Here is a 122,938-nt window from a genome sequence, read left to right on the forward strand (position 1 = left end):
ACCAGCGGTTATCTCACCTTCGCATTACATGCCCGGCAAAAGCCCATTTCTTTTTGATTTTGGCTAGGATGTCATTAACCCACGTTTGTTCCCTCACGCACTCCATCCGCTTCCCATCTCTTAACGTTACACCTATCATTTTTCTTTCCATAGCTTGCTGCGTTGTCCCGAACTTAAGCTCAACCCTCTTAGCCTCCCTGTATCTGCTCCATAGGTGAGTATCAGCAATACAACTGCTTCACACTTTTGTCTTGAGGGATATCGGTAAATTCATGCTCTGAGAGAACCTGCCGAATGCACTCCACCCCATTCATATTCTTCTGGTTATTTCCCCCTCATGATCCGGATCAGCGGCCACTACCCACCCTAAGTAAACATATTCTCTTACTACTACTTCCAACACCTCGCTACCAACTGCGCATTGCTGTTCCCTTGATGGACTCCTGAACATTACTTTGGTTCTCTGCATGTTAATTTTTGGCCCCACCGTTCTCCTCTGCCTAACTCATTAATTATGCTTTGCAGATCATGTCTTCAGGGACTTAGCAAGGCATCCTCATCAGCGAATCGCAAATTACTTAGGTATTCTTCACTAACTCTTATCTCCAGCTGTTCCCATTTGAGGCCCAGGAATACCTGCTGTAAACAGGCTATGAATAGCATTGGCGAGATCGTGCCTCCCAGCCTGACACCTTTCCTTATTGGAATTTTAGTGCTCTCTTTATGGAGCACTACGGGAGCTGTGCAATTATTAAAAAACTATTCCAATATTTTCGCATAACACTCTTCTACACCTTGATTCCGCAATGCCTGCATGACTGCTGAGGTTTCTACTGAGTCGAATAATTTCTCGTAATCAATGAATGCTATATATAGGCGTTGGCTATATTTTGCGCATCTCTTTATGGCGTGATCGATAGCGTGAATTGTTTACAAAAGACTGCCTGATCATTTTTTTTTTGAGGTCTAAGATTGTCCTGACTCTATTAACGATTGCGTTAGTAAATACCTTCTAGGCAACGGACAGTAAGCTGATTGTCTGTAGTTCTTCAAGTCCTTAACGTCTTCTGTCTTATGAATTAAAATAATGTTAGTGTTCTTCCAAGCTCCTAGTACTCTCGACGTTACAAGCATTGCGTATACAGAGTGGCTGGTTTTTCTAGCGCAATCTCTCCTCTGTCCTTCAACAAATCTGCTGTTACCTGGTCCTCACTAGGTGTTTTCCCTTATTGCATTGCTCTTAAAGCTTTCTTTACTTCCTCCTTCGTTACTGGCGGGAAGTTCTATGGCTGTGCTCTACTGCCTCTCTCAGTAACATTCTGACTACATTCGCTTCTGTATAAGGTGCATGTAGAACTATTCCGCTACTTGAACTACCTTATGCATACTGCTAAAGACAAGGTCCTCTGTCTCGTAGCGCATATTTCTGGTTTTCACTGCTTTGAGGCTGTATTTGTTCTTTAGATCATGCTCGATTTTTTTTCATGCTTTTCCATGCTTAAAGAGGGCACGGAACCTCACTTGCGGACAGCGTGCATCAACGGATCGTGCTCATTTTGCAGGTTGATCCTCGGCACAACATTCCATCTTACCGTAGTGATAATAGATATCTAGTTATTCTGCCCTGCCCTCGCAGATAAATTGATATATTGATTGATTGTTGGTCTGTTCTGCTATTGTTGCTGACATCTGGAGATGTTGAGGAGAACGAAGGGCCTTCTACGGCTGAATTGTTGCCACGCGTCTTAGTTAATCAAGCTGATACAGATCGTGGGCTACAAGATATCAAGCAAGAAATTACAGAAATGCTTACGAAGACCAATAGTCTGACAGGGTACTTGGACGTAATAAAAGAAATGACTGCTAAAATCGATCAACTAGAGGCCACTATTAAGCAGCAGGCTGGAAAACTGGTTGATTTAGAAAACAGAAGTAGGCGGAACAATCTACTAGTTTTTGGTCTTGAGGAGAATACCACTGAAACGGAATCTGAATTAAGGGCAGCTGTCCAGAAGGTCTGTTTCAAGAAAAGCTTGGGGTTGAAGTGAATACGATGGAACAAATCCACCGCATCGGAAAAAAGAAGCAGGGCAGCTCTAGACCCGTGATAATGAGATTTTTTGATTCGAGAGAAAAGAATATTATAATGGCGAATTGAAAAAAGCTCAAGGGAGGAAGAGTAAGTATCCGCGATGATTATGCCAAGGAAACGCGTGACGTTCGCAAAAAGTTGTGGAAAAGCGCTGCCGCAGAACCGGATACTGGCGCTAAGGTTTCTTTAGTACACGACAAGCTCAAGGTAAACAGTAGAATCTACACCTGGGACCACAGTAGAAACGAGCGTTCCCTTTATCAGGAACAAGGTGATAAAGTCCATTTCAGAACACACTACAATGACCTGATGGCGGAGGCTTCACATGAAAGCGCCATTTCCCGTAATTCACTCCAGAAACAAGGAACTAAAACAGCGCAAGCATAACTAGGCTGCATTCTGGTGAATGCGCGAAGCATAGCTAATAAATCTACGGAACTTGAGAATCATTTGCTCCATGAAAGCCCACATATCGTTCTAATTACTGAAACGTGGCTTACTCCCACCACACCTGATGGCTGTATTATTCCTCCGGGATACACCATATTTAGATGGAACAGGAATACTCACGGTGGGGGCGTGGCAACCATAGTTAACTCATCTCTCAAGGCGGCACAGGTTGACTGCAGCATGTCAGAATCGATCTGGTGCAGAATACACTTCGAGGACACCACGTTTTTTGTTGGAACTATTTAGCGGCCACCTAATACACCCCCCCCCCCCCCCCCTGATTTTCTCGATGAATTGAGACTGTTTATATCCGCGCATGCACACGCCGATGCACGGTTGATAATGGCTGGTGATTTCAACTTCCCGCACATTGACTGGGATAACCTGTCACCTGGACACATAGAGACTTCGAGTGCAGAAAAACTGTTAGAAATTTCATTTTTGTATAACTTCAGACATTTTTGTATAACTTCAGACATTTTTGTATAAATCATTCTCAGTCTTTACTTGATTTTGTATTTGTTTGAAATAAAGTCGGCGATTGCGAACTGACTGTCACGGATGGCTTATCAGATCATAAGATGATTTTGCTTAATGTACCAGTTAACAAAAGCGTTTGCACAGAGCCTTCCCCTCAGGTGCTAGTGAAAGATTACGCACGGGCGGACGACGCATCCCTATTGGATTACTTAAAAATTTCTTTTAGAGGATTTTAATAAGCCCTCGAGCAGGAATGCATGGAGCACTTATGGCAGCGGTTTAAAAATATAATAAAATTTTGCGTGAATCGTTTTATTTCCACACGGCACCAAAAGATAAGGAAAGAAAACCCATGGATAACAAGAGATATCACAGACATGAAACGTAGACTACGTAGATTACGTAAGAAGCAAATTACTCTGCCACTCTGATAGAACTACGTCACATAATAAAAGCTGCTGTATCAGCATCGAAGCAACGCTGTTTCGATGAAACATTAATCGGCTATCTCAAACCCGCTCCCGATAAATTTTGGCGTTATTTAGGTGAACAAACTGAAGGTATAAACCAGATCAAACTGGGAACAACGATTCTGACTGGAAAGTTGGAGGTAGCGGATGATTTTAATAATTTTTTTCAAACCGTCTTCACGAGATCTGCCGGAAACTTTAACACTGATCACGTAAATTTCGCACGGAAACAAGACAGTTCAATGGAAAACATTTATTTCACGCAAAGGGGCGTACTTCAGCTGTAACTAGATTTAGATGCGAAGAAGGCAGGTGGTCCCTATGGAATACCCATTGCATTTCTCAAAAGATATGCCGAATGGGTGTCTTTTTACTGGGTTGCCATTTTTGACAAATCACTCCAAGTGCATTCCGTACCAGAAGATTGGCGTTGTGCTGCCGTTATTCCCATGTATAAAAATGGTAGCCGAATGCTCGTAACCAACTATCGACCTGTGTCGCTTACCTCAGTTTGTTGCAAACTCATGGAACACATCATAGCAAAACATATCACTGTGTACCTGGAGGCTAACGGATCACTAAATGAGCACCAGCACGGTTTCCGCCGGCTCTCAACGACCACGCAACTTATAGAGACTGTCCATGATTTTGCAAAGGTTTTAGATGACCGTCAGCAGATTGACATTATATGCGTAGATTTCGCGAAAGTCTTTGATAGGGTGCTGCACAATGACTTGCTTCTTAAACTGCATGAAATGGGCATCAATTATGAGTTTCTGAAATGGATTGAGGCCTACCTGTCTAGACGTAAGCAGGCTGTACGTGTAAGCAGGCTGTGATTCTGGATTATTGGATGTGCACTCGGGTGTACCACAAGGGTCCGTACTCGGACCATTGCTTTTTCTAGTCTATATAAATGACATTGTGGCTGCTGTTGAATTACCTGTAAAAATTAGTTTTTGCTGATTATTGTTTAATTTATGGAGCGGTATCTTCTATGGAAGACCAGATTAAAATTAACCAATGCCTCAATGCTTTTAATGACTGGTGTCAAAAATGGTAAATGCAAGTTAATTACGGAGAAACAACTTTCACACATACCACTAGGAAGAAAAATACACTTACCTTCCAGTACTCTATAGGTAACAATTACCTGACAAATGTGTCTACCTTTAAATATTTGGGTATAACAATTGAACATGATTTAAATTGGCTCATGCATGTTGAAGCGATTTAATCGGCTGCTTTGAAAAAGCTATGTTTTTTAGGAGCGAAGTTGTCGAGGGCACCAAAGGATGTGAAGTTATTCTCATAGATGACATTCATTCACATGCTTCAGCAGCCTGGAATCCTCATCAAAATGTACTGCAAGATAATCTCGAGAAAATACGACTTGCGGCACGCTTTATCTGTCGCAGATTAGGAGGACTGATTCGGCCACTGATATGTTGCACTCCTGCAACCTCGAGCCGTTAGAAACGCGAAGAATAAAGCAAAAGTTGACAGTACTGCACCAAATAACGAATGTACTTCCACCCACCTTATAGGCATAGCGCCAGGTTGAATCATGATGCAACCATACGGCCGTACAGTCGCGGGTAAAAAAGATTAGCACTCATGACGGAACACCAGAGCGCCGGAATGACAACGCGTGGCGCTGCGGGTGGCGAAGAGGCTGATAACGAGAGTGCCGGGCCGTTCCCATCCTACAGTATTAGGGGGTTCAGCGGACTGCCACGGACAGCAAAATTACTGGCTAAAAGCAGCGCTATCATCTATTGTTGCCGCGAGTTCCTTTTGACAAACCATCGCGGACATAAAAAACAGTAATGAAAAGAAACCATCTTTGCTCATGAGAACCGAGCCAAAATAAATGCTGAAAGCACAGTCACGTAGGGTCGGCACTTCTACGCTCGGGCGGTGCACGCTTGATAAATCTTACATCCTGCCGTCCCCCCCTAGGCTGCAAACATGGAAACGGCCCGTTAGGCAGGTCTGCGTACCGCAGCGCCGCGTGGTGAGCTATACAAAATTCTAATCGCCAGTGATCTGTGCTAATATTTTTTGCACCCGACTGCACTTCTTTTTTTCCTGGCGCGACAGAGCTCTGGAATAAATTGCCTACTCATGTTTTACAAGGTGCCACTAAAACAGCATTCCAGAAAAGTCTCGATCAATACTTTAATGAACGCTGACATGTCGTCCCCCGTGCGTCGCGTCCTATTATTTTGCACGTGCTTTTTCGCTTTGTGTCTTTTGTTCCAGCTAAGTAGCTTTCTGAGATTGTGTCTGTATAATTGTAACTCAAAATGTTTCTTACTGTGTTCTGTCATTTGAAATTTTAGATGCGTTATTGTTTTTATATGTATTGTTGATTCCCTCCCTGTCATGACCCTCAGTAAGGGTTAACAGTATGAATAAAGAAACTTCCTTATGTCGGCTGCCTTGCGCTCATTTGTTAACCTGGATAGCTATGCTAGTTCTATCTGCGGTGTTAGACGTCCTCATGCTTTCGCGTTTCTCATTCAGATCTTTTATGTCCTGAGATAGCTTGCCAGTGTCCCGTCGAACCGTCCAACCGCCTACTTCTTCTGAAGCGCACTCCGTAACGATTGCCGTGAGACTGTCGTTGATTGTTTCAACGCTACGATCTTCATCAGTTAGAGCAAAATTCGTTCTCCAGCGAAATCCTGAAATCCTGTATTTTACCTCTTAAAGCTAATTCGTTAGTAGCATCACGCTTTACTAGTTTCCTATATTTCCTCCTCAAATCTAAGCAAATACGGGACCTTACCATTCTGTGGTCGCTACAACGGATCTTTCCGAGGACCTCCAAATCCTGTACAATGGCATGGTCAACGCACAGTATGAAGTTTATTTCATTTTTGTTCTCACCGTTGCGGCTCTTCCACGTCCACTTCCTGTTTGCTGGTTTGCGGAAGAAGGTATTCATGATCCGTAAATTACTGACGCACACGTGAGTAATTATGTGTTTGCAGATCTTGAGAGAGGACCCGATAAACACCGCGCTCTATAGAGCATATGGATTGACTGCCATGAGCAGTGGCAATGCAGCGTCATACATGTTCTAGAAATGAAAGTGTTCTGACCATGTTCGATTTGAGTTTGGTTTTATGGAGTTCTGCTTTCTTAAGCGACATAGGCTACGACAGGCGCCGTAGTGGAGGGCTTCGGTAATATCTTCGACCTGGGGTTCCTTAACGTGCACCATTGACATCGCACAGGGGTTGTAAGGTCTCTATAGCGAGCGAGAGGGCTTTACAGTGCGCATGGAGTAAAAAAAAAAGAAGTTAGAGGACCTTCCCAGGCAATCGCGAATGTGCGCGCGGCGGCGAGCGCATCCCAGCGCAAGGGCCAGGCCCTCCTCCACCCCCGGTTAACAAAGCGGGCGCATCCGGTCAGATTCTCTAGAGAATTCTAGAACTCTCGAGAACGCAGGGGGAGGGTTATGTAAGCACACAGCGTGGTGCGACGCCTCCTCTATCTCCTAGTGCCCTTGCCCTTTACAGGAACTTTCGAACAAGGTTATTTAGGAGCCTGTTGAATTATGTTGCGGGGTTCTTGGTCAGGCTTCGCGCAGCAGTGTAGACATCCCCCTGCTTTCGCCAAGCCATGTAGAGCGAGCTTGGAGCTCGAGTGTACTTTTGTGTCAGCTTTAGTAGCTGTGTGCGAAGCTTTCGTTTTATCCATACGTTTGTGTTTCTGTGCAGTTCCGTTGTATGTCCATGTGTCATTGTTGGTCCACCATCTCGCTGCTCGCCAGGAGTCCAGCGCGAAGTAAACCAGCACCTCGAAGGATATGAGGTGTGGAGAAGGAAGAACATAACATCTTTATTGGCGCATGCACAGCAGGATTTGGCTACCACCAGCACTCCTCAAGCCCGTTATGGAAGCAGGCGCTACGTCTACCTGGGCTCATCCATACTCCCGGTTGTTCAAGGCATGAACGAAAACTTAGACGCGTGGAAGGGGCCCAGGGTCCGCAAGTGATTATGGCCCGTGGCACCAAAGTCAGGAGGTGGCCCCACATCGAGGAACGAAGCGACGAGAAAGGTGCAACAGTTGCTCAGGTGAGCGGGATTTTTTGCGTCCGTTGGCGTGGGTGGCTCAGGCATTGGGAGCAGGAGTTGCGTGGTTTGTACGAGTAGCACGACCGCAGGCCTCGGTAGGAGGAAGCTGTAGTGAACTGGTAAGACTAGCGAACTGTGGTGGCTTCAGTGCGAGGTGAAGATTCAAGAAATTGAGGCAAAAGCCGAGAAGGCGGTAGCAATAGCGGACGCAGAAGCACGGAGGGGAGAAAAAAAAAGCCGAAATGGCAGTAGCAGAAGCAAAACTCCGAAAGGCAATAGGACACGCAGAAGTCCAAAAGGGAGGAGCACAAACCCGAAGACAAATCGAGGCCGAGTAGTGCATGGCCGTGCAGCATTTCCAGTCGTGAGCAGCGATTGTAGGGCAGATTGTCGCAGGTTCGGACCAAGACGGGCGCGTGCAGTTAAGCTAAGACTGTGGCGTTGCGCGCTAAGATCCCGGCGGCGCTTGCGACTTGCTGAAAGGCCATAGCAAGCACGACGCTCCTGACTAGCTTATATTGGCAAACGGTGAGCCAAACATCGCTCCAGCCGTGTCCAAGGCTACGGCGCACGCCCAAAACTGAGATGCTCCTCGTCGCGTTTGTCCAGCTAAGCCGCTCAAATATCGCACTTGAGAGTGCGACTCTGACAGAGTCAGCAGACAGCTTGCGGAGGGACGCAGAGGGTGTGGAACCTGATGCTACCGCGTGCGAAGAGCCAGATAAGCCGTTCCCGATGAGTCGAGTGGATGGGATTTCGCGTGCGAAGCGAGAGAGGTCGGGAAGCCGAACGACGTGGTCGACATCGTGCCAGTTCTAGTGCCAGTGACCACCACGCCCACTGAGGCACCTGAGTCAGTCCCCGACACATCCCGCAGACCGTGCAGAAAGCGAGAGGCGGTGATGCAGAGTGAATCCGTGAACGCCTAAGTCCAAAACGAGGCAGCGGAAATAAGTGCATGATACGGGACCTTCGAAGTCAGGGAAGCAAGTCACTCACGTGAGAGAAGCACACAGGCTGAAATCGCGAACGACGGGACAGGAGCCCGGACAGAAGAGCTACTAACAACCGAATGCGATGGCGCACCTGAGACGCATTGTGACGCATCGAGAGGAAGCGAGCGAGGCGTTGCAGCTTCCTCGAGGCGACGCACTTACCTGACTCCGATCAGTTAGTTGAAATTATCCCTTAGCCTGTCGTGTTCCGCCAGCAGGCGTGAACGTTCCCGCTCGCCTGTGCACACCTGCGTGTGTGCTCGTGGTGTGCGACCATGGGACAGCTATGCGCTCCTCGGACAGTGCACGCAAAGTGACTCCTCGAACTGTGTTGTGCTTACGGTCACACGAACTCGGTCAAGGGATGCCCGCATCACTGCAAGAACTTGGACTTGCCGTGAACATAGTGCATGCCGCGGAAGGGTAACACGCGAGAACTGTGCTCACGAACTTACTCTGTGTGAGCGGCAATTCGCGGCCTTTTCTTTGTTTAGACTGGCTGGGCAAAAGATCCCAGCAGTCTTCTTCTGGCGAGGCATGCAAGGCCGATATAGCGACCACAAGGCGTTTGAATAGGGCGCATTGATAATTCAAGAGGAGAAGAACTTTGCCACGCATTTCAGAAGGCGTGCGCGGCTGCGAACGCATCCCAGCTCTAAGGCCATGCCCTTCTCTACCCCGCGGCGAAGCAGCGCGCGCGTGGACAGATGCTCCAGAGATTCTAGCACTCTCGAGAAGACAGGGACAGGGAGACAGCTTAGCGCGTGCTGACGCGCTTTCCGTCTCTTCCAGCGCCCTAGGCCTTTTCGGAAATTTTCGAACTCGGTTAATTAAGAGCGTGTTGCTTCGCGCAGCGATGTACACAGCTCCCGGCTTTCGGCAAGCAGTGTAGAGCGAGCTTGGATCTCGAGTGTACTTTTACGTCAGCTCTGGTACCTGGAAGGTTCTCTGTCGGGCATCGCGCAGCGACGTAGGGAGACCCCGGCTTTCGGCAAGCTCTGTAAAGAGCTTAGAGCTCGAGTTTACGTTTGTGCGAGCTTTGGTAGCCGAGTTCATAGCTTTTGTTTACTCCGTGTGTATTTGTTTCTGTGCACTTTTTAAGTGTTTAAAAGTCCACTTCCTTTGAATGTTCGTGCATCATCGTTCGTCCATTCTCTGGCCGTCTGCTATGAGGCGAACACCACATAAACGAGCACCTCGAAGGAAGCGAGGTGTGAAGACGGAAGAACGCAACATCGTTACTGGGGCTGTGGATTTGAATTCAGAGGACGGGCAGAAGGAACCTTTCAAGACGTCAACTGGTGCGAACCCGGAGTCCGGTGATAACACAATGTCACAGGATTCGGGGCATATTTGAAATAGCTAATTAAGCCAATTTAAAAATACACTGAGGAGCGTTGGACGATGAGAAAAAATATCTTGTTAGTTTCGCCAAGCTCTGTTCAGCCACTTTTTTTAAATCTTTGGTTGATGATATGTGGAAAAACCTGTATATGTAGGGGACTGCTGTCTGTTAGCCCGAGCCGCCCTTCAGGCTTCATAGAAGAGCGCCCCCACGACTACCGGGCCAATAACACTCGTTCAGCCACCGATCAGCGAGGCAACGTGCGCCAGCCTGCGGGACGGCTGTTTCGTGATTTTCGGTCATCGGACTGTCGCAGTGCTTTGTGAACAAATTGTGTTTTGTTTGTCTCTCTTGTGTTAGTGCAATTTAGGTGCAATATTTCTTTTGTTAAGAATTCCTCTCGAGTGTTACTTTGCCCGAGTTGCATTGCATTGTAAATCACTTTGCATGCGCTCGTACGAGTTACTGTGAACTTTGTTTTGTTTCTGAACTTGTCTCCGACCCATTCTCTGGCTTGCGACCGGCGAAAGCTGGCAACCAAACGACCAACCCCCTTGTCACTTGATAGCTGGCTTCTAGCTAAGCTTGTCACGCTGAGTCGAGGGCATCTCCTTTGAGAAGCTGTCGGCTCCTTGCATCCGCTACACAGTTTGTTTTCGTTGATAGAAATTTCGTTTCGTGTCAGTTTTTACGCAGAGGAATGTCTACTGCAATCAGTATCGCTGTGGCTTTGGTCTGGCGGGGCGAGTGGTCTTCAGACAGCACATGCATTTGTAGTGTGTGGCCTGGCGTTTGTGTCCCGTTTGGCTCACTTCCGAGAGAAATTCCCAGGGGTCGACACGACACCCGATGAGGAGAGGCCTGGAGGACTGCAGAACGCGAGCTCCTCGCACGTCCAGTTAGCCAAGCTGTGTTGAAGCACCTCACCTTCCGGACGCATTGTTTGGCAGCGGGGATGCTCATATGCCCGGAATGCCCTCCTGCGTAAGTGAATACCCTCTTGCGTAAGTCCCTCGACTGTGGTAACCACGGCGATGGCGGCGGCAGCAAGCCCCCTATGGGAATAGCGCATGACGAAGACAGCGCTCAAGAACTGCAGTAATCCTCCCAGAGGTGCTCTCAGCAGCTGGGTCCAGTCACAATGCCTGGCCGCGGCATCCTTTTTCACAAAATGGTTCACTGCGTGACCCTCCACGATGCCCTGAGCTTTGACCTTGTGGGCTTGCAAAGAAGAGCAAGTGCAAGTCGCTCGTGCAAACGCAAGTCCGTCGTGCAGCCACCTGCAGCCCCCGTGCAACAAACTGCAGACAGTGGGAACACCACTCGCGCTGCCTGCCCGACATAGATGGCATCCCCCTCATCCTCAAGCTCACCACATGACGGGGGCGTGGCCGTTGGTGGGAGAGTGTGCGAATAATACCGAAGTGAACTTTTCCGGACACGCCTTCTGCGGCAGGCCCGACCCCATAGGGGTATTTCAAGGAAATTAAGGCTGCGGTTTGGGCGAGTTGGTATTGATTCATAGTGAGAACAGCGCGCGGAAACGAGACGAACGAAGAAAGACAATTAAGCGCTGACTCCCAACTATTTTTGATTCGAAGAAAACGTTCGTTTAAATGCTTTTCTATTCAGGAAAACGCCAAATGTAAAAGAAGACAACCGAAACTACTGATCATACATGGCAGTGAGAAGCACCGTGGTGCATGCGCGTGAGACAGTCAGATATGTTATTTTCGGATACATAAGAGAGCAATAGAAAGATCTCTGATGCACCCGCCACTATTATCGTCAATATGGAATGCCTCTATAATTTCACATGTTAACCTGTCTTTATGTTTGGCGAGGATGGCGGTGTTAGAGAAAACAGGAGTGCGTGCACCTTACCTTCCAATGACGGGCAAGATTGCATGAAGAATTATTGGAATTGGAATGTTCACTGAAACGAACATTTATACATCGCCCTGTCTGGCCTTTGTAAACCGCTTCGCAAGTACAAGGTATCCTGTACACCACCCCACACTGCATGATACAAAAAGATTCTGATGGTTGATCTCGCCACCACCCTTTCCTTTTTTGTGTTTGTTCCCTTCACTTTTACCTCCACTTGCCTGCACACACAGTGAACTTTGCTTGGTGCTGAAAACACAACGTCAACGTTGTTTCTTCACGCAACATTCTTTAACCCATGCGCTACACCATGAATGCACAGCACTACCAAAAACTACTTTCTTTCCTGTTTGGGCTTATCGCCTTTATTCACCCATGCAAGAAGTTTATCACATGCCCGAGAAATCAGATGGGAGGGGTAACCGCTTGACCTAATCCGGCAGCCTGACACATTGCACTCTCATTATTCCTTATCTTCACAAGAATTGGAAATGGCGGGTTTGAGGCATGAGATAATAATGCTATTTTTACGTTCTGTATGACTCGACTTGTAATTCAAGAGAGACTTGGTCAAGAGAGCAGAGTATAACCAGTACACATGGTACACTTCTAAGTGCAGTCTTAATTCGAGAAACTGCAGTGCCCTATCTTTTGGAACTGCTGTTGTAAATGTCATTCTTAGCGCGTTTTGTTCAAAAACCTTCAGTACGTCTATTACCTTTTGGGTGATATTTCCCTTGTAAGTGCACACGATGTAGTCATCTACGTAGCGAAAAATCTTTACAACTAACCCTCCCCAGCTACTTTCAATAAATTTGTCAACCGCATGAGGAAGACGTTGGAAAGGGCCGGGCTTACTTTAAACCCGATATAAACATCACCATTTTGGACAAAGAACCTACCATTCCATTCAATTACAGTCAACTGGAGGTAACAGCATAACATCTCTAAAAAGCTGTCAAGAGAAACTCCACAACATGCCATCAATTCTGTTTTATCATTGTCTTCGGAGATGCACATTTTGACCATTTTCATTAGTTCACCATGCGGTAACGAGTAGTACAGGTCTTGCACGTCCGCACTCAAAACATCGCACCTTTCTTGATTGTCGGTTTTTAGAAAGTTAGCCACGGGGAAAGGATCATAAACTCTAACCTTCGACAAGTGCTTCTGAAGATAGCCTGACACTGAAAACTGCCAGGTACCGTGTTCAGACACGATAGAACGAAAAAGAACATTATCATTATGCGTATTTTCACTGAATAATACCTGTAGGTGCATTCCGTTCTCCTTCTCAACACCAGCTGCGAGACGTTGTTGTTGTTGTTGCTTTGGTGGCATGGCACATACCCACGACGGGGGATTGGCCAGGGTTCAGTGAGTAGAGCCCAAAGAAGGTAAATTGGTGCCAAGCTAATGATTTAACTTTGGGTACGTATTCCGAGGAATTAAAGATGGAATTATAGATAAGAAGAAATTATGGGGAGAAATAAATGAAAAAAACAACGGGATAAATGTTAGAGAATTGAATACAAGAAAAATTCTGAATGATTTTGCCATGCGGACATTTTGGGTACCATTAGCAAGTTGTTTTGCTCCAAAAGGCGACACGGCATTTGTCTTGGCTTTTCTTGCCTTGAATGTCAGAGCCTTGAATTTTTTTTATGGCATTGTCTGCTTTTTCTTCAAAGGTGCCAGCAGGAAGGACGACAAAGCACCCTTCCTTATCAGACACCGTGATCCTAAGGCCACTGGATGCCCCGAATTTAAGGAAGGAAGTTCCGATAAAACTCGGCAGCGGGTGCGGCCGAGAGACTCCTGTTTGCGAACAAGTTCTCTCTCAGCGGTGACTCCCGTCTGCTAGGACGTTCCCTAATACTGACACACACTCTGAGGTGCTGTTTATGTGAACATAATGTAAATACTGGTGTAAAATCTTAAGTGCCTACCTCGTAAACCACGTCTCCAATCTTCCTTGTCTCTTCTCCGGCCTGACCACGCTACCAGATCCGTAGAATCTTCTTTAGCAGCCAACCTGCAAAAGATCTTAAAGCACCCGCTTGAGGCCGCAGCTTATTTCTCATCCCTGGACTTCCCTCTTCGGAGTGAAGGCTTTACTTAACCCCCTTCAAAGATCGTCAGTGTGCCCCGACAAAGAAAAACCCTGTTCTCGGAAAGTTGGAGACCAGTTGCGGTTCCTCCCCTGAACCTTCGTTCAGCATCGCTTATGTAGGTTTGAGCGCCGGTCTCGGCTGCGGGAGGTGGGTGGTTCGAAACCAACCCACCGCCGGGCACCCACCGGTCAAAAGGGTACAAGCGTCCCCCGGCCTGGCGCTCGGCTTCCTTTAGGGGTGTACGTTTGGGAGAAGTGAAAAAAAAGGGCCACAAATTGGGCTTATGCCGCACGAGGCGGACTTAAGGTTGCTTGGCGAGGGAACTTATCACTCATCCGTCAAGGCAACTGTTTGGTCTAAGACCCTTTTCCCAAGCATTTCACCCTAGAAGAGCCGAGCACCAGGCCAGGGGAAATCTTGTACCCATTAAAGAAACCGGTGGGTACCCGGCGGCACTGGGGATCGAACCCAGCACCTTCCGAATGCGAGGCGGATGCTCTACCATGCTCTACCACACGACTCTCTGCCCACAGTGACGGGATTTGAAGGCGCAGGCTCCTTTTCCAAGCAATGCAGCCCTAAGAAGCCGAGCACCAGGCCGGGCCATAGCTTGTACCCATTTTGAGAAAACCGGTGGGTACCCGGCCGGAGGCGGGAGTCGAACCCATCACCTCCCGAAGCCGAGGCGGGCGCAGTCGTGGCCTAGTGGTCTGGGCGTCCGCCTCGGCTGCGGGAGGTGGTTGGTTCGAAACCCACCGCCGGACACCCACCGGTAAAAATGGGTACAAGCCACCCCCGGCGCGGCGCCCGGCTTCTTCAGGGGTGTGCGCTTGGAGGAAGCTCCGTAAACCCCGCTGCGCCCCATCGGGGGCAACCTAGTTTCGAGCACTCAGCCTGCAAAGGTGGTTCGTGTTTCACTGCAAAGTGAGGAGTTCCGACTCAAAACTCGTACGCTCTAACCAGCGTGTCTCAAGACAAACACTGTAAGCGATCCTTCGTTCCGAAGAGAAAACTTCAGAGTATCACAGCTGACTAGACATGCCGGTTTTTCCGGCTGTCTGACTTGCGAGAAAAGAAAAACCGAAGCGTGGCCTTGTGGTAGAGCATCCGCAAGGCCACCGGGAGGTGCTGGGTTCGATCCCCAGTGCCGCCGGGTACCCACCGGTTTCTTTAATGGGTACAAGATTTCCCCTGGCCTGGTGCTCGGCTCTTCTAGGGTGAGATGCTTGGGAAAAGGCTCTTAGACCAAACAGTTGCCTTGACGGATGAGTGATAAGTTCTCCCGCCAAGCAACCATAAGTCCGCCTCGTGCGGCATAAGCCCAATTTGTGGCCCTTTTTTCGCTTTGTCCACACGAATCTCTGCCCACAGCGACGGGATTTGAAGGCGCAGGCTCCTTTCCCAAGCAATGTAGCCCTAGTAAGCCGAGCACCAGGCCGGGCCATAGCTTGTACCCATTTTGAGAAAACCGGTGGGTACCCGGCCGGTGGCGGGAGTCGAACCCACCACCTCCCGAAGCCGAGGCGGGCGCTTGTTCACGCTGGAGGTTTGTTCGCTGTGTCATTTCGTATTTTAGCGTTGCCAACCTTGAAGTTAAGATACATTAGTATTTCGGTTTTTCGTAAGACGCGCCATGCCCTATACCTCCCACATGAAAAAATTGCGCGTATTAAATGCCATGGGCTCAACTAGGTTGACGTAAACACAGGACAGGTACTTTTCTGCACGTTTATTGGAGTGCCTGCCTTAACTGAAATGAATTTTTGCGAGGACTGACAAAAGCAGTGTGACACGCTGCTAGTTTACGCTAACAAACATTCACATTAGCACACACTCTACAGGAGTGTTACAACACAGTTCACTGCAGTGAAGATTTCCGTAGTAGCGGCGCTTACATATACATCAATAAAATGAATTATAGCCAAGGACAGGAGCCATACAGCCACACACAAGGAAAAAATGTTGCGATCAAAAAATGCAACAAAAAATGCGATTGATTCCTATATACACGCTTACTAGCAGTATCTACACATTCTACGGTGAACATATACGAAACCAGCACTGACTTTACGAGCATACAAGGGCCCCGGCGCAGTCTACGGTGTTTGTTCCAAAATTTCAAAAACAAAGCAGCACCAGCAGTACTGCTAAGCGCTTCTACAAACATGATACTCTCTTCTTATCTTCCACTGTATGTTTTAGTTCTTGGGGCATTATTACAGAGCGTAATCACCGCACTGCTTATGACGGCGTTCTGCAGAGTACACCTCGAAATTTGGCCCAGGCGAAAATGCCAGAGGTGCTTGTGGGCGTCACATACACTGACACAAGACAGATTTCAATATCCTGCTGCCAGAAACCCACTAGTAGCAAACCACCTTAAACGCAATGGCGTTTTCTGTTTCGCAGCAGTCACGGACAGCAACTCAACACCTTCCCCTCATAAAATGGGTGATCTGATTTTGCTTGTGAATGTAAAAGCGATATTGAGTGCAGGTACCGAAGCAGTAGGAAGTGGAATGAATCTTTAAATCACAATAGGTACGAAAAAAAAAACAGAGCTAAACCTGAGAGGCTGATATAAACTGTGGAATGCAACAGTTCTCGGCAACAGCTCCACAAGGCCAAAATGTCAAATAGCGTTAGTTAAAAAACACAGCTTAATACAGTATTTGTCACAAAGACCACGCGCGGGAGAACGCCGTCAGCTTTGTTCTCTGAATGGCGAGCAGTTCACTTTGACGAGCAGTCTCCAACTCTGCTTGAACTAGAGCCACACACACCACTGGTAATTGCAGGCAGTTGTTACAAAGGCACACTTTCGATGCAATAAAACTCTTTTCCCAGCCAATGAAAAGACCATCGAAGCATCAGCAGCAAAAATTCAAGCGCACAAAGAAAAAAGTTAAGAGTATAAAGTTGTCCTGATAAGCATACAAATCACAACATGGCAATATATATCGCAGTTTGATATGAGGGCACATCCGCAATTTCTAGAGAAGCAATTTCACTAGCGAATGCGGGGCGCAGCACAAGCTAGGACGGCTCGGTGGTGGAAGCTTTCGGTACATCAGGCCAGGTGAAGTTTGTGACGAGGCGATGTTGCGGGCCGCACTTGAAGGCCTGCCGAAAGCGGTTGACAGCCGGGAGAGCGACGTTGCAGATAGCGATCTGCAGAGGGGAATGGCGCACAAAGATCACGAATTTTAGCACCTAGAGTTAGAGGCCCCATGTGGTGAAAAAACAGGTGCCGGCGTTGCCGTCGGCGTGACAGAGAAATTACAACTAATCGACATGGTATTGACGACAAAATCACATGACCTCATGTGGCTCATTCAGACAACCCACTGGGACCACGCTGTTGCTTTCCACATAAGCAGGGCGTACCATCTAAATTAAGCCAGGGTTCAAAAATACGCTGAGGCATTCTGAGACGCCGCGACCAAATGCATGCTGCTGGGTTTTGCATGGGGCAAGTCACACAAGTTTTCGTAGTGTGCCTAATTGCATGATTAGCAATTAGGCACACCTAATTGCTAATCACACTACCTTCGTCAGCAATGAAGGTAGAAGAAAAATTTCAATGAGAAAGTTTGTAGAAGGGCCCGAAAAACGTCCGACATCTTAGCTCTTTCCCTCCATGCAGATGACCGCGAAGTACAAAAAAATACCAGGTGAGACGGACGCGTACGAATGAAGAGGTCATTTAGTGTGGTTAGCTCCCGCTTAAAAGGCGACAGGGCAGCGACGCAGAATCTGGCTGTGCGATTTATGCCAGCGGTATACTTCACTTCCGGCGGTTCACGATAGCGATAAGACGACACAGCCCCTATCGCTTGCACTCGCGTAAATCGCACAACCTGCACCTGCGTCGCGGCCCGTCACTTTTAACGGCACCACACTTGGTTAGGTGAGCTGTTTGGTTGGGTGGAACGTTTGGGAGCACTGCAAGCGCAGCGTGAAAGCGCACATGTCACGTGGTATATATTTTATATCTCGCCAGCGTGGTCACTGAGCGAGAAAAGCTAATAGGTAATACTAAGAAAGTTACAAACTGTTCAGCCCGATGTTTTTTTACCGTTCTGCAGCTTTTCTATTGGAATATTTCGCCTATCTTCATTTTTCTCGAAGTTTGTTAATTCATCGCAAATAAATATGTGATTAAACCCTATACGAAAATTGGTGTTACTTGCTCCACACAATAGCCAGGAGTACGCATTTGGTCGCGTCGGCATAGCGTGCCGGAGCGTAGTTTGAAACAATCTCCACATCGCGAATCCCGTGCGTTGCAAAACCTCCGCTGGCGTTACACGGGTAGAACGGAACTATCTTGAAAGTACTCCTGCAGTGCAATGAGGCTAATGCGCACGTGTGGTTTGGTTTGCTGTTTCTGTTGTTTTTGTTGTGTTTCATGCTTTGTGCGACTGCGCGTGCTGGATTGAAGTCTCCGGAAGCACGAGCATTTCCTATTAAAATTTCAGTTGATAGTCAGCCCTTGTTTGTTTGCGTGTTTCTTCCCTGTCTTCGTTTTTCGCGCTATACAAAATGTTGAACGTTCTCTGTAGTTTCCAAAATTTCAAAATTTTGCCCGGCTCACCCGTGAAATTTGTCCTCGGCCAATTTGGGCCATAATCGATGCCCAATCATAAGTGAGCGTACCCGAAACGATGGCGACCTCCTAACTGGGTCCACCCATTGCCAAAACTCGTAAGTTTTCGCATCCGAACACTTCGGGGAATTAGGCTTCGCCTGTAAGGGCAGAAAGCGGCAGCGCTATCGGGCTGTCACCGCTAACTGGCCCATCCGCTGTCTACCGCGATGCTTAAGCGACCAGCCGCTATTGGCGGCAGCGCGGAGGAGGGGGCCCGGGTTTTTTTTTTCTCTGCAAATGAACTGGATCGCAGCTCCCCTCGGCGGACTCAGCGACGGATGGAAATTTTCCGCCAGGCAGACAAGGTAATGCCAAAGTAGCATCGCATCAAAACTTGGCGGCGCGCTCGGAGGCCCCGAGGCGGGTTCAAGGGCGTCCGCAGAATTTTTTGCAGGGGGGGGCCCCATTGGTTCTGGCGCCGGAGGGGGGGGGTATGTTCGTAGCAAAAAGGCACTATTTGCGGAGAAAATTTATTTATTTATATATAAATAAAATAAATAAGTAAAATACACACATGAAGGAAAAATACAAACAGCAAATTAAAGCGAGGCTAGGAGAGATACATTGGAGTTTATCAACGAAGAAACAATTAAAATTAATAAAAATGCAAACAAATACTATCACTTCGTGGAGAAGAGTGCTCAGTCTTGCTGCATACGGGTTCTCATCACATCCATAAAGTTCTGTGAGGCCGTCATTGCCTCCTGGTGCCATTGGGATTTTACATGATCCCTGCACGCCTCGTGCATTTTTCTGTAGTTACTGAAAGCGCGCACGATAAAACTACCTTGAGTACCCCGGTGAACACGCGGAGGAAAAATGACGCAAAAACGACAAAAGGCGCCTTTCGCTGTCGCTGAGTACGCAAGCCAGGGGGCGTAATCTCCCAGCCATTCATGTCGAAAAGGCCTCTTTCCAGGTGTTACATCCGTCTTAAAGTCATATGTAACATTTGGCGACCATGGCTTAGTAAGAAGACGTAACTTCAAAAAAAGTCCGGTATGCCAGTGAGTTTAGCTTTGCCTAGAAACTCTCCTAAGTCATATTCTTGAGGCAAGTTATTTGTTTTCTTGATGTTGTCTCCGGACTTCAATCCCAAGCAAGGAGAAAGGGAATCATCTCGGCTTACTGCGTGACCGGAGCTCGCTGGTGGAGTTACTTCCATGGAGACGACGACGTCGGCTACTGTCCGGTGATGAAAGGTTGCATCGCTCTGGTCAAATCCGGACTTAAATCTCAAGAAAGGAGAAATGGAATCATCTCGGCCTGCTGCATCACCTGAACTCACTGTTGACAGAGTCCCTTCCATGGAGTCGACGACATCAGCTACTGTCCGGTGATAAAAGCTTGCATCACTCTGTTCAAATGCTACACCGTTGTCACATGTCACACCAGAATCTGGAGGGGCGCATTTGGATAATGCTTCGTCAGACAACCGCTGACGCTTGAAGAAGCGTCGAATGTCCATCATTCGGGACCGCGCGAGACAAAGCTGGCTATGGAGTTCCTCGGGGTTGGTAGTATTAAAAATATATACACATTGATTGGAAAAACGGTTGAATGCGTACGTTGAAAACAAAAAATGACTATATATACAACGAAAACTTATTTACAAGATAAATGCACGCTCGCAGCTTCATACACCTCGCTCCATCTTGCTCGCGCAACCGCACAGTCGAGTATTTGCACACACACTACTCGCCGCTCGTCGTTTTCTCGTCCGCTGTCTTGGTTGTTCTCAGCTTCGTTGACAACCGGCCACTAAAAACACCGAAGCACAAACACAGAGGCGCGCACACGCAAGGAACGCCGCGCGACTTCCGAGGGGAAGGGACACTCGCCACTCCGGTCGGAAAATTTGTTTTGTGTGTTTTTATGGGGTTCAGAGCCCCAAAACGACTCAGGCTATGAGGGACGGATTAGTATAGAGTTCCGGATAATGTCGACCACCTGGGTCTCTTTACCATGCACTGACATCGCACAGTACATGGGCGCTGTTGGGATTTGAGGCCCAGCCAGAGGTGACAGGCGAGCCAGGCAGGCGCCATCGGGCTGCCTTGACCAAAGGCGCTGGTTTCCGGAGAAGACGCAAGGAACGCTGGTGTGGGGGCGCCTCTGGAGACTGCGTCGCCGTGAACAAAAGCAGGTAATCCCCTTTGCCGAAGATTCTGAAAGCGGCGCTTGTACCGAACTGCGCTCTCCCGTGGATCGGAGGAGACAGCGAGCGGCGGCGGCGCCAACTCATCGCCCGCTTGCCCTTGAGCAGCCCGACAAAGCGGGGATGGACACGGCTGATTTGTCCCTCCCTCCTGAAGAATTCATCGGTGGCCGGGGTGTGCACTGTCTGCCTCCGTGTCGCTATCTCTCTAGAGATCAAAGAAACAGGCACACATCTCAAGACGGCTCGAAACACATGCTCGCCGGTGCCGCTGTATGTCTGCAACGACGCGTCCCCGGACGCGGCACTTCGCAGATGTGACCCAAAGCGTGGAAGCGGAGCCGCTTTTACTCTTTTGGCTGAGCGCACCGCCGCCCCTGACGTGCGGCCATCACTCACGGTTCGAGTGAGTGATTTTCCAGGGGGGTGCAGCCGCCCCCCCTTGCCCCCCCCTCCGGACGCCCATGGGCGGGTTTATACCTCTCCTTATACCTGGAAGAAGTCAGGGAGCTGTCGGGCTGTGCCCGCTCGTCTCTGCTAATCTTTGTGGATGTTTTGTGATCGGTGTTGAACACTTCTGTTCAAGTAACCTGCACTGCAACATCGAGGTATGATTCCGACGGTGGGTGCGGCTCCGCCGGTGCCGCACCCGGTCTCAACACCTGAATGTTCTCCTGACATTCCGTCAGGCCCAGCTCAGCTGGTCATACCTGCTGTGCAAGCCCTACCTGCTACCTCACACCTGGTGCCCTGCAGCTACCCATCTGCTCCAGCTGCGTCAGGACCAGCATATCCAGACCTCCATGGACATCGCATCCCTGAAGCTTCCAACTTAAGCCGTGATCTGCCGCTACCTTCAGGTCAGGATAATTTTCTGATTCGTCAGATTCGTCTACCATCATCTACATGGACACCTCTGCGAAGTCCGGAGAAGGGTCTGAGAAATTTTTTCAAGTGCCTTCCAAGCGTCGTCGCAGCTCAAAGCGGTCACTTTTGAGTGTCGACACTCCCAATGTAACTCAAACGCCTAGGCACAACCTTACAGTTGTCATCAAGCCAGTGGATTCTGGACACCGCATTACCCGCTTTAATCCACTGACATTGAGACAAGGATTTGAATCTGTGGCTCCAGACGGTGTTCTTCAAGTTCGCCCTAACGAGCGTCTAAACCTTCTGGCAGTTGACACCCGTACAGCGCACGCTACAGAACGCATTCTGCAATTAACAAGCATAGCTGGAGTTGCCGTTCAAGCCTATGAGCCTCGTCCCAGCAACTGCGGTGTTGGTGTCATCAAGGGTGTCCCCCTGGATCTTTCTCAATCAGAAATTTACTCTGCGCTACTACAGAGAGCTCCAATCAAATCTGTCCGCCGGCTTGGCAATTCAGAAAACATCCGGATTGTATTTGCGACAGAATCTGCGCCGCAATACGTCATTCTCGGCTACACAAGATATCGTGTGTACGAGTATATTCAAAAACCGCGCCAATGCACCAAATGTCAGCGCTTCGGCCATGTGGCTAGCGCTTGTCGACTTGCCTTGCGCTGCTCCCGTTGCGGTGGGAGCCATGGCCGAAATGAATGTGCAAGTGATGACCCCCTTTGTCCAAATTGCGGGAAGCAGCATGAAGCGACCTTTATTCAATGCACTGCCTATCAAAAGGAGAAGATCATCTACAAATACAAGAACTCCAAAAATACAGATTATAAGACAGCAAAATCTGCTTTAATTGAGCAAAACAAAATTCGGGGCAGTCGCAGCAGAAAAAAATCATCGCCGGGAAAGAAAGCTCCTCAACAATCGGATAAAGATAATGATAAAGCGAGTCACCTACGCATTGAGGACGTAGTTGAGTTCCCTCCTCTTCCAGAGCGCCAAAACGTTCAGCCACCTCCGATAGCGAGTACAAGTCTGAATACTCCACGGCAGCCGCAGTATACAGCCTGGAACCATTCGCGCGAAAGATCTATACGCCAAACCTCCGACGGTACCAGTACCAGTTCCCTACTGTGCTCGCTTGTTGACGCCATCCGCGCTTTTCTTACACCACTCTCCTCGCCGGTGGCACACGCCATCCTTACAATCCTTGATTTCATCTCACCTCTACTTGCACAATGGCAGTAGCAGTCAACAGACCAGCTACTCTCCCTAGCGTGCAAAGCATCCGTAACACGGCCACAATCTTTCAATGGAATGCCTGTAGCCTTCGTCCACGATTGTCTGATTTCCGACAATTTGTCTCAAAACACCGTTTTCCGATTGTTGCCATAGCAGAATCTCGTCTGCGTACTACCATTCGTCTTTCAGGCTATACCGTTCAGAACTCGATGACCGGCACTGACATCAGCAGAGTTCTTATAGCTGTTCGGAAAGGCGTCACCTCCATCTCACATCCGATACCTGCCGACTCACGGAATGAATATGTTGCAGCCACCGTCAAGATCATGAATTTGTCATTCACAGTGATCGTTGGTTACATACCCCCGCGTGTCACATTTGACGTTGACCGCCTTCAGGATATAGTGCGCAGTACTCCTGCACCACACATCATAACGGGCGACTTCAATGCACACCATCCTGCTTGGGGAGGCACCAGATCAACAGCCAGAGGACAACAGTTATTTGATTTTGCACAGTCCAACAATTTAACTTTCCTCAACAACGGCCTGGCAACGTTTTATCAAGGTGCAAGGTCTAGTGCCCTTGACATTTCTATGATTTCTGCGCCTCTGTCGTCTTCAGCAACTTGGAATGTGGACATAGAAACTCATGGCAGCGATCATCTACCTACGTATATTAAGGTTAGTGGTGCTTCTTTAAGTTCCGAGCGGCTTAAGGGACCATACACGAATTGGAATGTTTTCTCTGACACATTAGAGAAATTGCAGCTCTCCCACCTTGATTATGAAAACTTTATTGATGCTGTAGCACGTGCTAAAACGTCCAGCACTAAAGTTGTAACCTTACCAACAGTGTACTCAAGTGTAGATGCTCAATATGAGCGACTTCGAGCAATTCGCCGCAGAGCAGAGAGACGAGCACGCAGGACCAATAACAGAGAAGACATCAGCGTTGCTAGGCGTGCACAGAAACACGTTCAGCGCCATTTGGACAAACTCGCAAGACGGGAATGGCGATCTTTCTGCGCAAAGCTCGATCCCAGAAAGCCCCTTTCGAAGATTTGGAGCATTGTGCGCAGCCTCAGTAGTCAGCCGGCACCATTAACTCCTTTTGAGTGCGTAGCTCTGAATGCGAATATTTCTCGTCTTGACGCAGCGGAGGCTTTCTGTTCTAAGATAATTGCTCGTTCATCAGCCATATCGGTGCCACTATCTCCCCAAAGATTTATCTCTTCTCCTAACACCGCCCTCCTTGACGAACCGTTCACTATGCATGAACTTCATGTGGCTCTGGCAACTACCAATAAAAGATCCTGCCCTGGACCAGATGGCATAAGCTACACTACCCTCTCTCACCTGACAACTAGCGCCAAGGTTCAACTCCTCGCAGTTTATAACACCTCCTGGGAGTTCGGCCGCCTTGAAACGTGTTGGAAGCGTGCGCGTGTCATACCCATCCTCAAGCCTGGAAAACCATCAACTGACTTAAACGCCTATCGTCCTATAGCCCTTCTAAGTTGCGTCGGGAAGTTGATGGAAAAAATGGTTCACTCCCGTTTAACCTGGGACCTGACAAACAGGGGAATTTATCCTCCGACTATGTCTGGTTTTCGAAAAGGTCGCAGCAGCATTGACAATGTTATTGCCCTTGCCAATTGTGTCAAACGCAGCAAAGCAGTGCGGGCTATGACCATTGCAGTGTTTCTTGACGTGAAGGGAGCTTTTGACAACGTCACACATGAGGCAATTCACTCATCTTTACAATCAATTGGCATTACCGGACGAATGTATAACTGGCTGCGTGACTATCTTCATGAGAGATCGATTTTTATGTCAACATGTGAAGGTGACACAGCTCCGCATCAAATATCTCGCGGAGTACCTCAGGGGGGTATACTAAGTCCCACCCTTTTCAATCTCTCACTTGTTGGCTTGGAAAAATGCTTGCCACCGACAGTTGAAATCTCCCTTTATGCAGATGACATCTCTATATGGTGTTCCGGACGCAATAGGCGCATTGTGCATGCCCGTCTACAGAGGGCAATAGGCTCCATTGAATCATTCTTAAGCAAGCGCGGTCTCGCCATCTCGTCCGATAAAAGCTCAGCAATTGCATTTTCAAGGCGTGATCTTTCGCGCTACGGGCTGAAAGTTGCTGGTACTCCAATACCGTACGTCACAACCCATAAATTTCTGGGGGTAACGTTTGACAGGTCACTGTCATGGTCCCCACATGTGCAACAGATGAAAGTCAAGCTCTGCTCTTACGCCTCTATTTTTCGTATGCTCTCCACCAGCAGAACAGGCTGTTCTACACCATCATTACTTCGATTGTATGGAGCCCTCTGTGAAGGCCTTCTGCGCTACAGTCTCCCAGCTTTGGACGGTATTTCGCAAACTAATATTAAAATCCTTGAAGCCATGCAAACTAAAGCCTTGCGAATCTGTCTTGGCCTTCCCAAAAACACCTCCACAATGGGTACTCTAGCTGAGAGCAGACGTCTATCGGCATCAGTGCTTTTAACCCAGGAGCTCCTTCGTGCCCAGGTGCGGTTTGTGGCTCGTGTACCAAACCACCCACTCGCTGAGTACTGCATGGAGGAAATTTCTAACATTCTCCCATCACAGTACCAGCGTCCTGTCACAACCTCCACCGCACCTTGGAGGTATGCAGCATGGCAAATTAAGATCACAATCCCTGGCATTAAAAGAAAAACAAACACCCCCAATCCTGCACTTAAATACTTTGCGCTTGAGCACATTCATAGTTGCTACAATGCGTACCGTCACATCTACACTGATGGCTCTGTCACGTCCTTGTCATCTGCGATTGGCGTCTGGATTCCGTCAACATGCACCACAATTTCAGCGATACTCAGTCACCGCACCTCGACTACTGCTACTGAGCTGGCTGCTCTGCGTGTTGCATTCACTTACATCCTACAACAACCGCCAACAGCGTGGGTGGTCTTCAGTGACTCTCGCGCTGCACTACAGGCGATAAATTCACCAGGAAGCCTTCAAGAACAGATCGTCGACGACTTGAATAGGTTACACACCGAGGCCTGTGAGTTACGTCATCGTGTTGTGCTTCAGTGGTTACCCGCTCACTGTGGCCTCGCAGGCAATGATCGTGCTGACGGTGCAGCAAGATCGGCGCATGGCGACACCTCCTTGGTTCTACCGATACCCTTTTCTCGTAGTGATGGCGCGAGACTTCTCGCTACTAAAGCCTGGCAGACGCAACGCTCTTTGTGGTGTGATCCGCGGCGTCAATACAGACCCCTCTTTCGCATTGACCCCGTTTGTGAATTCCGCATGCCCCGGAATTTAAATAGACGTGACCGTAATTGCCTGCACCGAATTCGTCTGGACGTTGCCTTTTCTAAATTTTATCTTCATAAAATTGGTGTATCAAGTAGCCCTCTGTGCCCGACATGTGGTGTGCGCGAAGATATTGAACACTTGATTTGCCACTGCCAAATCTTTAATACACATCGCAAGGCACTGTTAGGTGCTTTAGGACTTCGTCAGGACGACCTCGTGCGCCTGGAGCATGTCCTTGGACCCTGGACTGATGTAACTTCGGCTGAGCGAGGGACAAAAGCTTTCTTAGTTTTTCTAAGGGACACGGGTTTAGTGGACATACTGATAGTCTTCTAAGGGACATGGTTTTAGTGGACATACTTTGATAATCATTGTGTGTGTGAGAGTGCGTGAGTGTTGAGTATGTTTGATGTAACTTTTTTTTTTTTCACCCTCTTCTCTTCTTTCATCCTCACCTGGAGTAGCATGCCAGGCCTATAACCAGGCAGACCTCTCCATTATCCATTAAAGTCTCTTTCCTTCCTTCCTTATACCTCTCCAAGTCTTTCAGAGATTCATCATCACGCTCCGCCTGTCCCTTCCACATCAATGTCATGCGTGTTTTTTACCGCCAACTGACTAGCCATAACCAGCTACTCTTTCGTCATCGTTGTCCTCCTAACTACACCCACTGCAGGGCAAAATCTCTTGTATCACTGTCCAGTTAACCGTGCCTTTTTCCAGCTGCGGCCGTCATATTCCCGCAAACTTCTAAGCCTCATCCAGTCATATAACTTTCTGCCGCCTTGTGCTACGTTTGCCTTTTCTTTGAATCCACTCTGTTACCCAAAAGTACCAGCGGCTACTTTGCCTTCGAACTACATGCCTTGCTTAACCCCATTTCGTCAACATTTTGGCTAGTATATCATTACCTCGCATTTGTTCTCTCACCCACTCTGCCCGCTTCCTCCTCTTAGCGCTCAACATATGATTTTCCTTTCTATAGCACGCTGCGTTGTCTTCAACTTAAGCTGAACCTTTTTCGTTAGCCTCCACGTTTCTGCCTCCAGATTAGTAATTCCTGAATCACACCTTGCACGTCGACTCATCACACAAACATACGCATCAAACCGTTCTAGTACAATGAATTATCTCGAAAATTGAATTAATCTTATTGAATTGCGCAAATAACGCTAATAATTAATTACGCAGCACCAGTAGATATAACGTGCTTTGCCCCTCATTTGTTAAATAGCTTGTTTGTGTATGTTCGTGAGCAGCGCCGTTACCTTGACACGGCACACAGGTCATTCCAGACTTAGCAGAAGTCTTGCTTATCTCAGACGACAAACTGCTCGTCACCCAGTAACGTCGCGATCAGATTCCACACAACTCCGGTTTGAACCTCTTTGTTCCGTACTACTAGTACAACCGCCACCAGACAGTGATCACTGAACGGAACGTACTAGAGACTGTGTTGGTCCAACCAGTTTGCCAGCTCCGGTGAAACGTAGCGTCTATCAAGCTTGCATGGCTGTCTCCATGGCAGTAAGTATAGCGACTCCTGTGACGTCCAAGTGCGTAATAGGCGACATCTTCCCCGCATAGAGGCTTCGACACACTTTCTTGAACTTTCTTTAAATAAAATCACCAAGGATGGTTAACTTAGGGCAGCAATCGGTATAACGCGACAAATCATCAAAAAAAGCGAAGTCGCTCTTTCGGTTTTGTACGTGCATAGAGGCAAACAGCACTAATCAGCAAACCATCATGTGAAATCCCAGAGAAAAAAAAGGCCTCATTTGCCGTTGAAAACGCTTTCCACAGTGACCTTCTCTAAACAAACAGCAGCCCCCTGATGCGCGTACAGCATGACACCCGCACAAACATGTACGCACGTACGCACACGCACGAACACACGAAAGCAGGCACACCGGGACCCGTCGCGGTGGCTAAGTGCTTAGTGCGCTCAGCTACTGAGCAGGAGTTCCCGTGTTCGATCCCTATGGTTCTGGCGGCAGACATTTATTGGCTATGTACAAGGAGGGGTTTGGCCCCAGGCCTAGGACTTAGGCCCTAGGTCTAGGCCTAGGCCTAGGTCCTCGCAAATTAGGTGGAGCTCCTATTCGGGAGGAGCCCCAATGGCGTCTACAGACACTCGCGTCCTGGCGACCAAGGTCCGTTGGGACTGCAGGTCATGGCAGCTGAGCAGCGCCGTCTCCCAAGCCTCCCTAGAAGCGTGGGATCTGAAGGAGTGGGATGAGTGCGAATTGGAAGGGCAGGCCCAGACCATGTGAAAGGCTGCAGCGCCCATCAAATTCTGTGTTGAGGTGTTTCAATACTGCCGGGCACACAACTGTATTTGTAAAAATTTAGAGGAGTCGTTCGTCTGTTCTCCGGAGACCCTTACAGGGTTTCGGAAAGCGACGATGACATTGCTTATAATATGTAGCGAGGTCTTTGGATGTAACTAGAGATCGGATGGGCTCTGAGCAGGCTTCCAGGGCAAGTGTGAATGCCCGGGGACAGAGCGCGTGGGTCGCCTGATCGGCTAACTGATTGCTCTGAAGTCCCTGTTGGCTGGGAGCCCAGATCAGGCTGCAATTTAGAAGACTGCTGCATCGACAGCACATTTTGTAGAATGCGTACGGCGAGAGGAAGTATGCAACCAAGCTCATAATTCTCACAGGCCCTCTTCGAGCCGGTAATGATCTGTTTAGCTTCTTGGAGGAAGAGGGCTAGCGAAATCGCGATTTCCTCCGCATGTGTTGCGCTGTAGGCGCGGAACGTGAGTCCTGCCTCCGTGTTGATGTTGTGGACCACTGCCGCGGTGAACCATCTCCCACGGTTGGGACCGGCAATGTCCACGTAGTACACGTTTTGTTGTCGACCATAATGTCGCCCCAGTGCATCCGCGCGCGCCTGGCGACTGCCATTGTGGTCCGAGTGTGACATGTTGCGGGGAAGGGGTCAGACCCTGAGGGCACGTCTCCAGGGTTCTGGCGCTCGTACCCTTTGCTCAAAGGCGATGTGTTGGATATGGAGTCGGTCAAGAATGCGGCGACCGGATGGCGTTTGTGACAGGCGTGTGTATTGGTTAAGAAGCAGGGCTTCTTGAAGTTCCCGATATGTGTTGACCACCCCCAGGTCAAACAAACGCTTCTTGGATGTGGTAGTCAATAGTCCTTTTGATGACTTTGCCGTGTAGGATTTCGAGTTGATCCTCGTCTTGTTTGCGCATGCGAAGGTACGGGGTTAAGTTGAGAATTCTGCTTGTTACGAAGGCATGTGCCAGCCGCAAGGCATCTTTTGCTTCGTAACCCCCCGCGCTTACCACAGACTAGGCGGACTATACGGCCCGCCTGGTCGCCGTACCTGCGGAGATTCGCGACTGCTGTGTCCGGTCTGCGTTGTCGGTTAATAATGAGGCCGAGGATGCGGATCGCCTAGGCCTCTCTAATCTTACCCCAAGGTAGTGTGAGGTGAATTGAAGGGTCGTCCTGAGGGGAGGCACGAATGTGGATGAGCAATGATTTGGTGGGAGCACATTGGAGACCACAGTACAGAGCGTAAGCGTCCACTACCTCCGCTGCCTCCTGTAGGCAGGTCTCTATGTGTCCGATATTGCCTTCTGTTGCCCAGATAGAGATATCATCCACATATAGGGCATGTCGGATGCCGGGCACGGAGCTTAATTTTGCGGGAAGGTCTTTCATTGCGAGGTTGAAGAGGAGGGGAGATAATATCGCACCATGTGGTGTACCTCGGGATCGGATGGTATAGGGTCCATGTTCCTCATCTTGATTTGGAATGTAGGTCTATCGACCCGTGAGAAATTCAGATATATCGGTAGGTATTGCGACCACAGTTTGTAACTTCGAAGTGATTGTTTATGACTTCATGTTTGACATTACCAAAGGCTCCTTTCAAATCCAAGGCCAAGACTACCTTTTCATCGTGAGCGAGTTCTTTTGGGCTCGAGTATGTTATGATGAAGTTGTAGAAGGATGTCTTGTGCGCATTTCTGTTGTCGGAAACCAAACATAGTGCACGCAAAAGTGTGATGTGTTTCGAGGTAATTGGACCGCTTACCATACTCTTCATATTTTCTATATACTCCATCAATTTGAAGATACAAGATGTCATGGAGAGGGACAACAGGTTATCCACATAAATTGGCTTACCTCCCTTAGGAATAAACGTCATTGAGGCTGTTTTCCAATTCTGGGGAAGGGAATCTCTCCAAGCCAGATTTGGTTGGTGAATTCAAAGAGGGCATGATAGGCTGCAGCTTGAAGGTTCACCAGAAGTTTGATGGTAACCTTGTCCCAGCCCGGTGCAGTACCGTGTTTCATTTTAGCTAGGTCCTCCCTGATATCATGAAACTGGAATGGAGTGCCCAGCTCCAGATTTGTTTGACCAACGTACGAGCATTGGGAAAAGCGAGGGTCCACCACGGTACAGAGGTATCTGTCGCACAGTGTTCGGGCCCGTTGTGATGCAGTAGCGGGAAAGTTATGAATGGCACGTTGGAGGTGCCGCGCTCTTCTTGCACGTGCCTGAGTGCGGTCAATAAGTGCACGAAACAGACGCCAGGTGTTGCGACCAGACATCTGGTACGCAGCAGCGTTAAATCTATCCATCCAGAGCGGTATAGTCGGCAGCCTTCTGGGTGAGCTCAAGAATGTGGTGTCTGGGATTCTTGTGTTTCTGCTTTTTCCATCGTTTGGTGAGACTGCGGCGGTCTTCCCAAAGATGAAGAAGATGGTTTATCTACTTCGCAGTGTGGAGTCGGTGAGCTGGATGCATTGTCCGTTTGTACGGAGAGTTGTCAATAGAGAGGTTACATAGGTGGTCCAAATTATTCCGGAGCCCTCTACTGCGGCAAGCGAAAGCTTCTCTACGGGACCTCGGGTTTTCTTCGCGGCGCTTGCGGTTTTTGTCTTCATTTGCCCTCAGATTAAGCAAACGAAAGCAAACTCAATACCTAAGCCCACTGGGGACAGTGGACTCGTTAGTCGCACTTTGAGCCACGATACTGATGAACAGCGGCAGTTTCGAAAGCAGAAGAGCGGCGCATAATTGGGCCCCTGTGACAATAGACACCTCAGTCGTGCTTTAAATTACGTGACAGCAGTGACAGTTATGCGCTGCATGCGTTGACATTGGCAACATTGTGGCAGAAGCGCGGCACTGAAGCCGTCGGCGTTCAATGTGATCGTTAGCGTTTGCGATGACAACGAATCAGATTCCGATGATTTTTAACGGAAGGAAGTGCGCTTAACTTGATCCCTTGGTGAGTGGACGCTTCAATCGCGCTTTGAGGTACGTGGGGGATAAAAGAGATATGTAGCCTGCTTGCGTTCGCGCTGACAAGGTTGTGGTAGACACGCGGCACTGCAGGAATAGGCTGCAGCATTCACTGGGAGGGCAAACTCTAGTGCTCAACCATTAACTGCCACCTCCCCGGGTGACCGGGTGTGCACGCTGTGTCCGGAACGCACTCAACGTTACAGACCCCAAGCCTTGTACAGTTGTCCGAAACGCCATAGCTTTCGCTCTTTACCATGTTCAGCAGTGGTTAAACAGCGGCTAATTTTTTTCTCTTTATTCTTTAATTAACACCTTTTTCCTTTACATTATGGTGTGGGTCGCGTGTCCATCGATATATGAAACAAATATTGCTGAGCGATTCCTGTTCCTGCACAGGAAAAAGCTTCACCGCCATCAAATCGACCTCCCTCTCAAACAGACGCCACACCTGGCGCTGTCTACGTCTTCCTGCGAGGCCTCGCACATTCAGCGTGGCAAAGCGCAATGGAGATGGCAGACTAGCCATAGTGAATTCGAAGAGCATACGAAGACCGCAGGGCAGCCAAGCTCGCAGACAAGCCGTGGCTACCAAATCAGGCCGCCATGTAGTGCATATGATGAGGCAGATGACGGACAGCGAACGCAGTTGTCAGTCTTTCGGCACTCCCAAATCTACCGAGCTCTATCTCGAGATCTCATGCACAGTCATGGAGGCGGCTTGGGCGCCTTTAGATCCTCCTTTGGGTGGAGGTGTTTCCGCCCCCAAAGTCCTCGATGTCTACCCCAGACTGGCGTCCTTGCCTTCCACTCCATCACGTCAGCGCTTAGCAGTCGGCGCTTTCTCCGGGTCCTCCACGTCCCGAGAAATCGGTGCGTTCGGTAGCTGGTCTGACAAATCGGTGGGCATGTCGCCTTAGACATCGGCGTTCATCGCCCCCTCCAACATTTTAGCAGCCCCGATGCCAGGATCTGGCGGCTCTAGCTCCTCTTATCTCGGCATATCGAGACATGGCAAATCACGTCTCTACACGTCTCTACACGTATCTCCGTCGCGCGGTCCCATCTCAGAAAATGCAGAGCTCCGGATCCTCGGTCTGTTCATCAATAAAAGTCTTAGGCACGACTCTACTACAGCGAAGCTGAAGCTCATATGCAAACAGGCAGGGCGCATGATCCACCGCGTTTCCAACAAGCGGGGTGGTCTGGGAGGCAGGGACACGCTACGGCTCGCTCATGCCTTCGTGACCAGCCGGAGGATCCTGCGCCGTGCCGTACGTACGCACCACCAAACAAGAAGACGAGCGAATTGACGCCTTCTTCAAGAAGGCAAAAAAGCGAGCACTGGACCTCCCGGTCGCTACCTCCGACGCCGAATAAAGGCGTTGGGGATGGTAAACTCCTATCAGGAGTTGCGGGAGGCCCACTTCGTGAACCAATATACGGCGCTCTCGCAGACGGCTGCTGGGCGCCGCTTGCTAAACCGCTTGCACATGCAACACACATGCATAGCAGAGGGGACGGAAAACACCCCGGTGCTGTGGCGCCATATCCTCCGGGTAGTTCCGCTCCAGCCTAAAATGGACATTATTTCACATTAAGGAAGCCGACAAGCGTGGTTTCGCACTCTTGAGAGGCAATATGGATCTAAACAGGCCGTTTACTAGGTGGACATCACAAGGTCGTCGCCCGCGGAATTCTACACGGCTGCCGTCGTCAATAGCGGAATGAATGTCGATGGGCTATTTTTTCGGGTCTCAAATTCAACGCGAGCGCAGGAAGCTGCAATAGCTCTCGCTGCTGCCTATCCAAAATCAAGAAGGGTTATCACAGAGTCTCGCCGGACCTGGAACACAATCTTGCAAAGGAATTATCACGTCTTGCCTCCCAAATTTTAAGACGGGTTCCTGCCGTTCCAACTCACACAAACGCAATCGGGGCTCCTGGCCACAAGGGTCTACGAGGCTATGAGGCCGCTGATGCGGCCACCCGAGCGATCACAGGCCCGGCTCCTCATGCTAGCTCTCCTGGCTCAGAAGCTCGTAATCCGCTTCTCCGGTTCCGAGAAGTCTTAATTGACTACTGCGACAGTCTATCGCCTCTACTCGGCACCTGCCAAGGGTGGAGGAGCGAACACTGCGGCGCCTGCAGACAAGAACGTTTCTCTGTCCTGCCATCGCCAAACACTTTGATCCGGACATAGATGGGCGCTGCCCGGACTGGGGAGAGATCTGCGATGTTTCGCATGGTTTGGGCATGTACTCAAAATCCTCACCTTCCCCCTTCCTTCCCCCCCTCAACCGAGAGGCATGGGAGACTGCTCTCCTCAACTGCTCTACATAGGAATCCAAAGGGGCTCTAGTAAAGCGGGTGCGAGGCGGGGCCTCGCCGTGCGGTGTCTCAGACTAAGGATACCAACCATGTAGCCGGGTCTTCTGACCCCCAAACTCTGAGTATTATAGGTTTTTCTTCACCACCGCCACCGCTCGAACGCAGTTTCGCCAAGGGCTGTCTCCGCAGGTAGCACTTTGTTAGTAGCCACACCATTAGACGCCTCCTCTGTGTCCATCTCGTCCCCCACTATTTCGGTGTATTCTTATTTTAAGCAGGTTGGTTGCAGCGGCGGCACAAGTCTTGATGCGACTGCAGTCGTCATGTCCAAAACGTCTACATACGCCATACTTCGCGACGTGATACTATCGACGTATAAGGCTATCTGATGGCAGTGGAAACCCACTATGCCCTCTAAGGAACAACGACCAGGGCCAGCAAAAGCCCAACGCACATTCGTATAGAATATCTTCGAGAGTCACTCCTCCATGAATCCTCAGAAGCGCCGTGCATAAATCCTGTGAAGCTATGTTGACGCTGCCGCGTGTCCGACTCTCAATCGTGCACGTGAGTTCTTTGTCTGCGTCTTTTTTGCAGCGTGAGCTACATTGGCCACAGTCTCCCCACCCCCACCCCACCCGAGGGGACTGGGAGGCTGCCCTCCTCGTCTGCTCAACTCTCCAGCACCAACGAGCCTTGGTGACAAGAGCCCGCGCCACCGCGGAAGCCACAGGGGTCCCGGACTGGGGATCCCTCCTAGTGATTGTGAAGGGCCGGGCCCTTCAGGCTCGGTCCAAGCAATACCACTCTTGTACAGTTGTTGTTGTGACTGAGAGAAAGATGAAAAGGAAATTGCACGGGCCTGCTTACTGGCTCAAGCCAAGTCACCACCGCTGCCACGTGCAGATAGAGGAGAATTAAAATATCAGAGGAAAGAGAAAATAGAAAGAAATAGACGCGCGTCGCAGCAATGATCGGAGAGTAAAACGTTGTCAACGCCAACGCCAATGAACACTACAAAAGCCGACCGCTTATGGCTTCAGCGCCGCGTTTCTGGAACAACGTTCTCAATGCCAACGCATACAGCGCACACCTGTCACTACCGCCAGTTAGCTTAAAGGACGATTGAGGTGCCCACTGTTCCAAGAGGGCAGTTAGGCGCCTTTCCTCTGGTTCAGGTGTCCACCGATATGTGGACACCTCGCCGCTCGGCGCAGCGGGCTACTGCGCATGGGCGAGTAAATTGCGGGGCGTGTATAAATATGGAGGGATTAACAGCTAATGCACCGTGTTCCATGAATAAAAAAGAGTCGGGATGCTGCTGAGCGGCGCAGGAGATTTGAAAAAAATTATTCGTCGGGCCCAGGTTGTCGCATGGCAGTTAGCCGTTGAGCGCAGGAAAAATGATACCAACCTGCCAATTTCACTGCCAATGACCGTTTATACTGCACATTGTCTCGTCTTTAATTTAGTAATATTTACACGTACCGGATTTTCGAGGTTTACCGGGGGGGGGACCAAGCTAATAAAAATTTTAACCAAGATATACCAATACATCACGCTACGTATATCCTGTCATAGCAGAGCTAAGCCAGTGCCAATTTTTTCTCTCCAGGCACATTTTGACCTTGGCTGTGCTGAAGGCCACATTCAGACAGCGGAGAGATCACACGGTGCTGAGCGTGGTTGGTGCATCGCGAAGGCCTCTTGCTCTAAAAAATTAAAATAATCCGCAACGAAGACCTCAGAATCGAAGCTAAAGTAAAGGCCTTTGAGACAATGAAAGAAACGCAGCTGTAATGCACTACGTATAATATTGGTCATTGCGTCGCGAAGGCGCTAGATTTTAATTAACAAACGTTCAGAGCTCGTTCGTGGGTCTTATAAAGAACCCACTTTCATTCACAACACGTGCGATTCCAGCAGATGCTTTCCCGCACTACTGGGCCAATCTGCGTGACGTCACGGAAGGAGTGCGCAGGCGCGCATTGTTCTCGGGTGGCTTTCACGTCATGCATTCGCGTCTGTCCTATATAAACAGCCCTAAGTTACTATTCAATGCTTTCATGCAGAACCAAATAGCCCCACAGCGTGTTTTTTTTAGACTATTCTTCAACAATGACGACCGAACACGAACCTTTCCCTGGAGCGCTCGGCCCGCCCTTCCGCACTGTGAGAAGCAGTGCAGGTAGAAGAAGAGCTGCTCAGCCGGGAAGCCCCAGAACTGCTCGCCACCCGAATGCACAGCGTCGTCACCTACGGCTGCGGAGGCGGCTGGGGATTGCAGGCGGGGCAGACAGCTCGCGGTGAGCGCAGCGATGCTCTCCAGGTACACATCGCGCAGCTCCGAGTCAGTTGCACCAGGAATCAGTCCGCTGGCGTTCAACACCGTCCCGAGACGCACGATGTCCATGTGTAGCTGCCGCGCGCCCGGGTCGATGTCACGTGGGGCTAGCCGCTGCATGGCCGATGCAAGTAGCATTTTAGAGGCAGCCTTTTAAAACCATATCTTAAATTTGATACGCACTCAAAACTTGTTTCAAAAATGGCGGCGTTTGCTATTCGAATAATAATAAAACGCATCATAACTTTTTAATTAACTCTCAATAGGGTGGGTAGCAAAGGAAATCACGCATTAACTTTCTCACATATGTCGGAGGACGCCCGAACCACGCCGTAAGGGAAGGAATAAAGGAGGGAGTGAAAGAAGAAAGGATGGGGTGCCTTAGTGGTGGTGTCCGCAATAATTTCGAATCTTCTTTTTACGGCCGCCGCGGTGGCTCAGTGGCTATGGTGCTCGGCTGCTGACCCGAAAGACGCGGGTTCGATCCCGGCCGCGGCGGCTGGAATTTCTTTGGAGCAGAAATTCTAGAGGCCCGTGTACTGTGCGATGTCAGTGCACGTTAAAGAACCCCAGGTGGTCGAAATTTCCGGAGCCCTTCACTACGGCGTCTCTCATAGCCTCAGTCGCTTTGGGACGTTAAACCCCATAAACTAACTAACTAACTTCTTTTTACGCCTTTGTACACACGAGCGCCATTTTTACGTTTCGCCTCTATGCAAACGCGGCCTTAGCTGCTTTTGCGCAATATAACTAACAAATAACTCTGCCTTAATCTCCAGCAAACACAATGATAATGTTTTACAATGCATTTATTCACTGTCAACTGCAATGCTATCTTTCATCGTGGAGTGATACTTAAGCAGGGTGTCGAACCGGAACCGAACCTGAACCCGAAACCGGAACCGAACCCGAATTTTCGCCCGGAACTTGAACTGAACCGAACCAAACTTTTTTCGCCATCTTGGAACGGAAACAAGGACAGAGACAGAAACACACGTACACACTGAGCGCAGAGAACATAGAATAGAGCCCAGGGTAGGAGAAATGTATTCAAGAATAGTCTTCTGGCGGGCTAGTTGGTTCTTTTCGTTCATGGTTTAACTGCGCGAAGGAAACAAGGACAGAGACAGAAACACACGTACACACTGAGCGCAGAGAACATAGAATAGAGCCCAGGGTAGGAGAAATGTATTCAAGAATAGTCTTCTGGCGGGCTAGTTGGTTCTTTTCGTTCATGGTTTAACTGCGCGAAGGAAACAAGGACAGAGACAGAAACACACGTACACACTGAGCGCAGAGAACATAGAATAGAGCCCAGGGTAGGAGAAATGTATTCAAGAATAGTCTTCTGGCGGGCTAGTTGGTTCTTTTCGTTCATGGTTTAACTGCGCGAAGGAAACAAGGACAGAGACAGAAACACACGTACACACTGAGCGCAGAGAACATAGAATAGAGCCCAGGGTAGGAGAAATGTATTCAAGAATAGTCTTCTGGCGGGCTAGTTGGTTCTTTTCGTTCATGGTTTAACTGCGCGAAGGAAACAAGGACAGAGACAGAAACACAGTAGTTAAACCATGAACGAAAAGAACCAACTAGCCCGCCAGAAGACTATTCTTGAATACATTTCTCCTACCCTGGGCTCTATTCTATGTTCTCTGCGCTCAGTGTGTACGTGTGTTTCTGTCTCTGTCCTTGTTTCCTTCGCGCAGTTAAACCATGAACGAAAAGAACCAACTAGCCCGCCAGAAGACTATTCTTGAATACATTTCTCCTACCCTGGGCTCTATTCTATGTTCTCTGCGCTCAGTGTGTACGTGTGTTTCTGTCTCTGTCCTTGTTTCCTTCGCGCAGTTAAACCATGAACGAAAAGAACCAACTAGCCCGCCAGAAGACTATTCTTGAATACATTTCTCCTACCCTGGGCTCTATTCTATGTTCTCTGCGCTCAGTGTGTACGTGTGTTTCTGTCTCTGTCCTTGTTTCCTTCGCGCAGTTAAACCATGAACGAAAAGAACCAACTAGCCCGCCAGAAGACTATTCTTGAATACATTTCTCCTACCCTGGGCTCTATTCTATGTTCTCTGCGCTCAGTGTGTACGTGTGTTTCTGTCTCTGTCCTTGTTTCCTTCGCGCAGTTAAACCATGAACGAAAAGAACCAACTAGCCCGCCAGAAGACTATTCTTGGAACGGAACCCGAACCGGAACGATTCAAAGGAACCGTTCCGAACCGGTTCGGGACTCCGTTCAGCAGCACATTTTGTGCAACACGGCATACTTTGTTTGTTTTTTTGACCAAATGGCATGTGCCAGCGCGTAGATTTACCCACCGAAAGCTGTCGGCGCTGTGGAGTGCGTAAATGGCATCCAGTAGAAATGGCATCCAGTTCAATAACAAAACTGAAATGTCTCGTGTATAGAAAGAAGGCTAATTGGCGTTTCCGCAAGGTGCTTTTGGTAATTCTAAAGTATTTTACCCCAGATTGATGTGAAACGTTGGATTGTATAGTATCCCCCTTTTACACGCTTACGTACAGTTTTACACGCATTATTAGCACTGCTTTAACTCGTAAAGCACTGAGTGAGAATGCCTTCCATTTTTCCCTTTTCTTTTTTTTTTTGGAGTACCATAAATACGTGAAGTATAGGCGCAATGACCCAATCACGTTGTGCAACATTTACTTTCTGAGGCATTCCTTGTTTCAGACAGCAGATAATGAATACGACCTCTCACGATGGCTCGGTGGCTGTGGTGCTCGGCTGCTAATGCCAAGGTCGCCGGCTCGATACCGGTGGCGAGGTCGCATTTGATAGCGGCGAAATGCAAAAACGTGTGTGCTGTGCGGTGCGAGTGCACTCTAAGGAACCCCAGATGGTCTACGCTAATCTGGAGTCCTCCACTACAGCGTTCCTGATAGATTCCGCGCCACTTTGACGCGTTAGAATATAGATAATACTATTATTACGAAACAAAGAAATATGCATATGCGTTTTCTTTTTAAAGAATGCGAACATTCTTCGTTGCACGCAACGAAAATAAGCAATGAAAGGCGGGCATGTAGAAGCGGTACGATACTGAGAAAAAAAAGTTAGTGATTACACAAGGAGGCAATGCGGAAATGCATGCGCTCGCTGGGATGTGATAAACGCCTAGAAAGGTGCTACTGAAATGAAATGTAACTGCGATGAAGTGATTTTGTGTTATGTCGATGCATTGAAATTGTTCTGCTTATATATATATATATATATATATATATATATATATATTTATTTATTTAAAAAAAACAAATGGCAATCGCTAGCGGGCAGCATCGTCATGCTGTTCTCAGACTGCTGTTTCTTGAATTCCCTGACGGGCGGCTTATATCTGCCTCTCGCTGCCGCACATGACAGAACCCAACAATAACCGTAACCAAGGACCATAGGGGAAGTATTTTTTTTTAATAATGTGTGGTGTCCATCAATAGAAGCTTAAAGAGTAATTATTTTTAACGATAATTTATTAAACTGAAAAAAAATAACACATGCCGCCAGTAGGATCCGAACCCTCGACCTCCTAATTTTGCGTCCGGTGCTCTACCAATTTTGCTACGGCGACGATTTTTTTTCTTTATTGCAAAGAAATAGGGCCGAAAATGAAAATCGGAGTCAGCCCAAGCCACAAAACACCAGTCTGTGCAATACGATCCCACCGTACCCCTGCACGTCCCCACCTCTCTAAACATAAAAGTCTGAGAGGCACACCCATGCATAGATAGGGGAGCCAGCAAGGCGGCCCTTCCAGGGCAACATATAGTCCCCGCATCAAAGCGCACTAATAACGAAACAAAAGTTTCAACGACCGCGATGATTCGGCGTGGTGGTCCATCATGCGGCTCTTCCAGAGAGTAAACAGTCCCCTCAACATAATTAGATTAAACGGCACAACACTGTTTTTCTCCACTGGCAAAAAACGGGCACTAATCCGCGTGATTTCAATGTCCATCTCAAGTGTACGTTCGCCGTGTCTCAGAAGAACGTAGCATCATTGCACAGAATAAAAAAATGGTCAATGGTCTTTGGCGCATTGCATAAGCGCCAATTCACCGTCCATGGCACAAACATCTCAGCATAAAGTCATGCCTTGACAGGCAGCGTCTATGTGTGCACTTAAGAGAAGAACTGTTTTGCAGAAGAAATACATGTACATTCGCTTAACACATTTTATAACATTGGTGTTAAGGAACTCCAGAAAAGGTTGCCGATACAACGGTACAGGAAACAAATACCCTGTAACTACCTGAGTCGTCTGCCTTCTGTAGAGGCTATATAGGTAGTCTAAAGAAAATAGCACAATGAGGAAATTTAAGGTGTCCGCTACTTCCGCGTTGTGGCGACGCCTGTCTAATCGTTTTGGCTTTCGGGGATATTTATGTGTAGTGCAACCGAACTATGACAATGTTCACCAGCGTCACCCTCGTCAATAGCAGCGAACGCAATGCGTCTTCTTTTACCGAGAGTGCCACATAAAAAACGTGGTCGAACGGTGAGGGCGGAAGCTGTGCGAGAACCCTCGCTTCGTGTTGTTTGTGTCTGAGGTTTGTGTTGGTTCACATGCAAGGGAATTGGTGACTGTGCGGCGCGTTCGTCCCAGCGAAAATTTCCAACTTGGAACCTCGCTGCTCACCACCGCGACGACTCAAAAACAAGTTTTTGCACTGCGGCGGCAGGATTCACTAGCGTTTTCGTTTGCATATGCAAGAGGATTCATGTTTGTTGGCGTTCTTTTGTGGAACGCTTTGCGACGGCACACGTGCAGCATTCACAGCATTCTACCTCAGGTAGATCGGCTGCAGATAGATGGGCCATTTTAGACCGCAGCTCTTATGCGCCCGTTCCCGCGTTCCGCGTCGTAGTCGGCGTAGTCTGCGTAACCGGTTGTCCAAGTAGCAGAGCTAATTAAACGCCACCTGGAAGGTGGCTGCCTCGCATTACGGACATTTGCAACCGTCTGTCAATTTTTTGCTAGTGAGTGCCCGGATGTGCGCTCACCAAATTATACACGCGTGTGCATACACATGCTCAGGCGCACGCACGCACAAACACACACACACACACACACACACACACACACACACACACACACGCACGCGCACACCACAGAAATTTTTGAGTTTTTGAGAAAGGAGACTAAACTGCTAACACAGTAAAGAAAAACAACTACACTACTCTAACCCTGAGTGGAAATCGAGCCAGTGGCGGCGGGCGCAACAAAGAACCTTCGTTTACTGATGTCTTAGGCTACTCGGCCATCTTCGAAGATTCTTTTTATTGTTGCCTCATGGATTATCAGGAACCTCCTTGACCTCGTCTTGCTTTATTTGACTGGGTGGAATTCTGCGACCTCGGCATAGGGCCTCATGCCACTATCACTCCCTTACCCTGCCCGCACATAAAGGCGCGCACGTCAAGAAAGGGCGATCAGTCACGAGTTTGAACTTTCGCGGCATATACGTTCTGAGCTAAAATGAACTGTTCCCTGAACAGTGACTTCTCTGAAAGTGTCGATTGTGCGTGTTTATTAAGCATACAGCTTCTGCATACGCTAAGCAGTTTAATTAACAGGAAAAGTTCACCCGGAATTCCGGTGTCCTTTATTACTTGCACAAATCCTATAATGTAAGGCATGACCTCAATGTCCTTTTAAAGAGACTGCTGAAGTGAGCTATGTCTCAAACGAACATAGAGTCATAAATAATTTCGTTGTTTAATAGTTCCTCGTTACTTCCAGATGTAGCAATTCACTGATCACGGCACAAATATCCCCTTGGCCTTAAGTTTGTTAATGCCATTATTTTGGGAGTTGGTGCTAGACGTCCACATTTAATGCCATTATCGAAAGTGACGATGACGATAATGCTTGCAAGGTAGTGAAAAGTTTCATCTGAATACACACATTGCTAATGAGCACAATATATGGGAAATGTTGTTCAAATGTAATATAAAAACGATTTTCCAGAAAATACGGCTGTTCCTGTGTAAAGTCGAAAAAGTAGCCATAAACTCGCATGTCAGCACCCAAGTCGAGAGTACCTGTCAATAAGGCTGGTTAAAATGGCGCTCTTCGCATCGAAAATGCGTTATAGTTGCCTCATCTGACTGAAAGTTAAGAATTAACTATTTCCTACTGGTTAGGAAGTTGTTACTAACAAAGCTGCATGCTTTGTTGAAAACGAGAGTACTCATTGCACGGGCGAATGAGTTGTAGCGAACTCAGTAGGTAGCGAATGGCAGTAAGGCTAATGCCATTAAATTTATGCGTGTGGCGCCGCACGAATGCAATTAAAACTTAAGGCATTAAGCACTTAATGGCATTAAATCTGTCCATGTGGCACGGGTATAAGGAAGGTTCTTGGGGCCTATTGAACGTACATTCTGTGAACTCGCCTTAATAAAAGGCCGTCAAGAAAGGCTAGGTAAAGCTGCACGTAGAGGAAGTAATGACCGATCAGAATCTTTGTCAGCTGCCTTCTGGAGAAGCCATACTAAGGAAAAGCGAAAATCTAGGAAATATAATTTGTCAGCCCAAAATTCTCTCGCGACTATGTACCTAAAAGACAGATGATCATTTAGTCACCTAATATGCACAGCTGCCAGGAAGCTGTGGTTTTCGGTTTCGGAAAACTGAAATCATGAAACAGGTTAGTGAACAAGAACTGCACGGAAGACTCACCAGAATTTATCAATGTAGCACGAAATTTTGCCCACGCATGGGCTCCCTTTGAAAGCTCCCCAAAAAAGTCACAAAAATTATATTTAACGAATTTACAGTGCTCCTCTCGCAATGCACCAATTGCAGCATTGTCACAACGTAACGTCGCATCGAAGACGTCCCAAGTTTGTGTCCGTACGTGCACGAAGTGCCCCCAACCAGTGCCTGCCTGCTTTTTTATCATACTCTTCTCATCAGAGCAAGAGATGGCGACGACATCAGCATAGACAAAAATCTTAATTTTACACTTTAGTAGAGGGAAGACATGAGTAGCTGTGTTTACGAAGAAACTGAGCTGTAGGTGGTCGAGATATATAACACCAGTCACAAAGGCGATGTAGAACAGGTGATGCAATTAAAATGTTTTAAATATTTAGATGCATGCTGCAGGTATGCCGCCGCCAGAGGGGGGGGGGGGGGGGGGGGGGGGGGGGGGGACTGGCAAGCCGTTTTTTGGGGTGACAGAAAGATGTATTGGCTGTATTACCTGCAAATACAAGGCAACCTCCGCTCATAGTGGGCGCATGCAGCAGTCCTGACGGCGCCCGCGTAAGCACTTTGCGCCGGAAAAATTCCCGACAGACACGACCTTCAAGAGAGACCTATTACTCTCCTGACGGGGACTCCGAAACTGCTGAAGCTGAAAGGTTCTGTAGATGAAAAATCCATCAGCTTTCCTTTTTATGTATCGCATAAGATAGGCTCTAGTATACATAGCCGGTGTACACAATTCTGAGTTCATTTGATTTCGCGGCTCTTGAGTAAATTTAAATCTTTTTGCCGCGAACAGTAAAACATCGCGCATTGAGTAAATTTTGCAGTGCTGTTTTATATGCTGATATCACAAACAAAAGTGAACAGTAAGACAAGGTTGAATAAAAACCTACGTTCATAATTTTTTATAGTCTGAACCCGTTTGAACCCGTTTGAACCGGTTCGACGCGACCCGAAGCGGTTCGAACCGGAACAGAATGTCCCTCCGGAGCCGAACCCGGAACTGAACCCGAAAGGCGTGAACCCGAACCTGAACCGGACCCGAAAAAATTTCGGTTCGACACCCTGTACTTAAGCTACTCACTTTCAACACCTACACTTGGCTTGGATGAAGGTCAAATTCATACAGAGGACATATCACGCCATGTTTGGCGGGTTTGGTGCATCGAGCACCTTTTTACCTATCCCTCTGACGACTAAATAAACCCCAACCAAGAAATCAGTATCAGAGCTGAAATAAACACCTCTGTGTAATATGGGGCTGCCACTGAGTCATATAGGACAGAAAATTTGAAGCCGTTAACCATTTCATTACAAACACTGTAGCTCTCGTTTATTTATGCGCATTACTACTATGCTAACTTCACCCAGAAAATTTATCACTAATATTTTTAAGGCCTTAAATAAAAATTGCCAGCTTTCTGAGCGCCACTTCTTTAGTTGAAGAATAGTGCGCTGCTAATGCATACGTTCTTCTACATAATATCGAAGCCAATTACGACAAATTTATAGCAAACTTTGTGTACAAGCTTCCGTAATAAGTCAACCTAAGATAAAATCATACCGAACATTCACAGCAATAACAAAATCATATGCTAATCGCACCAGATCCATGCCATGGGATATTTTGAACATTTATTCTTAGTGTTGTACTCATATTCCTGTTCAGTATTAAGTTGTGTTTAATGTTGAGTCCTGCATTTTACTGTTAAAATCAAAACCTCTCTTTTGCTGTCCCATTGTTGTTGCTCTTTATCACACACATTTTGCGTTAGCACTGGAGGTAATTAACTTCAGAAAGATGATTCTGTAATTGCTTTCTAAGCAGCGTAACTGTATATTAAATGTTTATATAAATTTGTATTTAACGTATTGTTGTTGCAACCTTTTACGTGCATTTTCTGCACTATCTGCACTGGGTGTCACCCTGACGGTTCTGTCCATGGGACCTCCTCCTTTACATCGTATATAAATAAACTAAAAAAATGCTTTATGCCCACCTCTATTTCCGTTCAACTATTCCTCATCGTGCGATCGCAAGTGCATCTCTTTTTAACAACAGGAATCAAAACGGTTTAACAGCGACATTAAGTAAAAGTAAAGGCCACACATCGCAGTGTTAATGAAGGAACAAGCTTGTTGAATGTGCAGAATTATGCCTCAAACGAACACCAAAGACATTTCGTGCAATTTGATGTTACACTAGACACTCGGCCATGAAAGGAAAATCTTTTATGACCGGATGGTTTCGATCTAAAATAGAATTTCAATGTTAGGTCCAAACGCGCTCTGCAATCTCCACCTGGTCAGTAAACACAAAAGGGAGAGGCGGTAAAATAAGAAAGTGACATGCCATTCAAGGTCCCAGCACAAACACAATCGTTACCTCCTAATACCCTCATACTACTCTGACTCACAGCTAAAAGGAATATCAAAGTATGATATTACCGGGTACGTACAAACAGTGTGACAGTTGCAAATTATTCCAGGCTGCGGGCAGTTTTAAACCAGCAAAAATAATGAAGTGGAAACATTTCTGACAGATAGACAATGAGCTAAGTTCTTATTGAAACGATGCTTTTATAGCGAAGCTAGAGCATTAGTGGCTCGTGGTCCGCTTAATAAAACTGGTACTAAGAGCGAAGGTATTTCAATGACCGGTCGGTAAAGTTGACATCTCAGCAGATTATAACGAGTGATGGGCGGCCAGATTCGGATCTGCGAAGAAAAGTAGGGCTAGAGTTTTGCTTAGAGAGGACTATATATTATTATCACTACAGTGCACTACAGTAATGAAAGCCAACTCTCCTAGTTAATTATTACCAACATGAGTGCGGCTTGTAGCTCCTGCGTTCATCAGGTAGCTCCTTGCATGGTAATGAATTTGTGATTGGTCCTCCCTCAATATAACCTACAGTTGTCCACTAACAGAGAGATATTGCTATAACTATTCCTTCATAACCTTCCCCTCCTCTACACCTAACACTGATAGTTAAGAGAATCCAAATCCTTCCCGCCCTCCATTCATGGCCAAATTTAACATTATGCACAAGCGGCTATCTTGAAAGAAAAGCATGTTTGCCTTCCGAATTGAGTCCAAAATAAAAAAGCACACGTTGCATGGAGTAGCTTCTCGTTCTCCCCACTTGCATTCAGGCAACGAGCAGTACACTAACTAGAATGCCGGCGGCGTCCGCTGAAGCGTGTGGGATATGCTGGTATCCTTTCTCGTCCCCGCTCCAGAGGTGATGAAAATATTTATTACGAATGAACAGGAGGTATGTTTGGATCAGCCCGTAAGGGACCGATCCTTACAATCACTAGGTGGAGGTCCTTAGTTTGGGACCCCACTGGCGGTGGCCGCCGCCCGCACGCCTCGGACTAAGGCTTGTTGGGTCTGTAAGTCGTGGAAGCCGACCAGGATTCCCTCCCAGTGCTCTCGGGTTGGGTTAGGGATGGGGGAAAACCCGGGTAGGAGGGGCAGGCACACACCATGTGATAGGTGTCCGGAGGCATCGCTATAGAGTGCTGGCAGCTGCCGCTAAAGGAGGGGTCAATTTTTTGGTGCTGCCGGGCACAGCAATGTATTGATGAGAAGGTGAAGAAATAGCCACTCATCCGCCTTCCTGAGGCCTTTACATGTGCCTCTACGTGGGAGAGGGTAAAGGCGATGGCTACCTTGACAGTAGGTTGTAACATCATTGAAGGTACAGACCGGATTAAAATCCGGTTTCTGGTTGGATGGGGCGGAGCAAACAGACCGGTGAGAGAGCGTGCGAGCGGCTGCGTCAGCTGCCTAGTTTCGTACTAACCCCGGATGAGCAGGAGCCCTCTATAAAGCAACGGTGTGCAGCATCCGTATCCCGTATGCAATTTTGGTCAATTCGATAGGCTAGGAAGAAAGTGCAGCCTTGTTCTACACTCCAACAGGCCCCTCGCGAGTCGGTGATTGTGTATTTTGAATGGGAATGTGAGGCCGCGAGAGCAATCGCGACCTCTTCTGCGTGTGTTGGACTATGGTCTCTGAAGTTGAGGCTGTTAACTGTGTTGCTGTTGTAAGCTACTGCGACCATGTACTATCTCCCGTGGTGAGGGCCGCAAGCGTCCACGTAGTGTGCACCAGTTTTGTTGGTTTAATGTCGTGCTAGCGCTTCTGCCCATTATGGTCGTCATGTGACATGTTGGTTGGACGAGGTCGCTCATGGAGGGTGCGTCGCCATTGTTCTTGGATGTGAAACCTGTCGTCCATGGGAGGGGTGTGTTGGACGTAGTCGATCAAGAATGCTGCGAATCTACTCCGTCTGCGACAAGCGCGTGTACTGGCTTGTAATGCGCACCTCCCGGAGCTACAGGAAAGAGGCAAACGCGCCGGATTCACGAGACGATGCGCGCGCCGCGAGGAATGTGGAGACAAGGCACTCTTCACGATCGACAGAGGACGCGTTCTGCCTTGCGATGATCAATTCTGGCTTTGCTTAAGTTTATGTAGCCGGCAGATCAAGCCGGTCTTAGACGCTTCCTGGGAATGACGAACTTTTACCGCCAGATCGTTCCAGAATGCGCAACGCTTCAGGTGCCTTTGACGAAGCTTTTGAAAAAGGGCTAGCGCTGGAGTTGGGGTCACGAGCTGCATTGCGCAACCTAACACAAGGTGCTCGCGGATAGTTACAGCTATCCGACATAAACAGGAAATTTGCGATTGAAACAGACGCATGCGACCTCGACTTAGGAGCAGTGTAGGAGCATGAAGGCGTATTCCGTCTGGTAGCATTCGCGAGCCGTTCGTTGACGCCGGCACAGAGGAACTACTCAGTGACATAAAAGGAATGTCTTGTGATAGTTTATGCTCTGAGGAAGTACGAATACTACGTCGACGGGGTGGTATTTGTTATCGAGACGGAATCAACACGGCGCTCACGTGGCTGAGACGACTCAGCGAGCCGAGAGGCCGCCTAACGCGTTGGGCCCTATTGCTGCAGCGTTATTTCACCGTGCGCTACCTCAAAGGGAAGGATATTGCCGTGGCTGACGCACTCTCGCGAGCACCTGTTCAGAGTTAGAAAGGTCATGCGACCGACCGCATGCAGAAAGAGAGAGCGAGGACAGACCCGAGCCGTAGCCCATGTGATGGTGGCGATACGGCGTGTGTTGTGAGCGGCACTGTGACGCTCATTTCTTGTCCCGTGCATCGCTGGGGACGCAAGTGGCCCCAAGAATTACACAAAGTTGTGTCGCTTTGCTTTCTGGCCTGGAATGAAACGGCACGTACTAAGCTGTGACCGCTCCTGCAATGTGTGTCAATGAGTGCAGCCCCGAGGTTAACGACCGCCCGGCCTGATGCAGCCGATTAACAGTGTAAGGGATCGGTAGTGTACGCGGGGTCATCGGAACACGGCTGGGGGCGCTCAAAGTGAAGCGTCTCCTTTCTTGGCACGCGGCCGCTCGCGAACGCGCCAGGAAATACGGGTGTCCCCCGCCCCACGGTACCGATTCGCGCACGTGCTGGCACGAATGTATATTTGTGTTTGTTTTTATTTTATTTTGTGGTAGAGAGGGTGGTCTACCTTGCAGAAGCCGGAGGGCTGGCCATGCCCTTGAAGAGCCAATCATGTTAAGAGCGCAACATGATTGGAAGCTACCAAATGTGGGCCGGGCCTTTAGGGCTTTAAAACCGGGCCCCGGAGCTGGAAGCGGGGTTCTGCGCTAAGGTGAGATGCTACGCATCTTCGGCTACGCCGAGTAGGGGCCTCCCCTAGTGTTAGCCAGTTCCGCTTTTTTGTTGTTGTGTATCTCTTTGCCGTCTCGAGTGCCTAAACTTGTATATGCAACGTAAATAGCTGCACATGAATCTTCAAGTATTCGCCTTACCCCTGCGGCTCAACTCATCACAAGGCCGTCTCTTACGGGGCACCCCTGGTGCGAAGTTCAAGCTTCAGTCTTCAAGTTGGAACAAACCGTCACCGGCGGGGCACCTCTGGTGCAAGGAGGAAGAACCTGTGAAACTTTACTAACAGGCAGACTCCCTGGCAAATCGCGGCGTGTGACATCATGGGACCGTATCCCTTAACACCGAGTAGGAGCAAGTTCTTGCGTGTGGCAACCGATCACTTCACCAAGTGGGTTGAACTTTCCCCCTTAAAAAGCTGACGGCACGAGTGATCATTGAGAAGCTGATGGACGTACTCACCAGGCTCGGTTTCCAACAGCAGCTGACAGACAATGCGTGCTACTTCACTGCGAAGATGGTCGTAGATTCGTGTGGTGCCCTTGGCATTAAGCACAAGAAAACGACAAACTATAATGCTCAGTCGAACCCCAAGGAACGAGTAAACCGCACCATGAAGCACATGTGTGTCTCGTTCTCTGAGAGGCACAAAGATAGGGACTCCCATCTGCCAGAGATCACCTTCGCTTTTCGTTCGACTGTTAACTGCTCGACTGAGTACGCGCCGTCTTCTCTCACTCCGAGTAGATAGCTCCTAAATCCGCTGGAACTAGTTCTCGCAGACAGCAGCAAGACGCCAGTTGCTTCGTCAGCACGATCTGATTGGCATAGCTGCGCGCTAAAATGACTGAGGCCTTACGTAAGGCTCTACGCAATCACAGCATTGCGAGGGCGGAGCAGAAATCACAGTACGACCGCTGGCAACAGGATGTTCACTACGATGTGGGTTATCCGGTGGTTCGGATTTTTGAGCGAAGCTAGCAAGGAGTTCGCAGCCTCGTAACGGGATCGGGCCGTTCCGCGTCAGAGAAGTGGTTTCCTCAGTCATATACAAGCTCAAGGACTTGCAGTTGAAGCCTAATAGGCGGACCGGTGCACGTATGCGACATGAAACGTTACGTGCACTGAAATTCGTTCGTTGAGGACAAACCCGACTCGCGCCGCAATCGGAAAAATGAGCGCTGCGATCAGCCGACGAACCCCGCGTCCCGCCACAACTTGCGCCGTAGGCAGAAATAAAATCTCCCTGCGCAGGCTAGAGCGAGAGCGCGAACCAGCACTCTCGTTAGATGCATAAACGTCCGGATCGCTCGTGCCAATAAGTGTTAGGCAATACTGACTTTCGTTAACCTTCATCACTCTAGTGAGGGCCGGACAGCTACATAGCAGACGATGCGAGAGTTGGATACACCTTTGTTGACCTTTTCAGCGCAGATGGAAAAGAAGCAGGGCACATCCGAACGGCACCATTCACCACTACCGCCTACAGCCAGGCCCCAGCTTCGGCAACGCGCCGCACCCAATGTCCGACGCTACGCCCCGCCCACGACCTGCGGTCGCAACACTTGTGTATCCAGGATGCCCCTGCTACCTGCCGCATTAGGCGCCACCGCCACCACTTAACAGGAAGCACTGTATCTCTGTGCGGTGAAGCCATGGACTTGGTCTCCAAGCAATCGCAGCCGGTGCCAAGGAATTCACCGCAGCGACGCAGCCGCGCGTACTCGGGAGACTGAGACCGGTAGTAAGCTGCCTGTCGGCATCGTCATCACGCGGGTGATGAAGCCTTGGGGGCAGCTTATCGACGCGGGCGCGACGCGGCCGTCAGCTCATGCACCTGCGGAAACCGAAGAACTTCGAGCTTCGATCCATGGACGGCTGGTTTAGTAATGGTGTGCCTGATTCTGCGTTCGGGAGGCTTCTTAAGCAGGCGGGGGTGTGGGATACACGGGTATCCCTCCTCGCCCCCGCGCAAAAGGCGATCGCGCCGGTGTCACGAGTCGACGCGCGCACCGCCAGGAATGTAGACAGAAGGCACTCCGGCAACTCTCCGCATTCCCAACAATGGCATGAAGTCACGACAGAGAACTGGCCACTTAGGAAACAGTTGCATGCCTGAGCTTGTGAGCAACGGGTTGCTCCTAGTGAGGCAATGTCCCAGGGTTTAAAAGAGGATCACGCGGGCAAAAAGCTCTCTCTTGCCGCTGGCCTTCTGCTGGCCTGCCCATATGGATCCCGTCCTGCCCGCTGACCCCGCACGACCCAAAGCCGGTCGATGACTTGGTGAGCTACTGAACTTCAATTTTATTGGATATAACATTCTTCCGCACTGTGCTTTACCTCGCGTTAGGACAATAAACTATTTCTTAGCGTGCCCTGCTGTTGCATATTTCGTCCGAACATGCCGTGGCTCGACCCTGCGCCAAGGGTTGGGAAAACCTGTCGCGTGCTAGCAACGCCCGCATGTAGCCGGTACGGAAGCTCGCCTTCCAACCGGCTGAGCGCAAAGTAATCCCATAAGAGGGAAGTACTTTTATTCGCTTATAGTGTGGCGCGGTGACAGACAACAAGGACTCTCAAGATTATTCTATGTTTTGTTCGCTATACTGACGCCATCGCTCGTACAGAGAAAGCGCCAGTCAAGAAGAGAAGTGTGTTCTGAAAGCGCATGTCCCGGTTTACGCAACTTTTAACCCTCGGTCGCTGTACCCCAACGTGACTTCTGGACATGCTGGGTTCGTAGTTAATGCGGCGTACGCTTCCTTCTAGCAGCAGTTCAAGCCCTGGACAAAACCTAAGGCAGACACGCCAGTACACGAGGGCAGTCGCCGATCGCAAGACCTACCTGCAGAATTTTTACCGCACCCTGCTCTAATTGATCACGAAGGGGCAGTGCTACTACAATGAATGCTCCAGGTACACAGTCACTCCGGTCCTGCTCCGTCACTGGCGCTAGCCACCTTATTACACCACGAGACTGCTGAAGACTGGCTTAGAAATTACGACCAGGTGGCCATCTACAATGGTTGAGGCGATGACTGCAAGATACCTCATGTTTATTTCGCTGTCGAACACTACGCGAGGCCCTGGCTTATAAACAATGAATCTGGCCTTCGCGCGCAACATACGTTCAAAACCGAGTTCCTCCAAATCTTCACGGACAGAACATTACACACCTAGAACTCTTACCTGCTTTTGCAGACCCCGTATCACTTCACCAGCGCGAGTGTGATGGTTTATGTCGAGGAAATGAGGAGGCTCCTCCGACGTGCGGACCCAAGCATGAACGAGCCGAGGAAGGTGAGTTCTATGATGAAAGGAGTTAAGGAGCAGCTGTTCGCCGGCCTGGTCCGAAGACCTCCAGTTACTGTAGCTGACTTCGTAAAGTTTCTTGACATTAGGGCCCGGCAGCACAACCGCACAACAGCATCGATGCTCACGGCCACTTTGGAGGAAGCCGCGATGAATCTGGCAGAATCTCTTCGCGAGATTACTCGATCCATCGTGCTAGATGAATTGGCGTAGCTCGTCCCGGCTATGGTACAGCGTCAGGTTGCCACACTAACTGATGTTGTGCGCGAGGAGGCACTGCAAGCTTTAGGTACGAGTCCACCACTAACTCACCCAGGCCCTGTGCATCCACAGCATCCCAATTCAGCTGCGCCGCCGTCACATGTTTCATTACGTCCCGCGGGTAGCCGTGCAAGGTCAAACATTCCTGCTAGGTGAGGGCCCATGAGACGCCATACTCGGCATGGACATACTGACCGAAAACGGTGCCGTTATTGATCAGCAATCGCAGTCCGTCTAGTTCTCAACCGAGAAGGCAATCTCCGTCGATAGTGCTCTCCCGGCGTTGCTGCACATTCATACCAACAAGTGACCGTGCCTTAACGTTGCACTCTAATGGTAACCGTCAGCTCAAAGAACATATGGCAGATTCAGGGTGTTGTGGAAAGTAAGCAGCGGCTGCTTCTGGACAGAGCAATTTCCTTCCTCGGGGCTGTTGTCTTTCTCTAATATAGCAAGTTCAACGTTCTTCTCACGAATAATAGCAACTAATACCAACGCCTTAAAAAGTTGACGACTGTGGCGTACATTGGAATTATGTCCGTGCGCAGATTGACAACTGCTTCAACGAATGGGCCCGGCAGATTTGTTGCTTTTAAGTTCAACCTTAACCCAATCCTGCCGCTCGAGCAACGAGACAAAGTGCATAACTGTTCAAATGCTACCGTGGCGCCTTCGCGTCGTCGCCACGTGTACTGTGATCTTGCGAAACATCACATTATTACAGGTGAAAATGTCCCTCCACCCCGACAGTCACCTCATCCAGTGTCTACTAAATAACGTGAGGCTATCAGCGCATAAGTGAAAAAAATGCTCGCAACGACGTTATTCACACTTCTAAGAGCCCGTGGGGTGCACCTGTAGTGCTCGTGAATTCTGCGTTGACTACCATCGGCTAAATAACGTCACTAAAAAGGAGGTATCTCCACTGCCCAGAATTGAAGACGTTTGGATCAATTTATATTGCTTCTTCATGTATCTGAAGTCTGGATATTGGCAAATTCAGGTAGACGAGAGAGAACGGGAAGAGACGGCTTTCATCTCTCCAGACGATCTGTACGAGTTTCACGCGATGCCAATCGGTCCCTGTTCGGCACCCGCGACTTTCCAAAGACTCATGGATATTGTTCTTGCGGATTTGAAGTCGCAAACTTGTCTGGTCTAAGTACACGACATCATCTTTTTTGCCCCCTTCTTTCGAGGACCACCTTCGTTGCCTCGAGGAGGTATTGCAGGCCTTAACGTCATCAGGCTTTACTCTAAAAGCCGAGAAATGCCATTTTGCATGTGAAGAGTTAATGTTTTAGGCCATGTCGTGAGGCACTATTAGAGCTGTAGGCCATGTCGTGAACCAGGAAGGGGTCCTTGTGTACCCTAAGAAAACATCCGTTATTGCCCACTTCGCTACCTCGGGCTATGCGCGTATTACTTCCGCTTTGTGGAGAATTTCTCTAAAGTTGTCTCACCTCTTACTGATCTGACAGAGGCGCATATACAGTTCATGAGGGAACCACTACAACAGAAGGCGTTTCAAGAGCTTCAACGTCCCCTCCAGTCCCCCCCCTCCCCCCCCCCCCCCGGCTGGCGCACATTGATTATCTTGCAGACACAAGGGCCCACACAGATGCGAGTAAAATTGCTTTCGACCCTGTCTTCGTTCAAGTTCAGCTGGATCAAGAACGTGTCATTGCCTATGCCAGCCGCGCACTATCGAAGACAAAAGCAAACTACTCTGCGTCTGAAGAACAATGTTTCGCCATTGTGTGGCCAGTTTCGAAGTTCAGACCATACCTTTATGGCCGCTCTTTTAAAGTAGTGACCGATCATCACGCGCGATGCTGACTGACGAACCTCAAGGATCCCTCCGGCCACCTCGCACTATGCAGTCCTCGACTTCAAGAGTTCGATGTCACCGTCATTTACAACTCGTTCGCACATACGCAGACGTGGACTGCGTATCTCGTGTGCCCATGCAACCAGCTCCGGACGACGTTGTTGACGACGATGAAGTATTCCTCAGTAGAATACATACCAACGATTTCGCCTAGCATCAACGAGCAGACCCCGACCTCCGCGACGTCATTCGTTATCCTGAAGGGGCCAGCAGCATAGTTCCTAAAGTCTTAAGCAGCCTATGTCGTGTCTCTGCATGTGTAATGGCGTTCTCTTCAAGAATTTCTCTGCCAACAGTAGTCCATAATTGCTGGTCGTCCCCGTGGCCCTACGCAACGCAATTCTTCACGCCTGCCATGACGAAACCAGCTTCCGACCATCTTGGTGTTACTAGAACACAAGCCAGAATTCAAGACAAGCGCTCTTGGCCTCGCCTGGGTCCTGTGGTTGCACTTACCGGGATTGCCAGCGCTTACCGGCCCGCGAAGCCAGCCGGATTCCTCAAGCTCATTGAGCCATCTTCGCGAGCGTTTCAACAAGTCGGCATGGACTTCTGGGACCCTTAACCAACATCCGGCTCCGGAAAAAGATGGATAATAGCCGCCAGTGATTTTCTCACGCGTTTTGCGGAGAAAGCACCCCTTCAAAGTAGCACCACCATCCAAGTAGCACAGTTGTCTGTTCGTGAAATCGCCTACACATGGCGCTCCACAACTTCCGATTACAGACAGAGGAGCTTTCTTCTGCTCTTTGCTCCTGTACCATGTTCGAGTTTTCAGTCACACCAATCATCGCAAGACGAGTTATCATCCCCAAACGAACGAAGTGACGGAACATAGAAACAGGAGACTTGTAGACATGGTTTCAATGCACGTGGACATGGAGCACAAATCCTTGGACGATGCCCTGCCCTACCCTACGTCTCTATTGATATGTGAGACAAATATATTCCTTTTACCCCTTAGCTCTGATAGACTCAACGGGTTTACACACTTTTACAATTCTGGATTGAACGGGTGCGTTAGGATAATTATCATATGATTTATCGTATCCCGGAACGTACCCATTTTGGTTCAATTAACATATATGTTCACCTTAGTTTTCGCTTGTGTAACGTGTGCGTATTTCGTTTTTTTTTCTGCATCCCAGCCACTACCATCAGCCAGGTACATCACTTCTGAAGTTCGCGTTTGCATTTTTTCTTTACATCTCGCGTAATATGTACTTTATCGATTGATCAATCGAAGTTGAACTGATTAATTGATTGCTCTTTTGATTCATTCATACAGCCAAGGCCAATAGTTGAAACGACACCACGTATTCGTACGTTCCTATACCACGTATTCCCACCACGTATTCCCACCTTCAATTACAAAGAGCAACAATATAGGGTAAGTAAAGATATTATCGAATACAATCAGTTTAGAATTAACATGTTATCACGGCCCGAATCTGAAATATACAGAAATACAAAGCCTAACAGGACGCCGCTTTCTTTGCAGAAAATCCAATGTTTGTTAAAATTAAGGAACTTCAAAGTCACCTTTCATTCTTATTTTTCTGGCCTTTCAACTCCTATTGCTGACGTGCTGGACCGTAACAGGAGAGACGCCGTGAAGAGCGCGCCCCTCAAGCGCCTTCTACACTTACTGCGGCGGTCCTTTTCTTTGGAGGAAGCATTACGGCCAGTGCGACTGCAGGGCTATCAACACTAGACAAATATCTACAGTGATGTATCCGCACTGTATCACATTCCTCTGGTATGTGGCGTAAACTGTAGAACAAAAAAGTCAGTCTACACATAGCCTCCTACGAGATAACTTTAATCGTAAAAGGGAAAACGTTTCGAGCCACTCTGCACATCTACTGAACAGTCTGCAGTTGTTCACTATGTTCTGATGGGGACCCCTTGTCTTTGCAAAGCTTCAAAAGCAAGCGAAGATATGCGCAATTCTCGGTTTTTAGGATGCAGGATTCTGCTAAGAGCTAAACGGAGTATTCTAATAGCATTAAGAGACAGCCAGAGTTATGGTGACTTTCTGAACGAAGACCAAACAAATAAAATCTTGAACAAAAAGAAATCGAGAAGCGCGCAGGAAAGACATGTTAACAGAAAAACGAATAGGACATTGATGGTCATTGATGGTCACCATGGTCACCATTCCGTTGATGGTGATAAACGGAATTTAGGATATGTGTGGGCATTTTATAGCCTCTGCTCTCCGATAAAAAGGAACTCTTTCTCAATAGGTCACACGCCTCTCGCTTCAGCTGGACGCAGCTGGGTTGATATAATCATAATTATACAGTACATTTCCTAATCAACGACACCTGTGCGTTCGACGTGTTTATCTTCGAAAGCATTTTTGCGGAAATACAGGTAAATAAGAGTGTAGCTCTTAAATGTTTTGCGCGATTTATGCCTATAGCGCCATCGAAATAAAGAAAATCCATGTGATAACTAAGATACGATTTTAAAATAATCGCATCACTGTTTCACATCCTGTCAAATAAATACACATTCGACAATAGTGCTTACCTGAAACCGGCTGTTGTAATAAAAATGAAGCCGAAGAACGGTGCTTAACTGCTTCGTCACTAAAGCTCCAGCCAGGGCAGACACCACAGCCATTGGGCGCACAGATTCGTAGAGCGGCGGTGCAACCAGGAAGGGGTAAACAGTCACCTCCCGGATAATCAGCAGCCTATAGAAGCTGAGACTCGCAACTCCCGGCACGTGGTAGATGCTGTGCCGTGGCCGACGGAGCGACTGCTTGAAGAAGGCTACGGTGTTCTTCGCAGCTCTGTGGTACAACTCGAATAATGACGAGTCCGTATCGTTGGGGAGATAGGTATAGGCGTGGTCCAGCATCGTCCAGGATCGTGTCATGTTGAAGGCATTGGCTGAGATGCGCTCAAGCGTAGCCCTCACCTTCTCCGCCAAGGACTCGCTGTAGCCATTCGCCCAACCCTGTATTGATTGTTTCGACAACCGGACGATGTTCCACGTGAGTGTCGCATCCTTTTGAGCAACTTTGTGCAGTTGCCACTTCACCAGCGGCATCACCCACTCCAAGGCCTCCATGCACTTAATAAAACGGTGGTATTCTTGGCTACCCCCGAGGCCCATATCCTCAAGCAAGCTGTTGGTCAGGTAGGTGGAAACCATTGGCGACAGTGACCAAACAACGTAGGCACCCAGGAAAAGTTGGAAAGGCTCCTGGTAGCCACTGCGGTTGAAGTACGCGGAGTCCAGGTGTGCAAATAGGTCAGGGTGCAGGTTCACGATCTCGTCCGATGGCCAGAGTTGCGAGTCATCGGGAAGGTGGCCATTTATCGCTCTTCGGAGGTCTGGGTCGCTCAGGTTATTGAAGTGGGGCAGGTGGTCATTGGCCCCAAAAGCGCGCACGAGGTCAACAATATCGTCGTGCGTCATCAGCACCTCTCGGATCATAGTCGAATAAGACTGGCCCGTTCGGCCAACGATCTCCGCGCACCGTCTGAGGTAGTGGATCGCTTTTCCTCTTGCATAAAGCGCCTCGATGTCTCTGATCCACTGCAGGCTGCGTGGGTCCAGACTCATGTAGATGGTGTTCTCTGAGGGACGTAGTGGGTGCCGACCCACGTAGAAGGCCCAGAACATAGGGACGCCTAGGTGCAGAGAGGATCGCACTAGGGTGTTGAAAATCTGTGGACGCGTCGCCGTTGATTTCCCTGGCCATGGGAGGCCAAGAGCACTGAGGAAGGCGGTGAATGCAGTAGTGTTTCTCAGCTCCCCCTGCAAAGGATTGGTTATATAGTTAACTTTGATTTTCTTTCCTGCGAAGAAACTCTCCTACCTTATTATTGCTGATGATGATTGAGAGGCTGTTTATAGCCATTATGCATAGCGAGCCGATTTAAAACCAGAATCCTAGAGCAACTGCTTCCTCTAAATAACAGATCAAGGGAATCCTGAGTTCGTTAAAATATTTGTGGTTAAATCTGCTAAAAGCGATGGCCTTCTCGAGGCGCAAAATTAGTGCCTGGATAACTCGAGAGCAATTGTGGCCTTTAATTAGTTATAGGCTTCGACGCATGGGAGTTGCACACTACAAGGCCATGCACAGGGACTAGTGGAAAAAATTTCGGTTGTGCGCTACAAAAGGCAGCGAGAGCAAGCTGTACAGGCATCGCCGGCGTCGTACGGTACCCGATGACTCTACAATCGTTTCTGATCCCTGCCCAGGACTTCCAGCCCTGAGAATCACTCTCATAGGTGGTGATACCTTCTACTTTATTCACACCACTTTATGCCATGGGATACATACAGAGGAGTGGCGGAGTGGTAGAGTCCATTTCAAGTGTCTAAGCACGAATAACTGATTTCCGCAATGAAAACAACGACATCGGCATGATGCTTGCAAGCATGCATACACAATAGAGTGTGCAAAATCATTGCCCCAACGCGTTTTCTCTTATTATTGAACACAGTCTGACAAAGAATGTTTTGGTTTGGTTTATGGGGTCTAACGTCCGAAAGCGACTCAGGCTATGAGGGAGGCCGTAGTGAAGGGCTCCGGAAATTTCGACCACCTGGGGTTCTTTAACGTGCACTGACATCGCACAGTGCACTGGCTTCTAGAATTTCTCCTCCAAACAAATTCAACCACCGCGGCCGGGATCGAGCCCGCGTCTTTCGGGTCAGCAGTCTAGCACCATAACCACTGAGGCACCGCGGCGGCGTGTCTGACGAAGAAGTAACTGATTCCTCCGGCGTGCACACGCGCAGTGTCGGTTTTTTTGTAGCTCGATGGTCGTGTCACTGTAGCATTATAGAATCTCTTTGTTGCGAGGGAGGCTCGAGACTTCGAATCCACGCCAAGTTTGTGGTCATGAATAAATAGCTTGCACCGCCATTCACAAGGTGCTGCTGGAACCTTTGCCACAGGTTTCATGAGAGTGCCAGAGGAGCACTAAATACAGAGTGCTAAATGAGAACGCACTGGGGGCAAAGACCCCACTGACGAAGGTCGGATATCTGTAAAACACGACTCCTTGATTGGAATAACCTGACATGAGGGAAATGAATGGCGCAAGTTACTATAATTTCGTGTGAGAGAGCTCGTTAATTGGACATCAGCGTCAGTTTAGCCCAAGAATTGGATAATAGTGTCCTAAACTGTTCCGCGGCATCTACCGATGCCGTTTATTGAATTTAGAGGAAAATTTCGTCCGCGATAGTGAGTGATTGAATACAATTTGTGCAGCAGGTATGAATAGGGAGGCGTAGAGGTGGCTGCCGTTGACCTAAACTGCGGTGAGGCGAAAGCCTTAAGCGCAGTGTTGCTGCTTGTGTCAACGATGTGTGGTTAAAATGTTAAGCTTCGCCTCTAAGAGCGGAACGCGACAGCGTCTTGCAACGCTGCCAGAGAGTCCATAGAACGCCATCACCCGTTCGGTTCTACGCCTTGCTCGTCGGTAAATTGGTTTTTTAGGAAAGGAAATGTATATGTCTCTCATATCTCGGTGGACACCTAAACCTCGCCTTTACGGGAAGGGAGTAAGATGGGAGTGAACGAAGACACCGTATTCACTAGACGCGCCTTTGTTCATTCCAAACCATCGAGCGGGCATGGCGGAGTGGTAGCGTCATCGTCTCGCACTCCAGAGACGGGGGTTCGATTCCCAAGCTCGGCCAATTTCCTACTCGGTTTTGTTTCTTTATCTGGTCTGACTAGAAATGTAGTTAGGCTAATTGGTTAAGTAAGCAACTAACTAAACTCAGTCCCACTTACTTGGAGCATCACTATACGATCCCTTTAATTGGTTGCATGGTTAGTAGCCAACGTACAATTGGCCCCGTTTGAAATTCGCACACTGTGACGTCCCGACCGTTTCGACCAATTGAAAAGCGTGACATTTCTGTCGACAACTTCTGCTTACAACGATGAGGCTTTAAAGGCTTCCTCATTAATACAATTTGTGCAGCAGGTATGAATAGGGAGGCGTAGAGGTCGCTGCCTTTCCGCATGCATGCACTCTGCCGTTCGCCGGGTTTACGTGTTTCATTCAATGAACATCTGAATGCACAAACACTAAAATGAAGGGAAGGCACGAAATCAAATGCCGTCCAATAAGACGCCATGCATCATCATATTTATTCTTGGTTATCTTATGTCCGCACAAGTGAACATCAGGACCACCACCTTTATTTCATTTATTTCTTTATTTATTTGACACTGCTAAATTTATTTCGGCAGTGTCGGCAGCAGTCAGTATAAGAAAGAAAATCAGAGTTTGCACTACAAACCAAAATCGTGCACAAAATATGAGCAATTGGCAACCATGCTAACAGATTCACAGCTTGCTAACAGATTCACAGTTCGGGTTTCGAAAAGGATGCTCTACTGAATCTGCTCTCCTCTCACAAAAAAAATTTATCTTGCAAAATTTTGAACGTAAATGTCTAACTCTGGGTATCTTTGTTGATTTCAGTAAGGCTTTTGACTTTCTTAACCACACTATTTTGCTTGCTAAACTAGAAATGTATGGTGTTCGAGGAATGTGTCTCCATCTTCTACGGTCATACCTCACTGATCGAAAACAGGCTGTTTTCTGTGATGGACATGGATCCACTCTTCAGGCTATAAACTGTGGAGTGCCTCAGGGCAGCCTTTTAGGTCCTTTTCTCTTTAACGTATACATAAATGATCTCATAAACATTGACAGTAACGTTAAATTCATTCTGTACGCAGATGACACCAGTATTTTCTTAACGGGCTCCTCAACAGATCAGTTATTAAATCGCGGTAATGCTGTTCTTAAAACTTTGCATGCGTGGTCCGTTCAAAATGGGTTGTCTATTAATACCAATAAATCTAAAGCTGTTTTCTTCAGGCCTAAAAACGTCAAAATTAACTTAAACGATGATCTTCAACTTGGGAATCAAATAGAAATCGTGGACACCTTCAAATCACTCGGTGTAATTTTTGACGCCTGTATGAGCTGGACCGCACACGCAACACATCTTCGCAAGAAATTAGCTCCTTCCGTTGGTTTTCTTGCTCGGTACCGCACTGAATTTCCTCCCTGTATAAAACGAATGATTTATCATGCCCTATTCCAATCACACATTAACTATTGCCACATAGTTTGGGCTACCACATCCAAAACAAATCTACAGAAAATTCTAATTCTCCAAAAGAAAGCTATCAGGATTATCGCAGGTGCCAGTTTTACTGCCCATACGGCTGAATTGTTTACTAAGTATGAAGTAATTCGTGTCAATGTTTTTCTTGAGTACCGCCTATTATACTATCTCAAATTTTCTTCACCATCAATATGTAATTTTTTGCTTAATATCGCCATAGAAAAGTATGTTCAAACCCGATCAACTGCAAAATGGACACTTCCACGAGCTAGAACTAACTATGGTAAACAAGCACTTAACTTCCTTATACCTAATGTTCTAAACAGCTACGAATCTAACCAGCTGAGCATGTATAACCTCCGACCACATGATTTAAAAGTGTACTTTGTAAATAATATTCCATAACTTCTTTTCATATATTGTAGTTTGTGTATGTATCGGTGTCCTTTTCCCCTTTGTAATCAACCCAGCAGTGTATAACTTTCAAATGCATTTGTTCAGTTTTAATTGTTTTTTTCTAGTTTCAAACTACATCTCTGTGTACCCATCAATTCAATCGTAAATATTATAAAATCTTTCTACAGTGTGTTCGTATGCGATCTGCCACCGTTGTATGCATGTGTTTATTTTATTATTTTGTAATGGCTCTTAGATGAGCCACAGGCATTTTCAAGCTATTTTCTTTAGCTTTTGGCCTGTGGCTCATCCTAAAGACTGTATGCACATTTGTAAAATAAAATAAAGTTTGGTTTGGTTTGGTAAATACAGTCTATTCGCGCAGTACAAAAGAACATATAATCATTAATAAAACCGGCAGTGACGTCTTACAAATAGACGTACGCGAAAACAGAAATTTTGGAAATGAATTGCAACCCCAAGAACACAGCCCTTCTTTATAAATCAGCTTCCACGGCAGCCACGAATTTCTTCCGCTATGGGATTTGAGATTTCTTCCGCTATGGTGTTTCACAGAAAATATTGTATACGTTTATCGCCTCTTTTTAGAGCCACGCTGTAGTGGCTATGCCACTGAGCTTGTAGCCTTTCATTCGGCTCTTGCTTGTGCTATTCATAACCATCTCTCTTCGCTCGTTCATTTTACACAGATTCTCTATCCCTGCTCTCTGCCTTGTCTTCGGTTGGGTCTTTTAACTTTCCGATTAAGAAAGATCTCTATCGTTTTTCTTCTCTCGCCCCATTTTTTTATTTCATATCAGGGCTCGCTCCGGAATACTGCCGGGCAATATGGCATAAAAGAACTTCCCGTTGGGCTATGTTTTGGTTCATATTTAAACATTTACGGCGCGAAAAAAAGAGACAAAAACATATAGATACACGACAAGGCGAAAATTTACACTCTGCTGCGCTTTCATGCCGTGGGCGCCTTCACAGCTACGTCGTTCTTCGCATATTTTATGGCGCTTTTTTGGGGCGAAAATAATGGTGACACATATTTAATAAATTCTGTCTTACACCTTTAATAAATCCGCCATTTGTCTACTCAGATATACTTTATTACTTTACTTACTGGGCATGGTAGATTTCCTTTTGTTTTGAAAAAAGTATCCTCTCTCCATCTTCAACTTGTAACTATGGAATGCTATGGGAAGACATCCGTCACTACTTCCTTTATAGTTCCTTTATTTTTCCTTTCGTTTCCTCTTGAAAATCTTTTTGCTCATCAGGCATTACACCATCTGCGTAGCCCTCCCTTCTGAGAGAGCCCGCTGCATGTGCTCTTCTTGAAGTGCTTCGCCTCATAAGCAGTGCAATTCCTAATTATCCACGTTGATTTCTTTCTTCCCTCTCTTTACTGCGAAAGCAATACTGCTCGCAGTTTGAGCCCTTCAGCGTCGTCACGGCGGTGTGACCACGTTTGACCTTTAACATGACCTCCGCTGTGACGTGACGCCAGACAAAGAGAGACAGGTCTCGTCGCGGTCGTCCCAGCGTAACCACGGTGCGCCGAGCAGCAGCTGCGCGCCGCTGCCGCGAGGAGGCGCTTCCTATGATGACGTCACGCCAGACGGAGATATATCGGGCTCCGACCCGGCTCGTCGCAGCCGCCCCGGCGTAACCACGCTGTGCGTTTCAGCCAGGTCAAGTCGTCAGACATGCACAAGGCAAGGCTGCAACGATTCGCTCAAGCTAGGAAACGATGGCGGGCTGAAGAAACGGATGAAGTTGCTTTCGTAATTTCAGGGCTTAACCAAGCTGAGCGTCTGCCAATTTTTTCTCTTCCACAAGCTCTGCACAGAGGGGTGCTCCGTGCTCCTTTGTTGGGCGTGGGTCCCTTTCGTCTTGGCCTGTATACTGTGCTTTGACTTTGTAACTGTGGGCTTCAGTGTGGTGTGACTGGCTTTGTCTTGTTTTATTTTGATTATGTTTTCACTTCACCCCTTTTCGTCATGGCCTGCACTCCGCGGGTGGTAGGTATGCATGTCTGTTTGACTGTGACGTGCCTTTTCTTTCCTTGTCTTTATTTTGTTAAATTTGTTTTGATTGCTCTCATATTTCCTTCCAATTGTTTTTTTAAGCATTTAGCTTCTTTTAAATATCTTTAATTGACGTTGAACCTGAAAAAACGTTCCTGGTCCCGGTTCTCTCTCTCCCTCTTTTATGTTTCTTACATTTTCTGAAAGGAACAATAAAAGAGTAAAAGGGTGTCCCACTATACAATAGCCCCCGCTTTGAATACCACCAATAAGTATTAGTTTCACTATGAGATATCACATTTCTTTTACTAAGGGTACCTAGTCTTTCCCTTCCTTTTACAAAATTCATAGAGCCGTTTATTGCCCTTTTTTTTTGCTTGTTGACAATATTGTAACGTACTTGCTGACGAAGCCCCCCTTCGAAGCCCCCCTTTATTAGCAGGCACGAAAGGGAAGGCCAGGCAAGCTGGGGCAACAACAGCGACAGACTCCACACGGCGCGAGCCCTACTTCGTCGTCGTCGCCCTACTTCGTATGCGCCACCTGGCAATACTAGGTGGCATTATTCCCCCCTTATGAAGGAAAAAAAAAAGAGCGCTGTCGCTGTCGACGTAAGGGTGAAACAAAAAAAACAAAAAAAAACAAGCAAACTGCCGCAACTGAAGCGCGCGAAAACATCAGCACGGTTGCGTTACCGTGTATAGTACGGCTTAAGCCGCACAACGTGCACAGTGTCAGAGTCGGGCTGTCGGCGTCGCGGTTGCGCAGCACCGTCCGGAACCACTTCATAGTTAACCTCACTCACACGCCGTACCACTCTGTAAGGGCCAAAATAGCGGGAGAGCAGTTTCTCACACAAGCCTTGGCGACGAACAGGAGTCCACACCCAGACTTGGTCACCGGGTTTGTAGTCAACCTGTCGGTGGCGAAGGTTGTAACGGCGCGCATCCGAGCTCTGCTGTTGCCCGATGTGCACGCGGGCCAGCTGACGGGCTTCTTCAGCACGTTGGGCAAACTGTTGGGCATCTGGGGCGAGTTGGTCATCCTCTGGGCACGGGAGCATGGCCTCAAGCATGCTCTGGACTTCACGTCCGTACACAAGGCGAAACGGGGAGAAGCGCGTAGTTTCCTGCAGGGCGGTGTTGTAGGCAAAGGTGACATACGGCAGGACCTCATCCCAAGTTTTGTGTTGAACATCTACGTACATGGACAACATGTCCGCAAGGGTCCTGTTTAATCGTTCGGTCAAGCCATTGCTCTGCGGATGGTAGGCCGTGGTCTTGCGGTGTGTTGTGCAGCTCAGCCGAAAGATGTGGTCGATTAGTTGCGCTGTAAACGCCGTTCCTCTGTCTGTAATCACGTGCGAAGGAGCGCCATGTCGCAGGACGATGTTGTGCATGAAAAACTCTGCGACTTCTGAAGCTGTGCCACGAGGGATCGCCTTGGTCTCGGCGTAGCGAGTCAAATAGTCGGTAGCAACTATGATCCACTTATTGCCGCCCTGCGACAAGGGGAAAGGGCCGAGGAGGTCCATGCCGATCTGGTCGAACGGAGCGCGAGGGGCAGTAACGGGCTTGAGAAAACCCGCCGGCTTAAGTGGTGGCGTTTTCCGGCGCTGGCATTCTCGGCAGCTTTTAACGTATCGTTTGACATCAGCAGAAAGTCCAGGCCAGTAATACATGTTCCGCACTCTGGCGAGCGTACGTGAAAAGCCCAAGTGGCCAGACGTGGGCTCATCGTGGCAGGCGAAAAGAACATCAGATCGGAGGTCGGCTGGAATGACGAGAAGGTAAGGTCTATCGTTGCCTCTCGAGTTCTTCTTGTACAAGAGACCTTGCCGCAAACAGAAGGAGCCAAGACGTCGAGAGAAGTGGCGAGGTATAACCGTATCACTACCTTCAAGGGCGTCAATGAGAGGGCGAAGGTCCGAGTCCGCCCTCTGCCGAGTCAGTAGGTCGGAGGCGGTGAGAGTACCAAGGAAGCCGCTGTCGTCATCGGGCGCTGCGTCGGCAGGATCAACTGGTGCACGCGACAGTGTGTCGGCGTCTTCATGTCTGCGGCCGGACTTGTAAACAATAGTAATGTCAAATTCCTGGAGCCGTAAGCTGCAACGTGCCAGGCGTCCAGATGGGTCTCGCAAATTTGCCAGCCAGCATAAGCAGTGGTGATCGGTGACCACTTTGAATGGGCGGCCGTAAAGATAAGGGCGAAACTTCATGGTGGCCCACACGACCGCAAGACATTCTTTTTCAGACGTGGAGTAATTGCTCTCGGCGCGGGAGAGAGTACGGCTAGCATAGGCGATAACCCTCTCAAGGCCGTCTTGGTGTTGAACAAGGACCGCGCCAAGACCGATGTTACTGGCGTCGGTGTGGACCTCGGTATCGGCATCTTCGTCGAAGTGCGCAAGAACGGGAGGTGTTTGAAGGCGCTGGCGGAGCGTAGAGAAAGCGGTCTGTTGCTCAGTGGTCCAGACAAAGGAGGTGGTATTCCTTGTGAGGCGCGTCAACGGCTCAGCAATCGTGGAAAAGTCCGCAATAAAGCGCCGATAATACGCACAGAGACCCAGGAAGCGCTGGACAGCTTTCTTGTCGGTCGGAACGGGAAAACGTGCGACGGCGGCAGTTTTTTCGGGGTCCGGCCGCACTCCCTCAGCGCTCACAACGTGACCCAGAAATTTGAGCTTTTCGTAACCGAAATGACACTTCTGGGGCTTCAGGGTAAGGTCTGCCGAGCGGAGGGCTTCGAGGACAGCCCGCAGGCGCTGGAGATGTTGGTCAAACGTTTCCGAAAAAACTACGACGTCGTCCAAGTAAACAAGACAGCTTTGCCACTTGAGGCCTGTGAGGACGGTGTCCATCATCCGTTGGAACGTAGCCGGGGCGGAGCACAAACCGAAAGGAAGCACTTTAAATTCATATAGGCCATCTGGAGTCACAAAGGCGGTTTTTTCGCGGTCCCGTTCGTCTACTTCAATTTGCCAATAGCCGCTCTTTAAGTCAATGGATGAGAAGTACTTAGCGCGCCGTAATCTATCCAGCGAGTCGTCAATGCGCGGCAACGGGTAGACGTCCTTTTTGGTCACACTGTTCAGTTTGCGATAGTCGACATAAAACCGGAGGGTGCCGTCCTTCTTCTTAACAAGGACTACAGGTGAAGACCACGGGCTTTGGGAAGGTTGAACAACGCCGTCGTCAAGCATTTCCTGAACCTGAGTTTGGATAACCGCCCGTTCTTTAGCAGAAACACGATAAGGCTGCTGTCGTATAGGGCGAGCGTCGTCATAGGTGATGATGCGGTGCTGCGTGATGGGTGTTTGACGAACCTTCGAGGAGGAAGCGAAGCACGACTTGTATTCCTTCAGCAGCTGTTCCAAAGCCAGGCGTTGCTCCCGAGACAGGTGGCTGTTTATGTCGACGTTTTCAAGGGAAGGTTCGTCAGTGCCGGCTGCCGCGGACGCAAAACAAACGAGAATATCGGTAACAGGTTCGGCAGAAGCGATAGCCGTTCCTGCAAAAAGGTGCCGGTACTCATTCGAAAAATTAGTGACCAGGACCGCAGACCGGCCACCACGAAGCGTCAGTAGACTGCGAGCGGCGCAGATGCCTTGAGTAAGCAGGAGTGAACGGTTAGCCTCAGCGACTGCTTCTGCGTCATGCAAGTCGTTGCAAGTGACTTCAACCAAAACACTGCTCCGTGGCGGCAACGTGACACTGTCTGCAGAAACACGAAGGGCGGCACTGCGGTGGCAAGAGTCGGCGAGGTGGGTCGCGTTACTGGTCGAAAAGGTGATGATTCGTCGGCGGAGGTCGATGACAGCACCATACTCCCGCAGAAAGTCAATGCCGATAATGAGATCGCGGGAGCAATTGCACAGAGCTACACAACTGACGACGAACGTAGATCCCTGAATCTGAACGCGAGCCGTGCAAATACCCTTTGGAGTAACGAGATGACCACCGGCAGTACGGAGATGCACTACAGAACAAGACGTAAGGACTTTTTTTAGAAGAGTCGCCAATTTATCACTGATAATTGAATAGTCGGCCCCGGTGTCCACTAATGCACTGACTCTGTGACCATCGAGAAGAACAGGTATGTCCAAGGAAACGCAGCTGTTTTGGTCAGATGACGGTACTATCTGTTCACGGTCGGAGCGTAGCGGCGGCGGCGGGAGGTCTTCAGCGCAGCGACTCCCAGCGACCTCGCCCCCGAAGGTCGCTGGTCTCAGTTTTCCCGGCGAGGGCTCGGCGAGCGACCCTGTACTGCTCGCGGGGAGCTGTGCGGGTTCGGGGAAGAGCGCCGCGGAGAAGATGTGCGCGGCTGATGCGGCGCACGGGCTGAAAGTCGCTGTTCCGCGAGGAAGTCTTCAATGGCTGGAGGCCGGTGGCCAAACCGGGGTCGGGGCGAATCGGCTCGAAAGCCCTGCAGACCGAGGCGTCGATAAGAGCAATTGCGGTAGAGATGGCCTGGTTCTCCGCAGTGAAAGCAGAGTGGCCGGTTGTCAGGTGTGCGCCAGACATCGGCCTTCCGCAAGTGCACTCGGCGATCGTCGAAATACGGGACTGGTGGAACTGGGGACAGCGGTGCAGGAGGCGTTACTGGAATCGGCGGTGGCAAAGCTGCAGCCGGGCGTCTCGCAACTTCGGCATAGGTGGGGCGGCTGTAGTCTCCCGGCAGAGGTGGTGTTTCGACGGTAGGACCCCTGAACGCCTGTTGCACCTCCTCGCGAACAAGAGCGGAAATCGAACCAAGTGCAGACTGCGAAGGGCTGCATAACTTGAGGACCTCTTCACGCACGATGGTGCGAATCAGTTCGCGCAAATCGTCAGGGTGGCTCCTGGCGGTGGCAAACGATTCGGTGACTGCAGCAGCATGCACGGGCCGGTTGTAAGTCGCAGAACGTTGTTGAAGAACCTTTTCCATCGTCGCGGCCTCGGCAAGGAATGCAGCGACGGTCGATGGTGGGCTGCGCACGAGGCCTGCAAAGAGCTGTTCTTTTACGCCGCGCATGAGTTGGCGCACCTTTTTCTCTTCGGGCATGGCGGGGTCAGCTCGCCGCAAGAGCCGAGTCATATCCTCCACGTACATGGCTACAGACTCATTCAGCATTTGAATGCGAGACTGCAAAGCCCGTTCAGCCCGTTCTCGGCGATCCGTGCTGGTGTAGGTCTCCAGCAGGCGTCGGCGGAACTCATGCCATGATGTTAGCGCATCTTCTCGGTTCTCGTACCACGTACGTGCCCCATCCTCCAGGCTAAAGAAGACGTTTCGAAGCTTGGCTGCGTCGTCCCACTGGTTGAACGAGGCCACGCGTTCAAACTCGACCAGACAGTCTTCGACGTCTTCGAGCTGACTGCCATGGAATGGTTTGGGCAGTCGCGGATTCTGCAAGGTATAGTAGGCTGCAGCTGGCATAACAGGTCGATGGGTGGGTGCTCTTGCAGACTCCAAAAGCCCGTGTTCGGGAGGTAGGCCTTGGTTTCTCCGGCTAGCACGGTGCACAGGGGTGTCCACCAGCGAAGGACTGGAGCCCAGGGTATGCGGAGGAGTATTAGACATATACAGGGATCTTACCCAGCGCCTCCACCAGACTGTAACGTACTTGCTGACGAAGGGGGGCTTTATTAGCAGGCACGAAAGGGAAGGCCAGGCAAGCTGGGGCAACAACAGCGACAGACTCCACACGGCGCGAGCCCTACTTCGTCGTCGTCGCCCCACTTCGTATGCGCCACCTGGCAATACTAGGTGGCAATATTAGGCAATGTCTGTACGCAGTGTAGTGTACGCCGAAATTCTAGTGTTGGGAGGACAGCTCATGTTCTAAGATAAGCGATAGAGGGTTGTTTATTGCAGATGTTGTAAACGAATTTAAATGTTTTCAATTGCAAGATTCCAGTGTACTTATATTGGACTTTGTGCGAGGATTCCATACTGCATCAGCATATTCGAGCGAGCACGTCACAGGCGTCGTGTAGGCACCGAGTTTAGTCCAACTAATGGAACGTTATAGGCGGTGTTCAACTATAACCTTCAAAAAGAAGGAGCTAACAGTCTTTTAAAGGAACAAAAGAGAAGCGGAATTGCAGCTGAGCAAGCGGAGTTCAATTAAAAACAAAGGCAGAAGCCAGGGTATTAAATCCAATTTCATAGGGAAATCGGTGGCACCGGACGGTGGCAAGTTTCTCAGAATGATCGGAGCAAGTAGAACGAGTACTAGTGACAAAAAGAAAAGCTCACAATTTTTTTTAGTGCACCTTTACTTTCCCTACTGGTATTTAAAGCTTCTGCTCTTCCCGTTGGTTCCTTAACCTTTTGCTTATTCTCGTTTCCGGATTCTCCTGCCTGTACGCTGAGTCCGTTCTTGAGCCTGTACAGTCCTGTCTCAACGAGCGGAGAACTCGTAACAGATTTCACATACAACAGCATTGAACTGGGTGTGAAGAACCTCAGTTATTAAGGAAGCAATGTTAATGTTCCTTGAGCAGCGTAGCTCACCTGGCTGAGACAGCGAAACAGGAACATTGCAGCTTTTCCACTGGCCTTGGCGGAGTGCAGAGGAACCTTGTGGAGGAGGATGTCTTTGACGATCCGCCTGCTGAAAGTTGTGCGGTACTTGTCCAGGGGGGAAGGATAGCGGTTCTTGGCGCTGTCCCAGCCGTGGCACACGTGGCTGCCGATAGCACATCGTAAACGGGTTTTGAAAGCGACTTATGGCACACTGAGAAGAAATAAAGTTGGCCGAAACCAATAGACTGCAGTGCTCCATTCTCCAAGAGGCTCCCTCCGATACCAACCAAGGTATTATCAGCTGTAACTTACAAATAATTAAATGCAGATTTTACCACCTCCAAACCCCCTCTGGCCAGCATTCTTGGAAGAAAAAATGAGTCATGGAATGTTGTAAGGTGCCGTTTGGTAAAATTGAAGGTAATAGTCCTTTCTCCCAATAAGTACCAAAAACTTTATTTTAATATTTTTTTAATCGGTCGCATTGAGTAGCTAAGTCTGCCATAGAAAACCGCAGGAGAACATTTTAGACGATAGCAAAAACGTTTAGCAAAAAAATTCAAGCCTGCTGACGGGAGATCAACGGTTTTATTCATTGGTAATGTGTAATCTTCAATATCAGAAAAAAATCCGTTCGTAAATTTTTCCTGTGAAAAATTTCAATTGCGCACAGTTGCGTGGTATATTTTGCTTTTGGCAGGGATCTTCGGTGACGTGAAAAGCTTTTTTTTCTTACCAGGGCTGGGGGGCTATCTCTCAAGCTAGGGTACACCAACATGCACTTCAAGTACCTTCAATGCGTCACTTTGGACAATAAATTTCTCATCTCCTCATGCACTCCCGACAGCTGGTGCAGCTGCTTAGGGCATCGCTGTAAATAATGTGGCTGCACTCAGGCTTTCTTGTATATCTCGCGCTGTGTATGCAGCGCTGCAGGGATTGGGGCACCACACTCATAACTGAACAAAAATCCTTTTTGTGCTGCGAAGAAAACAAGAAAGCCGCCTAGAGGATCTTCGTACATTGTGAAAAATCCACGCCACTTGGAAGACACACAAGTACACACAATGATGATGGCAGGTAAGACATGGTACCAGAGGAGGCGCACTTCGCCTTCTTACCAGTCGATCGGCCAAACATTTTTTGAGTCTTATGCCACCCAATCACTTTGTTTTTTTTTTCAATTCTTTTCGGTGGATATAGCACTTACTTCACATTTATCGCAGGTTATGACAAAAGTTTTTCTGTGCCCGAGCATTAAGCTGTGTTCTCAATTCCCTTTTGCGCACTTTCGTTTCAGGTACAAGACGAGCACTCGAAGGTAATCAGAAGAGGGATTGCAAATAATTTTCTTAATGCTGGTTTGGAAAAAAACGTTCTTAGGCTAAATGCAAGAAAATGTAAAATGGCAAATTCAGCGTCTGTGCTAGTCAAGCTTCTCCGCAGATACTATATCAGCCGTAGCAGAAAACCTGCTCTAAGGAAAATGTGCGCGAAAAAACAAGGACAGCATATCAGACGAAGACAACACTGATGATGCCGTATGTTCACAAAAAATCCCACAATGTTCTCTTCTCCGCTCCCAGTAAAGTATCAAATATTTATCTGCTGATGAAAAAAATAAACATCCGTTGTGTACTATCAGGCACCAACTCCTTTCCACATGGTGCACAACTACTTTGGTTCACAGTATTCTACTAACCTGCAACGGAGGAGCGTAAGGCAACCAGGGCGTTGTTTTAATGAAAAAGCTATGGAGCACAACAACCTTTCAAGGACGGGGAGAGTGGGCGGCTCACCGTTCAATGCAGGGATTGCAAATGTCAATCCCTGTTTGGGAAACCGATATTTTTTGGGCGTGGAAAAGATCGGGCAGAAAGACAGATCATAAATGCTTATCATTTCACATTAACAGGCAGTTACTGTGTCAGTACACCGTCATTAGTGCTGCATGATAATGAAATTGCATTTTTCTAAACCTGAGATAGATCTCCACGTTCCGAATCACCGGGCTGTCCTCAAGCTACTGTTTTTTCAGTAAAGTATCAGCGTCTTGTTCACTATTTCACTCCCCATCTTGTTCGTGGTGCGAAATTTTTCTATTATATACAATCACCAACTGGCTCAAACATGAACGGGGAAGGTGAGTATACTCGGGACATGTCCACACCATGTCAAAGATGTCGCAGATCTCTCCACAGTGCGGGCAGCGCCCATCTGTGTCCGGATCAAAGTGTTTTGCTATGGCAGGACAGAGAAGAGTTCCTGTCTGCAGGTGCCGCAGAGTTCGCTCCTCCACCTTACACAGCCCCTTGGCAGGTGCCGGGTAGAGGCGGTGGCTGTCGCAGTAGTGAATTAAGATTTCGTGGAACCGCAGAAGCGGTTTATGAGCTTCTGAGCCAGTAGAGCTAAGATGAGAAGCCCGATGTGTGAGCGCTCGGGCGGCCGCTTCAGTAGCCTGATTGCCTCGTAGACCCTTGGGGCCAGGAGCCCTGATTACGTTTGTGCAAGTTGGTCGGCGAGAGCCCGTCTTAAAATTTGGGAGGCAAAAGGCAACATTTATCCTGCAAGATAATGTTCACAGGACCGGCGAGAATCTGTGATAGCAGTTCTCGATTTTGGATCGGCGGCGGCGGGAGCTATTTCAGCTTCCTCCGCTCGTGTTGAATTTGGGGCCCGAAACGATAGCCTATCGACATTCATTCCCCGGATGGACTACGGCAGCCGTGCAGAATCCCGCGGGCGAGGGCCCTTGTGATGTCTACGTAAAAGACGCCCTCTTTAGATCCATGTTGCCTCTCAAGCGTGCGAGCCCGCGCTTATCATCTGCCTTCATGTGAAGCCATGTCCGTGTTACACGGAAGCGGTGCGACCCAGCGCATGTGGCGCCACAGCACCGGGATGATCTCCGTCCCCTCTGGTATGCATGCGTGTTGGATGTGTACGTTCTTTAGCAGGCGGGTCCCAGGAACCGTCTGCGAGAGCCGCGTATATTGGTTCACGAGGTGGGCCTCCCGCAACTACTGGTAGGAGTTTATCATACCCAACGCCTTCAGTTTGGCGTTGGAGGTAGCCACCGGGAGGTCCAGTGCTCGCTTTTCTGCCTTCCTGATGATGGCGTCAATGCGCTCGTCTTCTTGTTTGCTGGTGCCTACGTATGGCACGGCGTAGAGGATCCGGCTGGTCCCGAAGGCATGGGCCATCCGCAGTGCGTCCCTGCCCCTCTGACCACCTCACTTCTTGGAAACGCGGTGGATCATGCGCCCTACCTGTTCACCTAAGCGCTTCAATTTCGCTATAGTAGAGTTCGGCTTGTTACTGATGAACAGACCCAGGATGCGGAGCTCTGCCCCTTCTCTGATGGGACCGTCCGACAGACATATGTGTAGAGACGTGTCGTCCTCATGATTTGTCCTGGCGTGTAGTAGCTCTGCCTTGGCGGGAGCACATTGGAGACCAAAATCGGCACCATATGCATCGACTATGAAAGCGGCCTGCTGAAGGCGGTCCTCCGTATCCCCAAGGCTCCCTCGATGGTCCAGATTGTAATATCGTCTGCGTAGAGCACGTGTTTCATGCCCTCCACCTGAGCCAGTCGGCCGGGCAGGTAAATCATGGCGATGTTGAAAAGGGGCGGTGATAACACCGCTACCCGCGGTGTACCTCATGTACCCATAGAGTACGGGCCGTATTCCTCGTCCTCGATCCGGAGGAGTGCCTGACTAGCACTCGTTCAGAGAACGCCCAAGAACTGGAACAACTCCTACATCAGTTTCCAGGCTCTCCAGATGAGTTACTCGCCCAGCTGAGGGACAAATATATCAATCCGCAGCCCCCTACTCTGCTCACAGACTATGCGGGTCCCGACAACCCTTCCCTAAGCGCCCCGATCAGAGTGGCAGAGGTCCGGGCTGCACTAGCTAAGTTACGTCCGGGCTCGGCAGCCGGCCCAGACCGCATCAATAACAAGATTCTCCGTAACCTCGACGACCGCTCTATTCATGCACTCACAGCCTACATGCAGCAATGTTGGGAGTCCGGCGTTCTCCCAAAGGAATGGAAACATGCAAACATCATTCTTATCCCCAAGACAGGTAAGCCCCCAAGCCTCGACAACCTCCGTCCGATCTCATTCACGTCCTGCGTGGGTAAGACCATGGAGCACGTTATATTGGCGCGGCTCTCGACATACATAGAGGATCGTGATCTCTTCCCGCCAAGCATGGTCGGCTTTCGGCCTCATCTATCCACGTGTGATGTTATGCTCCAGCTCAAGCATGAACTTCTGGACCACAAGACCCCTCCACCCTCCACCTCCATGGTGCTTCAAGCTCACGCAGAAACGAGAGACAGAGAGAGTGCGAGAGCAGAGGCCGCTTGCAGTTTAATCTTAGTCCCGGTGTAAAACCTCTCTCGGTTTTGAAAAAAAGGAAAGGCGCATAACCAGTTTGTTGGAGGAAGCCTCAAGCACGCCACAAAAGTGACGTAAAATAGAGTTACGAAGCTTTCAGACGGCATTCGTGTAGCGCTTGAGGTGTCCACCGACAAAGTGAACTAGATACGCGCCTTTCCTTTTCTCAAAACCTATAGTGGTATGAGACACCGTGCAAGCCGGCCCAAGTTCAGACGTCCATCAGCAAAATCTCTGATCGCTGCTAGGATTGTCCATGCCGCGGTGGCTGAGCGGTGAAGGCGCTCGTCTATCGAGCCGGAGTACCCGGGTCTGAAACCGGCCGCCGCGGCCGCGTTTCTATGCAGGGGAAACGCAGAAGGTGCCCGTGTGCTGTGCGATGTCAGTGCATTTTAAACACCCTCAAGAGGTCGAAATTATTACAGAGCCCTCGTCTACGGCCTCTCTTTCTCTTTCGTCTCTCACTCTCTCCTTTATTCCTTCCCTCACCGCAGGGTTGGCGTGTCCACCGAGATATGTGAGACAGTTACAGCACCATTTCCTTTCCTCAAAAGCAGCCTTCTTCTAGATATGCTACGCACTAAAAGCCTGCCATGTAAGTGGAAGATAACCAAAGCGCCCCTCTGGGCAGTGCATAGACTGGGATTCACGAAAAAAAGACAACAAATTCACAATCAAAAAAGAATGACAAAACTGTCAAACTGGGAGCACACAACGAAATTGGGACGCTTCTTGTAGATAGTGGCACGCGCTTTAACGGTTTCCACGTTTTGGTGAATCAAATCATTAGCAATATTCCAATAGCAATATTGGCAATAGCATTAGCAAGTGCGTCTCAGACTAGTGCCCTATCACGCCCTGCTCTGCAGCCACACCGTCATATTCTTTTCTTCTTACTCTACGTCAACGATCTCGAAGTGTTCAAAACCAATCGCCACGTGGTGGCACTCAAGGGAACCAGAAGCGCCTGCCCCGTATTTCAGGTAATCAGTTAAGAAACACAATTCTTCACCACCGCAGGAAAATGGACCTGACATAACGAAACAAGCAAGTGGTCCAATAATGCGGGGGTAACAGATGTACTTTGAAGCGTGATTAGATGTATAGAACTTTTCACGGGGTACATGGTGATGCCACAACACCTCTTTGAGCTAATGTGGGTAAAAGTGGAGAGGTCACGCTGTCACATCACCTTGATAGCTTCACGTGAACACGAGCCCCAAGAAGGGATATCGATTCTCACCTGTAGAAGTCGTCGCATGGATGTACGGTGCTGTCCAGGGAGCGCCTCAGGTCTTCATCCAGGGAGAAGCAGCCCTGCAGACAGATTCCCATCCGGTCCATAAGCACGACGGGCGTCATGAACAGCGTCGCCGACGTGGCCGCGGCGATGCCGACCACGAACGAGGCGTAGCGGAGCCAACGGCCAGCGTGCGAGGCGTCTTCGGGAGGCCACCACTCCGTATCGGGGTCACCTCTGGACACCACGCGGCGCTGCTTGGGACGCTTCCCGAAGTCTTCGCCCCTGTGCTTCCCCGGCAGATGCCAGGTGCCGGTATCATCTCGTCTTGAGAAGCGTTCCTCTGAGCCCGACAGTAAGACGGACTCCATAGCACGCCACTTAGGTAAAAATGCCTGAGTTTCTTATGTTCGATGATTAAAGACACGCAGACCAGGGCTTGTTCTAAGTTCCGTGAAGGAAGGAATCGCAGCAATGGACACCGGTTCGCCAGCTACGCGCTTCTCTTCTTCTTCTGCGCGTGCTACCTCGCGGCCGGTAGCACGAGATAGGTTGATGTCCATTACGGCGTGATTTCAGTCCGTTAATTACTGTCACGGCAGAGTACTAGAGATTTGCAATTTTCTCAAACTGCTGTCCTGTGCCATTCGTTGTTCTTGAATGTGTAATGTGGGGACTCATGGAGAAAAGTCCCCGGCAGGAACGTCAGCAGGCTCTAGGTTTCATCCTTGCACACCAGCCTCATTCCTTTTGGCAGTGAGAGTCGTATTTCGAACTGAGCCTTCTCTCGTCTTAGGCGACTCCTCTGTCTTTATTTGCGTGTTTTGGTACAAGTGTAAAAGATCGTTGTTTTCTAGCCTAGCGGAGGTGTAAATATATTTCCCAGAAGTGCAATCTCAGTTGAACGCTTTCGCTCGTCCTTCTAGTTTTTCTTTCCTTCTCAGTCCACTCATTCATGATGCTCTAATACTAAATAAACAAGAACTAACACGAACATTTCAAAAATAAATGCTCATCAGGTTTGAAAATTTTCAGCTTTTTAGGTGTTTCCGATGCGAAGAATTGAGGCTTGATATTTGAACTTTTTCAAGTGGAGCTGTCGTAGGAATTTTTTTAAGAAACATAATCATTACGGCCAAAACAAGTTTCCTAATTAACTACAGGGCGAGTCAAGACCATAATAACTGCACCGCTACCTACGAGAGATTTTCGTTTATAAAGCTCAAAATTTTAGCTTTCCTAACTGAACAAAACGGGGCCGAGCACGCCGTCAGGTTAGTAAACTCTTTTTTTTAGAAACACGGTGGGCGTGTAGCCCATTGTAAGTAATATCCATCTGAGTTTATAGAATTCCGAAAACATGGTTACCTTGTGCGCTGTGACCCAACACATTTTGGCTACATGGCGCCAAAGTGCATGCACTTTCAGGGAGCTTGCAGCGAAGCATCCCGTCTCTCCCCTGCACGTAACTCGTCGGAATAGCCAAAATTTGTTCTGCCACAGCGCCGTGAGTGACCATGTATTTCAATTTCTAGAAAGGAATATTACTAACGGTGGCCTATTCTGCAGCTGAGCAAGAGGTAATAATTTAGGACAATGCATGGCATTCTGTGGCGGGATGACGAGTGTCACAGTACGAAGAGGTGGCTTTTTTTCCACCACGTCGGAACGCTCTCGGCTCTTTTGTGCTTAAAGCCACTCCGGGTATCTACTCTAAACATGGCGGTAGCGGCGGCTGTCCAGAAAACTGGACAACTGCCGCCGCAGCTTAGCTGGTACAGCACCGGACGTGTAATTCTGAGGTCGTGGGTTCGGATCCCGCCGGCGGCATGTGGTTGCTTTTACTTCCACGTTGCAATGAATTACCATTCAGCCAAAAATTAATTGCACTATTATTCCCATTGTTATATACAATACACGTTAAAAAATAAGAAGTAGAGTCATTCATCCCTGCTTTCCTAGTCTTCGGTGACTGTTGGCTTCTTTCATTTGTATGGCATGACAAGCCCTCATTTCCCAGCTCTTCCTGCTCACCAGTTAACGAGGGCCTCGGTTGTGGCAGTCCTATGCGATAGGTAGCACAAGAGGGCTATCGCGCAGCTTCCACCTCACCTCTCGGTAATGCAGGACGTACTACGTCCGCCGTCACACACGAGTGTGGCACTACAAAAGTACAAAATTACAACCATTTACCCGCAGGGTATGGATACACGCTTGGTTATGAAAGTAGTAGGACTCATTTTTTTAATAAAATTTGTTCACGAAAATAGTACAAACGATTAGAATTTTTCAGAGTAACACCCTTCCGCACCTACACGCAGCTGCCAATGAGTTTTCCAGTTTTCGTATGCCTCCAGGAACGCCTGGACCGGAGTGCTGTTTAGCTCCCTCGTCACGGCCTGTTAAACCGCCTCTACCGATACGTGATGTTCCCCTTGAGCGTCGATTTTATTCTAGGGAATAGAAAAAAGTCTGGCGGGTCCAAGTCGGGGCTGTAGGGTGCCTGAGGCAGCGTTCCCGGCTTGTGCTGGGCAAAAAATCGGGGTCCTCATTCACATGATGAAGGAGCTCCTGGCAGATCGTTTTCCCGTTGGCCTTTTGCTCCTGTGACAACACTCCCTGCACCAACTTCGCGCACACTTTCCTCGTGGCTAAGTTTTGCATCACGATCTCAAAAACTTGCGCTTGAGGAATGCTCAAGTTATCAACAATCATTCTGATACTCATCCTACGATCACTGCTCAGTAAGTGTTTCACTCGCTACACATTTTCGTTGGTCTTGCTGGTCGAAGGCCGTCCGGAACGGTCGTCGTCTTCCACTCTTTCCTTACCCTCTCGGAACAGCTTCTCTCACTCATAAAACACCTGATCTACCCATGGCAGCGTCACCGTAGGCCTCCTTAATCATGTCGCGAGTCTCTTTGCCCGTTTTAACAAGATTTACACAAAATTTGATCGCGTATCGCTGATCCAGTAAACGCTCCATGATTCTGCGTGACGAGACGTTTCGACAGGGGTTCAAAGTACAAGCGACCTGCTCTCTCCAACGACCGAAAGCCGACTGCTGATTTTCCCCAGTATTTCCAATATCCTCCTTCAATGATCCTGCACGCGCAGACCGCCTCTCGTCCACCCGTTTGCCCAGGAAAAAACCAGTCCTACTACTTTCAGAACAGACCCTGTATAACTAACTCCAGCTGGTTCGCTCAGTGATGATACGAATTAACGGCGTGTTTCGGGGTGGTTTCGGTTTGTTTTTGTATCGTTATCCTTACTTGTTTGTGGTCTGAAAAATATGCGACCATTTCCAGTTTTCTGGCAGTTTGTATCGCATGCAAATACGAACTCAAAGCAAATACTGAGCAATGAGGTAAGTTCTGTAGGGTTTGTTTCGAAACTAAATTTTCCCGTGCCCATATGTAGGCCCCGAGGATGTCCTCGGAAGAGGGTGGCAATACATTGTCGTGGCAGATGTAAGGACGATGAAGATCAAGAGGGAATGGCCTATAGATACGGAAAAGGAACAGGTTCATGAGAAGCAGCGCCCCGTATCAAATATTAGGCAAAGCTAAAGAAGATGTCAGCGAATAATGGATTTGTTGGCGTTTATATTCAAGTCACCTGCAAAGAGAATTGGAACAGACCGTTGTATACGTAAGATGACGTACCTAACCAAACGGCGCACGCTTGCCCGCGGTCTGTCCAAATACAAACTTCCACACGGACGACTTTGGCTGCAAGTAGGAACGTGCCGATGCCCCATGCGTCTTGCAGAGAGTATCGGACAAAGCTGCCGATGGGAGTGCCTACCAAAGGGCTTTAGTACTAAATGGCGACCCTCGCTGCGACATTGTCCCGCCTTCATGTTCGGCCTCAGTAACGCCGCTCGGCATAGGCGCGAAATACAAAGGTAGCACGAGACGCGCGGCACGGGCAGCGTGCGCATGGTGTTCACGTGATCGCGGGCGGGTGGGCTCAGCAAACCCTCCCCTGCCACCATTTTCTTTGTTGAAACTGGCTGAGTTTCGCCTTGCTCGATATTAGCGCCCTCTACCCCATCCCACCTTCCTTCAACACCTTGGATGAGTTAAAGGAGGCGCATCTAACGATGCAGATGGTTAGGCTCTCGAAAACAGGGGCTGGGAGAAGCATTCTGGAGAAGATCGGCATAGTGATGGAAGCTCCGAGGGGGGAGGAATAAGCAAAACACAGCTATTGAAGGCGGTACACAAGCGGTTGTACATGAAACCATTGCCGAAAAACATGCATCCGGCAAATCATAAAGACAGAAGGCGAGGGTGAAAGCGTTGTATGCAAAGTATGGACAATACGAAAGAATCCCCACGCTGCTGAGTATGGAGACAGGCAAGCATTTGCCATAACGGTTGTGGATGCGCTTGGACTCTTCATTGCTTCCAGGACGGTCAGATCTAGGTCCTCCGAGACGGCGGTGGAGAAGGCAATCGTTCTATCGATAGCTTAGCACAAAGGCTGATTGGATTTTCAGTGACTCGAAAACAGCCATCTACAATTTCTCGAGGGGCAGGATATCGGCTGCGGCGTCTCGGCTTTTGGTCCGAGTACAACATAGAGGTATGAGAGAGGTTAAAGCTGTGTGGGTACCGGCGCACTCTGGAAAACCGGGAAACAAGGCGGCTCACGCAAAAGCTTGAGGTTTTGTCAACCAAGCACGTGAGTCGCCTGCTCCGGGAAGGTTCACGAGAGATGGGCTGGTGTCCTTCCATGACATTACCAATGAGCCGGAGGGTTTTTCCGCCACCGGATAAGGCATTGGTCAAGAAGCAGGGGTGTGTTTGGAGAAGGCTCCAGACGAGATCTTTTTGTAAGTCCTTGGATACTCAGCAAAGTATATCTCCAAGAGGTGAAGCCAGAGTGCAAATGGTGTAGGGACATGGCGACATATCATGACATAGAGTGGGAATGCAAGAAAGAGCCCGCCCCCCCCCCCCCCCCCCCCCCCCGTGGCTCTGCTGCGCGATGCTTCTCTTGAGCCGTGGAAGACTGTCTGTGTTAGCCACCTCAGACCCGGCCGTCTGGGTCCGGGCCGTGGAGTGGGCCGCCCAGGCCGCCGTTAGTCGAGGACTGATGGCCATCTAGCGCGGAACCATCTACACGCGCTTTCAACGAAAAAAAATTTTTCCTTCTCCTCCTCGGCTACAGGCCGTCTTCCGGAGACTACTCCAGACTGACGCCTTCAAAAACCTTTTTTCTACACTTACCCCTACCCCACCCTCGGTCCGCCCCTATCTCCACCCTTGGTGAGCGCCTTCCCTTTCTCACATAATGTACCATTGCCAAGCCATTCCCACCCTGTCTCCTGACCATCATCCGACCTTTACCTTATGAGAGCAGCGCCTTTCTAATTCCGCAGCGGCTTGTCAGGAGTGGCTGGAAAAACGTGCCGGGGCATTCTCTACTAGCTGCTGTGTTCCCGGACTTGGAGCTCCACCCTGCATGAACGAGCTTTATTTGAAGAATTAAAGCTGTCTATCCATTCATCATCCAACGCAGCTCACGACGGGCGGCATTCATACGGGGCGAGCCAGCTTTTGCGGCCGCCTTCCTCGCCTTGACCGCTACCTCTGGAGCACAGCATACCGATCCGTCCCAGCTTCCTGTCAACATGAACCGCCTGCTGGACCTTAGACGGACCTCCCGGTGGGCAACGCCGTCGAAAGGGGGAATTGGTGCGACATCGCGGCCAGGTGGCGGATAATCTTACAGCCTGAATGGGAGTCATTAGTTAGAGAGGTAGAGTGTAAAGTTCCGTCCCCACCCTCAGCGCCCCAGACACCGGTCACACTAACTGACCCTATCCCTTGACCTAACCCGCCCATCTCCACGGCGCCGCGGGCGAAGTACACCATCGCTCTCCCGCTACCATCCCCTCTTCGCAACTTGAGTTTGGGGGCCGCGCAGAGTACGAGACGCAATCATGAGGCAGAGCACAGCAGACGGACAAGCAATATGGCGGTACAACAGAGCCATACATGCCGTGTGTCACAAAAATGACTGATGGATTTTGAAAATCAATAAAAAAAAGACGGAATGAGAAAGAATTGTATTGTTTGCGGCCTTACGCTTAGGAAATCAGGGAATTTTCACACATCAAAATTCGAATTTAGTTTACATTTCCACCAACAGGTGGCGCAGATAGCTAAAAAATAAAACACCTGTATGAAAATTTTGCAAGGTCTGTTGCAAAAAACTAAAGAATGACATTTTTAATGACAGCACCAGATGCTGCGACGACGTGGCGCAGTCTGAGGCAAAAGTTCCCAGACACCCGTTGTAACATGTCACTTGGAATTGTCTCACATGCCGAACAGATGTCGTGCTTCAGCTCCGCAATTGTTTGTGGAGTTTGGAGGTAAGCCAAATCTTTCAGGTACCCCCCAAAAAAAAGTCGCAGGGCGTCAAGTCTGGCGAATAAGGAGGCCCAGCCATGCCATTTCCTGCATGCTTGTTGTAATCCAAGGCAATCACACGCTCACTGAAATGTTCGTTCAAAAAATCAAATACTGCACTCGTTCGGTGTGGACGAGCGCCATCTTGCATGAACCAGGAAGCGTTCGGACGCTCCACCAAAGCGGCATGAATCGACACAAATTCTTCCAGTATCCCTAGATATCGTATACAGCACTTACCGGTTGCTCTCGAAAAAATGGCACTATTATTCCTTTTGAGGGAACCGCAGCCCATGCCAATAATTTTGGTGAATGCAGGGATGATGGTTCCGCAATATGAGAATTTTCACTTCCCCAAAATCGCGAGTTCTGTTTCTTGACGTAGCCATCGAGGTGAAATGTAAACTAAATTTGAATTTTAAAGGGATAAAATTCCATGATTTCCTAAGGGTAAGGCCGCAAACAATACAATTCTTTCTCATTTCGTCTTTTCTTTCATTGATTTTCAAAATCCATCAGTCATTTTTGGGACACACGGTATGTAAGCGCCGCCACAGCCTTTGCGCCGCGTGCCAACCTGCTGGCTATCCCTTGTTGAGTTGCTTTTCGCGGTAAGAGGCTTGTTATAGCTGGCTGAGCGGTCTCGGTCTTGAGCTAGAGTGGCTGCCTTGGTAGAAACCCAACGCAGGTCACAGCTGTCTAATTAACGCAATAGCCGCCGCCGTGGCTCAGTGGTTGTGGTGATCGGCTGTTGACCAGAAAGACGCGGGCTCGATAGGCTACGGTGGTCGCATTTCGATGGAGACGAAATGCTAGAGGCCCGTGTACCACGCGATGTCACAGCACGTTACTGAACTCCAGGCGGTCGAAATTGTACGGAGCCCTCCACTACGGTGTCTCTCGTAGCCTTAATCGCTTTGGGACGTTCAGCCCCATAAACCAAACCACACCAATGCACGCAATGTATGCGTCTCTTTTCGCTGTCTCACACTAAGATATCACAAGTGGGGACCATGAAACTATGTCAAACAAAGACGCTTCATTATAACAAAGCATCACTAATGAAAGGTAATCACAGAGAAGGCTTATATAAATGGCTCTCACATTTCATTCACAAGAACTTTCTCACAAACTAGCTACTAAATTAAAGCATTTTTCATTCGTGCAAACTATGACTTAAAAAAATGTTGCTGTGTCTTCCGTGCTATGCTGCGACTACCCCGCTGCAGGAATGCATGCATGCATGCTGACCCGCCTTCTTGGTCATAGCAGCACTGTTTTGAAAGTAATTTTCAGGGGTGATTCAGAGTGGTCTTTCTTACCAGCGCCGGGTGGAATGTTCAGCATTTACGACCAGCGGGAGTGTATAGGCAACGACACCGTGTTTGCAAAGAGCGTGTCAAGAGCTGGGCAGGTGCCGCGCATATGCCGAGAGAGTGCCACGGACCTCGCACAAGTGGGGCAGGAGGTGCTGCCCTTTGAAAGGTGCCGTAAGACAAGGGTTGAAGTAGGCAGTAACATAGGCGAAGACATTAGTGTAAACATATTGGAGACATTCAGCATAGCGCGCACCATTCCACGGACGGACGTACGGACGGACGAGCGGGTAGTGAGTACCACTGCCAAAACCCCTGCCAGCAGTGCGCAGGTGCTTATTGTTCCCAACGCGGCTGGCATGCAGCCACAGACTGACGGGCGGACGGACGGACGGACGGGTGGATGGATGGATGGATGGATGGATGGATGGATGGATGGATGGATGGATGGATGGATGGATGGATGGATGGATGGATGGATGGATGGATGGACGGACGGACGGACGGACGGACGGACGGACGGACGGACAGACGGACGGACGAGTGGATGGATGGATGGACGGACGGACGGGTGGATGGATGGATGGATGGATGGATGGATGGATGGATGGATGGATGGATGGACGGACGGACGGACGGACGGACGGACGGACGGACGGACGGACGGACGGACGGACGGAAGGGTGGATGGATGGATGGATGGATGGATGGATGGATGGATGGATGGATGGATGGATGGATGGATGGATGGATGGATGGATGGATGGATGGATGGATGGATGGACGGACGGACGGACAGACGGACGGACGAGTGGATGGATGGATGGACGGACGGACGGGTGGATGGATGGATGGATGGATGGATGGATGGATGGATGGATGGATGGATGGATGGATGGATGGATGGATGGATGGACGGACGGATGGATGGATGGATGGATGGACGGACGGACGGACGGACGGACGGACGGACGGACGGATGGATGGATGGATGGATGGATGGATGGATGGATGGATGGATGGATGGATGGATGGATGGATGGACGGACGGATGGATGGATGGATGGATGGACGGACGGACGGACGGACGGACGGACGGACGGACGGATGGATGGATGGATGGATGGATGGATGGATGGATGGATGGATGGATGGATGGATGGATGGATGGATGGATGGATGGATGGATGGATGGACTGACGAGTGGATGGATGGATGGATGGATGGATGGATGGATGGACGGACGGACGGACGGACGGACGGACGGACGGACGGACGGACGGACGGACGGATGGATGGATGGATGGATGGATGGATGGATGGATGGATGGATGGATGGATGGATGGATGGACGGACGGACAGACGGACGGACGGACGGACGGACGGACGAACGGACGGACGGACGAACGGACGGACGGACGGACGGACGGACGGATGGATGGATGGATGGATGGATCCCTTAGCAAAAACTAATACGTTTGGAATATACGGAGGTCTATTTAAAATGTATTTTAAACATATTTTGTATTCATGAATGCACTAAAAATATGTAGGAAATACGTTTCTGAAATTTCATGCTTGGTATTCGAAATATATTTTTAAAATGTGCCAAAAATACCTCACTTAAAGCATACTTCGAGCACTTTTCAAATACATGAAAAAATATGCATGCAGTTTTAGCATCTTGCGAGTGTATTAAAAGTGTATTTTCGGAAATATGAAATTAATTCATCGAAAGTATACTTCAATTCTAGAAAACGGGCAGCCCTTGTAAACGTATATGTATGCAGTTTTAGCATCTTGTCAATGTATTAAAAGTGAACTTTCGTAAATATGAAATTAATTCATCCGAAATGTATTTCAATCCTAACAAACGGGCAGTCCTTTTAAACGTCTTTGCACACTTCTAGCTGCCATGAACAGTCGAGTGCTCGAAATCGTGTTTCGGGAAATGGCATTTGCGTGTCGTCAATGTATTTGAAGTGTACTTCCGTAAATACGTAATTAATTCGTCCAAAGAACACTGAAATTCTAGCAAATTGGCAGTCCGCATTAGCATATTTGCAGCGCACTACAAGCTGTCGTTGAACAATCTAATGCTCAAAATCGAGTTTCGGGACATCGCATTTTGGTGCTGGCCATCTATTTAAAGTGTACTTTCGTAAATACGAAATTAATCCGTCTGAAGTATATTTAAATTCTAACAAATGGATTGTCCGCGTAAACATATTTGCATTACACTTCAAGCTACCGTGGAACAATCTAGGGCTCGAAATGACGTTTCAGCGAAGAGTGAAAACTTTCCCTTTCTTGTCATCCTTTCGTTTATGGTAACTTCTAGCAGGAATGTGATCACCACTTATAGCCCTGCTACACGGGCGCTTCGAATGCCTTCCAACCGAATGTAATCTAACGATGCTACATGTGTTCTGTCTAAGGGAGTGCTTGAAGATAATATTACGCCAATGAATATTAACCGCGTCAGCATGAAATTTCCCCGGGAGTGCGCCGATGAGGACGACTGCACTCATACTGTTGTTTACATCGCTTGTTTACATAACATAAAACGCAATCTGCGCTTTGGTTCTAATAAACAATCTGTTTTCTTTTTTACTGGTTGTACTTGTGATTGTTTACGCAGTGCTACAATGTGTGGGAAGCGATGATGCGATCGCACGCCTGAGAAAGCCGGGTTGTTGGCATCGCTCAGGACTGGCGCTTCTCGCTTCTTGTCCCGGCTTTCTCCGACGTGAACAGTACTTTTTTTTAAACTACTTTATCCAGAAGTATGTATGGCGACTGTTCGCTTTAACTGAAACGGCCTAACTTGTTATCCACAAGCTAGCGACGGCGACGACTGCTGCTGGCCGTAAAGCACGGCTCGGCAGTCTGGGTCACACCGGCGATTCTCGTTCATCGTACGCGTGCCCTGCGATGTAAGCAATAGTTGATTTCAGGTCACTGTTGCCAAAACTACACCTGGTGACCATTTGCATTCGCTAAAGCTTGTGATTCATCTTCACAACCGCCGAAATCACAGATCCAACCCTGCGAACTCGCTGGGCCTAGTCGTCGCGGAAGGGAACAGAGCCGTCGTCGATTGAAACTGATTTGGCTAGCGCTTATCGCTGGTGAGTGTTCAGGTATGCACACGTGAAATATAGCCGTTCGTTTCGCTCATTTAGAAGCGCGAGCATGCACACACCGCCGCCTCATCACCGTGCTCTCGCTCAGCCGCCGACAAGGCTGACCGTCCGCCGACCGGATTCGTCGGTGTCGTTGGCCTGAAAAACGTGTCCCTCTAGAATCATATTATAGTAAACTAGATATTTCACTATAATTACATGCTGTTGTCCAGCGTGATATATACTGTCGTTGTCGGACTAGTGTGACCGCCGTCGTCGTCGTCGCTGTACACTGAAAACGAGCTGAGGCTTTCGAATGCGTTTCGAAAGTGTCGTGCAGCACCGCGGCAGTCCATCGAGTCCGAATGTCATTCCTATTCTCGAATGCCATTCCACTCAATGTCATTCGAACATTTCCGTGTGAGAACGTGGTAGCATTATACCAGCAAAAGCGCCTTGGGTCCGAATAAGCCAGCGGAAAGGACCCCGTGTGGCAGGGCAGACCGGCTCCCTTACACGCCCATGTATCTGTTGATTGACAGTTCGACTCCTGACCTGTGCCTGACGCAAGTTTCAACAAGCAATTCCGTTCTCAATTAATCCCAGATTCGAACGCGACCAGTAGGGTACTTCTGCGATAATTTGTAAGCCCACAGTATTTGCGCAAAAAAAGGTATCACCGTGCAAAATAGTGCGTCGCTTTCGCTGGGTATATATACCGCAAGCCAAGTATAGCGCTTGTCGTAGGATTTGTTGTTTGCTGTGTCGCTGTCGTCTTGGTATGCTGTATGTAGGTATCTGCCGTTCCCATTCAATCACGTGACCTTATAATATCAGACTCCTGTTGATTAATGATAAATACCCGTGTACGATTTGTTCTGCAGTTGATGAAATAACCCTTGTCATTCCATGGAGCCGCCCAGTAGACTTTTTTTAAGCCCGAGTAAACACATTTTTAATGTATTAAATGTATATTTTTAGTATATTTCTAATGTATATTTTTATTATATTTTTAATGCATTATAAATATGCTAAGCGGGCAAAAATGTACTTTTCACGTATTTTTAAAAACGTTTAAAATATTATTCCTAGTATACTTAGAAAGCATTCGTATTGCAGTTTAAGCATAGGGACAAAAAAATGCGAAATAAATATGAAATTAATACAATACGTTTGAAATGCATTTTTAGCACATCCTCTTTTCGCTAAGGGATGGATGGATGGATGGATGGATGGATGGATGGATGGATGGATGGATGGATGGATGGATGGATGGATGGATGGATGGATGGATGGATGGATGGATGGATGGATGGATGGATGGACGGACGGACTGACGAGTGGATGGATGGATGGATGGATGGATGGATGGATGGATGGATGGATGGATGGATGGATGGATGGATGGATGGATGGATGGATGGATGGATGGATATGGATGGATGGATGGATGGACGGACGGACTGACGAGTGGATGGATGGATGGATGGATGGATGGATGGATGGATGGATGGATGGATGGATGGATGGATGGATGGATGGATGGATGGAGGATGGATGGATGGATGGATGGATGGATGGATGGATGGATGGATGGATGGATGGATGGATGGATGGATGGATGGATGGATGGATGGATGGATGGATGGATGGGAGAATAGCGGGCGGGTGGAAGATAGGAGCGTCCCTTTTCAAACGAGGTGGTTATAGTTGCCGCCATGCTCGGCTTTTTTCTTTATATTTCTTTAGCAGTGTTAAAATCGTTCTATAAAATCGCCATTTTCTTCAAAAGGTTTTTTATCCTACACTTCAAACCTTACGTTTCCTCTCTGCTTTTCGACCGTCAAGCTTCCAATAACTTTTTGCTAACTTCCACCGCAGATTCATTCACGCGACCACTATTATCTAGAAGCCGTATAAGGCCTAGGGAGACTGACTGAGCCTGCGTCGATATGTGGATGGATATCATCACATTCGATTTTCAGGCGTTCAACTCTTTTTACACATTTACCACCCACTCAACATCTGTCCTCTCTCCTGTTATTTTTTTCGTATATGCTAGTTCTAAGAAACACTGATCTAGCTTCAAAGAATATGGCACGGCCCCTTGAGTTACCATAGAACGATTCCTAACTGATCTGCCTTTTCCAATTTCGATATTGTTCTACTCTCTACTTTTTTTTTATTTAACTAATCCAGTTTTTTCTGATCTGCATTTTTACCTGACGTTTAAAGCTCTTTATTTCTCAGCCCTTGTGTCCTTAATACCTACTGGTTAGTTTCCGAGTCCTTTTCGGCATTGTGTGTCAACGCTCTTTCTGTATAAATATTTAAACACCTTAGCTGCCCACTTGTTATACTCCAGTCGTGCATATTTTACTCTAAGCTTCCATATTCGAGGGATGCCCAACCCATTTCCCCCTGTAATGCTTTTTTAGTGGTTTTACCGTGGGCACCTTGTGGCAACTTTCCAACATCTATTTATTTCTAATCTCGCTTGAACTTCTGCCCTTAGGCACAAAACTGCATTCCCTAAAGTAAGCCATGGCACCATCATTCCTTTACAGATACCTCTCAGTACTTCATATTTGTTGTACCCCATAATGCTATATGTTTCATTATTCCGGCATATCTTCACCCTTTCGCCCTAAGAGATTGTTCGTGCTTTTCGTACATGTCTATCCTTCGTTTAGGCATATCCCGAGATATTTAAATATTCAGCCACTGTGGGTATTTGATGGCCTTGTACTGCAAGCACATGATCAGTTTTATTGTTGAAAATCATGAGACCTGATTTAAATGCGCTAAAACTGAACGCTAGAGCCTCCCCTTCTCCACAATAATTGACCAGTCTGCGAATCTTATTCGCTATGTGCTAACAGTACAATTTCGTCTGCACATATTAAACCACGGAGCCGTTGCTCAGCGACCTTGCCGCCTAATCTGTAGAACAGAATATAATCTAGATAACTGTCTTCTAGCCTTCTTTCTATGTTTATCATATAAAGCATGAACAGCAACGGTGATTGAGGACAAGTTTTCCTTAGTCCTTTGTGTACCTATACAGCTGATGTACTTCTTATCTCTTGTCATGTAATTTCAACTTCATTATCTCGGTATTTTGCTTCTAGGAATGAATTATCTCATAACCGATACCGTCATATTTTGGTATGATCCAGAAGAGTTCCCTGCTCCCGTTGTCGTATGCACCACGTATGTAGATGCAGCCTGAAAAAGTCGATTTTGCGCCTTAGCTATTTCTCTTCATTGGGTAAGAGCGAACGGTTTGTCAGGTAAGCCCCTGACCCTTATGATCCCGTTGTTACTTTCTCCAATTATCTTATTATTTTCTACCCATGACTTCAGTTTAATTTCACCGCCTGCATTGCCAGCCTGTAAATAACTGATGCTATCGTAACTGGTATGAGGGATTTTATGTGCATCATATCTCCTTTCCCTTTATAAGTCAAATTCATTTTGCTCTCTCGCCAACTGTGGGGAATTAGTTTATTTATTATGACAGTTTCTAATGCTTTCAACAAACTTTCCTTGTTCTTGGACCGAGTTCATTCATCAGTTTGCTTGTAATTTCGTCTATCCCTGCGGACGTGCATTTAAGAATATTTGCTTCCGCCTGTTTCCACTGAAGATTGGTCAGTTCTAAGCTGTTCTCTATTGTGCTGTCCTGTGTTGCTCGCTCATTTGGGGAGATTAGCCTGTCGTTGTTGCTAAATAACTCGGATGTAACTGACGTAATTTAGTTCACAGCGTCGTATCCCTCTAAACATTTCCTCTTGGCACCTTGAATCCGTTCCTGCTTTTTTTTTTTTCATTCTTTTTACTGAGCCAGCTCATACTGTCCCAGAATTTTCTAGTCCCACCTTCAGTTGAATCCGAACTTCAGCCATCCAGCGATCATTGAGCTGCTTATCTTACCTTGGAAGAGGACCAGTACTTGCGGTTTCTTTTTCGATAAGATTCATATTTTGGTCTATTTCCTATGGTGGTAACTGCGCCTTCTTTGCCTCTCTGTGTTCCCTTGAAGCCACCCGTCGTTGTTGGATGGCCTCCTTAATTTCCTCATTCCACCAGCTTCGTGGCTTCCTCCTTCCTCTCCAACGGTTTACTCCTTTTACGTGTTTAATTTTCGCACTGATGAATAGTTCTAACTCTTTATAATTCAACTATTCTGTGGGGCGTTTCTCTATTTCTTCCTCAGTGCCTGCTACTATTAGCACTATTTGCTCGTCGTTCAGTTCTGCGTTCTCTTTTCGCCTCTTCTGCATTTATCTTTTGATCAGGGCTCCTGTCTGCAGACATTAATACGCTTGTGATCACTTCCCAGACTGTGTCCCCCTCTTCATCTATTTGCATTTTTGCGAGCTTGCTATAGATTCCCTGCAACATTAGGCAGTTGTGAATGGTCCTTTGCTTGTTATTGGATTTCCACGTGATCTGTCCTTCACATTTAGTTTCTCTGTATCACATCACATGGGCATGTCAAAAAGTCGACATCGTCCCAGTTATACAAAACCCAAGTGTGGAGCAATGGGAGGGTCTGCTCTCCAGCGACTGCCGCAATGACCAGATCGGTTTGATACGGCGAGCTCAGCTGACGGCAGCATCCAGCGGAGCCCTGGAATATGGAAACCGACCGTTGCGGATGGACTCATCTGACCACATAAATAAACACTTGTGCTAGAGCCAAATAAAGTTGTCCTATCCTATCCTATCCTTTCTCTATTTCCAATAAGTAGGCTGAGCCGCTCACAGAAATCTAGCTTAACTTTCCTTTACAATCTGTGTAACCATCCAGATCCTCGGTGTCCCCATTCCTGTCACCCAACAGAAAAATTAGAGATCAGTGCGGAGACCCGCATTGCATTGACGCCTCCTCGGCACTCGTCGCCTCTATTTGCCTCTCTTTATCGTTTTCTTTTTGTTTGTTAATTAATTGAACTCTTTAATAAGCGTAATTATTTATGCTTTAATTAAAGACAGATTGATTTCCTCTGAATATACCTATTTTTATCTCAATCAGCCATTTCGGTTTTTGAAATTTGGCGCCGTGGTTGCTCTCCCGTCCACATATTATATCTGCGTACAGCCTGTTAACCAACCGTTCAATGATTTTTGCCGATAATTAATTACCTAATTAATCTATGTATTTGAAACTTTTTGTTCTACTAATTGTTATTTGCCACATACATTTCAATTCATTTCAAACTTTATTTTCACTCACCTCCCTATTTTTCCACAATTTTGCCAGCCACGGCTGTTTTCCTGTCCGCTCACTACATCAACGTCCACGCTATTTCAACATTTTTTCGGCATTATTGGCTCTCATTAATAACCTAATCATCCTGTCGACATATTTTTTTTTTTCGCAGCATCCTCACAACTTCGTATTTCGATTATAACCACTCCTTTGATGCTACCTCTTCTGAGAACGTCACAACTGCTGCGGAGACGTTTTGGTGACACGACACCGCCGACATAGCCTAGAATTGCTTAAGCATTAATAATATCGTCATCTAGACACTTGACTAGATCATTGTTCTCTTCCCAGCACTTAACTGTCCCCTGTCACTAAACAAACTACCCCAAGCCATGTCATTTTACTAGGGGTGTGCGAATATCAAATTTTTCGAATACGAATCGAATACGAATACTTAATTCCGAATATCGAATCGAATATCGAATAATCAAGGACAGACGCATTTAATCACTACAAAACATTTATTTGGGCACCCAAGAACATCACAGTTCAACTATTGATGATTAAATGAACACAAAAGGTGTGTGTGGCTGCACAAAAAGTATCAAAGTCTAGAACATTATTCTTAGAAGAGTGGAAATATCAGAGAAGATGGCTAGTACACAGCATTGATTAAGGCTAGCTTGCCATCAGCACAAAAGCGCGTTGCTGGGATGACGTAAAAGGTTGTCGTGAAGGAAAACCAGCTGCACCACATGGTCAGGCAGAAGTAGTTCCCTTCTAACTGAAACGACTCCTCCAGCCACAGAAAATGCCCTCTCACTTGGCACTGACCTGGCACGTATTGCGAGGTACTTCGTGCACAGCTCTGACTATACCAGCTTCAGAAAATGTCCTCTCACTTGGCACTGACCTGGCACATATTGCGAGGTACTTCGTGCACAGCTCTGACTGTACCAGCTTCGCAGGTATAGCCACAAAGAAGCTCACCAGCGCAGTCAGCTACGGCATGGCCCTTGGAGGAAGAAAGAATTTTCCTTCCGTGTAGGCGCCGCCTTGTTGTTATGTATCTGTCGATAGGGCTTGCGGATCGAAATGAACGCCGGTGCTCACAATGAATATTCGGCTAGATACGAATATTCGCGTCGGGTCGAATAATCGAAACAACACGAATACTTGGATTTCGAATCGAATTCGAATACTAAAAATATAATATTCGAAATATATTCGAAAATTTCGAATATTCGCACACCCCTTCCTTTTACCTAAAATTTTTCCTTATACCCAGGTACGTTCTTTACAAGTTTATCCCATTGTTTGCCAATTTGTTTGTTGATTTATCAACAAACCTACCTCTCCTCCCTTCCTCTCCATTATTGTTCCATTGCACCGTTTCCAGACGTAGCCATCGATAAATGATGGATCTTGTAGATTCCTTACATGTGTTTCGCGCAGAGTGTACACGCGTATTTCATCTCGCCGGCACGTGGCGCCATCTGGCACTCGCACGCTGGACTTCATATATGATATATTCGCGTCGTTGCCTTGTGTTTCCAGTACAAAGATCTCTATTGCGATTCCGTGCCTATCTGCCTCCGCAACATCGTAATTTTCAGTGATAATTTAAAACCCTTCGCAGGAGGCTTGAATTTTCGAACCTCGTAACACCTTACGCAGTTATCGCTGTCCTAGTGCAGGGCCTGTGTGACGGAAGGACAAAATTTGCGGAAAAAAGAGGGCAGAAAATACAGCGCTAAACTGCATTCCTACATTAAGATCCCCCACTTACATTCGCTGTTTCTAAGTCGATACACGCCGCCAATGTTTAAACTGAGAATATATACATTGCACATCATACTAGATTTATCCATTGATTAAGCTATTTTGCTACCACGAGTTAAAAATTCGCGCATAGTCAATATTTAGCATTAGTTTCGTATTCCTCGGTTCCACGTACTAGATCAGAACTGAAACACAGACACTGACCCCTGTGGCTTCCAATATGGTCGTCACGTTCGCGCGGTATCTCTTGAATAGCTCCTGTCGAAAGAAGAAAGCAAAGGGATATTCAACCATGCTTTCTAAGGGTCGCGTCTCGAGTTTGCAGCTGCTTTATGGGAATCGTTATCTGCTCGCCAAGTTAAGACCCACAAACTTATAACATTTTCTAGTATACGAGCATCGGTCCAGTGCGACGTGTTCTTGTCTCAATTTCCTTGGAGACGAGAATAAAACATTTTTTCCGGGTTCCAAAGCCACAGTTCCTAGTAATATTGATTTCCAAGAAAACATTATCCTTCCAGGAAAGGTGTATATTCTTCACGGAGGTAGTTTCTACTTTCAGAGTTAGTGATGCCTTTTTGTAGACGATGGCCCGCAATCCGCTTCCTCCGCTACGGTTCCTATAGCGAAAATCCATGTTACAAAACAGACGCCAGAAGTATAACAAAGGTTCCTCGTTGATCATACGAGTTGAGAAATAAACCTTAGAGTGTTTGTAGTTTATGAGATGGTCACGCAACTTCTGGCATTCGGATGAACTGCCTTGAGCTCTTCAAAACATTTGTACTCGTGCACTCGGTTTATTCCTTTGCTCGTAGGTGGCGCCACCATATAATATCCATCGTCTAGACCTTCGTTCAGGCCGCAGTTTGATTCTGAGTTTCGTAACAGATGGATTTCGAAAACTGCGACGAGGCTTGCTTGAAGACTTCATTTTTTATCTTTACGGGAGCTGAGCACACAGTGACATTTTCTGTGCATCTCTTTGCGTCAGACGTTTCGGTAGATTTCCAATCTGCACTTACACTCCCTTGCACGCCCTGCGAACGTTTAGGATGCCCGCAGGACGCCCAAGGCAGTTTCAATGTTTAATGGGTTCAGAGTGACGATACTGCTGATTTTTCAAACTCCATTATCAAATTCAAACAAATTTTACGCTTAAGGCAGGAATGACACATTGTGGAAGTAATGTTTTCACTGCCGGCAGCAATACCGCCGTTCTCGGATTGTGTCAAAATCCCTACTCCACAAATGTGGTACGACCACGTAGATACTCATGTACTTCATAAGCTGCCTATGGAGATGAGGCGCATTCAACGCTACGCCTGCTCAAGTAAGAAGCTCGAAAAACTCGTGAGAAATACTCACTCCGGAAGCTCATGGAATTTACGATTCCACTTTGGTTCTCGCTTCATTACAGGGCAGCTTATACAAAACAAAGGCCTCTATTCTTTTCTAGAGAGAATTTGAAAATGCCAAATTACTGGCCTCGAAACCGTTCCTTATTTGAGCCTTTTTTTATTCCTTTGTGATCGCAGCGTGACGCTTTATAAAAGCAAGACCTTTGTTTGCAGCCCAAACAATCTGTACTGCTCCGAAGTCCAAGTCGCAACCCTTTTTTTTTTTTATTTCACTCCGTAAAGGAGGTTTACGTTGTACCGTAACATACCGGACTGAGTGTATCGCTCGCGTAGAGCAGACTTCTGATGCAATGCATGTACGTCAGCCGAAACTCTTTGACGCTCTGAAAAAAAGAACGCGAAAAGCAAAGATTGCTTTTGCTGCAACAATAAAGTCGTATCTGGAAGTGTCTCTGACTAGCGCCGAACCAAAACGGAAGAAAACGAATAACTCTTTTCTGAGGGCACCCTGACAACTGTAGCACTAGCGCTTTTTGTAAGCATCGTAGCAGACCTCCCCGTCTGATTCTTCAGAGTACATTGCGAATTGTTTCCTACATACTAAAGTAAAATTTGCTGCTGAACGCGTCGTCGTGTTTTTCTTCCTCGTGGTTGTTCCCTGTACGTTTTAGCAGTTTTGCTTTTTTTTTCATTTTCTTTCACACAAGTAACCTATTGTTATCGAGCGCACTGTTCCCGAAGCACCATGGCAAAGCACGCAAAGTCGCGACATTCGGGCGTGTTTGTGAAAGTACTCGGCTGTTGCCTCCAAATCCTGTGCCGCACAAATAGTACGTAGAATTTCGCAAACTTTCTAAAATTCTTTCGGAATGTAAAGTTAAGTCACTGCCTTCAGGAAGATAAAAAGGTAAGATACTGCGAACTGCTCTAAGAGAAGTTCTAACGAATACGAGATTTTCAAGGAATTGCAAAACACGAAGTACTTAAAAGCTTTATATCGCAGAAGCTGCACAGAAATGCTAGCGCAGGTTATTTATTCCAAGTTCTGAAAGATAACATGGAACAGAGTGCGGAGAAAAACACGTGCACCTATTTCTTCCTCACTCGCCATCCTAATACCAGTGGGATCTGCGTCGAGTGCCCATCTTACATGAAACGCGATACTAGTTAACACTTATGGGAGTGAGAGAGTAACAAGCAAGCTCCTTAAGAACCTACGAACTAACCCTGCCTGAAACAGTGCGGCTAAAAAAAAAGAACAGGGAAGGAAATCTGCTGCGAAGAACGCATTACTGAAAGGCTGTCATGCCAAGAGATTTAACTTTCAGGGACAGGAAACGCAGACGGGGAAGCAGAGAGCTCAGAGTTTAGTTTACATTAGAAAATAAGCGGGTATCGGGTCGCCTTTGCTGCCAAAGTACAGGGTTGATTGAAGGTTAGCGGGAGAGCCAGAGCCTCTATCCTGTAACATATACGCTATTTGGTTGAATCCGATGGTGATGGTTCATGCGTGTTCGAGCTACAAGTCATCATTCTCACCCAGTTGTCAGTGCTTTCTTAAGGCCTCTAAGCAATCGGAGAAGAGCTATGAAAAACTTAGATGACACATAACCTGCACTTAAGAGTACCATGCGATAGTATTACAAATTTCTCCCGCAACAGGGCTCCTTGTCTATCGCATTGGTTTTGCCTACATGCCCATGTATCCGGAGTTGATCATTACATGCCTTACTTTACCTGCCTGCTGTAGCCGGCTGCTTACAACCAGGTAGGCAGATTGCACCGGCCACGGTTGACAGTTGTGATGACGTTACAAGGTTACATGACATCTGGTTGCTCACAATCCAATCACCAGGTTGCCACATGCCACAGTTGGGCGGGTTGTGATGACTGTACAAGGTCACGTCACCTCTCTCGACCAATCAACGAATTTGCTGGAATCAGACGGCGGATTTTGCTCGTGACATGAGCTGTAAAGCTATCGAATTAATATTGTAGAGCGACAAATGTCAGCTATGTACACGCAATACCGGACGATGAAAACATATAGAACCTGTATCTGCTTTGCGGCGTTCAGGCAGCCTTTCACATTATTGGCTAAAGCACATTGAAGTGAATCACGGTAACTAAACCATGGTAAAGCACTCTGAGTGCAGTTATCAATTACTCATTCGTGTTTCGCGTAAATAATGCCACATTATCCGTCTCACAGTGAGGAAAGTTGTGAGAAGAAGAAATAATTTAGCACTAGCTTTCGCATTGTGTCCAAGTGACAATACTCAAACAATCTGCTACGTACAAGTTTCTTCTAATTGATGCAAATCCTAATCTTACTAAATGTGCCTAACTTCCCCCTTCGTGAAAATCTGAAGCTGTTTATTGCTTAGTTAAATTTCTTTAAAATTTAGTGCTGGCTTCTTCTATAAATATCGGAGTGGTATTTTTTGGGGTTATTCAGTTGCAGCATTTTGACGTAGCTAAGCATTTAAGATTTATATTCGTACTCACTGCGTTGGAGTAGCTGCCGTAGGCAAAGCAAGCACGGAACATGATGCACAGACGCTTTAGCTCGTACGCATGTAAAACCAGGCCTCGCATTACGGGAACAGAACTGGGTCTAATTGAGCCAGACCCGAATTTATGAGGCAACAATTTCAGCACACTCTCTGTGACGCTGCTCATAACCTCGCACCGTCGCTGACAGGAACTGTTTGCCCTTACCTAACTACAACTCCATGGAGTAGCCTGAACTGTGCTACGCCTAGTAGCTCCTCATGGGTCGCAATATTTTAATTCAGCTGCAGGCTCCTCGGTTGTTTCAAATGCCTTCTCTGCTGACTGGTTCCTTGCATATTTTCTATATTTATTTATTTATTTATTTATTTATTTATTTATTTATTTATTTATTTACTTACTTACTTTTTTATTTATTTATTTATTTATTTATTTATTTATTTATTTATTTATTTATTTATTTATTTATTTATTTATTCAAATACCCTAAAGGCCCACTGGGGGCATCACATAGGGGGCATTACGTATCTTTTGTATTACACCTCAGAGCACCTCGTACGTCTTAAGGTTTTATTATTTTCTAACTCTGTGTGTTGTACACGCCATTTAAAGGTACGTTGTGAATTGCCATGTGAAGTGCTCTATAGTTTGTATACCTTTATTCGATTTTTATTACTGTGTAAAATGCCCTTCCTGCTCGAACCTAACTATGGTCCGCAGTATGTCCGTGAATAATTAAATAATAAATAACTGCAATAGCTCGATGGTGGTAATTGACTGCGGTAATTTGGCGTCCTCTAAAACATCGAGTGAAATGAATGAAAAATAAGTTAGGCATCAAAAAAATGTTTACATTCGCCGACCAAGTCAAGTTTCTTTTTTTTTTGGCCAGTAAATGTAAATTTTCTTTAACTTCTATGCCTCTCCAGACAAAATTTTCTTCCTGTTCAAGAGTGTATGGCATTGTTTATTTAGCGACTGAATATCGACAAAAATGTTACCTCCACGATAACAAGAATTTACCGACTCTTTAGGGGGATTCCCCTAAACATTTGACCAACATTGTTCCCACTTCGAGTTATTGATCAATACGCTCTCTCCCTACCATAAGGTTGCCGTCCCGGTTAGCTCAGTTGGTAGAGCGACTGCACCGGTGAAGCGGTGGTCCCGGGTTCGAACCCCGGACCAGGACGACTTTTTCTTTAACTACGAAGTTTCTTGGAAAGCTGTATAGCTTTCCTTTGTAGCCATATGGCTACGCTCGAGTGGATGTCAATGAGTAATTATTCCCTTATTACAAATCTACTCCACCTTGGGGGATTCCCCTAAACATTTGACCGGTAACAAGAAAAACACACCAATCATTTTTCTCCAACAGTTCACCTAAAAATTAAGTTTTTTGCTTCGCGAGAGTTTTTTCTGGGATACTAGCACGCGAAAACGTACCAACATCACTAACACGTTCTCAGGAGACGAGAGCAATAAACATCCTTGTTCGCGGCCGTCTCAGGGACTCGAAGCATGGCTACTATGCAGGCCCGTAGGTGGAGCAGCAAATCCAGCATTTTATTTGTTACTTCAATCGATTCAACTTTTTTCCATCATTATATGGCCTTGCAAAAACACAAAATGGGAATAAAACTCATGGTATCTCTAAAAGTATGAAAAAAAATGGCTGAGGCTTAGCTAAGGTTAAGCCTGGTCAGATGCGAAGCATATTGATGGCTAGGCTTGGTCGTCGCTCAAATCAGCCCTGCTTCTAGGCGGCATCCCAACACCTGGCCGCCTCGCAAGTACCCGGAGAGCGAGGCAAGCTCAGCTTTATACCGCTGCTGTAGCGTCACGTGGTCAGCTGCAGCGCCTCTGATGTTGAGCCTCCACCGCCGCGGCCGACCGCGCGAGCCGGCAGCCCATCTCTACTCTGCTGTGACGTCATGTTGTCACTTGGTCAGCCGCCGCGCCTCTGATGTGGAGCCTCCACCGCCGCGGCCGACCGCGCGAGCCGGCAGCCCACCTCTCCTCTGCTGTGACGTCATGTTGTCACGTGGTGTCACGTGGTAATGGTAGCTTCACCGCCGCGCTCGACGGGCTGTAGTGTAGCTCTAGTAATATGCTTCGCATAAAAATATGCACTCATGGCGTGGGCGTCTTCGACTGCCACGCATTGCGACGCGAAGCCGCCCCAGAGAACAGGGATTTGTTTAAAAGACAATGCGCAGAGATATGCCCGAGTTACAATTACCTGCCATGCCTAGCCAGATAAACGTCACTTAGAGGCATCTTTGTAATAAAAAAGGCACTTTGCACGAGCAGGTAAAACAATTAATGTGCTGCGTACTATACATGCAGGAATATTTATGATAACTTAAGAATGGGTCTAGTTTTTCTTCCAACACTGAACCTATTCTTGTGTAGACTGTCTGCGAAGAGACAGTCAGTCATCTCCTGTATGAGTGTCCTGTCTTTGCGAACAAAAGGCGTAAGCTGCCTTGATCCTCGCCCTTTCACAGAGGCCAACATTCTCGGTCCGTGGCCACAACAGTCGAGTGCCATCAAGGCTGACAGAGCGCCATTTTGTTTTTTGAGAGAGGCTGCCTTGATGACAGATTGTGACTGCGTTTCCTGTTCTTTCTCTCTTCCCTTTCCCCCGTGCACTGTAGCCAACCGGAAACCTTTCTGCTTAACATCCCTGCCTTTCCCCCTTTCTGTATCTATCTACTGAACCTAATTACACATCATTATTAACAGAATTTTTAGCATAAATAACATCTGCACTAAATTATTAACATAATTATGTACAGCAATGGGGAGGATAGAAACGAAGTCAGTTGAGATCTGTTAAGCAAGACCGAAGAGCCCCTATTCGCATTACGCTCTGCCTGTTATGCCCTTTCTACGTACTCCCATTGATGTTCTTCTGCACCCAGATTGACAATATAGTTTGAACACAGTTTCATTCTTCAGCGTGGAGATAACAGTCACCAGCTGCAAGCATTTTGTTGTCATAAATAAGTTACTCGCGATTAATAAAAGCACTAGCCACGTTATATTCAGTGCAGGGCAAATAATCTTAGGCTGAACTTTAATTAGCCCGGTTTTCTGGCACCGCTGGCGAGCTTCTACGAGTGTGTTTAGTGGCAACACAGCTGTTTCTCTGGCTGTCCTGGCCATGAGCTTCTTGCTTTCGTGTCCATTCCTTCTGTAGATGTTCGTTAATAAAAAAAAGATTCACAGGGCACATCAGGCTGCTTACGTGCTATGAAGGCGAAAGCATCAGTTTGTCATCGTGAGTGTTCGACCTCGACGCAGGTTGTGCACCGAGAATTGAAGCATGCATCTCCGAAAGCCCATTCCATAAGCGCTGAATCCACATAGTTAGGGCGGAAACACACGAACACTAAATTTCAATACCTGTCGCGAGCTATCCTCCGGAGTGACTAACAGATGTATGTTATATGCAACGAGAAATCCAATGACACCACCCCGCAACGGTGTACGACGAACATTTGCAGCGCTATTTTTATATAAAAATTAGTGTTTGGGGAAAGGAAACGGCGCAATAACGGTTTATCATCTCGGTGGACACCTCAACCACGCCGTATAACAGGTAATACAGTAGAGAAAACTGGCGCCGCATTAAGGCTGGCCAATAGCTGGGATATATAGACGAAAGACATGTATACGATTGTTTGAAATGGCGGCGCTCGGCTAGCTGTGTGCGTCCTACGGCAGCTTCATGACGTCACAGTAGTTTTCTTTTCATCGCTGGGAATTTCTGCATCATCCGCTAGCATGTACACTAACACTCTAACGCACACCAGCGCCTTTTCTCGTAATGGGACCAGTACTGCTTGCAAATTATGAGAAATGATATTGCTACGGCTTGGAAGACCTTTTAATCATCAGATATCACGGGTTATAAAAAATGCCTGAAAATCTCGAAGTAACGCAATGCTCACTGTGCGTGCATGCAACTCTTTCTGTTTCACTCTCGGAACTTCTGAACTAAACCGATCGAGCGTACCCGCCTCATATTCAGTGATTTTTGTATGTTCCAAACCATTTTTTTTAATGTTGCGATTTCAGCGCCTCTGGCAGCCACTTCTTTACTTCTGTAGAAGGAGGCTGCTTGCACTAAGTGGGAAATCTATTAAGCTCTGCGGGAACAGGCCAGAGCCCGGGCTGGGCCGAGCCTATTGTTGAGCTTGGATGGCCAGACATCTGCTTTGTAGAGTGGAAATGCAGCGGGCCCGGGCCTGGGCCGGGTCCTTGCAGTTCTCTTCTGCATATCACGCATAACCCATTCTCAAATGCACCATTCTTAATTATCCTGCGAATCCGGAGACATGTCACTGCAGAGTTTTGCGTTACGCCTACCCCAGAAGCCATCATCCTGTAAACAGTTGTGCCATCCGAACGCCGCTGTGAATGTGGACAACTTGTCCCATGGCAAAGCTCACTCGCCCTCAGTATTCCGGGGCTCACATCCAGCCGGATGATGTCATCCTTGCATGAGTGCATAAGCTCCGTAGCCAGCCGCATTGCTTTCGCCTGTTCCAAGGGATCTGGAAGGTGCCGTTCTGTGAAACAGTGATCCATACATCTGTACAGGCAAACACATTGCATGTTATATGAAGTCAAAGGGGTAAAGCACGAAGCAGACGCTGTTCGTCTTGGTCCCACATAAAATCAAGGAGAAATCCTGGTTCCATGTATTTTGTTCAGAGCGACACTCGTTTACAGATAGGTGCGCTTATTTCACGTGGAGCACAAAACTAGTATCGGGGCCTTTTGTTTACTGCAGAACCTCACTCCAGTGAAGTAGAACGCCACTGCAACCCGTTCTTCTGAAGTCCGTTTGTGTCTGTTCACTTTTTCCCAAGCTTCAGCAAAACGCTTGTTATATCAAAACTGGTTACAGAATTATTTTACTCATTCCAGCTAATACTTCCACTGCTGCCCACAGACGGTGAAATGGCGCGATTGTTTGCACATCAACCCTTTCCCTTTCGATTTCACATTTTTCGCACGCCTCTCCTTCCATTTTTCGCTTTCAAATTTCTTTCCCCATGCATAGTTGCATGAGAGCAATTTTTAAACGCTGGGTCAGCCCTAAATTGTGGACAAGCACGCTTTTTTTACGGAAAGTTTTTATGAGCGCAATCTTCTCGCATATCGTAAGATTGCACTTAGCACTCGATATATCCACAGATCTCTCCTCGGGGCTTTTTGCAGTTCTCTGCTATTTATTGTCAAAAGCGCACGTACGGACGGTGTACATTGACGGTGACCCCACGCTCGTAATAATCGAGCGTTCGTTATAACCGCGGCCGTTATAAGTGTGGTCGACAGTATGCTGCTGAGGCTTTCGAAGACAAGTGATTTGAAAACAGCATTTTTGTCGTGGCTATTGCCTTTCTTCGTTGGTGAGGTACTTTACCAGAACTGAACGTTTTTAGGCGTACAAAAGTTTAATTAGTCCTTTTCTTCAGCATGCGTATTATGATAGCTTGGCGACCAGTTGCTATTTTGTTAGATTCACTGCCAGTGCAGCACGCGTGATCTTTGAGTTGTTTTGCCGGCCCTCTTTCTCCTGTGGGAATTACGCTAAACCAAAAGAGACACCTTTTGTCCAGCTGGGATGCTTTTTATATTTTTTGACCTGCACTATGCGTGCAGGCAATTAATTGTCCTGTCTTTAATATAAACAGCGCAACAAAAACTTTAACACGAATTCAATTTAGATGTTCTATGCAATCGGGGACCTGCTCGCCTCTAAGACATGCGCTCGGAAAGTGCAACGTCCTGAAGTCCAAAATAGGGCATCTTAACAATATTCCTGCCGCACAAAAAGTATTGATCGGCGAGCATTCATGTTTTCGCAAGGAAACACAAATTTGGTGGGTAGCGCTATCGCCAGCTCGCTCAATCTCAGAGGCATTTTGCGGCAGCGTTAAGCCTGTTTCAAACAGGCGAAACAAGCTTTTCGACTTAACGAGACCAGTGTTACTTGTTCATGATTATGTACTTTTCATGTCCATTATTGAGTGGGAAGCACACTTAGGCAAGGCAGTCTATTCATCGCTGGATGGCTGGAGTTCTCGTTAAAACTAAATATGGCCCAAGAACCAGAAAAAGAAAGAACTGATTCAAGACGCGCACGGAAACTGCTTAGAGTTGGTCTGCCCTATGAAATACATTAAATCAGCTATACAGGGTGTTTCACCTAAGACTTTCTGCAATTTTTAAAAATAACCTATTTGAATTAGATGCGCGCTTTTTGTGGCATAGCATTGACAGTGGCGTTGTACATCATAATGCAGCTAAGACGTGCTAACTAGCAGGCTTGTTAACCAATATTTAATAGTTAAGTTTTAAACTATTACCGTTGGGCTCCTTAATTATTGAGAGGCATGTAGCCCACCGTAAGTAATGTCCATATCCGTTTTTAGAATTTCGAGAACGCGATTATCCTCGGCGCTGTGGGCCAACAAATTTCGCCTGCACCGCGCCAAAATACATGCGGTTTGAGAAGCTTGCAGGCAAAGCAACCTCTCCAGTGAACCTAACTCGTCGAAATAGCCAAATTTTGTTGGGCCACAGCGCCAAGGATAATCGCGTTCTCGAAATTCTAAAAATGGATATGGGCATTACTTACGGTGGGCTACATGCCTCTCAATAATTAAGGAGCCCAAGGGTAATAGTTTAAAAGTTAACTATTAAATATTGGTTAACAAGCCTGCTAGTTAGCACGTCTTAGCTGTATTATGATGTACTACACCACTGACAATGCAATGCCAGAAAAAGCGGGCATCAAATTCAAATGGCTTATTTTTAAAAATTGCAGAAAGTCTTAGGTGAAACACCCTGTGTATAGCTTAGTCATTTCGGAACGGCAATAGGGTAATCTACCTGAATTTACTCGGAGCGCTTGACAGCCTAATGAAAAAGAATTTATGATTGTAGAATCTTAACTGGAACAATGCACAGGTAGCTATCCGTCGCAGAAACGCGCAAGAGTAGGCTAAATTCAAATCAAGATAATGAATGAACTTTGTCCAAGCAGCAAGGAAGCGTTGTAGAAAGCATTGGAAATAGTCATACCTAATAAGCGAATTTCTGCCAGCTGGCGACAGAGCAGAATGTATTTGATCTATATGAAAAAAAGAGACATGACAAACATAAAATCCATCAGATCATCCATCAGATTACGATAATTTAAGTTACATACAGGCTGGCAAGCAAGCAATGAAATCAAAAATGCAGAATAGGATAAAAACCAATCAGCTGCTGGGAGAACTTCAGAACGGGTTCGTAAACAGTAGACAATTAGATGGTAGCATGCACGTGCATCATACAAGGACGAAAATAGCTAGGGTGGAAAACAGGCCTCTGTATTTAGCCTTCCTGGGTATAAGCGGTGCATACGACAACGTAAGTAGGCACCTTCTGTGGAGCATACACAAAGATGAAGGCACCGGTCATGAGATAATAGAATTGATATACCGAGATAATAAAGTTTAAATTGTATGGTAGGAGATAAGAAGTGCGGCAACCGTCCAGGTATACAAAGGACTAAGGCAGGGTTGTCCGTTATCACCGCTGCTCTTCACGGTTTGTGCGATAAATATGGAAAGAAGGTGAGAAGAAATTAATGTGCCTTATAATCTCTTGGTGAAATGTTTTTAGGGAAATCCCCCACGGTGGAGTAGATTTGTAATAAGGGAGTAATTACTCATTGGCATCCACCCAAGCGCAGCCGTACGAATTAGCAGAATGGCCGTAGAATGTCGACTCACGGTCAATACTATCATATTAGCTGATATCTAAGAAGACTTACAGATTCCGGTTTAACTTGTGGAGACAAAGTAAAGGCTCTAGGCTTTCCATTTAGCCCAGCTAAATGAGGTTTAATGATATTCAACGATCACACACCTCAGGAGCTTACAATGATCAGAAAGAAGGGGCAGCCATCGATTTGAACGCAGTACATAAAACATGACGGCCTGGCGACAAAAAAGTAGCACAGTATGTGAAACCACGTTCTAATTAAATTTATAACGATCAACTTGGAACAACGTTCCACACGCGTGGAACCGTGTGGAACGTACACCGTTCCACGTATGTATTCAGTATCACTATGCGGAGCCACGTTGCATACAGCCGGCATCAACACGTAGGCCTCGACCTAGTCTAGCGTTTCACTGCACTGCGATGCTACTACGCGGGCATCCGAAACCACTTCGCGATTTTGCGTTCTTAATAGCATCAAGAACGTGACCCCTTAATTTCGTTAGTGTTTAGGTGCGTTACCCCAAAAGCTTCTAATCCCGGAAGAAACGTTGTCTGTTTGAGTGTCTGAAACCAGCTAGACCTGCAGAAATAGATCAAATATGGCCGTGACTGCGACGCTCAAGGGGTTTCGAACCCGCGGCGGCGTGAGCAGATCAGCTTCGCAGCACTGCACGACCGCACTGCTTTATTGCTGGCGCTCTTTTTTTTCCTTGTTGAATTGAAAAACTGCCTAAAAGGAAAATCTCAATATGCTCTTACCACAAAACACCGTTCTGCATAATCCGAGTCCGCGATACTCCACTTCTATGGCCACAACCGATAATCCCTCGTGCTTCGCTGCAACTCTCTCGAGATGTGCATTGCATGTCTCTGTCTTCGTCAACTTCCATCCGTGCGCAACGGATCCAGAACATACCGCTATCGCAGCGCCCTCTTAAGTTGCGCTAAGCGCTCCCAAAATTATATACTGCTCTACCACTAAGGTCCCTAATCACCGATTTCTCCGGTCTTTGCCTGAAACCTGACCTTGAAACACTGGCCTGGAACCAAAAGCGAAATGGAACGCGACATGCTAAAGGACATACTTTGTATTTTGCCAAGTAAGCTATAGCGGCTGTCATATTCCTTACATTCAGACCAGGTGTCATGCGTTGAGATCAATGTCAGCAAACGCCATGACGAATACGACTTTTAATCTGTATTAACATATCAGGTATCAAGCAAATGATACATAATCAATGTAAATAAGCACAGCGTAAAATGACAGTTCTATAAAGCACGCAGTTGCAGCTAACAACGCGACCATAGCGATGACGCGGACATGCTTTTTTCACCTTCCTTATCCTGGGCTTATTTACACGTATACAGTACAACAATAACAACAAGGTCCAAGAGTATCGTTCTCAAGAATAAATGACTGAAGCCAACAGCCCCCGAAACCAAGAAGCATAGGGGATTTACTTTTGTAGTTTTTATCAATGGGAGTTTAAGGAAAGCAAAAAAAAAAAAACCACATGCCGTCGGTTCGATACTAACACACGACCTCCGAATTTCGCGCCTGTTGCTCTACCAAATGAGCTACGGCGGCGGGTGCCCAATCTTCTGCTTTCGGTGGTAATTGTGTGCAGTGTAAGCGAACCTTGAGCGTGTTCACCAGCGCCAAGCTCGTCCATAGCGGCGGACGTGGCGGCGCTGGCGAACACTCTCAAGGTTCGGTATTTCCATTCCCTTGTCTCCTAAATAATTTTCAAGATTAAGAAGCTACAAAGTAGAACTTGTGACATCAATTCTGCCCTTTCTACACACGACGTTCAGTAGTCTTCATCATTAGCCAAGTAAAGTTCACAAGAAAACGTATGGCTCTGCCAACCTTTTATAACTGCCCAAACAGTACTGTCTGCACGAGAGCCATGGCCGCCGTTATACCAACATAATCCTTTAATATAACTATTTGCCCCCTCCCCTCTAATGCTTTCACTGTTCCGCTACCAGCTGTGTCACTTGAACAAAACTCCGTTTGTCTACACCCCGCGTCACATGTCTTGCAACCACGTCCTGCTTAAACTCAGCCGTAGCCTTTTCGGGTGTCATGTAGGACAAACTGACTGAACTGAACGCACTTAGCTTGCCTCCGCACCATCGAAAATAGTCTTCTTCGCGAAGAGCGCTCGCCGAGAGTCCCAAGATGAACAGCAACGCAAAGACGCAGGCCATTGTAGGAGCTCCACTTTTACGCTGAGGCACCTGGGACTTGTAGAAGGGAGAGGAAGAGAAGCGTGCACGCAGTTGTCTCAGACTAGACGGAATGCGCAATGCGATCTCACAGAAGTAAAATGGTCGTGCTTAGGACATTGCGCTTGAAGCTAACAGATTGGTGAGAGAGGGCGCGAGATTGTGTATCAAGCTAGAAACTTCCTTAATGCCGACCTGTCAAATGCATATACGTCGATGCCATCGTGATGATGATGAATTAGCGTATGTGGCCGCATACTGCTTGGGCGAGTGTGTCAGCTCCAGAAAAAAAAGCAAACACTCGCCACAGTTCAAAAAACAGATCGATCAAGCGTTGGCCTCCAACATGATCCCAGTTTCACCTGAAAAAATATTTGCCCACAATATTTTGTCTCCCTCAAGGCTAGCCGCAAGCCATCCAACAGTTAAAGTGAAACACATGTGGAACAATGCAACTTCTCTTTTAAAACACAATGGGTTAAAATACAGTGAGTTGAATACCTGGTTCCCATCTTGCGCATGAAATGGGTGCGCTACCGATCAGACCGCGAGATAGAAAAACAATTACAGGGGACACTTAAGCATATGACACGAGAGCTTAATGGGATAATGCCCATATAAGCAGAATTGGTAGCTTTCTATTAGCATTCACAGGTCCCTGGAAGTCCCCATGCCACACCTGGCGCAGCGGTGCAGTGGTTAAGCGATGCGCCACTGCCCTGGGATGACAGACGCTGCCACCGGTGGGGCCTCAGCCACATGGGTTGCTCTTGCCGAGCAACCTCTAACGACTAATCATTAATTCAACGGCCACCTGCCACAGTAGTCACTTTGCTAACAATCTGGTGGGCAGGTTTTGATGGCGCCAAAAGGTACCGTGACTTAGGAGGCCCACCTGCCTCCTAGGTCATTTCTCGGGGGATTTTTCGTGGATTTTAGAGCGCAGCTCTTTTGCGCCCGTTTCTGCGTTTCGCGGCGTCGCCGTCGCCGTTGTCCGTTGTAACCAGCAGTGGACACCCTTTAAGCTGCGAAAGCAATAGACCTTATGCGAAATGCACTGCCATCTAGCGGACGCCGCGCGCGATCCGCCATGTTGGAGGATAGCCGCCGGATTCACAGCACGTACTGGTACATGCTCGTCGCGCGCGCTCGAGTTTCACCGGCCTCAGTATGCCCACATATTGGTTAGTGCCTTTCTGTACGCAGAAGGGTCACAAAGACGCCCAGGGAAAAAAGGCAAGAGGGCTTGATTTGAGCGCATTTCTATTTTTGGAGTGCGATCACCGACATCCGCGGCACAAGTTGCAGAACCGTCGCTACATGTCGAGGCATCGCGCAACACATTTCGTTATTGCCATGTAGCAAATGAAATTAGAAATAAGCTTTGTAGGCACGAAGAAAATATCACCCAAAAGCTGTGTTTCTCCTGCGATTGCCCGTGAAGTGCTGCGGTTATCGGCCTCGCAAGAGAGTAATCGTGATCAGTTGTTCAGTGGCACGGGTTGCGCTTTGTGGGAACCGTCGCTCCTAGCGTTATCCGCCGCAGCGGTTACACGCGTTAGTTTTTAATGCGAATATTTGTTCCGACGGAAACACTAGCAAGGGTCAAGTGCCCGTGACACGGAACATTTGCGCTCTTCAAGTCAGTCAATCGTTTCTTCTAGACCAGGGAAAGGTGCCTATTTTGTGGAGCGACGGCTTGTACGCGTGTAGCGATTTCACTTAACCGGCCGGTTTCCACGAAGCCGTGTGTTGTGTAAAAAAAAAAAAAGGACCGTAAGGGAAGCCGCTCAAGAGGTACCATAGTTCCAACTAGTAGCGGGAATGCATAACGCGTGTAGAATCCTACAAAAATATCGGGCAGCGGTGGCAGTGGCACGTTGCTGCACAAGAGTGCTCAAACAACTGTTTTGAATTTGCAGTTCCTTCGCTGCTGTCCGTCTGCAAGAATTTCCGTATCAAGCGCGATCTGCATTCTGCTGGCTTCGTTGACGCACCGTGTGCGGCTGCCTATCGTGCTGTCATCACGTGAAGATACGCCCCTTCCTTCTGGCTATAAAGCTGCGCAAGTCGTCGAGAGCCTTCACACATCGGGCAGCGGTGGCGGTGGCACGTTGCTGCACAAGAGTGCTCAAACAACTGTTTTGAATTTGCAGGTTAGTTGTCTTTTCTTACTGTTGTTAAGCTGCAAGTGCATACTGCCGCCACTGCTGCCACTGCTGCCCATGGTCTAGTGTCTTGCTTGCAATGTCATCTGAAAATTTTGATCCTTGTTCTGCATGCTACGAAGACATTATAGATGGTGAAGAGTTTATGACTTGTGCGGATTGCTGTCAAAGGTTTCATATAGGGAAGTGTGCAGGTGCTGGGGAGCGGAGTTTCAAAGCAAAAAATGCTGAATTAAGAAAAGCCCTGAAATGCTTGACATGTCGATCTTCGGCGTCTCGCAGTCATGATAGCAGCAGTAATGCATCTTCTGCTGTCTTATGCAAACAGCTTGCTGAGATTAGTAAGTCTTTGGCAAATCTCACGGCCAAATTGGATGATCTGACATCTTTGAAAGAAACCGTTTCAAGCATTGAATTGTCTGTACAACATATGTCTGACACGTATGACAAATTGCTCGAAGTATCTAACAGGCATGACAAGGAAATCGAGCTCCTGCGTAAGAGAGTTGACGACATTGAGGCAAACCAGGACGGGCAGCAAATTCGAAAACTGCGTCATGAATCGAATGACCTGAGCCAGTACAGTAGGCGGCAAAACATGGAAATACATGAAATGCCTGTGACAGATGGTGAAGATTTACTGAGCAAAGTAAACAGCCTTGCTGTGAAGCTTGACTTGCCCACACTTGTAGCAAAGGACATTGAAGGGCTACACCGCCTTCCATCTCAACCTGACAAGGTGCCTGTGGTTTTGATCCGTTTTGCCAACCGATCCACAAAAACAGACTGGATTTCAAAGCGCAAAGAATGCGAAGATGACATTCGATTCTTTGATAACCTGACGGCTTCTAGCAGGAATTTACTGTGGCTCGCTAAAATGAAGGCTAAGGAAATGAAGTACGCTTTCGTCTGGTCAAAGGAAGGAAAGATCTACGCTCGAAAGCAACCTGGTGCACGAGCCATCAGGATCGCTTGTGAGGAGGACATTGATAAGATGGTTTAATCACTGTTGCTGCGAGACTGCGCAGTACACCTGCTCAACAATGGCTTATTTTACTGCCGAGTCATTCACCGACTTTCTAAAGGACGGTGCTTACAATCCACGCAACACACTATCTCTTTACCACTTGAACTGTCAAAGCCTAAAAAATAAATCAGAAGAAGTAGAAGCTGAATTAACTAAACTGAACTTTAATTTTGACCTTATTGCCTTCACTGAAACATGGTTTACCTCAAATGCAGATGTCAGCGAGTTTCCTCGTTACAAACCCATTTCAGTATTTCGAGATGGAAAGCGTGGTGATGGTGTATCTTTATATGTGCAAAATCATTTGTGCTTTGAGGTCTTGTCGGATTATTCACTTGTTTGTACTGATTTTGAAACTGTCCGCATTGCTTTTCATAGAGTTGCTTTTATGGTTGTGTATCGCCCCACTCAATAAAAATCTGACAATTTTTTTCGCTTCATTGATTGTTTTCTGAAGTTTGCAAACCAGAACAACTGGCGTATCATTGTGCTAGGTGATTTCAATATTAACTTTTTGGAGGATAACGCTCTGAAGATTAATTTAAATGAAATAATGCTGTCTAATGGTTGTGACAATATTATTGAATTGCCTACTCGCATATCCTTGCACTCTGAAACATTAATTGATTTGTGCTTCACTAATTTCCCACCTCAGAGTTGCATATCCGGTGTTTTTTCTCGTGGGATTAGTGATCACTTGCCTTTCTTTTCACTTTTTCCTGATACGACCAAATTGAACAAACCCGTTCACGCTCGTAGAGTTAATGATGAAAAGAGCATCTCCAGATTTTGTCACTTGTTGTCTACAATTAATTGGGTAGATGTATATGGTGAAAATGACTCGTCCCGTGCTTATGATATATTTATTCAGAAGCTGCTTGAATGCTATTACGCTGCGTTCCCAACACAAACTAAAAAAAAACATAGAAAGGCTAGAAAAGAATGGATGACAGGAGCACTTTTGAAACAAATTAAAGAAAAGAACAAAATGTTCTCTCGTTTTTTGGAAACGCGATGCCCGGAAAATTTAGTTAAGTTTAAGAAGTTTCGAAATAAATTAAACTCAGATCTAAAGAAAGCTAAATATTTTTTCTATATTAATAAGTTTTCGTCAATCTTACACAATCCTAAATTACTTTGGCAAGGTATTAACGTTATTATAGGGAACAGGAAGAATTGTCTTCCCTCTGAGCTGAAAGTTAATGGGGTGAATTATGCTGGAGTTTCACTTGCCAATATGCTGAATGAACACTTTTTAGCTGCCGCAGCATACCGACCCTCTGCTAGCTGTCATTCAACTCGGACTGTAGACTCATACTTACCCTCTTGCAGTACTGAATCTATATTTTTGTCCCCTACTTCATTGGATGAAGTTATTTCTATCATTAATTCTTTTAGGAACACCTGCTTACCTGGAGATGACGAAGTTGCTGCTTTTCCTATCAAATGTGCTGTAAATATTATTGCTGGCCCTCTTACGCATATTTGTAACAGAATGCTACTTTCTGGTGTATTCCCTAGCAAATTAAAAGTCGCGCGCGTTACCGTTTTATTCAAAGGAGGCAACAAAAATGACCCAAATAATTACCGTGCTATTTCGGTATTGCCTCTGTTTTCGAAGTTAGCTGTGCGTGTACTCTATAGGCGACTAAACAATTTCTTACAAGCTAAACATCTTATCTGCCCCCAACAGTATGGCTTTCAGGCCGGTAAATCAACAGAATCTGCTCTGTTAGATATTAAGAACTCTATAATTAACAATTTTGAAACTAAGCTTTTTTCTGTTGGACTTTTTCTTGATCTGCGCAAAGCTTTCGATTCTGTGCAACATACAATACTGCTCCATAAATTAAAGACTTACGGGATCCGTGGAGTGGCAAATTCACTTTTGGAAAGCTATCTAACTGCACGGATACAGTACACTCAGATTCATGATTTAAAATCCAGTTTTGGTATGATAAAATTCGGTGTCCCTCAGGGTTCAATTTTGGGACCACTTTTATTTATTCTCTATATTAATGACATTGTAAACATTCCATTAACTCCTAATATCATGATGTATGCCGACGATACTAATGTCTTTTTTTCCGGCTCTAGTCTCCAAGTAATTGAACACCAATGTAATGCCTGGCTTGAGGAGTTAACGGTTTGGCTCTATGTTAATCAACTTCAATTAAACGTAAACAAAACAAAGTTTATGCTCTTCCATCCAAAAAACAAACCATTAGATCATCACATCAAACTATTTTTTAATGACTTTAACATCGAGCAAGTTCATAGTTGCCGGTTTCTTGGTGTGTTTTTTCGTAGCGATTTGGGTTGGACTGATCATATAAACTACATTAGACTAAAAATGGCCATATCTATTTATGTTATTTATCGTGTTAGACATCTCCTCCCACTGCAAGTTAAACAACAGATATATTTTGCCCTTGTGCATTCTCACCTCGTGTATTGCAACCTAGTGTGGGGTACATGCAACAAAACTGATTCATACAAATTGCTTTCTCTCCAGAAAAGAGCTCTACGTTTATTAGGTTCAAGTTCATCTGTTGAAGCAAATCTTTTCGAAACATTTCATGTTCGCAATTTCTTTCATTCATACAATTTTAGTTTGGCTCTTCACATTTTTTATAAAGTCAAGAGTAAAGTTTCGCTCTTGCTTCCTTCTGATAGCAAAAGCGAATAGGTTCTTTTTCTCTGCTTTCTTCTGCACCAGGGGTGCCCCGTCGGAGACGGCTTGTTATTACTTGAAGGCTGAAGGTCTTTAGGAGATTATACTTGCAAACAACAGAGAACTTGCAGGGGATATAACTTGAAGCTTTATATACAATAGTACAAGTTGAGCAGTGAGCACCACAACAACATGGAACTGGCTAACATTTAGGGGAGGCCCCTACTCGGCGTAGCCGAAGATGCGTTACATCTATCTCCGTAGCCAGAACCTCTCTTCCGGGCTCCGGGACCCAGTTTTAAAGACACATGGGCCCGGCCCCCATTCATCAGCATCCAATCGTGTCAAACCCTTAACACGATTGGTTTTTAGCCGCCTGGTCCGCCCTCCAACTTCCTTAAGGCACATAACTCTCTCTCAAATGTACATATTGTAAAAAGGGCATCATTTTCCCTTAAAACACCGTACATTCCGAGAATTCACACACATACGGATTGGCCCCCCGGGTTACGTGCTCCGCCCCACACTTCCACCGTAGTAAACAAACTCTCTCCCCTATGGAAAGAAAAAGCAAAACACATAAGAACAACCCCCACTATATCAGACCAACTCTCTCCCCTAAGGAGGAAGAAGCAAAACGCACAAAACAACATAGCAAGACACTCCCACGTCTGTCTCCCCAGTCCCCGTGACCTTGACGCTTCCCGGCACTAGGGCAATTGTCGGCCCCAACCCAGCTGCGACTGTCACAAACATCGCTCGGGAGCACAGATCCACTTTCCGATAAGAGTCGGATCACAATGGACTGCCGAAGCCACCAGTTGTCCTCCGGGGTCGGGGCGGCGACATCAGTCAAGCGGCCGCCACTGTCCCCAATTAAGCAGGTGGCAGTGCTTGCCCTGTGCGGCGGCGTCTTCTGCGCGCGGCCCGTTTCTTGAGCCCGCGTTGTCGTCGAGCCTCGGGGCTATCCCGGACGCCAGCCAGCTGCACCGCCGCCCACAGCTCCCATTCATCCGGGCGCACCGGACCCCGCCTCGTTCGGCAGTGTTCTCTTCTCAAAAGAAAAGCGGTCGAACCTCCGCACGAAGCGTCGGAAACTTAATTGGGCCGCAAGTGGTGTTTGTGGAGCCGCGGTGAGCTGTCGGCGTAAGATGAAACGGCGGCTCGACCTTTTTATGCTCTTGGTTCTTCGTGCACTGGCACAAAGCGGCCGCGGCGAGAAACACACGTCCTTCCCCAAAAGGGGACAATGGGAGGCTTGGGTGAGCCCGCTCTGCGCTCTCCTCGCAGCCCCGCCGCCGGGGGCTCTCCGGGTTCTGCAGCGGCGACACCAAAGGCGACAGAAAGATGGGCGTTCCTAATGAGACCGCGCGCATCCCCATATCTCCCTGGGGCCCGCTCAACGACGCAGCCCCCCTTCCTCAGCCGCGAAGAAAGGAGGGGGGAGGGGGAATAAACACACATGGCGCATGCTAGCCCTCTACATCAAGCATGACTTTAGCTCTTTTTCTAATACTTATAACTCAAGAAATGTTGCGTATGGTCTACGTTCCGTTGCCCGATCTACTGCAAGACCCAGAACAAATTATGGTAAACAAACAACCGATTATCAAATTATAACATTGTGTAATGCCTACCAGTCTCTTACTCAGATTGCTTTAGAAAGTTATAGTGTGTCTGTATTCAAGAAAAACTGACGATTCTTCTCCCCCCCCCGGTTAAATTTAGCTAATTCTGTATACTTAGTTTTTTTTTGAGTGTGTATTTGTGTTCTGCTTTTTTTTAATGTGCATATTATGAAATGTTTTGTTTATTGTTCATTTATATTTATTATTGTCTATCATTAACTATTTTCTATTGTGATCATGTTTGCTCATTGTTTTTTATCTTTTGTCCATTCGGCCCCCGTTTCCATGATGTGTGATCGGGGTGTAGGCCTTGTCAGGAGGCATGCTTGGTCTACCTCCTTTAGCCTCACCTCGAGGGCATATTGTATATAATATGGCCAAATAAACATACTACTACTACTACTACTACTACTATATCAGTGCACAACTGCTTGCTCGTCGTGGTAAAACCGTAGACACTGCTGCATTCACGGGCTACCTGTTTTTAACGGCGATAGTCCAAGAATGGTAAACACTTGTCTAGTGGGGTCGTGCGGGGACCTAGGGGTGTATGTGCCCGGTAATAATAATAAAGTGTTTTCTTTCTCTGTCTAGGGCACTAGAGCACTAGGGCAAACAAACAAATGCTGTATGAACTTTTCAATGAAAATGAAAAGCGTCGGATGTTGAGAGGCCACTTTTTTCGACACTACCAACATGAGCGTGAGATTTACTATCGTTTGCTTTCGGCGCCGACGCAACACACAGAAAATGCTACCACAACAGCAACTCAAGCGGAACGCCCGTTCGCAAAAAGTATCGGACCAAATAAAAACTGTCTCAAACTCGACTGAAATGCGCACATTTTTAGCCGTGAACGAAAATTACACTTGCTTCGTACATTTATTGGTGTTCAGCGTCGGAAAACTGACGAAGGACTCCGTGAAAAACTTGTAGCTCCGTACCCGGTGGCGTTCGGAAAGTGTTTTGGACGCGTAGTAAGTGTCTGCGAAGTCACTTGGAAACTTGGGCAGCAGAAACACGTCGACTGACCATTCAGTCATGTTTACAGGCTCAAGTGACAGGAAATAAGATTTTCGAGCCAGCACAGCAGTAAGGAAGCTAACGCAGGGCACGCCTAAATCCATAGAGCAGAGGCGGAACGAGCTTCATTCATCCTCCAACATGGCGGCTTTCCACTGGTTCTTCTTTTCTCCGATAGATGGCAGCAATTTTGCATAAGGTCAGCCGGAGCTTGGAAAGGAGAGGGTAAAAGCGCAACCTCCTCCCCTCCTTAGCAACCGGCGCGCCAGTTGGGGGCGCAGCTGCCCATAGCAACCGTGACGTCACACAGTAGCGGTAGAACGAGCGCGCGCGCATCAGCAATGGCAGCTTCCCCGCCGCTCCATCGCCAGACGTATCACAGCAGTATAGTGAGTGAGACGCATGGCTCCGAAGCGGCCCAGTGATTACGCGCCAAGTGGTTCGGGGAAGAGGCAGTGGGTTGACCACAAGGCTCTCGCGAAGCTCATTTTCGAATTTCCAAAGTGTCTTCGGTATTTTTTCTTAAGGAACGGAAATGCGCAGTACCTGTCCCCCAGAGCTGCGAAACCAATAGAGCGGGGGATTGGAAAGCAGAGGGCAAGAGTTTTAAATTGGTTTTTGAGGAAAGGAAATGCGCAGTATCTGTCTCACACATTTCGGTGGACACCTGAACCAGAGCCAAGGCGCATAAGTGCCCTCTTGCAACAGTGGACACCTCAACCATGCTTTAAGCTACGTGGTACTAGTGGCAGATATGCGCTGCATGTTTCGCATTGACAACGTTGTGCCAGAAAATATTGGATTGGATTGGAGTAAACTTTATTTGTGCCTGCAGCGGGCGCTCGCGCGCCCCGACGAGGGCCTACGTCGTCTACGAGGCTGCCGTTACTCGGCGCGGGTCTCCGCTCGCCGTTGCCGGCTCGCTGGGTCCCTGCCTTTCGAGCGCCCCGAGGACCTGCTGGACGGCCCATAGCTGTTGGTCATGGTCGTTGCTCTTCGCTGCTGCCTCCAGCCGCGGCGGGATTGTTCGAAAAGCTGCCACCTGCGGGGACTTTAGATATAAAGACAAGCGGAAATTTCTTACCATTTATGCGGAAGAACATCTCGTTCCTCTCGCTCGTAACGGCTCCCACAGCTGTGACAACCTCGCGAAATACTCGTGCAGACCTCGTCTTTGAGAACTAGGCATTCTTGCAGCAAGTCGAACATATATCCATCTATTTCTCCGTTCACAAAGCTTTCTTCATGACAATCAAGAACTGTTAGTGGAGTGTTTCTTGAAGAAAGAATATGCGTGAAAAATAAGTTGTTTAGTTGCACATGCATGTCTTGCTCGAATTCATCGCCTCAATCTATCGAAAAGCTGGAACAGCTGATCAGCTGTGCTCAAATTGCGCAATAGGAAGTAACGAAATCGTCGGCAATTTTTTTCTCTCGCGGTCAACGACGCCCACGACGGCGACGCCGGACTTTTTGCGCCCTGTCTTCTTTAAAGCTGTGCGTATGCGTATTAGTATTAGTGTGTTAGTATTAGTATTGCCCGCGGACGGAGCTGCCGCAAAAGTGTTCGGAGTACCACGTGACACGCCTCACACATGAACACATTGACGATCCCGACACCCTTCTAGACACACTTCAAACCATGTACACATCTCCACGCGGCCCCATACCTCTACCGCACTACCCAGGACAAGCAAATCCCACACTCGACACCGACAACACGGAGACGGAAGTCAGAGCGGCCCTCCTGATTCTCCGCGCTAACTCCGCACCTGGTGCAGACCAGATCACAAACTCGATGCTCCGTAATCTGGATGACCAATCGATCGCCCACATTACGAAATACTTCAACCAGTGCTGGAGGGAGGGTAACCTCCCTCAGTCGTGGCGCCACGCGAAGGTAATATTCATACCTAAACCCAACAAACCACTTACACTTCAAAACCTTCGCCCGAATTCGCTAACATCATGCCTCGGGAAGCTCCTCGAGCATGTTTTGTTAGCGAGACTCACAAGTCACATGGCGGACAACAATCTTTACCCGCATACCATGGTGGGATTTCGCCCCAATCAATCCACACAGGACGCCATGCTGCAACTCACACACAACATTTTCGACCCGCTTCTTCCAGGTCACACCAAGGCAGTCTTAGCTTTAAATCTCTCCAAAGCTTTTCATCACATTGAACATCAGGCGATCATGACTGCTCTATCCCCCTTGAATGTGGGTGCGCGCACGTATACCTACATTCAAGCATTCCTCACTGACCGCACGGCTGAGATACACTTCGGCCCTCTGTCTTCCCCCTCCTACACGCTTCAGAGTATCGGCACCCCTCAAGGGTCCGTCCTTTCCCCTTTCTCTCATCCCGCTTGCCCGAAAATTGGCAACTATTCCCCACCTGAAGCACACTCTTTATGCCGACGATATCACCCTGTGGACCACTCACGGCAGTGACGGCGACATAGAGAGCACCTTACAGGAAGCAGCCGCACTCAACCAAAATTACGCACTGACCATCGGACTGTCTTGCTCCCCAGAGAAGTCCGAACTGCTCCTCATCCGTCCTAAGAACCACCGCTGACCACGCTCCCCCACTGCCATTGAACTGAATGGTGACCCGGTACCTGAAATTGGAACCCTCCGTGTATTGGGCCTGCACATTAAGAACGATGGCAAAAACACCACTACCCTCAAGAACCTCAAGCAGGTTGTAGGCGCGCGCGATATCGCACCTCATCTGCAGGGTTTCGGGACGTCATAGAGGCATGAAGGAGCGCGACCTATGTCGGCTCATTCATGCCTTTGTCCTCAGCCGTGTGCTGTACACTACCCCATACTTACAACTATCCAAACATGACATAAACGCTTTGGATGCTTTGATTCGCAAGGCATTCAAGGTAGCACTTCATCTTCCCCTCAACACACCCACGGAAAGATTACTAGGCCTGGTCCTCCACAACACGATCGGGGAACTGGTGGAGGCCCACCGACAGGTCCAATACATCAGGTTCACACAAACTTCCACAGGTCGGTATATCCTGGACTCCCTCGGCATCAGAATACCGGCCAACGACCCAACCCTCCTCGCCATCCCACGACCCCTTCACCGGGAGCTTCTCATTAGGCCGCTCCCGAGGAATATGCACCCGTCCCACCATGAGCAGCGCCGCAGAGCCCGTGCGAAGGCACTCCATCGAGCGTACGGCCCCGAGCCGGACGCCGTATGGGTGGACGCTGCCTGCACGGGTGATGAAGCGATAGCAGCTGTGGTGGACTCTTCATCCACTCACCTCACACTACCTCTCCCTCAAGACACGTCCCCAGAGGCTGCTGAGGAAGCCGCCATTGCACTAGCTATCACTCGCACGGAAGCCCGGTATATATTAAGTGACTCTAAAACTGCGATTTTAAATTTTGCTCGAGGCCGTGTTCATGTCCCTGCTTTTGGCATACTGGACTCGCCCGATGCACCCCCGCCCCGCCATGTGGAGCTGATATGGGTGCCTGCGCACTCCGGGAATCCAGGAAACGAGGCCGCCAACCTTTTAGCCCGAGGTTCTTTAAACCGGGCTCAGGAGGCCTCGGGTGGCCTCGGATCGGGGGTTCACGAAGGAGCGCATGCACACATTCAGTGAGCTGACCCAGGTATACAGAGCCTCACGCCAGCTCTACCCCACTCCCCACTCCTCCCTAGATAACAAACACGCAACACTCTGGCGCAGACTACAGACACGCACTCTCCCCTCACCCTTTAAACTAGCCCACTATCATCCATCCTTTCCCACTCCCGCATGTGCCCTATGCTCAGAACCCTTCGCTTCTTCCCTCCACATCCTTTCCCTCCGCCCAGCGGACCCTCCCCCGCGAGACCTAGAGAACCTCAAGACCTGGGAGGACTGGGAGACCCTGCTGCGCTCGGAGGACCCGGCCATGCAGACCATAGCCACCGGCCGCGCTGCCAGTGTTATGGACCTCAGGAACATAAACACTTGAGTGCAGTGGGGTCGTGCGGGGACCCTGGGGCGTGCCCCGAATTCCTGTGTAAATAAAGTTTTTTCTCTCTCTCTCTCTTGCCACCCGTCACCTCCCCCATCCTCTCATTCTCTTCTCTCTCTCACTTTACCTACCCCTCTCTCTTATCCGCCCTGAATGCGGCCACTTTGCCTCCTCAAAACTGCAGGGGTATCCAGGTTGTTTAAGCGTCCACCTCGCATGTGGGAGGTGTGGTTCGATCCCCAGTGCCGCCGTAGTAGCCACCGATGTTACAGTAGGTACAAGTTTTCGTCGGGCCTGGTGGTCTGCTTCTTATTGGTATAATGTCTGGGAGATGGGTCTTTGGCCTGGGCTTGAGTAGACAATATGTGCAATGGCGCTCTTTCGCCGCAGATGCCCTTGTGGCATAACAATTCATCATCATCTTGAGAAGTTCGGACAACGCCGGACAACGCCGGATAGTCAAAGCGCAGCAATATGTTCCCGCGGAGGGTGTGCCATGGGCGATGTCTAGAATATACCCTGAGTGGTGTCGTGATCCAAGTGGACTTGATTCACGGCGGTATTGAGAGGATGTTTTCACGGGTGTGGAGTGCGCAGCTGCTGCTTCCCGGAAAAAGGCTAACGCTCAGCCATTTATTTGCCTTGGAGCCTTTCCTGCAACAGCGTTTTCTCATGACCCTCTGGAAGGAATGGAGTCCACTGCGCACCTCCATATGTCAGATAGTCTTATGGAAATATTGAAGTCAATGGTCCATTCTTTCGATACGTCGCAAACTCATAACGTTTCCATTGGTCGCATCGAGCAGTTAAAACTGCCACAGAAAACCAATGCGGAAAGCTTTTGACGGTAGCAAAAAAACGTTAATAGCAAGAAATATAAGACTGGCGTCGGGAGGTCTGCGGATATATTGATTGCTACTGTGAAATCTTGTAATACATGAAAAAAGCTACGTTCGTAAACTGTTTCGCGCTCAAAAATTCTTTTCGTCCAGAATTGTTGGGTATGTGCACCCCACAATGAGCGGACCTCTCTGGTATAAGAGGTATCGCTGTCCCTTCGTAGTCGCCATGAGATGGTAACAAGGTGGCTAAGATGTAGGCCAAGAATGGGTTGCGAATCAGCACCGGCGGGTGCGGATGGCGTAGTAGCCCAGGTGGGCCCAACCACCTTCCACAGGAGCACGTCCAGGAGCGGCGTGTCGGTGAGTGGCGACACCGTGGGTTTCCGAAGCTAGTGCGCGCTCCGTCCACGTTCGAAACAGGGCCCCGCAGGAGCACCTCTGTTGGCACTTGGGTGTCGGTGTGTGGCGACACCGCGGACTCCGAGCGACGCCAGTGCGTTCCCGGCCTGGGCCCAGGGGGGCACCCCACAGGAGCACCGCCAGCTGACGGTCTGCAGCGGGTGTCGGTGACTGGCGCCACCGTGGGTCCGTCCAGCCAAGCCAGGGGCGCTCCGACGACTGCGATGGCATGGCATCGTCGGAACAGTCCCCCTCTCGCAGGAGCGCCGGTGATGGCGCCGGTGAGTAGCGCCACCGCGAGTACCGAGCGAATCGGGCCCTTCTGGTCTCAGGTCGGGGATGCACCCCACAGGAGCAGCGTGGGATGCCGCGGCTGCCGGTGAGTAGCTCCACCGTGGGTACCGAGCTGAACATGGTCCGTTTCGATCCCGGATGGAACCGCACTTCGCAGGAGCACTTCGGTTAGCCACCGTTGGTGTCGGTGTCTTGGCGCCACCGCGAACTCCCAGCCTATTCAAATATTTTATTGCGCACTGTGGTTTTATTATTTGTTTTTTTTTTGCAATCGCAAATTGTTTTCAGACCATACTGATGCGTCCCACAACGAACTTCAGCCAATGTTCTCACAACTGCAAAGGGAAGTTCGAAACCTGGCAATATTCTTTCCCGAAACGGCATCTTCATGGCAGCGCCTGTTTTCTATATCTGGGCGCCACCGCCGGCATTACACGCAGGCGTGTGCCGGGACAGCTATGCCTAATTTCCTCACTTCTGTATCAAGCTTCCCTATTGGGAAGTATCAGAAAGCAGTATGAAGTGCAGTATCAAACATAAGTACGCTTCAATTGGGACTATCGGCTCCCATCTGCACACTTTTCCTTTTTTTTCCTCATGCCGACTTCTCCTGATCACAAGGGAGGCCATTGAAGACAAGCGTCACGAGCCAATAAGCGTAATAAAACTGTGGGGACACGTAAGTCACCTTAATAGTAGAATGCAGTATTTCAGATTCATCGCAGCTTCTGTTGCGACTTCTGTCTATGTTTGCGTCAGCTTCATTACAATTGTATATCCATAGACCACCGTGTTCGGACTGCTAGCTCCCATGTTTGCTCTACTGAGTCGTAGGCGCCGGTCTCAAAACCATAGCGAGTGTACTTGTAGCACGCCGTCAGGTCTTTATGAAGTTGTTTCTCAGTTACTGTTATTGATGGCGGTAATGGCGTGACCACCATTGTCCATTTACTACTAACCCACAATTTTGTTTTTATTCCCACCACTCATTCTTCTTAATCAATCTATTAACCCACTTACTAATACATTTTGATCTCTACTGCAGTAGAGCCCATTGTAGCAATCCTTACGGTCACGTGGATTACGTTTCTTTATATCTAATGTTCGTAGTAAGTGGACTCTCCTTATAACAGCAAGAAATATTTAGGCCGCCAAAAGTAGCATTTATTTCTTTAAACAAATGCGTTATGCGCGTCCATTCAAAGCTAACCTTTCAGTGGTCCTTTCCAGGCTCTCCAGGGCGGCCATCTTCTCGCCGAGACCCTTGCCGCCAACAATCAACTTTAGGGATAGAATAGAACTAACCGTG

General features: G+C 48.0%; 1 protein-coding gene across 1 annotated transcript; it reads right to left on the reverse strand.

The window, feature by feature from the left end:
* Positions 1-16,880: 16,880 nt before the first annotated feature.
* LOC149328342 (uncharacterized) lies at positions 16,881-76,174 on the reverse strand. The gene is made up of 5 exons (XM_089560792.1): positions 75,807-76,174; positions 70,141-70,315; positions 56,615-57,853; positions 35,938-36,258; positions 16,881-17,095 (listed from the first exon to the last, which is right to left on the reverse strand). The coding sequence occupies exons 1-5, from the start codon at positions 76,172-76,174 to the stop codon at positions 16,961-16,963; spliced, it is 2,238 nt and encodes a 745-aa protein (XP_089416918.1). The 3' UTR covers positions 16,881-16,960.
* Positions 76,175-122,938: the final 46,764 nt, after the last annotated feature.

The sequence above is a fragment of the Amblyomma mixtum genome, chromosome 9, assembly GCF_055824585.1.
Source record: "Amblyomma mixtum isolate Tamu chromosome 9, ASM5582458v1, whole genome shotgun sequence".
NCBI classification, from domain to species: Eukaryota; Metazoa; Arthropoda; class Arachnida; order Ixodida; family Ixodidae; genus Amblyomma; species Amblyomma mixtum.

Coding starts and splice junctions, on each gene's coding strand:
- LOC149328342 (XM_089560792.1), bottom strand. CDS start 76,174: ATGGAGTCCGTCTTACTGTCGGGCTCAGAGGAACGCTTCTCAAGACGA. Junction 57,854..70,140: donor TGTTTCGCTGTCTCAGCCAG/GTGAGCTACGCT, acceptor AATCCTTTGCAG/GGGGAGCTGAGAAACACTAC. Junction 17,096..35,937: donor GCCGAGCGCTCCAGGGAAAG/GTTCGTGTTCGG, acceptor TCCCCTCTGCAG/ATCGCTATCTGCAACGTCGC.